Source organism: Phodopus roborovskii, unplaced genomic scaffold, assembly GCF_943737965.1.
Source record: "Phodopus roborovskii unplaced genomic scaffold, PHOROB, whole genome shotgun sequence".
Classification (NCBI taxonomy): Eukaryota; Metazoa; Chordata; class Mammalia; order Rodentia; family Cricetidae; genus Phodopus; species Phodopus roborovskii.
The window spans coordinates 30,142,508-30,286,686 of NW_026126482.1; the positions used below are offsets into that span (position 1 = coordinate 30,142,508).

General features: G+C 42.6%; 1 protein-coding gene across 1 annotated transcript; it reads right to left on the minus strand.

Moving 5' to 3' along the window:
- Window positions 1-5,360: 5,360 nt before the first annotated feature.
- Mboat1 (membrane bound O-acyltransferase domain containing 1) lies at window positions 5,361-99,801 on the minus strand. The gene is made up of 13 exons (XM_051194499.1): window positions 99,541-99,801; window positions 54,978-55,123; window positions 54,047-54,124; window positions 47,489-47,584; window positions 34,784-34,839; window positions 31,278-31,332; window positions 29,575-29,758; window positions 27,961-28,153; window positions 22,284-22,387; window positions 18,751-18,815; window positions 16,007-16,139; window positions 12,909-13,060; window positions 5,361-5,863 (listed from the first exon to the last, which is right to left on the minus strand). The coding sequence occupies exons 1-13, from the start codon at window positions 99,634-99,636 to the stop codon at window positions 5,755-5,757; spliced, it is 1,467 nt and encodes a 488-aa protein (XP_051050456.1). The 5' UTR covers window positions 99,637-99,801; the 3' UTR covers window positions 5,361-5,754.
- Between the last annotated feature and the right edge of the window lie 44,378 nt (window positions 99,802-144,179).

Consider the following 144,179-nt stretch of genomic DNA (forward strand, 5'->3'; position numbering starts at 1 on the left):
CTCCCTGTCAGGTTTCTAGGACCAAAGCCACAAAGGATGTGGCAAGCATTACCTTCATATCCTAAGATCTCTTGCCTTATAGGCATGCTTAGAAATGCAAACAATAGATGCATAGCAACCTTCAAAAATAGACAATACTTTAGCCAGTTTTAACAGTACAACTGGGGATCTTTACCAGAGGCTTAGCTGACACTAGGCATAACTTGATCCAATCTTTAGCTCCTTCTATGTTCTCTGTCTTATCCAGTCTTTTCGCCTTTCTCTTGCCAATGTTAAGAAAAACTGGAACCAGGTATACACTTTTCTGGGATTGAGAATCATTTCTAGGAAGCTGTGGGTGTGCTTCCGTGATAGAACACTTGCCCAGCAGGCATGAGGTCTCAGCACTGCAAAAATAAGTCTCTCTAGCTAAGACACAAACAACCCAGCAACTAGATGCCTTCCTGTGCTTAAGGTCACCAGACCAGGCTACCTACTAGGTATTCTCCTCCTTGGACCTTAAACTTCTTCTGTCATGTCCTTGCTCTGTTCCTCGGTGTTCCATGCTTAGACCTCCCAGTGTCATTCATTTCAAGAAACCTAACTTGCTTTTCTACAACAGGCTTCAAATAACCCAAGTCTAGGGAAACCTTCAACCTTTACATCTCTCCAAATACATCAAGCATCACAGTAAACAAAAGGGCCTTTAGGAACAAAGGTGTTGACCGAATATCTGTATCTATAACATCAGCTAACTAGCCAGCTGGGCTTCCACTCTCCTCCTCTCCTCCTGGAGTTCCTTAGTTCCCCTCCTGTAAAGTGGAGGTGAGGGTTAACCTCCGTTGCAAAACAGCTCTCGATTTAAATGGAATATGGGAAGATTACTCTGAGCCTGAGTGACTGTGGTCCAGGAACACAGAATCTTGCCGCCCTGAATGGCTTGCTCCAATGTGGAAGTGGTTGCATGAACTTCCACAGCACATCAATTTCTCTACCCCTTGCAAGTTCCAAGTGGCAGGGTCAGCTAACGTACACCTGGAAACCTGTGGGCCAGGTGAGTGCTAGAGTTACTCTTGGCTCCAAAGGTGTCTGTTGCTCTGAAAACACACTCTGCAGGGCAGATGTAAAGTAGACTCTTGGCTCAGCCCATCCAGGATCCCAATCCCAGTTCCTCCACTATCTGGGTGAACTTGGGCCTATTACTTGTGTTAAGTAGAGTTTATGGGAGGTCACCATTTTGAACGGAGCTTTTACACAAGGCACTAATAATCCTTATCAAACCAGAATGCAATCAGCCATGCTAAGGAAGCCAGTAGATTTCCAAACAGGTCTGTTTTTCCTAAAATAAAATTCCAATCGACCTGCTTCTGTATCTTAGGAAACACCCCATGCTTCACTTGTTAGAAAAATATAAATAACCTGAAGCAACCTCATGTTCCCCAGATTTCCCATTGTTTCTAGGTTATAGACCCGCTGTCTGCCCTTCTCACGATAGCTCATTCTATTTGGTCACCAGAAGCTGTTTGGCTAATGAACCACAAATAAAAGATGATTGGATCTCCAGCTGAAACTGTTGTAACTTCATCTCGACACCTGTAGCTCCTGAGCCTTGGCTGCCATCTCTGCACAGACAAGGCCATTGCCAAGTTCACAGAACTGTAGGAGGGGAAACAAGGAAGAAGAAGCTGCTCCTGGATGTTTCTGCTCTTCTTCACAGCCAGGAGTAGGCAAACACACGGTGTTTGACAAAGCTCATGTGCACTAGGACTTTTCTAGAAAAATAACTTTCCTCACGGGCCCCATGAAGTCACTTGCTGGGCCTGAAATTACCTCTGCAGGCAGCCGTGCAAGTGGAGCCTGCTTGGTGGCACAGCTGATGCCCTGACTGTTTGCTTGAGGTCAATGTGTCTTCAGATGAGGGCAGACTTAACTTTCTGGACAGCAGGATGGAAGGTGGTACAACTGCTATCCTGGATAGAGCACTGGCCATAAGAAACAGCCGCTTGGAATTTGCAGAAAAGCAAGGGTAAAGTCACCAACCTAACTGCTTTCTAATTTGGGAGTGTTGCATGTCCCCAGGGCATCCCTGTGGTACAAGAGTCTGAACCCTACCTTTCTTGGATCAATGTGTAGGACAGAGAATGATCCTCTGGCATCTTTTACTTGCACTGTCTAAGAATATCAAGCCCACACCAAATACCACATCTGATAAGTAAATAAATGCATAAATTAGGGAATGGATGGAGCATATGCTTTCGGACTATGTAAACTAGCTGTCTGAGTGATACCCCACTCCCACTCTATAGCGTGCTTCCAGCATTCTCTACAAACTTAGGCCTTTACCTCAAAATCTAATTTTGAAAAGCAGGAACATTTCCCAGTGCAAACATGGCTCAATCAAAACTGTCAAGAGCAATGATGCATTAAGCTAATCCATTCAATCCTTCATTCACTCAACAAACAGTTACTAAATCTTCATTACACAGCAGACACTATGCCAAGTGCCAGAAACAATGGAAGAAAAAAGATAAAGTTTCTACCACAAGATATTGATTTTTTTTAAAGCTTTCTAAGTAGTTCAGATGCATATCAGAGGTGAGAAAGTGAGTCATTCACTCACTGCCCAGACGCTTGGAACATATAGCCTGAGCCCCATCATTTCCAGGAATAACTGTCAATTCCTATGTTCCTGTCCCAGCCTTCCCTCTTAACTGGTTGGAATCCCAGACTGAATTCCTTACTGCTTTTCTCAACTACTGAATATCATCCTTACTTGGGGTTACCTAAAAAGTCAAGTACAAAAACCAAAAAAACTAAAACAGACTATTTTACATTTGTCTTTAAAAATAAAATAAAACCAGGAGATGGAAAGGTGGCTCAATAGTTAAGGGCACTGCTGTTCTTGCAGAGGGCCCAGGTTCACACAACCATCAGTAACTCCAGTTCCATGGAATCCATGTCCTTTCCTGCCCTCTGAAGGTACCAGGCACACACATGGTACTCATACATACATGCAGACAAACACTCAAAAACATAAACATTTTTTTTTTCTGAGACAGTGTTTCTCTGTGGCTTTGGAGGGTGTCCTGAAATAGCTCTTGGAGACCTTTTTCAATTTTAAAAACAAAAAAACAAAACAAACAACAACAAAAAAACAAAACAAAAGAAAATGTATTAATTTCAACCCAACCTTCCCCACCCACATTCAACTCATTTTTATTAAACACACCTTACATTATAGACAACCTGGAAATCTAAGGCAACAAATATAGTTCCAATGATGAGTTAAAACCCTGGTCCTCAAGAGAAAGCATTCTTGGAGAACAAGGCTGACTTTCCCTTCTGTGTGTTGTCCCTTCAGAGCTGATGAAAAGCCTCACTGAAGTGAATTAGCTGCCCAGCAGCCGCCTCTCTGCCCATCAGCAAGGTTCTTCTCTAAGAAGACACTTACGTAGGGAAGGCTGCTAAGAAAGAACTTCTCTCTGTATGGATCACTCACGCTTTGTGCCAATCCTAATCGTTACGGCTCTCTTCAATGTGAATTTCTTTTCATGTTTGTACCTCACAATGTTCCTGTTGGAGGCTCTGGTATGTTTTAGCTACCTATGTCCCACTCTATATCACAAACACTGTTCTTAGGATTCTAAGGCGGGCTTGTCCCATGAGTTCCTGATTAAAATGGAATGAGCCTCATACACTGGGTTCCTACGACTTAACCGTGGAGGAAGTGGACCAGGGTATTCTGATCCTTGCTGCTCAGCTGTAGCATGCAAGGAATCTGCCACTGGTTGTTGATTCTCCCCATCACCTTCAGCTTCTGGTGTCTACTTCCTCTGGCTTCCTGCTGGCTCATTTGTTCCTGTTTCTGTGCTGTTGTGAGAGGTGATGACTACACTGAACACATATAGGCATCTTTCTCCTTCCTAAACATCACACTATACCAGCAAATTACCCAATATTAGCTATGATAAGCAATCCTAAGACTAATTAAAATACACAGTTAAAATACATAAGTTTTATGCAAATTGTGTGCCATTTTATGTACAGAACTTGATCATCCTTAGATTCTGGAATTAGGAAGTGGTTCTTGAACCAATCCCCCACTGATACCCCAAGGAGGGACTAGTGTCCCCTTACCCAGCACCAAGACTGATAAATAAATGCTTTCAAAGTCAAGGTATTAGACTTCCTGGATGTACCAGAAGGGTACATCATAGAAAAGCCCATGGCTAGTAGCTCACACATGAGTGCCCTGGATTGAAGTCTCAGTTACATCACAAATTCTGTGACACAGGGCTACTAGCTAGTGTCTGTAATCCATAGACCCTTGTTTGTAGGGGAAATAAGCCATACTTATAGTGCTTGTGAATGAAGATAAGAAATCATATAAAGAAATCAAAACTATCCCCATTCCTGACACACAGTGAACACTGGCCACACCACAGTGCTAAAACTTAAGACAAAGAAAACTTCACCTGTGCACACATATGTGAAAACATACCCAAGTCAACTCAAGCAAGAAACAATTCTTCCACAAGGAATCATTTCCTAAAATAGAAATATATTATTTATTCAGTGAGAAACTAACTTTTTCATCAACTGATCAGAACAAATTTTCAGCTCCCAGGACACATCACTGAAGCATAATCTTATTATTATTATTATTATTACTATTACAATTATTATTATTATCATTATCATTATTTTCCACATTTTAAATATTATGTTTCCCTCTTTCATAGACTATTTTACCCAGTGGAAACCGTCCAAAGGAGCCACCGAACATTCAAAATGAAGACAGAGTAGAGTGCTGCCATTCTGCTGCAGCTCCCAATATGACAGTTTACTTATAATAAAGCTGAATTTACTCCATTACAAAAATCAGCATGTGTCTACACATTGGCCATGATCACTGACACTTCCAAGACATGCAGGGAAAAAAGAGAGAGCCTCTACCTACTGAAAGCAATTATTTCCTTGAAAAGGCATTCAGCCACCTTTGACATTATCAGTGTCTGGATGCCTTCTCGGGGCCAACACAGGTCAAGTCAAGCAGATCAAAGCAGGTGAAATGGAAACCAGTAGTCCCCCACCCCCACCCCAGCTCCTGGCAGGAAACTTTCTGATTTCCGATCTTGGCTCAGTTCAGAAGGAAAAAGGGGAACAATACATTCCTGGCAGAAATAATGTGGCCTGTTTGGGGGCACACCAATCCATTCAAGCATTCAGGGATAATCCTCCCTGTTTGTGAAGTTTTTTGTTTTTTGTTTTTTTTTTTGTTTTTTTTTTTTTTTTTAATACCCTAAAAACATCCCTCCATATCACTTCCCTTTAAGGGCTTCTGGACATAGGAGATGTGTCCACAACCAAGTAAGTCACACCAAAGGTCCAGAGTTGCCAGGGAAAATCATGACTGGGAATGTTCTGGTTTCAGAAATCTAGGACAAGTCGTCTCAGCAGATACCTCCTAAGTACTGGAGGCAATGCCTGGATCCAAGCATCCAGATTTCAACAGATGAAAATGATTTCAGAAGAGCTGACCCAGTGGCTTGTTCTCTACACTGTGTCACTGAAAGGCCCTGTAAAATATGAAGACAAACCTAAAAATGGCGATTTTTAACTGTACAAAAAAAAAAAAAGACATAAAAATATTCCCTGCATTGAAAAAAGAACATTTGTAAACATCTCCTTTAAGTCACTGGAGAACCCTCAAGCCTGTCTATTGTGTCTTCCCAATGTCCTGCAATTCTCTTGTTCAGCTTCCCTCTGTGGGCATCAATCCACCTTCTTCTTTATACAATTTGCACTTTGAGGCTGGCGTGGTTTGATTGGCAGGAAAAGGATTATCAGCAGACTTGCGATGTGTAAGAAAAAGAACATAGACCTAGAAGTAAAAACACAAGAATTGCCTTTCAAAGATGGACATAAACAGAAAGCATATAACATACATGATGGCATCATCTTCAGTGGGGCAAGAGGAGGCATTGTGCTCTGTTGGGAAATTTAAGTACTTTTCCTTTACAGCTCCATTCCTCCCCACCCAGCTGTAGAACTCCTGTGCTCTCAAGATTGATCAAACAAGGTTGTTCTCATAACTTTCCGGTGTGCAGTGCCCCTGCCTTGACCCCAGGTGTGGATGGTGCATGATTTTCTCCTATGCTTAGCCCATCCCCTGGCTTGGGTACTACTCTCTGTAATAAATGGCACTTCTTGTGGTGGTGTGTTAAGTGTTTCAATCCCAACACCCTCCGTCAGCTTGGTACAGTGCTCTATAGCAGCAGTAACAATCATTTGCAATGACTCAGGCTAGCCATGTACTCCTCATTTTGTTAAGTAAGCAGGGGTACCAAGGATAGTTGAAACCACATAGCTGGATGAGGCATGATGGACAGATACAGCACTGCCCCTTTGACATAATCAGACCAAGAGAATTAGCTGTGTGAAACCAGACATTTCTGCTGTTCAAAAGGTGAGGATGGCAGAGCTCATGAAGCCCTCTCTGTCCTCTAGTCACAAGCACAGGCACATCTCTCAAGACTGGAGAGTTCTGGTCTACCTTAGGAACTGCAAGGATCCTGATTTTAAAAACAAAAACAACAACAACAACAAAAACACTTTCATTTTGCTGTGGGGAGACTTGCAAAGAATTGCCACAGTACACATGTAGTCAGAGGACAACTTTAGGAGTCAGTTCTCTCCTAGCATGGGTTCCTGGGATCAAAGTCAGGTTGTCAGGCTTGCACACCACGAGCTTTTAGTGGCTGGGCCATTTCACTGATCCACGATTTGTATTTTGAAAACTCCATTTAGAGCTTGAAAATAATTTCCATCCAAACTAATGAGAAGCAAATTTTACTTTTGACAAATGCTGACTGCCATTGGCACGGTGCAAATACCAGGTAAACGCTGGGCACAACCTTTTAATAAATACATGTAACTAGAAATTGTTTTTGTTAGCATAACTATTCCAGATCTACTGGAAATGCTAAACTAATACTTTAGTCAGCTCCCTCAACCCCATTTTCTTGTGATTTTACTCTCTCTGTCTCTCTCCCTATCTCTGTCTCTCCCCACCTCTCTCTTCTTATGCCCCTTCTCTTGATGGAAAGGACTGAAACTCAGGTTTTGGGTATGTTGGGCAAGCACTCCGTCACTGAGCTGTATCCCCAACCACTCCAATGTTCTCTAAATAGTAAAAGAAAAACAGTTAAAAGACAAGGGATCCGTAACTGATGCAAGGAACATTCCTCAGTAATAACAAGGCTAAATAACTCAGATCTACCCTAAGCTGCTCCACCTTCAGCAAGAGGAATGGTTCCCTAAAAATGCTTATAGGGTAGTCAAGGGCACTGATGTATCTTCACCCATCTTTTCCTTAAACACCAACTGAAAAGATGGATGAAGCCCAGGGCCAGGGAACAGCTTAGTGGTAGAGTTGGTGGAGCACTTGTCACGTGTGGGGCTCTGGCTTCCATTCTCAGCACTTAGAAAGGAAAAAAAAAAAAATGCCAAAAAGTACTAAACTTGGATTTTCACAAAAAAAAAAAAAAACAAAAACAAAAACAAAAAAAAAAAAAAAAAAAAAAACCAATTTCTGCCCTGTCCCCTGGGAGAAGAGCAACAGGAAAAGCACAGTGGTCCTTTGGTACCAATAGGGCATCAGTCCCAGGGCACTTGCTTATGCCCAAATCTCCAGACACTCCATTTCCTTTATACAGCAATACAATGCTTACATCAAGTCTATACAAGCCTCCTCTATGCTTTTAACCACCTGAAGTATACTCAGAAAACCGAATTCATTGTAAATGGCCAGAGGAAAATTTCAAGTGGAAAGTTCTGTACATGTTCCACCATAGGCCCAGATTCCTCTGGACTCAACCTCTGGACTAGCCCTGTCTTGAAGCAGAATGGCTGCAATGACCTACAGAAGACCCTGATGTGCAGTAATGATGGTGTATAAACAGAACAACACAACAGAAATGATAAGGGGATGTTTATACTCCCTCATTGGATACTAATGTTTCCCTGAGATTCCAATCACTTCCCCTTCCATGCTCAGGATACTAGATATACAAAACTAACTGTAGTTTTGTTTTTCAGTGGTGAAACCAACAGGCACATCACTGATGGTCTGGTAAATAATCCCAATAAATTAACTGACTCACCCATCTAAACTTGAGGAGTCTTTCTTTAATCTATACCTTGTTTTTTACCTGGGGTGCAGGTGTTTCTTTATGTTTTTCAAAAAAAAAAATCATGAGAGAGACATCAGTATGACACAGTGTCTTAAAAATATTCTCAGCCTATGGATCAGAGGGTATTATGAACAGCTATTTAAACAACAAGGAGTAGCAATCGATAGTTGAACTTAGTGAATAAAGAACACAGACTAAAGGGGGCCTCTCAAGAAAATCCCTGGGCATAGACTGGATTCTCAGAGGTCATAGGCAGGGCTATAGTAAACCACAACTTTAAAGCAAACACAACTAAGACACTTTGTCCTTCCACTTTGCCCCTTTTCCTGTGGGACATGGGGCAATTATGTTAACTTAAATCCAAATACACAATCAAGAAAAGAAAATTTTATTCTCCTAATAAAGTTTAGTGACCTTTTCTGACAGTTCATATCTCCTCCAAAACTTTGTGGAATGTTCCATCTTACAATTATAGCAAGTGTCAAATCAGATATCATCTATTGAGCACACTCAATACTTATTTTGGTACTCTAGGTATAAAAGGTGTCTGTTCTCAAAGAGCTGGCTATTTATAAAAGCTACTTACAAATGCTAGCCTTTGTGTGTGTGTATGTGTGTGTGTGTGTTGCTTATGTGTGCATCTGTGTGTAAAAGCCAATGGACCAGCTCAGTTGGTCTTTAGAAACACTATCCACTTCCCTTTAAGGTCAGGTCTTTCATTGATTAGCCTGACACTCTCCAATTAGGCTTGGCTGGCTAGACAGCAAGCCCCAGAGATCCTCCTGTCTCTGACTCCTCAGCTCTGGGATTACCAATGTGCTGCCACATCCAGCTTCTTATGCGGGTGCTGGGGATCTGAAGAACATTTTGGCATCACACATGAGACACAGTTTTCCCAGCTGGTTTTTGGTCTTGCTTTGGTCCAGTATTTCCTCACTATGCTCCCTTCCATATGTTTTGGAATGGTAATATAGATCCTGTGCCATTATATGTTGGAAGTATGTAATTTGTTTTTTGATTTTATAAGGGAATTATAGTTAAAAGATTGCATGACTCCCAGAAGAGACTTTGAACTAAGTGCATTTTGTATTATAATATTGTTACAAGTTTATTGGTGTTAGGCAGTGTAATGTGGTGGTTTGAATGTAATTGGCCCCATAAGCTCATAGAGAATGGCACTATTAGGAGCTGTGGCCTTGTTGGAGTAAGTATGGCCTTATTGGAGGAAGTGTGTCACTGTGGGGTAGACTTTGAGGTCTCTCATGCTCAAGTGACACAGTGACACAGTTTATTTCCTGATGCCTGAAGATCTTCTCAGCTCCTTCTCCAGCACCATGTCTGTCTGCATGCTGCGATGTCCTGCCATGATGGTAATGGATTAAACCTATGAAACTGTAAGCCAGACCCAATTAAATGTTTTCTTGTATAAGAGTTGTGATGACCATGATGTCTCTTCACAGCAATAGAAACCCTAACTAAGACAAGATCAGACTCAGGTCCTCAACTTTCAACCTGCTGAGCAATCCCAGGCCAAATTCTAACATCCTTAGATATTGAGTCAAAAAAGCATTGTTTAATAATGAGTGAGTGTATGAATACTGGGCTTTCAAATAATTTCATAGGTCTCTTTTTTCTTTTCTCATTTTTTGGTAAATTTTATGAGAACAGCCTCATGTTGTAGAATGTTATTTTAAGATGTGTTACATTTGCTTGTGCTGTGGAACATTTCTTTAATGATGCAAAGATGTGTTGCGTTCTTTTATGTTGCATGTGTTTAACTCTGTGAAGCTATGTTACTTTGCCTGTCTAAAACGCCTGATTGGGCTAATAAGGAGCTAAACAGCCAACAATAAAGCAGGAGAGAGGAAGGTGGGGCTGGCAGACAGAGAGAATAAATAGGAGGAGAATTTGTGAGAAGATCAAGAATCAGGAAAGGACCGAGGAGTAAGAGAAGGAGGAGGACTTCAGGAGTCAGCCACCCAGCTACAGAGCAAGCCACAGAGTAAAAAGTAAAAAGTCTCTGTGAGTTTGAGGCCAGCCTGGTCTACAGAGCTAGTTCCAGCCTCCAAAGCTATAGAAACCCTGTCTTGAAAAAACCAAAATAAATAAATAAATAAAAAGTTAAAAAGACGGTACGCAGAAATAGAGGAAGATAAAAGCCCAGAGGCAAAAGGTAGATGGGATAATTTAAGAAAAGCTGGGTAGAAACAAACCAAGCTAAGGGCAGGCATTCATTAAGTAAGAATAAGCCTCTTTAGGAACTGGGTGGTAGGACTTCCGGAAAGCAAGAGTAAAAGCTAATGATAGAGACCATTGAGAAATGAATTTGTACATAGCTGTCCTTCACTGCTGGCTGCTGAACTTAACCCCAAACAAGCTATAGATCTGCAAGGCAACTACTGTCCCCTCCTCTAAATGGTCACAGCATTTGAATTTCTTTTTACTCGATTAAGTGGCTCTCTTTAGAGTGAGTCAGAACTAGAGAAAGTGCTGGCTGTGCAAGCGTAAGGACCTGAGCTTAGATCCCCAGCATACATATTAAAAAAAAAAAAAAAAAAAAAAAAAAAAAGCTGGGGATTTGGTTATGTCCATATGTACCTGTAATCCCAATACTGGTGCAGAGTTTGGGGCTGGGGGAGGGATGCAGGGGCAGAGTCATAATGATCACCTAATCACCTGGACTAGGCTTAGCCAAAATATGACCAGGAGAATAGGCTGAGAAAATTCTACATGCGCTCTGGATGCAGTGTTAAATCTATTCTGTCTGAAAGCTGATCTTCCAAAATGTTCAGGCTTCAGAATGAGGACATTCAGGGGCAGCTCCGTCTCACAGTTTAGGAGAAAAAAAGAGGCAGGGACTGGGAAGCAGCCAGAGAGATTTTGGTTCCTTTAGTTCAAAGCATCAACATGTCTACACAACACTGCTGGGCTCCATTCTGTGAGCATCAACAACGGCATTGTTCATTTCTATGTCAACCTTTATAACTGGAGTATGTTTTTTAAAAAAAGAACCCAGAGTCCAGTTGTAGAGAGGGAGGAGTGATGAGCAAAGGGGTCAAGACCAGGCTAGGGAAACCTACAAAAACTCCTGACCTGAACAAGGAAGAGATCATGGACCCCAGTCTGACAGTTGGGAAACAAGTATAAGACTGAACCAGGTCCCTTGAACATGGATGTCAGTTTGGGGGGCTTGGGCAGTCTATGGGGCCTTTGGTAGTGGAACAATATTTATCCCTAGTGCACAAATGGGCTTTGAGAGCCCATTCCCTATGAAGGGATACTCTCTCAGCCTAGACGGGGTTAGGGGGCTAGGTCCTGCCCCAAATGATGCTACAGACTTTGATGATCCCTCATGGGAGGCCCCACCCTCCCTGGGGAGTGGGCAGGGGCTGGGATGAGAGGATGGTGGGGGGAAGGGAGAGGGAACTGGGATTGGTATGTAAAATACGATTGTTTCTAATTTAAATAACATTAACCTTGGAGCTGGGGAGATGCTGAATCAAGTGCTCACTCATCACATGAGCATGAGGACCTGAGTCTGATCCTCAGAACACCTGTTAAAAAGCTAAGTATGTGCTTGTTTATTACATGCCTGTCATCCCAGTGCTAGACAAGTGGAGATAGGAGGATTCCTAGGACTCACTGGCCCGCCAGGCTGGCCTATTCCATAAGCTCTGGGCCAAATGGCAGCCTCTGGCCACCAAATACACTGACACAGATACAGACACACACACACACACACACACACACACACACACACACACACACACACCCTCATGCACACACACAAAAGTTAATCTGGAAATCCACTAAATAATGCATGTTAGCATTCACGGTGTAGAGGTACTGGTCTGTGGCCTTTCATGCTCCTCACTCAGTTCCCACACCCATTCCTAAGAGGGCTGGGTTGAGGTGTTCTTGGCCTCCTTTTACAGGGAAATTATAGTTTCAAGGTCAAAGGCTCATACACTCCACAGTTGGAAAAAAAAATTAAACATGATCATGAAATATAAAATTACATTAATTTGGAGCATAAACTTTCAAATACAAGGCCTGACGGACCTTTTCCTAAAATCTCTGATGCCCACCCTTGGTTCCCATATCCTCCGCCATCATGCACATCTAGGAATATAAATTCCCATGCACACTCACCAGCTTCACATCTCAGCAAAACGCAGAGTGCTTCTGCAGGCTGTGCAAGTCAGCTAATGAGCAGCAACGCCCTAGCACCTCCCCTCAGCCTGTCTGTGTCTCACCTCTCCAGCACACCTCAATCCCTAGGAAAAGGAGCAAGGGCAGGGCATTCTCCCTTTGAGTTTGGGGGAGCATATTTACATGTTCTTTTTTCACCTTTTGTATGCTACAAGATCTCTCAGCCCAGGTGTAAACCCAGGATCCTCCTGACTACTTCCCAAGTGCTGGGATCACAGGTGTGCCACTACCTTGCCGGAAGAATCCTCTGAGTTTGTTCTCTGTATCTATCCCTTCTAAATGCACAGCCACAAGAGCCCTTTCACAACATTAGAGATGACTGAAGAGGTTCTTGTCAACCATCATCACAGGTATTGGAGCTCATGCTGGTAACTTTGGGACAGCCATCTCCTCTTAAAACTTGTACAGGCATTTTCACAGGCAAGTCATAGTTAGCAATCCTTGATACAACTCTGAAGTCAAAAGAAGACAAATGTCCTAGCCATCAACTGTAGGCCTCACCTGAGAACACTGGAAACTTACTTGTATAAACTGATGGTTGGCTCAACGGCCAACATGACAAAGGGCGCTGCTGTGTAAGAGACAGCCAACTGAGTGGCGGCCCAGGTAACCACGTCATAAGCAACCTTTCGAGCTTTGGAAGAAAGGAAGTGATGTCTGTAGTTGTTCCTCACCTGTAAACCAAGAAGGCAGAAGTAGGAGGCCGGAGTGAAAACTGAAATGACTTCCACTCAATCACATAAAGAAAGGGGACTACAGGAACACAGGCCGAAGAGCATATGCCACCATCTGAGTTTCATTTTCACCCCAAACCCCACTATAGCTTTTCACAGTACATGTATGTACGCATGCATATATGTGCATATATATTTATATTATATATAATTATATATTTACATATATATCCCTTTTTTTACCATCTCCCCCCCCCAAAAAAAAAAACAGTTTATGAACTTGCACAGAGCTGGGGGTGGTGGCACACGCCTTTAATTCCAGCACTTGGGAGGCACAAGCAGGAGGATCTCTGTGAGTTCAAGTGCAGCCAAGTTCCAGGGCAACCAGGGCTCCACAGAGAAAAACCCTGGAAAAACAAACAGAAAAGCAGGAAGGGAGGAAGGGAGGAAGGAAAGAAGGAGGAAGGGAGGGAAGGAGAGAGGGAGGGAGGGAGGGAGGGAGGGAGGGAGGAAGGAAGGAAGGAAAGAAAGAAAGAAAAAAAGAACTTGGCACAGAGCCTTCCAAAGCCTTTTCTATTTATATATTCTTAATGGCACTGGTGAATTTTTGTTTTTTAACTGGTTTGATGTTTTATTTGTTTGGTTATTTGGTTCTGGTGTAATCTGTTGTAGACTTTTTGCCATGTCCACAAATATAAAAATATAAATCTTCTACATAATTTAAGGTAATTAGAGGAGAGTTAGCTTGTCTGCCTGTCCCCCCCCCCACTTTTTTTTTTTTTTTTTTTTTTTGCTGTTACAGTTTTGTGGCGCATACTCTTACTGATAAGTCTCTGTGTTGCTCCCTGTTTCCATGATTACAAGAGTACAAGATCAACTATACTGAAACTATAACCAACTGCTAATTACTAAGTGCTTACTATGTACAGTCTTTGTGCTAATACTTTACTCGGACCATGTCTGTTGAGTCTTCTAGCAAGTCACCAGCACTGCTGGATGAAGACAAGACCTTTCTTAGGCTGAGATGTGCTCAGTCGGTAGTTACTACGATGCACAAAACTCTGCACTTCATGCTTCTTAAAACTGGGCACAATAGCATAGGCCCATGATCCTAGTACTCCAGAGGTCCGGACGTGGAGGCAGGAGGATCAGAACTTCAGAGTCAGTTTTTGGACACATAGGGAGTTCCAGGATAGCCTGAGCTATCAAATTAACAGTAAATCAAAACAAAGACTCAAACAACAACAATGATATCTTTTCCTCCACTCTCACTGCCTCAGAACAGAATCTGGGAGGTCCATCCATTCAGAAATGCTGGGAAGCAGGTGTGAAATGTTAATAGCTAAGCAGCTAACCTCCAGAAGCCTAAGTCTTCAAGACTGCTGAGTTCATTCTCTTGCTAGAAAAAAACCTGGAAGCTCAGTTCCATCAGTTCCCCTTTCTAACCGCTACCTCACTTGTGAAAACTGTTCACAAGGCTGCAATAGACAAGATCTACATAAATCAAAGCCTGTGCCAGAAGAGGCCACTGGGGTACAGATATTTTAAGGCCCAACACTCTGAATACATCAACAAGCAAAGCGCTGACCTTTATTTCGTAGTTTGTTCTAGCCATCTGTTCTTTAGTTTTGTTTCAGGGCCTGAAGAACAAATAAAAGGCCTTTCCTGCTTCTTCTCGTGTTCAAATAGGTATTTAATATTTTTAAAATTAGCATGAATAGCAATTTTCTACCTTGTTCACATGGGAAATTTAATATGCTTCATCTAAGTAAAACAGGCACCTTCAGAGGAGAGCTCATCTTGTCCACTGTGATATCTGGACATCTACACACTGACTGGCATGTGACAGGGATGCTGAAACATTCATAGAAAAGTGCAGGGAAGAATGAGTAAATAGCAAGAGATTGGAAGATAACCCAATTGTGAACTGAATATCCAGAAGCCACTTTATAAAAGGGAAAAAAAAAAAAAAAAAAAGCCAGGCATCGTGGCATCCATTTGTCATCCTGGCACCAGGGATGTGGAAGACCCTGAGGCTCATTAGCAGTCAAACTAGCCTGCTTTGAGTTCCAGGCCAGCAAGAGATCCTGTCTCAAAAAAAAAAAAAAAAAAAAAAAAAAAAATAGAGGGTGCTAACTGAGAAACAACACCCAAGGCTATCTTCTGTTCTATACACACATACAAATGCACAAATGCACCTACAAACACACCAGCCCCAACACACACACACACACACACACACACACACACACACACAATACAAAATGAACCAATAGCAAAATTTACATATAGTACAACTAAAGTTATTGGAGCCTGAAATAAGAAAGGCCATAATCATGATCAAAGAACAAAATTAAATCACATATAAAACTCTACACTTAACACAGTAATTTTATTCTTTGACTGTATCAGACACAGGAGGTTAGATCCCTCTCCAATAGATGCAGTTCCTAAGGCTATCACCTCACTGACCTCTCAGATACATGGTGAATTACTTCTAGGCTTACTATAATCTATAATGACACAAGAAATTAAACAGGATATAAGCAAACTAAACATGATTATCTGCACATGTACATTCAGTTTTTAATGATTAAAAATGTGTCCCTTTCTCAAGGGAGTAATTTGTTGCTTATAAAATTCTTGTTTTATTCTCTGCAAGTGAATTAGTTAACCACTTTTGCAATGGCAAGTCCATATACACTGAAGTATTTCTGTAATAAGAAAATGTTTTATACATTACTTGATTTTTCCAAATATCATTCCAAGAAAACAAAACAAAACAAAAATATTCCAGAGAGAAACTTTATCACTCTGTATCAAAATCCCAACAACCCAAATCTTCAACTCACCACCACTTAAAACAGAACAACATGCAAGCACGCACGCACGCATGGGCACCACAGATTACTAGAGAAAAAGAGCCAACAGCTGAAGGAAGCTTACCGCTCTTGCTGCCAATGTGACAGGGACTCCAGTTAAGAATGTAAAGTAGTATCCAGGGTAAATGCCATGCCACAGAGCAGACAGGACAAAGGTGAACACGGTAGGGTACCAGGGAACCCGCTCATAGCACACACTGTAAAGACAGCAAGAACCAGCAAACCCCCAGTGAAAACACTTCTTGCCTCCACCTGCATCTCTTTGGGACAGACCACACTGAAGTCTCAGATCCATTCTGAGAGATGCCTGCCTGACTCTTAGCAGGAGCTTGCAATGACATGCAGGCAGCCTGTGCTTCTCTGGTATCCTGGAGCACTATCAGAAACACAGCTCCTGGCCCTGCTATAAATTTTAGCCTCATTAGACTAGATGGTCTGGACCCCATCACATGGTCTACTATAACAAAGGTCTTAGTAGTCTTGTTCAACTCAACACAAGTTCTTGGCTTACAGAAACAGGCTCCCCAAAGGGCAAATCCACTAGAGGTAGTAATATGAGTGTCAATGGCATTAAAATGCCTGGCCTCCAGATAAGCATCCGTAGAAATTATCTTCATTTAGCCAACATTAATTTATCTTTCCAACCAGACCCCTATGTCACCTGACTAATCAACATGACAACCCCTTTTATCTTTCTGGTAGGAACTCTAGTGAGAAATTAGCGTGGCAATTAGAGGACCTGCTCAGAGCCCATCAGATTTTAAATCAAGATGGAGGTTGAGTAGCTCTTACCCCAAATGCCTGCGACAAGAAGCCTTTTCAATTTTGAATTTTTTTTTTCAGTGTTCAGAGTGTTTACATATACATGAGCTATCTTGGGGTTGAGAGCCAAGTCTAAAACACAAGCTCATTTTCGTTTTGCATACACCTTACACACACAGCTAGAATGAAGCATCACTCAATAGTCTAGTATCTGTGTTCTCATTGCCATCTCTCACATGAGGTCAGATGGGGAATTTTCCTCATAGGATATCATGTTAGTTCCAAAGTCTTCAGTTATGGGGACACTTGAGGTCTCATGTTTTTGGACATGAGATAATCAATGTGGGAATTATACTGTGAGAAGCTAGGAAAAAAAAGTCAGTTGGTTCCCTGAAGATCTTTGGCTCTTCTTGAGCCAAAATTAAAATAAGTGATAGGATGTGAAAGGAGGCTTTTTCCCCAGAACTCGGGCTAGGCATTGTCAATTTCCAGTCTTCAGTGGCCCCAATAGAAAATGCAACAGTAAATTCAAGCAGTTATCAAGAACCCACCACTGATGGTTCAAAGTACCTGGGTTTTGTTGTTGTTTTCAAGACAGGGATTCTCTCTGTAGCCCTGGCTACCCTAGAGTTCAATGTAGATCAGGCAGACCTCAAACTCAGAGATCTTCCTGCCTCAGCTTCCCAAGTGCTGGGATTAAAGGTGTGCACCGCCACTGAACAGCCAAAGGTGTAACTGATTTACACCTTGATTCAGGGCTTTGTCTCCCTCTCATTAGAGGAAAACAAATACAACTGGGAAGAAAAACACAGGCTTGAAACTCTGTTTTCAGTAAGACTTCCCTTTGACATGAGGACTAGGCATGTGCTTTTTAAATTTTTTCTTAGTTCTTTGTATCTTTTTGCATGAGTGAAATATTTCATTATCAATCATCTTAGGCTGTGCACTCCTAATGGAAACTGTATGACTCTAGGCATGCTGGGACTACTCAGCATAAAGAAATAAAGGCTGCTGTTAAAATTGCTAGCAACATTAATTAAAAACTATCATGTTCATATCAGAATTTAAAGACTGTTGGAACGGGTAGTTTTCAGAGAGCATTGCATTAGCTTTATTTGAAGAATTACTACATTGTGTCTCCTTTGTTTCAATAGTTTTAAAGATTTATTATTATATATGCATCTGAATGGGGATTTGTACACATGAATGAATGTGCCTTGGAGGCCAGAAGCAGGCACTGGATCCCTCATAGCTGGAGTTACAGGTGGTTGAAACAATGCATACAGGTGATAGGAACTGAACTTGGTTCCTCTGCAAGAGCAGTCCACACTTAATCACCCAGCCACCTCCTCAGCGTTTAATTTGTGAAAGACACTTTTCATCAAAAGCAAAACCTAATCTCTTCATGCAAGTTCAGGTGCATTCATGAGGTGGAGTGTGGTGTTCAAAGATAGTATATTCATAGTTCACTAACAAGTAATGCTTCTAAATTTAGGACACATATAGAAACAGGTCAGAGAAATGTCAATACAAATGCAGGCATTTGGGGTATGGTAAAGCTCTCACTGCTAGGAACAGCAGCAGCCCTCATCAGGGCTTTCATGTTGACACTGACTTCCTAAGATCTGAAAACTAGACTCTCCTGGGTATCAAGCCAAACAGCAGAGAAGCCAAAAGCTTAGCTCTGGGAACAGACCTTTGGCCCTGTGTCTGTCACTCATAGATCTGTGACTTTGGGCATGTCATGTAACCCCTCTGTTCACTTTTCTCAGCTGTAAAACATAGTAACACAACTAATGGCATCTCACAGGATTGCTAAAAGGAATAAACTAGTGTGCAGAACCGAGTAATGAGCATTATGGGATGAAACAGGCACATACTGAGATCTTCTCAAGTCATCATTTCCACTTTTTTATTTACAAGATGTGGACAATGACGTCAAAAGTGTCTGTCAGATGGCATGACTGGCAGGCAGATGTTGCTCATGTAGGAAGTCCCTAAGCACATCCCTGCCATGAGCAATAAAGTAATTCTTGTGTTCCTTACCATTTCAGCCAAGTAGATGTCTGAATATTCCAGTTTTCTAAGTACATTTTGAAACTCGTAGCAGTCTAGAAACAAGAAAATAACACCAATCATTAGCTTTAAAAATAGCCAAGCAGTGGGAAGTCCTGCCCAGAACTCCCTTGCTCACACAGCTGACGAGGGTTTCAAGCAGGATTACTCACAGTTCAGTCAATCAACTCTTCTGCCACAAGGCAGTAACATTTTCTGGCATTTATAAGATTTACTTTGCAGCTAAACCTTGGCTTGGAGAATCAAATCTGCTCAAAACTTATTTTTACATTAGAGCAAAACTTAGGGGAAGTTCTGTCAATCCCCTCCCACTCTGCTTTTTAAAAAATAAAGTCGAATCACTTAGAACTAGTCTAAAAGGGGACTTACACAGGGAAAGTCTAATTATTTGATTGTAGAGCTTTTGGGACAAGTTAAATGAAACCATTATCTTTGTGCTATGTGGCCACGTGCAAACTAGGTCAGCCTTTTACAGTCATTTCTATAAATAGCTTCCCAGTCCCAACTGCATCCAATTTTGCCTGGAATAGTAAGAGACTTCATGCATGAAGGGATCATAAAGATAAGAAAAAAAAATAAAGAAATATCACCCATCTGGTAACAGTATAAGCCAGTCAACTGCCAAAGAAGACATCCTCAAATATGCCATGAACTGTGTTTTCTCACTGACACTAACAAAAAGTATGACTTTTCCCTGTGGAAAATCTTCACCCATAAGAAACCCTGTTAAGGCCACCCACCTTACTAGTGTAATATGTTTGAAAAGAGAGAGTAGGCCAAGAATACAGATGACATATAGGTGCAAGATGGCCTGACAGATGATAGCTAGGTAATACAAATGACAAACAGATGATGGAGAACACAGATAAGATGGACAACAGATGACAATAGATAAATGGTATAATAGATATATAGGTAGTGTACATCTTAATTTTTTTGTCAACTTGAAACAAACTAGACTTATTTTGGAAGAGGATTCAAAATTAATGAAATGCCACCAATAGGTTGTCTGTAGGCAAGTCTGTAGGTTGTTTTCTTCACTAATAATTTGTGTGGGAGTGGTGGGCACTGTGACCAGTGGTACCCCTGGGCAAGTGGTCCTAAGATGTATAAGAAAGCAAGCTAAGAAAAGCATTAGTGAGCAAGCCAGTAAGGAGCATCCCTCCACAACTTCTGCATCAGCTCCTGCCTCCAGGTTCCTGCCCAGTCTGAGTTCCTGCTCTGACTTCCCCCACTAATGGACTGTGATGTGCAAGTATAAGCTGAAATAAACCCTTTCCTCTCCAAGTTGGTTTTGGTCATAGAGCTTAATCACAGCAATAGGAACTCTAAGACAGGTAAACAGATATGGATAGACAATTGATAGATAATAGATCAAAAGATAAGAGGAAAGATGTTGGACAGGTGACAAGTGAAAGGCAGATGAATGATACGTAACATAATAAACAATCCATGATAGATTGTTAGGAGTCTGTTATTTAATGAGTATTTTTCAATTTAGTTTGTTTCTGTTTACATAGTTAATAGGATGCTATAAAACACAGCCTTGAAGCACCATAACTAAATCAGACTTCCTTGTTCCTTTGTCCCATACCAAATACAATGGGAATCGGTGTTCTCATTTTCTCTTATAATAACTGTATAACTTATTATCAGCCTTTGACCCCCAACCAAGTACATGCCCATAATGAAATGATCTGTCCAGCTGGGGAATGCATAAGACCAAACTAGGCCTCCTGAACATGGGTGTCAGTTGGGGGGCTTGGCCAGTCTATGTGGCCGCTGGCAGAGGAACCAGTATTTATCCCTACAGCATGAACTGGCTTTTTGGAGCCCATTTCCTGTGGAGAGATGGCTTGCTCAGCCTAGATGGGGGGGGGGGGGTGGGAGGGGACTACCCTCAGTGCTGCCACAGATGATTACTTTGATGATTACCCATGGGATGCCTCACTCTCTGTAAGATGAAAGAGTTTGTCTTTGCTGCACAGTTGGGGCAAACTCATGAGCAGCCAAAAGCCAAAGGGGTCATCTCTGAAGGACGTGGCATATAGTGCTCCAAGGGAATGAAGTCCCTAATTCTAGGACTTTGCCTGACATCTACATAGAAAAGAGAGGTGTGCAGTTTTCATATGCTTCTCCAAAAATGGGAAACATGGTTATGACACCTAGAACCTTTCTATTGAAGAAGTGGTTTATTGTAATGGGGCAAATTGGTCACTCCAAACCAATTCTAAATTTGCCCCCCCCTCTTTTTTTCTGTATTTGCCAGGGTTTTCTGACCTAAGGCTCAGATTCTCTAGAATCCAAATATCACCCCCCCCCTTTGTTGGGACTCACTGTTTATATAATCTGATAAGCCTGAGGTATCAAATGGCACCATGACTTTAAATTGAATACATGATGTAATTTGGGTGAGTATTGGTACAAAGTGCTAAGTGACCCTGTAAGAAGAGGGCAGGTGAAGGGAGAGAGGAAGGAGAAGATGAGGAAGAAGATAAAAGGGGTGGGGGAGGAGGAGGAAAAGGGGGAGAGGAAGAAAGTGAGGAGGAGAAGGAAAAGGAAGAGGTAGAAGAGGAAGACTGGGAGGAGAAAAATCTCACCCTCCTAATAACTTTGTGAGGTGAAAAGAAGGCCTCCTGCTCCCAGAGGTCTTCCAAAGGCAGACGGCCTCAGGCAGAAGAAGGTGGGGGTTTCTCATGGCTCCTTTTGCTCTGCTCTCCACTAAATGTGGGTGGAAGATGGTCGGTCTCCCAGGCTTCCTGCTCTCCCTGTCTGCCCCAAGGTAGATGGAAATTAAAAAAAAAAAACAAAAAACAAACTAACAGCCACCCTGAGCGAGCTGGCCTGGCACACTGAGAAGCTGGGCCTTCCTCCACTGCTGCAACACCAAAGCTCTCTGGCTTGGTAGTCAGGTCTATGCTGGTGCAAACGAGGCGAAGCAAGCTGAGATGACTGGTCTGAAGGAACCATGCCTGTTTCCAAAGACACGAAGAGAACCGTGGTCCAAGAATAAAGACAGATGAAGAGACACACTATCCCAGTGGCCTAGAAGGTGTGCATTGTGACAGCTTTTCCTCAAAAAATCAAATGAATTAAAATCCCCCCCCCCAGCATGTTTCTAAAGGAACCAGTCTCTGGCCTACACTCTGGACTGAAACCCAATCAAATGCAAACAAAAGAAGATGGCATTTTCACTTTCTGGTTGGTAGAACAAGAATTAAACCACAGAAAGTTTTTTTTTCGGCTCTTTTTCAAATTTTTGGTGTCATTTTTCCTTGAATCATTAAAGGTGTCAAAAAAGTAGGTATCCTGAAAGCAAGATGGTGATGACACGGAGGAGGAAGAGGAGGAGAGGAAGACAATCTGGAATACCGACGGCGAGGAAAATGTGGGGCCAGGCATCTCCGCAGACACCATGACGAAGGATCTGGGAATCCCACATTCACTGCAAATGCCTGCTTTATTCACTGTGGCCATTTGTTCCAGAAGCACAGTGTTCTCACCTCAATCTTCCAGATGTTCAGGTTAGATACCAGATCCCAACAGAAATGCCCGTCCTCATCCATACCGCTGAACCCAAAGCCAGCTGCATTGTGCACCGCATCCGCTGTGGTTTTAAGACAAAAACATCAGGAACCAGGCAAAGGTCTTTAAAGGTGTGCAAACATTTGTCTAGCTCCAACACGGGATGTGTGTTCAGTAGTTTCTTGGAAAATGAACCAAAAAAACACTCAAAGGATTTGGCATCATTATGAATCGGGCTGTTTGGTGAACTTGGTTTCTATTCATTTGTTGTGTAGCCTTTGAATGCTTGCTAAAAGGCACAGCACTGAATGTCCATAGAATGGACAGAGGAGCATCAGGGAGGGGAGAAGAAGTGAGGTGAGGTTGTTAGCAGCTGGATTCAGTGACTGGCAGGGTTTAGGGGAAGAGAAAGAGGTAAAACACACCACTGCTTAGAAATAAAGGCCAATAAGGGACATGGTATGGACCACGAGTTATTACTAAAGAGTAACGCCTGGGACTTGCTACTTTCCCCCTTGCTGTGACTTAGGCTATTATAGAAGGCTTGTTTTGGCTCATGGTGGGGAAGGCATGGTGGTAGGGACACGAGGCAGCTTGTCAAGCTGCACCTTCAGTGAGGAAGTAGAGAGCTCTCTGCTCACTTTCTCTTTTTTGCTCAGTCCAGGACCCCAGACCATGGTGCCACTCACACCGTGGGCAGGCCCTCCTCCATCAGTTCGGCGTCTCTGGAAATACCTTCAGGCATGCCCAGAGGCGTGTGCCGCAGGTGATTTGAAATCCCACCAAACTGACTGTCAACATTAAGCATCTGAGGTGTTAAAGGGTAGGTATGCTATGTCAGGAGAGAGATGCAGTTGTGGAAGAAAACAGGAGCTTATCCTTGACAGGTTACATACACGGGGCTGATCGGCTAACACAAGATGCAATTAAAGGGAAGTTTAAATCCACAACAAAGTAGAGAAGCTTAGCTTGGAACTGGGAACCAACTGCAGTAAAAGCCACACAAGACCACAGTGATGAACACCCTAACACTGTATGGTAACAGAGCTTGGGAGGCAGAGACATGAGGATTATTCTGGGCTACATAGCAAGCATAAGGCTAATGTGGGCTATCAAGAAAGTTGAAGACCAGATTGAACTATACAGGAAAATTCTGTCTCAAAAAGAAAGAAAACAGCAACCATCTTAACTCACAAAGCCATTCTGAAAGTCTCTACTTCCATGTTTATTTACTTAACCAAACTGTAAGAAAATGGCCCCCAAAGGAACAATCTACCTCAAATCAACACCTTAATGGGGTGTTTTGTAACCAGCTAGAGTCCTGACAAGCCCTCACTGTTATAATGGAGACCAAGAGACTAATTTTCTCCTTTATCATATTCCAAATTCTGTTAGAAGATGCTCTTCAAGAAAATAGTCATTAATGACTCACACTAATTAAGTCAAAGCGCTTTACAGTTCTAGACTGGAGGAGGTCTTAGAGGATCCTCCAAGTACAGACAGCCTTTCAAACCCCCTGGAAAGGAGCCTGCCTTAAGAACAGCCACTCTAAAGGGTATGGCCTTCTCCAGATGGGAGGGTGGCCCTGAGCCCAGTGGTCCAGCACTTGCCTAGCACTTCCCTTGGGTTTCATCCCCAGGACAGTGGGGTGGGGGAGAGAAGGAGGGAGAGGGTGAGGGAGGGAGGGTGAGGGAGAGAGGGAGGGAAGGAGAGAGAGAGAACACAGCTCTATGTTTATCTCTTCTATTTTTGGTGTAGTTGATGATTTAATGATGCTTATCTTAGGTTTGGCTTCAGTTGAAAACTATCTGGTTTCTCGTGGAAGAAACGATTTTAAAGGACAGAGCCCCATGCTCTCCTCTCTCCTCTAGAGGGAAATTCGGTAGAGAAGAAAAAGAAAAGCAGAGAAACGGAGAAAGCAGGTGCCTGAAAAGGAACCTCATGGTTTCATATGTGGGAACAAGTCTATGAATGACATATGTCATCTAGGTGACAGCTAAAATCATAGCTGGACAACCCATGACAAGGCCAGCACAACAGGTCTTAACTCCCTGTCTCCTCCTTCAATTTTGTGCTTACCACTCCTGGTCAGAGCTGAACAAAAAACAAGCAATGATTGTGTGCATGAATGTGTGTTTTCCTGATCATCGTCTATGATGGTCAGATTTTCACAACACAGGAAAAAAACAACTTCAGCTCAGACCCAGATGTTGCAATCCATCACTGTTGGGAAGGTGGGGTGTGGCAGAGCATGTTATATCATGGCACTCAGGAAGCAGAAAGGCCAAGAGTCTCCGTCCCCATCTTTCTCCTTCTCCCCCATTTGCTCCCAGCTGAGCCCTCAGCCTACTCGTGGTGCTGCCAACGTGCAGGAATGGAATTCCCTGTCAGTCCGCTGTCTCTGCAAACACCCTACAGACACATCTGGAAGTGTGCTGTACTAACAGCCTGAGTGCTGCTGAATCCCAGCCAGCTGGCCATCGACATCACACACATTTCTAGGTCTCTGTACCCAGCACCTTCCAGGTATTTCTTATTTACTCTCACAGCAGCATTAGGAGGGTCAGTAGGGGAAGGCTCAGCAGCATACTAATGCAAAAGCTAGAGGAGGTGACTAACTTCTAGAAACCTGTCCCCTAAGGATAAAATGGATGCAACAATGGCGCTTATGTTGAAGAGCTGTTGAAATGTGTACAAAGTTCACAGCACAGGGCCCATCCAAGGAAGCAGTCAAGAGATGACAGTGGTGGCCATTTTTAGTCTAATGGCCTCTGCTTCTGGGAATGCCAAGGAGTTTGAGATTGGAGATTTCATTCAATGTGCAGACCATTCCAGTGTAGGCAGTGCCAGACTCTGAAAGCCAGAACTGATTCCACATCCCAAAGGACTGAGAGCTCCTTTGTGAGATAGCTGGCTCCCACAATCACCCTATTTGGAGAGTCAGGATCCCCTGTTCTGCACAGTGTTTTCTACAGAAGTTTATCTAAGATTCCATCATTACCTAGAGCAGCCAGAGTGAGGTTCTGAGTCATAGCCCGAAACTGGCTTTCCTTTCTCCATGCATGGTGTAACGTACAATGGCAGACAAACTGCTTTGGATACCCCTTTGTTGCAGTTTGTGGTCCTTAGGATGCAGCCTAGACAGTTGAGCCTCTTTGATTTGGAACAATTAGTTAGGGGAGGGGGGTCAAAATTGGATATTAAGTCCAAAGAAAACAATTTTATTATTTCTATATAAACAGTACCTAGAGCCAGCCTAACAGTGCAGTGCAGCTGACATCCATGAAAGGCCAGCTTTAAGGATTAAATTTATAATAATTTATAATTAGCACATCAATTATATGGAAATGGCATTTTAAAGAGCTGGATAAAACAATTATTCGGTTAAGCAATTTAAATATTCCCTGATGGACTATCCATTGCTTCTTTATTCATAAATAATAGAAAGGTTAATTTCAGACTAGCCCATGTAATCCAAACTGGAAAGAAACTTCAAATCAAAGCTATGCAAATTAATGAAGTGTTTCCACTAAACAACCAGGAAAGCATAAAGATGGGACAGAGGAGACTGGGGAGAAACAGAGCTCAGAGCACAGAGAAAGCTGTCCAGAGGAAACACATTTACATTCCAAAAGTCTGGGAAGTTCTCCTAAAGGGCGGGATGACATCCTGTTCCCTGTCACCCCTCCCACCCAGATGCTGTCAGCACAGCCCACACCCACCTTGTATCAGACTCTCCCCATAAGGCCAAGGAATGGCCTTTTTTTTTTTTTTTTTCCTCCTTAAATCTGGAGCTGATTTAGTCCAAAGCCAGCGCTAAAGCCCGGAGACACAAAATATGGGATCAGAAAAGGTAGGGAGAGAAGAGAGAAAGCAAAGTAAGTGAAAATAGAGAATGCGGTAAAAGGAAGACATTCTCACCCCCAACCTCCCTCCCTCCCTCCCTCCCTTCCTCTCTCCCTCTCTCTCCTTCTCTCTCCCTCCCTCCCTCTCTCTCTCTCTCTCTCTCTCTCCCTCTCTCTCCATTCAGGTACACACCTACACACATTCACACTCAGGTTAGAACAAAGAAAAAGTACTATTTTGCATGGGGAAACACATATATACAGGGATCCAAAAAGACTCCTAGCTACCCAAGATAGATGCCTAACTATTAAAGAAATAAGGCAGTATTTTTAAGTAGCAAAGCAACAGCAGAATCAGGAAGGAGGGGAACAGGTCTTTGAAGGACATTTATTCTCCATATTATGCCACTGGGGCAACTCTTGATATCTCTTGCCTAGTTGATGGAGAGGTCTGTATTCCCACAAAATGCTATCGTCTTGAGATGCTGAAGATATTTCCTAGCACAAAGTCTGGTGTTCAAAAACAGCCCTAAATTAAACTGAATGGAAATGGAAACAAAGCACAGCACACCATAAATTCCAAAACAGCTCTGATGCTGGGTATAGTAGTTCACACCTTTAGTGCCAGCAGAGGCAGAGGCAGAGGCAGGTGGATCTCTGGTCTACAGCGGGTTCCAGGCCAGCCACACTACATAGTAAGATCCTGTCTCAAACAAAACAAAACAAAGCAAAACAAAGAGCTCTAAGTCTGATGTCTTTGGCCAAATGCTAGCGAAATACTGCATTTGGACTGAACTTACGCACAGAAAGTTTTGCAGTTAAAAATAACCTGTTCCCAACAGAAACTGCTTAATAGGCAACAAAGTTTGTTTGGGGCAATGAAAATTTCTGACTCTCAATCTTAACTGTCATGAAAAACCTGCCAACACTGGACTTCATGCCTAGATGGCCAAAACAGTCTATTTCATATTAGATATATTTGAGTGAAAAAAATAATTCTGCATCTGCAAAGTTTAATTTAGACTTAAACCCTGAAACACAAACTAAGAAGAGGACATGAGTCATGTGCTATTTCTTAACTTGCAGTCTGTGGACAAAACACTGGGAACTGTTGAATGACCAGTTTGGCTTAAGAAGGCAAGCCCTCACTCTCTTTAACCTTCCCATCTTAAATCAAAATCCCTCACCAGCCTTGGTAAGTACATAGGTTCTTTACTTAATAAAGCTTTAAACAACTCCATCTAAAATGCTTTCAAAGGAAAAAGTAAAACCTTATAAGACTGGCTAACACCCTCCCAAGGGGGGGCGGGGAAGACATGTGATAAAACAAATAAATAAATAAAGCTGAACTTTTCACCATAAAGGAAGAAGAAAAAAAAAAAAAAAAAAAAAAAAAAAAAAAAACCTGAATTTGGCAGCTTCTGTCCAAAGCAGCAAGCTGACTGTGTGCAATCTAAACTAGCATGCGTGATGGTAAAATTCGTCATACATATATACAACCTGGAGAAAAACAAGCCACACTGTTCTGGAATTTTCTCTTAACTTTGCACTGCTCTGAATGGTCAAGTTCAATGGTTGGAAACAGTAAGACTGAGTTTAAATAACAGCCCAGATGTCTCCTCACAGATAACTGAGTTTACAGAGGGTGGAAGAGAGTGCAATGTTGAAGGTTAAACTTGGTACTGGCTTCACTGCCACAGGAATGATTGGACTTTATTATGATTTGATGATACAAATGATATTCTGGCTAAACCATCCAAGGAAGGCCACTTCATTCCTCATTCATTTTGGGCCACTCCATCAAACTTACCTAATGTCCATGCAAAGTAATACTTGGGCTTTGCAGCTTGCATGACGACATATAAGTACCAGAGTCGACTCAGAAAGTTGGCCTTATGTACAAACCAGTCATCAGTAAGGAAGGTGACAGGAAAGGACTTTGAGAGTGTCAAAAACAACAGGAGAGACATCAAGGTCATGCACAACTTCTGTATCACAGCTCCCTAGAAATGGGGGAAAAACCCATGTAACTACCCAGGTATGATGAGAACCACAGTTGTGGCAAGAGCTCCTAAAGAACGTGGTTATCTGATAACTTCCTTAGAAAGAAAAGCAATGAGGATGGGTTTTTCCTCAAGACACAAATCTGAGAGGATTAGGTTAGCTGGTATATCTAGATGCCGAACACACATATAACCCTTGAAGAGTGGAGGAATTCACTGTAAACATGGGACATATCTAAATGTGTCTTTCAGGAACCCCTACCAACATACGTTAAGTAGGGTTGTTTCCCAAAACATAAGAGAAATAAATATAAGCATAGGGTAGCAATTTTCTACCAGAAAGCAAGAACCATTTGCTTTCCATTAGTACAGCCTGCAGAACCAGGAAACATGCTTGAGTCACCAGCTAGGAGGTGGAGGCTTCCAGTATAAGGGCTTCTGTGTCGGTGACAGAACACCTGAGCCAGTTCATGAACAGACAATGGAGAGCATTGGCTTCCAAGGAAGATTCAAATGTTTCATCTGGTGTCATCGTTAGCTTTAGCTGTTAATTTGTCACAGACCTACTGTAATCAGGCAAAAGGGAAGTTCAGTTGAGGAAATTCTTTCACCAGATTGGCCTGTGGCATGTCTATGGGACATTTTCCTAATTGCTAATTGATGTGGGAGGGCCAACTAGGCAGCTGGGCCTAGGCTGTAGAAGAAAGGTATCCAAAGAAGAGCCTACAAGCAAGCCAGCAAGCAGTTCTGTGGCCTTTGCTCCAACCAACCATTCTCCAGGTGTTTGCCTGCAGTTACTGCTTTTCTCTCCATGATGGACTGTAACCTGTAAGCTAAATAAGCCCTTTCCTCCCTTAGCTGTTTGCGATCATCGTTTTATCACAGCAACAGAGACACAAACTAGAAAAATCTAGGGTTAGGATGTGGTGACTTTTTATCAGGATTCAGTAATTTTGTCCACTTCTTCCAACTTTCCAGGAAATGTCATCCTACATGCCTGTAGTTTCCAATGGGTGGCCTTTCTAATGTGGCACAGCATTGGCACCCTTCCTGGAAGTGATTGGGGCTTGAGTGAATGAACACAATAAAGAACTAAGAACAGTGCCTGGGTCCAAACTATGCGATCTTACTCAGAGAACAGCTCAACAATTGCCTATATTTGATTTTAAGTAAGTAAGGGGTGGATGATTGGCCACGCTCTCTGCTAAGCTTTTGACATTTGGCTGTCACTGTTTTATTTTTCTATTCAAGGGATCACACCTGGATTTCATGTATACTAAGCAAGTGCTCTATCAACAAGCTAATGCTCCCAGCTATGTGACTTTAATTAGAACGACTATTAGCTAGGGTCAGCCCTGGGAGTGAATCCATTCTCTGAACACCCCTCCCCCCAAAAAACATACCAAGTAATAAAAACTTACCGTGGGGGAAGGTTCTGGCAAACTGTGGAAGCCTCTTTGCTTCCAGTTCACTTCTAGCAACTTCATATGTATATGTCTCCCCTCAATGAAGGCTGTATAGTCCTTGAAGTTGTTACAAGGGCCGGCTATGACACTCATAAAGTTGAGATGGTAGCTTAAGTATTCCAAAAGCGAGGGCTTCACCCTATGAACATAAATGAAATTTAAAACTTGAGTGCTCATCCATGTTCAATTCTCCATCAGAACACGCCCATATACCTGAAACGTTATTATCCTTTCACTTTTCTGTTTCCTATAAAATCCAGCTAAAAGAGACATCTTTAAGACAGGACCCATGGATGAGATAGGTGACGGAGATGGTCAAAGTTCCATGCCACCCTCTGCTGGTGAGGACCATGAACCCTGAGGGAGGGGTCTCAAGCAAAGGTTATTCCTCATCACCTCTATCTGCTTGCAATGCAAAATGAAGGCATAAACAAAGGCAGGGTGAGAATCTGGCTTAATGTCAGCTGCTGAGATGCTCCAGAGAGGGGAAATTCTCTCTTGACTGCCAACATAAATACAAAGTAAATGGTGGGCGGACTCGACCGGTTTCCACTTGGAAGCCACACAAAACCAACTGCAACAATCTGTTGTCTGCTTTGGTGTCTAGGTCCTGAAAAGGAGACCAGGGAAAACCTGGGGTGCCGGGCTCTGCTTACTGCTGCAAGGGCATGCAGGAGGCCTGTGCTAGCATGGTATTATTGTAGGGGAAGAGTTCTTGAAACACCATTGCTCAATGGTTCCTCAGACTGTGCCTAAAGCTGACTATAGCTACATAGTGCTGAGCAAGAGACCAGACTTACTAGAACCCTCCAGTGCTTCACAACTGTTTCCAAGTCTCAGGTCCTTAATGAAGGCACCTCCTGGGACTCCTTGGCAGGTGCCAGCGGCTTCTGGTACCCTCTAGAAGGAACCAAGCCCCCAGCCATAGCTGTTCTTTGTGAGCCACCCCAATGCATTTTCATCCCCATGTCAGTGTTTTTCTCCTGACCTTTTAGGGACCCCTGCCCTGCCCTCCAGCACCATTCCCTTTCCACTGTCCATCCACACTAGCCAAAGGCCATCCTCTGACTCCCCAACCTGGATTCCCTTCTGGCCTGCTTCCTGTCTTTCCATATGCTCATAAACTACATGCATTGGTAACTGCTGCTTCTCAAAGGTCCCAGACACAAATCCAATAAAAATAATTCTGGAGTAGACACACACATCCTGGGAAAAAGAGAGTCTCACAGGATGAACAAAATCACAGATGAGATCCATCTGCTCTTGACCTCAGCCCTACAGCAGACCCAAACACACTAAAAAATGATCTATATTCAAGGTTAGCCATTGGCTAGCATTGTCCAAAGGCAAAGATTAGTAGACAAATATATGAGTATTTATTAAAATGAAGAAACTCTAGACTAGTCGTTCTCGGCCTGTGGGTCACTATCCATCCCTACAGGGGTCATATATCAGATATCCTGCATATCACATATTTACAGTATGATTCAGAACAGTAGCAAAATCACAGTTATGAAGTAACAACGGAATAATTTTATGGCTGGGGTCACCACAACATGAGGAACTGTATTAAAGGGTTGCAGCATTAGAAAGGGTGAGAACCACTGCTTTAGACACATCCAAAGGGCTTGACAATTTATTTCTAACTGATAACTTACTTCACGGCAAGTCGGTGTTGCTCAGCAGAAAGATCTTCAGCTTTTCGACCTAATCCTATGGAAGTGAAATGAAAGTCAGAGTGTTTAAAGTGAAATAAGGGTGGGAAGCATGGGGTGATGGGAGAGAGAGGGAATGGGGGGACGGATTGAAATGTAAAATAAGATTGTTTCTAAATAAAAAGTAAAATGAAATAATAAGGAACTGATCCTAGAGAATGTTCCCAAGCTCATTTGGGAAAAGCCGATTATTTTTGCTTCATCTACTATGAAGAATTCCTGCTTTTCAGTTTTCCAATTCCTACAGGAGGAAGGCATTGGTTGAGAGTGAACTTAGCACACTCAAGGCCCTGGGTTCCATCCTTATGATGGCTGTAAAATTATCCTACATCAGCTACCCATGAGTCCACATAAAGGACTCTGTATAGGTTTGTATGAATGAAGGAGCATTCAAAGTTACTTGTGTTTGATTTGTCTAAAAGTATGTTAACTCCAGAAACCTCTGCCCATCACCTCCACTTAAAGATCCCTTACCCCATAGTAGGATCCATTGCTCTAGCAATTGTAAGAATGCCTTTCATGAGCTGAACCAATTCAGATGTCTCTCCTTCATGATGCCAAGTGGGAAACCTGGTGCGAAGGCTAAACATTGACTGTCAACCAGATCTAGGGTCACCTAGGAGACAACCCTCTGGGTATGCCTGTGAGGGAGTTTCTAGAAGTGGTTATGTGAGGTGGGGAAACCCACCTTAACTACCAGCAGCTTCACCCCAAGGACTGGGTTCTTAGGCTTAACAAGAAGGAGAAAAAGAAAGAGAGGCACCAATGAGCATGCCTCTGCTTCTGGACTTCAGATGCAATGTGATAATGCACTCATGCGCCAGCCTGCCGCCCGCCATGCCTTCCCAGCCATGATGGACTGCACCTCCCACTGTGAGCCTAGACAAACTCATTCTGCCTCAAGTAGCTTTGGTTAGAGGGTTCTGTCATAGTGATGGGGAAAAAAACTACTAAACCTGTGAACTGGGATAGCTATAACAGGGGAAGCTGAGAGCACTCAGATGAGACATAATGGGGGAACAAACAGGGACTTTCTCCTTCCAGGCAGCAAAAGGGATATAACCCTAACTGCAGGGAAAATATAGACAATTAGCAGATCTTTGTCTTCTTCTTCTTCTTCAAGCTCATCCACGGCAGACAAATTTCCAGCCACAAACAATGTTTGCCTACTATAAAAGGTACATGCCATCTTGGAGTCAAAGAAACTAAGCATTATAGCATTATCTTTATGGAGTTTTTTTTTTTTTTTAATCCTCTTTGTTTTTGTTTTTTGAGATAGGATCTCTCTATGTAGCACAGGCTGACCTTGAACCTGCACCCCTCTTGTGTATGCTATCCAAGTGCTGGAAGTTCAGGTGTGAGTTGAGCCATATATTGGGAGCCATATGATGGGAGATGTCATTCTGTAAATATGTTTCTCATATTGGTTAATGAATAACGCACTGTTGGCCAATAGGAAAGCAAGATAGGTGGGACTAGGAGAAGAGGATTCTGGACGTAGTAGGGAGGAGATTTAAGATGGAGGATGGAGAGGGAAGAATGCCGGGGCCTCTCTCCGGTAAGATGAGACCACATGGAAGTACTCAGATTAATAGAAATGGGTTAATATTTAAGACAAAGCTAGCTGATAAGAAACTAGTAACTAGCCAACAGCTTTATATCTAATACAGTGTCTCTGTGTGTTATTTGGGGCCAGCGCAGCAGTGGGCCCAGACCAGCAGGAAAAACAACTCTTAACAGCTCTGAAGTACAACAAGAAACATAAAGACTCTAAATCTGCCCAGCAACCATGAAGGCAATTCCACAAAGCACTTAAACTAGGTGTGGTGGCTGGGGCCTGTAATCACACCATATGGAAAACAGAGACAGGAAGATCAAGTTTCAGGCCACTAGGAGACATAATAACATCCTGTCAAGAAAAAAAAAAAGGCCTAGGAAAAGACAAGAGTGTTTCTGGAATTCCCTCATCCCTCCCACACACAATGGGGGGGAGGGGAAGTAAATAAACATTTCACTCTGTGTTCTGAATACTCCGAGGAATGTGGTAAAGAAAGAGTACTTTACAATGTAAATTTCAGCCCAAAGTCTATTTCACAATGGGGAAAAAAGAAGAAGGAGCAGTGTCAAAAAAAAAAAACAAAAAACAGAAAGAAACAAAAAACCCATCCAAACCCATCCATCCCAGTGCAGTGTGGTTGCACCTGGGAGGAAGCAGGAGGATTCTAAGTTCAAGACTAAACTGGAATACACAGTGAGACCATGTCTACACACTCACACCTACACATAGAGCCAACAATAAAACACCACTCTGTTTCTTCCAATGAGATCTCAACACATCCACACCAATTTGCAGAACTCAACTGACTTTTGACTACTGGTTACATTACTTCTGTGAGTCTATACTAGTAGGCATGGCCAACCTTTTGATGTGGTCACACAAAGCTGTCATGTATAAAGTTTACACTCAAGAACAGAACAGTATAGCTAATCCCCAGCCACATACCAAAAAGTCTTACAATGTTTTAAGTAAGTTTCTAATCTAGGGTAGGAATACATCCAAAGCTATCCTGAGCTTCCTCCGGGCCATGGGCCATGAGTTAGATATTCCCAGCAGCCATGGTTTCCATTTTCCTGGGACTTTTTGATTCTGACAATATAAATTTTGGGGATGTGTCTGAGCCCTGGGCAAATCAGGATGGTTGGTGACTCTACAGACACCCCATTCTTGCTATGGAATAATCCACTTCTATGTAGAGTTGCTAAAGCCCCAAGTATGAATGAAATACACTGGGTCAAATGAAATGTAATCTGTTCCCACACTTTAACTAAAATCTGTCCACTGCCTACCTTAACCCTGTAATGGAATGGTCCACCTGGCTGAAAGTCTTCCTCCCTTCCCTAGAAAACCACTCTAATGATGTAAATCACACACTCTGTCCATTGTTAGGAAGAACCTAAGTGAAAAAAAAGGGTTTAGTTCCACCTTCCCCAGCTTTTTATAGGTCAGGCTAATCTTATCAGATGATTTTTCCAGGCACACATCTCCCCCAGGGAGTTAAAAACCGATTAAGCAGCCAATGTGGTTAAATTTTTTTTATTGCCCTCTAAGTTTTTTAGAGATGAAATCAAAACAAAAAGGAAGCCGTTCATTACCTTAATAAATTTGGAAAAGGTCAGAAGACATCATGAATTAACTTTAAAATGTAAACAAAAACCTCACTTTCTTGGAGCAAACATTTAGGAAATGCGGGACTGTGGATTCAATAAAGCAATGGGGAGTGATGGCTGGGAAAGTAGAAGGGTGTGACCATGGAGGCCTGGAAACTTTGAACAAGAGAGAGCAAGGCCTGCCAGCACTCATGGAAGCTTGAACTGTGTGTGAAATGTACACATGGGAGTACTGAACACCAGGATGGCTCTCAGAACCCAAGGGAAGATTGCTTTCTCACCATCGTGAATTTGGAAAGCCAAGGTTGTGATCTTCTGAGTGACAATCATCAGAGGCCTAGAAAGAGGACAGAAAAGGGAAACTGGTTCAAAAAGAAGAAAAGAAACTTCTATTTTTTTGCATGGTGGTTTTCACCTTCAGGTTTACTAAACCAAACACAAAACTAAAATATTCATCCTTTATCTCCCTTGTAATTTGCTTTACATATACATACTAACAGTGCTTGCTGTGGTACTCGATCCTCTCATGTTGATATTGCCTTTACAAACTGAGACAGTCAGGGACAGATTCACATGACCAGGTCAATGAACTGCATCATGAAAAGGGGTGAGAGATGGCCAGCAGGGATGGAATGTTCTTTTCCATGTTTCTAGCCTGAGAGCTAGCCCATACAGTTAGATGCATGGTTGGCTAGACCATTTCTGTTTGTATAAGTACACTCTGGGCTGTTCAAATAATGACAAATTACCTGATGACACATTTCTCAAATCATACTCGAAATGTTAAGAGATGTAGCACTATTTTGGCTTCTTCATGCATGTCTACTGCAACCTGCTTTGCTCTGTTAAAGGCAAGCCTGGTATGCACACATAATAAGATACATTTGTAAAATACAGCTGTCAAAAATTAGCAACTAGGTAAAAATAATAGCAACCTTAAACTGTAAAGCCGGTCACTGTGTAAGACCTTTCCCGGGGACATGAACAAACTTCTATTCATCCCAGAGAGGGCACCAATGAAAGACAAAGGAAATTTATCCACTCAAGTCTAGCTTGGTGAAACACTGAGTTAAACTAGTGTTACTCTCAGGTGCATAGGTGGAAAGTTACCAATAGGAACATGGGCAACTTCTGGGCAGCTACTGTCCGAAGAGGACCCTGCCTCCATCTCCTCCTGCAAATGTTGACTGTTTGTATATCCTTGAAGAAGGATGAGGCCCCATGGCTTTAAGGTCCATCTTGTGAAGAATATCACCCACACGCTTTCTTAGTGGCCCTGATCATGTGAGGGGCTGGTGGCAGTTAGTTGCAACTGCTCTATTTTAAAACAGCAACAGCCATGTCATGCTCAGAAGACAAGAGTCTCATCACAGCCTCAAATTAAAACTTACCTGAAAAACGGCACTCATGCCAAAAATCTGGGATAGTTGAATAAGGGTAAGAATCATCATTTTACCTTTTAGCTACATATGTTACATGTCTGTAATCCCATCACTCAGGAAGCTAAGGCAGGAATATCAGGAGTTACTTATAAAGACCCTAAGACATGCACATATAGACACAGATACAGACACACACACACACACACACACACACACACACACACACAGTGCTTCAAAGTAAAGAAAGTGAAAGGATGAATGGGAATATTTGTAAAACATATTTTATAAGATAATAACAGACAGTTCAATTTAAAAGAAGTCACAGAATCTCAAGGTGTGACTCTCCTGTGTGTGTGTGTGTGTGTGTGTGTGTGTGTGTGTAAATGGATAATAAGCACATGAAAAGATGGCTGTTAGTAATTAGCAGTCACAGAAATTCAAGTGGGAATCATAGAGAGGTACCATTCCCAAGCACTAGTACGCTGTAATCAAATCAAAATGATAGACAATGACAAGTGTTTGCATGGATGTAGAGAAATCAGCACCCTTACACATTACTAGTGAAAGTAGGTGATGCTTAATTTTGATCAACAACTTGATTTGATTAAGAAACACATAGGAAATTAATGAAGCACACTTTTGGCTGTGTCTGTGAGTGTATTTCAAGAGGCTTAACTGAAGAGGGAAGATTCACCCCAAATGCAGATAGTGCTGTAACATGAGCTAGAGCATCAGACTAAATAAAAAAGGAGAACGGAGCAGGAGAGATGGCTCACAAAAATAACGACTCTTTGAAATCTTCCTACATCTCACAGAACAGATGACAATACCTACAGCCAACAAGAAGGTAACAAGGTCAGTCACTCTAGGGCAGCAAGTCATGTCATGCTCTTTTATGTTGGAAAATAATTGAACACCATGGTTTTAGTCCTCAAAATAAGGGCTACCTCAGAGCTTCTAGAAGACTAACGTGGTTATACAGATCCACGTGTCTTTGTAGCTCACCCTCTTGATGTTCAACAAAACCTCTGACCCAGAAGATACAACAAAGTCTGAGAGCTATTTTTCTTAAAAGAGGTTCGCTATATATAGGCATGGCATTCATGGTAGTTTCTAAATATGGCTTTCAAAGCATCAGGGTTTTCTTTCCAAAGCCTTTCTGTCTTCCTTTGCTTTATTCTGGCAGCCTGGAAATGCAAAGAATCAGGCTACCTATGCAAATCCCAGCATATGCTTTTAAATATGCACCACATTCTGTAGTGACCATCATATTTGCAAGCCATGTAAAGCTCTGCAGTCAACGTAACTCACACCTTTGCAGGAGGGACTGAACACACACATACTAACAAAGTGATAAAAATATTATTAAATTCGCCTAGAGTTCCATCTCTTTAAAAATACTGTTTCACTTAGCAAGGATTATATTAAATTACTCCACTCCATAAACATTAAATAGTCTAATACACACAAACATCTCCTTCTCTCCCTCCTTCCCTCCTTCCCTCTCTTTTTCTCTCTCAGTATCAGGAATTAAACCAGGGGTCTCATATGTACTATGGAAGCACTCTCTCACTAAGCTATATCCTCAGTCCTTTCTTCAGAGTTTCATTTAGTTGCCCAGATTTGCTTTGAACTTACTATGACGGCCAGGCAGGCCTTGAACCTATGACTTTCCTGCCTCAGCCTCCTGAGCAACTAGAATTATAGATCTGTGCCACTAGGCCTGGCTTAAATGTGTGTCACATTAAACTCCCCATCAACCATGATCACTTTCTTCCCTGTATGGGAGGAGGGGAAATGTCTCACACAAGAAGAAGTCTCCCATATCTATTTCCACTTGAGTATCAGCCTCTCAAAGGAAGCAGACTATGCAGTCTGTACCCCTGGATTGCTCAGCCAAGTCAATACACACTAATTAGTTAGCATGACATCTCTACCACTGGGATATGCAAAAACCATACTGTTGCCAGGCCTTAGTGAAGATAGCATTTTCAGTGAAAAGAAGCAGCAGCAGCTTGGGTTAAGTGTTAGCAATAGGTATACATAATAATCTTACACATTATCTACTTTGTACTCTCAACAGGTGTTGCTTCTATTTGAAATATCTAAAGAAGTTCCTAAGAATTTACACACACACACACACACACACACACACACACACACAAAATAAACAAACAAACAAAAAAAAAAACCTCAGGGATGAAAAGAAGGCTTGGCAGGTGAAGCACTGTCTGGGTAAGCAGGAAAACCAGAGTTTGGATCCCCAGCACCCACATAAATGCCTGAAATGCCAGTACTTGGGAGGCAGAGACTGGAGCCCTGGATCAAGCTAGTTAGCCATAATAGCCAGATCAATAAGCTTTTGTCTCACATAGAAGATCCTGTCTCAATATATAAGGTGGAAATGATCAAGAAAGACACAACCTCAACCTCTTGGCTCAATATACATGCACACAGTTGTGTAAATCCATCTTCATACACACGTGCACCCACATCCTTACACATTCACTCCTGCCTGCATACTACACACAGGAAAGTACACACATGCAGTCAGTCACGTGTTTCTACAATATCTAAAACCCACAAACTAGAGCCACAGCCTGTCCACTGAGAGGAAAAGTGGTTCTGAACGCTGAAGTCTAGAATCTGCGAGCATGATGACAGAACAGCACCAAACTGTCCCTCACATAGCTACCCCGCACCCGCCACTCTTTAGTTATGACTGTCTCTAAATGTCAACTGAGATCTACCAAGTATAAACAGAGGTTCTATAAAGTAACGAGACTTGGGAACTGAATCCTTGAAGGCTTCAACTTAAAAATGTAAGTCCCACCCATACTGTATTTCAGTCAGATGAAACAGTCTAAGTCTGTTGGCTTATGATTGGTATCCATGCTCACTTTTGCCCAAAATTCAAAGCTCAGTATACATGATATGGTGGTTAATGTTGTCAACTGACAGGATCTAGGATCCTCTGGGAGCATCTGTGAGGGGTTCTGTAGATTAGGCTAGCCTCTGGGAGCACCTATGGGGGGGGTTCTGGATGAGACTAGCCCCTGGAAACACCTGTGAGCAGTTCTGTAGATTAGGCTAGCCTCTTAAGCATCATGGAGGAATTTTCTAGATGAAGCTAGCCTCTGGCATACCTGTGAGGGGCTATCCTGAACACACAGTATGAGCATAGAAAGGACAGGAGGAGATACACAAATGGTTCCCTCATGCAGCTGAAGCCCTTCCTCACTCAGCACAGCGAGGCTTCTGAACGTGAGCTGTGCTCCTGTTTCTCACCATCAGCCACACCCTTACATTTGCACACCCTCATCGATTTCATGCTGTGCCCTTGGACCTGTGAAGCCTCTGAAATCAAGGGGAGAAGCCAGCATGGGGAGTGGGGCCACATCCCCTGTGCCATTGTTTCCCCTACAATAAAAACACAAATTTATGAAATCATACTTTGTCTTCTTGAACTTAAGATAATTAGTCTAATTTGGATAAAGAAATGTAAGTGTGTGGGGGAGGGAACAAAAATATAAGCACAGAAATAAAGTAAGGAAAAACAGGCAGGTGAACGTACGTTTGGGACAGAAAGGTAAAACAATGACAATCCCCATCCACCCCCACCCCAACCCCCACATACATCACCCTACCCCCCATACACACACACCCTGCCCCTCACACACACACACCCTACCCCCCACACACACCCTACCCCCCCACACCCTACCCCCCACACACACACCCTACCCACCCCACACACCCTACCCCTCACACCCTACCCCCCCCACACACACCCTACCCCTCACACCCTACCCCCCCCACACACCCTACCCCCCCACCACACACCCTGCCCCTCACACACACACCCTACCCCCCACACACACACCCTACCCCCCCACACCCTACCCCCCCCACACCCCACCCTACCCCCCCACACACACCCTACCCCCCCACACACCCTACCCCTCACACACACCCTACCCCCCACACACACACACCCTACCCCCCACACACACACCCTACCCCCCCACACACACCCTACCCCACACACACCCTACCCCCCACACACACACCCTACCCCACACACACACCCTACCCCCCCACACCCTACCCCCCCACACACACACCCTACCCCACACACACACACCCTACCCCACACACACACACCCTACCCCACACACACCCTACCCCCCCCACACACACACACCCTACCCCCCATACACACCCTACCCCCCACACACACCCTACCCCCCCACACACACCCTACCCCACACACACCCTACCCCCCACACATACACACCCTACCCCACACACACACCCTACCCCCCCACACACACCCTACCCCCCCACACACCCTACCCCACACACACACCCTACCCCCCACACACACCCTACCCACACACACACCCTACCCCCCCACACCCTACCCCCCCCCACACACACCCTACCCCCCCACACACACACCCTACCCCCACACACACACCCTACCCCCCACACCCCACCCTACCCCCCACACACCCCACCCCCCACACCCTACCCCCCCACACACACCCTACCCCCCACACACCCCCCCCCCCACACCCTACCCCCCCACACACACCCTACCCCCCCACACCCCACCCTACCCCCCCACACACCCTACCCCCCACACACCCTACCCCTCACACACACACCCTACCCCCCCACACCCTACCCCCCACACACACCCTACCCCCCACACACCCTACCCCCCACCTACCCCTCACACACACCCTACCCCCCCACACACCCTACCCCTCACACACACACACCCTACCCCTCACACACACACCCTACCCCTCACACACACACCCTACCCCCCCACACACACCCTACCCCTCACACACCCTACCCCTCACACACACACCCTACCCCTCACACACCCTACCCCCCACACACAACCCTACACACACACACACACACACACACACACACACACACAGACACCTCTTTTCAAAGCTTTAAGCTCTATTCTTTGTCACTGATCAAGAACACACTCACCACTTTGCATTTCAACAGCGCACCAGACAAGTGGACATGTCTGTAGACTTAAACTCCAAGTGACTGTGCTAAAGACTGAGAACACAGCAAGAGCCTGAAGCAGGGGCCGGATATGACCAAAACACAAAATCACAAAAAACACAAAAACAAACAAACAAACAAAAAACTAATCTGAAATCACATGTCTTGTCTTTCCAAATCATAGAAACCATTGGGCTGAACATCAGAGGGGGTGGCCAGATGTCATAAAGCAACAGAGGAAAACATTGTCCAGGGACAACAAGGCAAATGGCCACCACCAGGAGAGGGACCAAAGTCATAGTTCTAATGTCCACCCAGAAGACAGCAAGGAACACAAACAGTTACTGTTCCAAATGTCAACTATGAATCTCCGTGATCTTGTAGTATGCATTTAAACATATTTAAATAACATTCTAGGCATTTTCAACATGACACTACTAATAAAACAAATATAAAGTCACCAGTAATGTCCCCTCTAGGAGAAGATGTCTTACATTTCATTATTTCTTCCCCTTCCTTTCCTACAGATATCCACGTTCAGAGAAAGAAATGGAACCTCGGCACAGATTCATTTTACATGCTTTAAAAACAGTTTCCTCTTCCTCTGCTTTTCCTTTTCTTTATTTTCCTTTTCTTTTCTTTTTGAGATAGGGTCTCACTCTGTATCCTACTCTAGCCTCCAAGTCAGGACAACCCTCCTGCCTCAATCACTGGGACTGCAGATGTGAGTCATTACACCTAGCTTGAAAACCGCATTCTCAATGCAGCATTAATTTAGCTCTTTGATTTAAATGTTCACATTTTTTAGACCATTTAAGAAACTTCCAGTTTTTCATTATTTAGACTAAAAATCCTTACGAATAAATTCTTTGCAGTGATTCAATTCCTATTAATTTAGCCTATTATAGAATATGAATTTGAAAAAATTCTTTCTTAAAACCTGTGGGAAAATTGCCTTCCAGAAGGGTTATATGTATTTATACTCCCACCAGCAGCGTATGAGAGTTCTCATTCCATGTTTTCAAAAACACATGGTGACCTGAATTACCAACATGAGGGGAGAAATCATCTGCCTGGATTTGGCCTGCACTGGAAAAAAAGAAGTCAGAATTCTGGCTACCACCCTTGGAAAAATTAACTTCATTTGTACTCTTCTGTGGGTGAAAAAAAAAAATAAGAATCAATCCACTACAATAAACTTAAAAAATATTAGTGTTGCCACAATTGCAAAGCTTCCCCAGGGAGTGGGGACATATTCTACTGCAGTGGTTCTCAGGTTTCCTAATGCCATGATCCTTTAGTACAGTTCCTCATGTCATGTTGACCCCAGCCATAACATTATTTCATTGCTATTTCATAACTGTAATTTTGCTGCTGTTATGAATCATACTATAAATGCAGGGTATCTGATATTCGACCCCATTGCAACCCACAGGTTGAGAACAACTGTTCTAATGCCTTCTGTAGCCCACATTCACAGAGAAAACAGGAAGGAATTCACAGCTCTTAATACATGTATTGATTTAAATTGCATTAGGAGCATTGAAAAATGCTTTTTGTGTGTTTTCTATACTGGGCCAGCCCACAGAAACCTGATTATTTTTGAATGATAAATGAATTTTCAAGTCCCAGAACAACCCAAAGTTCAAGTGCTTATGTTCTCCCAAATTAAAGACATTCATATATGTTCTGACACAAACACTAATCACATCGGATCCCACTGAACTGCCTGAGCTCTTACACTAAAGGTGCAATAAAGAGTGTTAGGCACTAATATTTGCCCAAGTGCTCAAAGGACAGATACTCCCACATCAAGCAGCTGTGAGACACCACATTCCATTTTGAAAGAACATTTTTCTCTTGACAAAAGCCTAAACGCTGCATTGCAGTTCAAAGAAATAGCAAGGTTAAGTCAATTCAGTTCTAAAAGAAAGCTTTGTGGCTGCCTCATGCTTGTAGTCAGAGCCAGCACTAGGGGCCAGTAAGATGGTTCAGCCAGTAAAGGTGACTGCCACCAAGCCTGATAACCTGAGTACATTCCTCAGAACTCACATGGTGGAAGAAGAGAACTGACTTACACAAATTGTCCTCTGAACTCCAACATGGGTGCCAAGCCATGAACACATACACAGATTAAATAAACGTAAGATATTTTAATAATTAAAAAGTAAATATAATAATAATAATAATTTTTTAAAGAATCAGCATTGGTGAAGATCCCCTGTAATTGTTGTCAATTCATGATTGAAGTCCCTTGTCAACTTCAGGGTGCACGTACCTCTGCAGTTATGATGACTCACATTAGCCAGGAAGATGGGTTTATGTCCACCATCTCTTTTTTAAAGTAAAAAAGAAACAAATCTCCACATAGTGGATACCATGGCCACTCATCCATCAGAAAACTGTCACATACAACTTTCAAGCAACAGGCACATCTTCTTTGGATCTGTTCCCTAAGCACATACTTGCAAGTTGATCACTCAGCAGTATTGTGGGTGACCTCCAGAGATTTCTTACAGGAAACAGAAACAAAAAAGCCAAGAAATAAACACCAGTTGGGGAAACTGACCAAATGCAGAGAGTGATGAAAATGGGAGCAAACACAGCATCAGCCATGTGGTGCAAACACATGCCCTTGAACTTTCCATGCAGGTAACTTTCCATGATTTTGAACATATTAAAAATAATGCAGAAGATGCCAGGAATGTGACACGTACCAATAAATGCAGCATATATTTGAAAGGCTGAACTGAGAGTTCAAGCCCAGCTTATGCTATAGAAAAGAGACCAGTCTGAAATATATGAGCAAAACTGTCTGGGGTGGGGTGGGGAGCAGGAGAAAGAAAGCAAAGGAAAGAGGAAAGAAGAAAATTCTATGGTATTAATGAAACAAATGGAAGATCTATAATAACATTCAAAACATGAACCCCACAGCCAAGAACGAGAGATGTGTGTTGACCTATCAAAAGATAAAGAATCATGAACCAATGTGTACAAGGTGCTTAAAGCTGCTATAACAAATCGCCACATGTCAGATGGCTTGCAACAGGAAAATTAGAATTCTGTGTTTTAAATTCACAGTCCTAGATAACAGAGTCCAATGCTACTCGGATGCATATGATGGTGGTTCATCAGGATAATCTGACTCATGCTTCTTCCTGACTTCTGACAACAATTTTCAACATGACTGGACTCAGGCTGCACCCAAATTTCTACCTCCATCCTCACATAGCCATCGTCCCTCTAGGTGTGCCTTGGGTCTATCCATCCAGACCTTCCTACAAAAACCAGTCAGACTGAATCTAAAGCACAGATTTTAACCCAGGGTCAAATCAACAAAACTAATTAAATCCGCAAAGACACTGCTTGGAAATGAGGACACAGCCTGAGGCTCAGTGGACATGAGTTTGGAAAGGACAGCCAAAACTGGACACGATACTGGCCACATGAGAGTTTTCTAGGTAATCTAATATGGTGCACATTCATTCTGCAGCTGTGCTCACTCCTGTCTGTGTCCTCCACGGCTGCTATGCACAGGGTTCGAAGTCTACGCCTGCTGAATAGTTAATGAAAGAGGCTTTGATGCAGTAGCAAGGCCTTTCCTCAGAGTGTAGATCCCCTGCACAATGGCAGCTCTTGCATAAACTCCACCTGATAGCTCAAGGGTCATTTCCTCTAGCATAAAATAAGGGAGGAAAAACAAAACAAACAAAAAAGGTGCTTGCAAAGCAATCTGAGCAAAGAATCCTTGATATTTGCAGTGTGCTCTAATGTTCCCAGCAGCCTCATCCACACTAATTCAACAGCCATTATTTTTAATGAACTAAACTTCCTTCAGTGGCTTCCCAAAGTCCCCAAGCTTGTTTTAGAAAAACTACTATCTCTCCTTTCATATACAAACAACCATATTTATTTATTTACATTTATACACACACACACACACACACACACACACACACCTATGCCCACACATTTATAGGTAAGTGTATATATAATCAACTTCTGTGTAACCTGAGATGGTTAATTTTATGTGACAACATGATTGGGCTAAAGGATGCCCAGACAACAGATAAGCCCTCCTTTTGGAATCAGTGGCATGAAGAATCCCTGTCCTCATGGATGTAGGTATTCTATAGTCCACTGTAGGCCTGGATAGGACAAACAGGCAAGGCAAAAGTAAATTCTAGTTCTGTGTTAGAATGCCCATCTCTCCCTTCAGACATCTGAACTGCAAGCTCTTAGGTCTTTGGCTCAGACTTAAAGTTTCTATTGCTGCAACAAAATACCATGACCAAAAACAAGTTGGGGAGGTAAGTGTTTATTAGACTTATACTTCCATATCTGTTCATAAGCAAAAGAAGTCAGGACAAGAACTCAAACAGAGCAGGAAGCTGGAGGCAGGAGCTGATGCAGATTCAGAGCAAATTCTAGCCCATCAGTTATTTCTCTGGAAACATCTTCATAGACATGTCAAGAGGTGTACTTCCCCAATCTCCTAGGTGACTCAAAATCTAATCAGGTTGACAATGTGTCTTGACTGTCAGTCACCATTACTGATCACAGGCATCATCGCCTCCCTTATACAGCACAAGCACCATTTGATTCCATCCATTTAATTCAGTTCTAGTTCTTAACCTTATGTAACATCAATGAAATAGCCATCTTTTAATTAATGTTTTTAAATACCTCATAAATGGTGGCATATCCACTCATCATGATTCATATGGATTTATATATTTCCTACCTTGGAGCAAGACCTATTTACCAAGGACTCACTGAATGAGAAGCAATCTAGCTAGAGGAGAGAAGTTGGGTTCTTCTGATCCATACTGAGGAATTCCTATCAGATGACACAGAGTCACCAGAAATACTGCCTTCCTTCCACAAGAGTCATAAAAGGCTGTGCTTGAACTAATATGAATGTATGTATAGAGAGAGGTAGGAGTGCCTGTGTGTGTGAGAGAGAGGGGGCAGAGAGAGAGAGAGAGAGAGAGAGAGAGAGAGAGAGAGAGAGCAGGCTCCTGTGCACTGGTGGAGAACAGAGGATAACTTTGGCTGTTGTTCCTCGGTTGCTGTTCTAGTTATTTGAGACAGGGTCTCTTACAGCCTGGAACTCTCTAAGTAGGCTATGCTAACTGACCAGTGAGCCCAGGAATCCTCTTGTCTCTGTATCCCCAGCACTGGAATCACACGTATGTGCCACCATACTTGGTGCTCTGGGCATCGAAGTCAGTCCCTCATGCTTGTAGGTAAGTGCTTTATTTACCTACTGCACTATCTTCTTTCTCAGTGTCATGATGTAGAATTAGCAAAGGCCTGTACCAGAGGGCCAATATGGAGATGCAGGGTTCACCAAGTCACAGGTCACTAGCTATACCAGAGACTCCCTTGTAGTTGACAGAAGTCAAGAGGATCTGGAAGTGGAATCATGGGTTCAGTATAGCCAAAGGAAGCTAAAAGACATCTGGGTACTATCTGTTTATCAGCTACAATGTGTTATTAACTAATAAGAGATGAAATGCAGGGAACAGTAGAGATGATCCAGCCATTAAAATGCTTCCTGCTCTTCCAGAGGAAGCAAGATCAGTTTCTCTGCGGGTGGGGGGGGGGCATCCATCTATAATTCCAGCTCCAGGAATCCAATGTCCTCTTCTGGCTTCCACCAGTACTTGCGTTCAAGTTGCATACACATACATAGACACAAGTACAAGCATGCGTGTGCACACACATACGCACGCGTGTGCACACGCCCACACACACACACACACACACACACACACTTTTTAAAAATTCTTTAAAGAGATGAAATACATAAAGGAAGTGTGCTGGAAAATTTCATGTAAATTTGACACAAGCTAAAGTTATCTGAGAGGAGGGAACCTCAATTAAGAAAATGCCTCTACAATAGGCAGCTGTAGGGTATTCTCTTAATAGTGACTGATGGGGGAGGACCCAGCCCATTATAGGTGCCATCCCTGGGCTCCTGGTCCTGGGTTCTATAAGAATGTAGGCCGAGCAAGCCATGGGGAACAAGCCAGTAAACAGCATCCCTCATGGACTGCATTGGAACCTGCCTCCAGGTTCCTGCCCTATTTGAGCTCCTGTCATGACTTCTTTTGATGATGAACAGTGATTTGGCAGTATAAGCCAAGGCGAATAAACTCTTTCCTCCCCAGCCCGCCTTTTGGTCATGGTGTTTCATCACAGCAATAAAGACCCTAAGACAGGAAACTGAGTAGATACATTAAGTTCTGCGAGCTATAGCTATTTGACTCTGTCATTATAGTACAAAAGCAGCTACAGACATGGCATAATCACATGTCTAACTGTGTTCAAATAAGACTAAAGAAAATGGGAGGGGGTGAGGTTCCTGGGTTGTAATCTGTAGTCTTCTTACAATGTATAGAATTAACAGTTGTACAGAACAAGTTAAAATTTTAACCTTCTCATCAGCACAGTGTCTCACTGTGATTTAGCTGATTCTTAATGTCTTTGGTGTTTATAGACCCTGAGAGACCTGGTCAAAATAATCAGTCCAACTCGTCCCCCTCCTGGGAAAATACTCACCCCGAAAAATCTGTGGTGAGAATCCCATAGTGGAAGATGTATATTCGGCTGATGTGGCATATCGTGAGGTAGCCCATTGCTACAAAAAAGGAATACCTGAAATGCAAATCACAGGGACCAGATTAATGTGCATGACAGTAAACTGCTCAACAAACACTCTCCTTGTCCCCTCTCTCACCCTCTGCAAGTGACTGGTCACAAAGTTGTGAACATTCCATCCCATCTCCCCTTTTCACTCACTCCTCTGAGCCCTGGTATCAACTGGAACAGCTTTATAAAGAACAAATCCCTGGGCTCTTCCTCTAGTTATTCTGGTTTAACTGTACCGGGTACATGTGGGCACGTTCTTAGACTCATTCTTAGCACAAACCATTACAATTATATGATGACCTTCATATATCAAACACATATCAATCACTACCATATGCACATGAGTCTCCCTACCCATGCATCAGGCATCCAATTACCACTTATTCGTGAGCAACTCCTCTATGTTTTTCAGAAAGATGACACACGATATGAACTAGCAATACACACCTGTGTTGCGTACACTGACAAACATTTACATATATACGTATTCTTATCAACTTGTAGTTTTAAACACATACAATAATCTGTGCAATGGAAAGAATACATGCTCCCAAATGTGTATGTCAAAACCCTAACCTTTAGTGTGATGGTATCAGGTGCTAAGGCCTTTGGGAGATTACATCATAAGGACAGAGCCCTGATGATTGGGATCAGCATCTTTATAAAAAGGGATTCTTCTGTGTCTATAGTGGTGGCACACAACTGTAATTCCAGCACATGAGGGGTTGAGGCAGGAAGATTGTAAGTTCAAAGTCATCCTCGGGTGCATAGGAAATGTGAGGCAAATCTGGGAAAACCAGGGGAATATCCAGAGAGCTTTCCCATAAAGAACTATAACAAGATAGATGCTCACAAGAAGCCCTGGCTGATTAGAGTCTGGCTTCCATCCTCCAGAGATATGACAGACTAATTTCTGTCTTTATAAGCCACCTATCTAGCTAGCTAGAGTACTTTGTTGCCAGCCTCTGAAGACTAAGACACTCTGATAAGCTACTGTCTCCCTTTCTTGACTGTACATTTCATGAAAGCACAAATGTTCCTTAGTGTTTGTTAGCCAAATTCATCTATTGTGTGTTAAATGTACAAATAAGTATGGAAGCAGTACTTTAAAGTGTTCAATGAACCCACTGTCAAGTCAAATTAAAACCCCTGAACACAGCATGCAAGGGGTAGCCCCCTCTAAGTTCTCCTCCACTGCTGTAGACTCATCTTCAGGTATGGTCCATGTCCATTTAATGCTCAATTACATTGGCCTGCCCATGGTCCACAACTGCATCTTGTTTTCAGACCAGATGCCTTTGTGTATGCCCTTCCTTCTGCCTGTCACTCCATCCTCCATCTTACAGTTCATCTGAGAATTGCCCAGTTCTCAGGCAAGGCTCGGCCTCTATGCCATCTCTCTGCTATCACTTGTTCAGACATCCTCATGGTTGATCTTGGTCGTCAGCTTAACTGTATTTTTTTTTTTGCTGAGGAAATAAACCTTTGGATGTATCTCTGATGGTATTTCCAGAGAAGATTAACTGAAGGCAATGATCAGCCCTGAATGTGGGTGGTAATGCCAACAGGAATATAGATATAAAGTCTATGGAGAAAGCAGCATTCATACACCTACTTCTTTTTCTTTAAAGATTTCCTAACTTCATTTTATATGTAGGAGTGTTTTATCTATATGTATGCCTGTGTACCAAGAGTGTGCAGTCCCCATAAAGGCCAAAAGGGGGCATCAGATTCTCTGTAACTGGCATTAAAGGTAGTTGTGAGCCACCATGTGGGTGTTGGGAATTGACCTGGGCCTTCTGGAAAAGCAGCCAGTGCTCTTAATGGCTGAGCCATCTCTCCAGGTATAACTGCTTATTTCTGAGCATGTGCAGCTATTATCAGACTCCAACTTCTCCAATCTTCCAATGTGGGCTCTGTATATAAGAAGCTCCAGACTTTAGTGTCACATTATGACTTCTGAGATGTCTAAATTCCTACACAGTTCTCTGCCTTTCCAGCAGATAGCCATTGCTGTACTACTCAGCCTCCATCATATATATATAGCCAATCTAATAAAGCCCCTTAATTACATGTATGTACATGTCTGTCTCTCTGTCTCTGTCTGTGTGTCTGTGCATCGTCTCAATCTCTCCATTTCTGTCTCTGCCTCTCTGTCCCACTGTGGTGTGTGTGTGTGTGTGTGTGTGTGTTTAGACAGGGTCCCACCATGTAACTTTGTAACTGGCTAGCCTGGAACTCACTCTGTGTAGACTAGGTTGGCCTGGAACTCACTCTATGTAGACTAGGTTGGCCTGGAACTCCCTCTATATAGACTAGGATGGCCTGGACCTCACTCTATGTAAACTAGGTTGGCCAGGAACTCACAGAGATCTACTTGCCTCTGTTTCTGCCTTCCAAGCACTGGGATTAAAAGTATATACCATCATGCTTGGATATATATGCATATTCTACTGGTCTTGCTTCTCTAGAGCATCCTACCTATTACGCCACTCCTTTTCCCCCAAACCCAGCATAAATCACTGCTCAGCTCTTTACATTTTTCTAGTACAGAACACTAATAAATTACAATTATCCACTTGTACATCTGCTTCCCCAACTTACTGGAACCCTAAGCATTGCAGCCCTTAGCCTGACATGCAGATTGGGGGTAGGGAGACATTATGACTATTAGAAGAAATGAATACAGTTAGTATTTTATATGTCTCAGGAAACCATCAGATATAGACATAAATCCAAAAGCTATAACTTCTAACATGTCATAAACCAGGGAAGATGAATATTCTGACATTAAATTGTACTAAGACTCACATATTCACATTAAAATAACTCATGAATTCTAGGTCAGCCCAGGGAGTAGTAAAGTAAGGACAATAGCCAGGTAGAAAGCATAAAGAGTTCTCTAAAGCATTATACAACATCAGGTTCTCTTTTATCTTAGTTATGGAGGACGTCGTTACAGCGGAAGGGTAATGGCCGGGCATTTGCCTACTGTGCACAAAGACCTGAGCTTGCTACTCAGCATCACCAAAAACAAGAAAGGAAAACAGTGAGGATTAAAGAGGCTTAACAAAAAAATTCAAAATCTGAAATATTCTAAAATGAAAAATACTCCACAATTTTCAAAAAGGATGAGGGTTATGTCAACCCTTAGAAGGATTCAGATTGCAAAACATTTCCAATATTAAGGTTTCAGATTCAATATTCATGCCACTGTGGTCTACGCTCATATTCCACAATCTTAAAGCCTTCAAAACTGGAAACACTTCTTTCCAAAACACTTTCCATAAAGAATATTCAGCCTACACCATCGAAAAAGGCCTCTCTTACTTTGGATCCATCCTCTATCCCTTCCAACCACAAAGACAGTCTACAAAGCCAATGGCCAAGATCACACGCCCTGAGAAGCAAGAGCAGGAGGAGGGGAGGGAAGCCTTGCTGCCTCTGGCTTCCGGGCCCTTTCCCCAGATAGCTCACCAGCTCAAGGCAGAAGTACAAGGCAGATTTAACAGAAAATAGATTCTTCTAGAACCTGGTCAACTATAGTCCCACCTGTTTCTTCCCTGGCTGACAAGGTAAAGAGATTCAATCCAGTTGTTGCAATTAAACTACAGCTGCCAACGACAGGGATAAATACTGAATCCTAACACAACATGGCATTCTTGTTCTGCCTGGACCTGAATTCCTGTGAGGTGCAGAGAACATATATCGTGGACACAAAGTAATAAGAGCTCAAACCCCAGCACTTGTAAAAGCAATCTGTGGTATGAGAAGTTGGCAGGGTGGCTATTTTTGGAAAGAGGAGTATGGCAGGGATTAGAACAGGACAGTTAGTAATGTTCTCTTTTTGACCTGACTGGGTATGTTCTCTCTATAAAAATTTATTCATTACCTCAACTCAAAAAAAATAAAAGAAAATCTATATCCTACGCATTTGTTTTAGAAAGACTGTGTTAGCAATAATGAAATTAAGTATCAACTGATGTATTAATCATTTATGTATTAAGAATAATAGAATACATTAAAAAAGAGCTTAGCCTAGGAGATAGCACAAAGCAAGGTCTCTAGAATCAATTAACTACATCACCAGTTGTCACACAAGGCCTCCATCCTGCAAGTTATGAACCAGATCTGCTTCAGCTGGTCCTGGTAGAGCAAGCTGATGTGTGCTTCCTGCCTAATCCTGTGACTTGGGATGGAAACAGAGGTGGTACCCTAAGAACTCTCTCAAAACATTCTGAGGAACAGCTAGGCCAGAAACGGGTTCCTTGCAGACAGTAAACACTACCTCTCCATATCTCTTCTGAGCCACAAGATGTCAACATGACATGAAAAGGAGAACAATTTAGATGTGATCATGAGACCATCATCTTCTGAATTTGCATTCAAGGGAACTGGGAAGCTGGCTCAGTGGGTAAGAATGCTTGATATGCAAGCATGAAGACTTGAGTTCAAATTCCCAGCAACTGCTTAGTAAAAGGCTGGTCATGGCTGTTCTTGCCTGTAACCCTGGCAGTTGGGGTATGAGGGTGGGAGAAACAGACGGATCCTAGAAGCTTTCTGGACAGCCAGCCTAGACAAAAGTAGTGAACTCCCAGTTTCAGTGAGAGACAAGTGTCTCAAAAGGAATGAGGTGTCCAGCACCAGAGGAGGACATCAGAACATCTGACATTCTACTCTGGTCTTTGCATCCATGTGCATGCATGCGTGTACCACGTGCATACATCTACATACACATATGCACACATGGGAGGGGTTATTCATAGTCATTCAGAAATTTTTAATTAAAAAGAAAAAAGTCATTCACACTATTACAAACCCCACACCTCACGGGAGTTGGAGAAAGCTAAACACAGGGAGGCAACCCCACCTGTCCGGATTTCACATTTGCTAGCCTCAGCCTCATGTTCTTTCCCTGAAACAATGGAGATGAAAAGAACTTTGGAACTTGGTTTAAGTTATATGGAGTTCTTCCTTCGGGAAGTGGCCCACTCCCTACTTCTGCAAACTAGCAACCATTCAAGCAAATAGAAAGATGAAGAACAAATTTGGGCATCTTTATGGCAGAGTGTTCTACTACCACAAAACTGTTACAGTGAAAATCATTGTCTGTCTGTGAATGGTCCACCTCCATCTAGGTTGGAATGTCCCATTTCCAGACTCCAGAGTGAAACCTAGAAACCGAGGCCTGCCATGAAACAAGGGCACATATATACTTTTTGACCCTCTGAAAACCAGAATATGCCCCAACAGTGTTAAATCATTATGAGGAAGAACTGACATTTTATCACGGGTAACAAGGCGAAGTCCTACTACTATCCAAGAAGTTATTTGCAGTTAGTTGATAAGAGGGAGAAAGAAAACTAGTCTTCTTCAAAGGAGTAATGTTGGGCATATCAACTACACACCCAGGGCAGGAATAGCTGACTAACACAAAATAGAATGCATGGGGTTTGAGGGTTTTGTTTGCTTGGTTGGTTTTGTCTCTTGATTTGTTTGTTTGTTTGTTTGTTTGTTCAAGAGAAAGGATATGACGTAAGGAGGGTGGGGGAAATGATCTGGGAGGGAAAGAATATGACCAAAAAGTGCATGAAGATCTTTAGAAACAAAAAGAAAACACCAATGTGACAAAATGGAAAAAAGAAAAGGAAATGTGCTATAAAATGTAACATTATTACTCATCATTTAATTCTGTGGTTCTCAACCTGTGGATCACCACCCCCACAAAGACAGAATCAACACTGAGTTTTCAGACAGACCACAAGAAAGACAGACAGACATTGTAAAACACTCCAGTAGTCTATCATCTGATCATGTGATCATACAGACTTCAAGGAAGAATTAAACTACTCTGTGTCTTGATGGCAAATATCACAGCAAAACTTAGCTTTCTCACTGAGTGATTCTCTTGTGTGATATACATTGACATATTCAAAGTATACAACTAATAAGTTTTGATATATGCAAACGCTCAGAAAACTGTACCTAAATCTGAGAATGGACTTTGCCTCACCCCTGCACATTTTCCTATTCTTCTTTTCGTGACCCTTGCCCCATCTCTAGGCACCACCCCACACCATAGATTAGCTTGTGTTTTCTAAAACATAATACAGGTGGCTCCCTTCATTCAACACAATTATTTTTAGATGCAAACATGCCATGCTGTATCTCCAGAGTTTATTCCTTCCTATAGTTGTATCATACTCTAATGTAGCAAATATCTAACTTGTGCCCAGATTGAGGCTGCCTGATAAATGGATAAACCTTCTTTCAACTGAATACCGCTTTACATCCTTTTTCCATAAAGCCTTTTTTTTTTTTTTTTTTTTTTTTTTTTGAAGATTCCTATCCTGCCTGTTCTCTGACATCCTGGAGAAGCTCAGACATATCACTCATGGGGAATAAGCAAAATACATTTCCCCCAGAACACATTTCCTCCCTGAATACTGCTCTATCTCAGCATCTTACCTGTGAATATTGGATACACCTGCAGTGACCATGACTCCATAACACATCAACACCAGTACAAAGAGATGTACAGCATACCTTTAAGATACAAGGAAAGGGGAGAGAGGATGCTGAGAACAATTCAGACTGACCTACCCATTGAATACCCCACCCCTACCCATCCCAAAGTTAACTCATAAGAAAACATAAGTCAAAGTGTTATTCTACAGAATCAAAACACTGTATCTCAGAAAAGACACTGGAAAGCCTGGGCATCGAACGTCTGGAATCTGTCAGTGAGTAGATGAGGATGTTTACATCCATATTACATTGAAAGCCCAAAAGGAATTCTTTTGGGTGGACTTCATGTTTTTAAGTCTCCAAGCTATTTTTCTAAGTTTCACAGTACCAATACCAAAATCCCACTTCCCCATATGTTAGGGATCTTCGTTATTGTTGCTCTTGTTGTTTTAACACAGTGGCTGATTCAAAATCTGTGTCCTTTACCAAAGGTTTGTGGCCATAGAGCGGTATCCTGGTACCTTCACCAAACTCACAATTTCCTTGAAGAAACACTTCCAGAAACCAGTCTCTATCACGTGAACCCTAAGAAGTGCCACTCCCTAGGTATTTGACATCTTTGTGTGTTAGGAGGTGCTGTACTAAGGTGAACTCCCTATCTGTTAGAGAATGACTCGACCCTAATCCCTGCACTCAAGTCTTTGGAGTAACACTATGTCTCCAACAACAAGACAAGAAACACACCAACATCCACAAGGACTAGGGAGGAGTCCCCTCTTGGGAAGAATTAAATCTTATAGCATTCTGTCTATATGACTCAAGGAAGTCTGTAGAGGTCTAGGTGTTTTACAATGCCATATATTTCTTACCAAGAATATCATCACAAAACATCTAAGTGATAAACATTAGAATTTATGTGGTTCATACTCACCAGCCAAAACAAAACACAACAAAATAAATGCCCAAAATGGTGGCCAATGCATGACGGACCTCAGGGCTAGCTTTGCCGGGATGTAAGTAAATTCTAAACCAGAAAGCAGCAGACAAGGCAAAGAGCTGGCAAGCCACAAAGTTAACCTGTGGAGACAGAGAATAGGTGTTTTCAGTGTTTTGCCTATATAAATAGGTTTTGGGTTTTCAGGTGTCTATACCCAGATGCCTCTGAAACTTAGATTTTTTTTTTTTTTTTTTTTTTTTTTTTTTTTACCACCTCACTGAGTGTTTGGAGAAGGGATGAGCAACAGAAGGAGAAGGAGAATCGTGCCTTCGCATGGTGTAATAAACCCAGGGCTGGGACAATGGCTTGGAGGTTAACAATACTCGTTCAATTCCCAGCACACACAGAGCAGCTCTTAACCATCTAAAACTCCATTTCCAAGGGTCTGATACCCTCTTTTGTCTTCCTTGGGCGTTACACATGCATGCGGTATATAGACATACATGCAGGCAAAACACTCATACACACAAAAATAAAATAAGATAAGATAAAGAAATAATAAACCCCAGAGTCCCTTCTCCAGCCCCTTCAAACCTCCAAATGCTCTCCTTCCGAGGCAGTGGTTCTCAACCCTCCTGATGCTGTGACCCTTTAATACAGTTCCCCACATTGTGGTGACCCCCAACCATTACATTGTTTTTGTTGCTACTTCGTAACTTCAATGTTGCTACTGTTGTGAATCATAATGCAAATATCTGATATGCAGGATATCTGAATAGGACTGCACAGGGTTCGTGACCCACAGATTGGGAACCATGCTCTAAGGATCTGGGAAGTCTGTTGACTGGGTCTGCTTTCCAGGCCTTCAGCACTTCCCTAAAGGGAAGAGTATATGTCTGGCATGTCCTTGTGCTGTGATTTAAATACAGCACACCTCCTACAGGCTGATGTGATGGAACTTTTGAGTCCATAGATGCTGATGCTATCTAGTTTCTTGAAGGTTGCTATATCATTAGTAGGTGAAGCCTCACTGGAGGAAGTACGTCATGGGAGGGGAAGCCCTACTTCCTATCTGCCCTCAGATTCCTGACTATGGATTTTTCCATGGTGGATTAGATCCCTGAACACCCTGAGCCAGCATAAGACCTCTTCCCTAAGCTATTGCTTGGCAGGCATTAGTAACAACACCAAGAATAGTTAACTGATAATGTTTTTTTTCTTTTTCTTTCTTTCTTTTCTTTCTTTTCTTTTCTTTTTTTTTTTTAAACTTAAAATTCCAAGATTTTGCCAAAGTGGCCATCAGATGTTTTCTGATCCCAGTTTTCCTATCTTAAATCAGCACCAAATAAGAAAACAGTCTTCAAGTTCAAGGCATGACACTGAGGATCACAAGAGACACAGCCCACATTAAACCGCCAGTGTCAACCACATTCTGTGTGTGTGTGTGTGTGTGCACGCGCGCGTGTGTATTTATCAAACATTCTTTCCTCTCAGCCCAGCATCCAGTCTATAGCCACAGCAGGGTATATTGACTCAGGAACGTGGCTCTATTCTTCTGTCTGGCTAACTTTAATGACAGACACCACATTCCTTTGGAAACAAGTCCCTCTGATCTATCACTGAAGACACATCTGTAAGGGCCGTGGGCATACCTTATCGGTAAGGCAATCGTCTTACATGTGTGAGATCCTGGACTCGATCTCCAGCATGAACAATAAGGGGAAAGTAAGACAGAAAGGAAGAAGAGGAAAAAAAGACAGAAGATGAGAGGAGGATTTTACCTAAGACATTAGAAACAAGGTATGTATGGTGGTGCATGCCTATAATCTCAGCACTCAGGAAGCCAAGACAGGAAGATCAGAAATTCAAGGTCATCATCCCTGGTTACATGTATGAGTTCAAAGACATCCTGGGCTATTTATGCAAACCAGCGAAGGAAGGGAAAGAAGAAAAAATATATTCCTCAAAATATGTGAGAAAGATCAGCTGATTTAAAAAAAAAAAAGCATGTATCTTTACATTTTAAACTTAAGGTAAATCTAATTGCAAACATGCTGAGTACTTCAACCGTTATCACAAGCTAGAAAAGCCATGTAAGCCCTTCAAAGGACCGAGGACTAAGGATGAGCATGCATATCAAGGCACTTTTAGAAAGCAATAAGACAAAAAAGGAAGAATAAAACCACCAGATTTCATTAGCACTTTTCCAAGACTCGATGGGGGGGGGGGGGGGGGGAGCTGCTACTACAGGAGAAGGAAAGGGTGGGGGGAGAGGAAGAAGGAGGAGGCATCAGATCCAGTGGGGCGCACTTTTTTTTCCCAATCAAAAAAAAAAAAACTTTCGCCCCCCCAAAAAAAAAAACCCCCCCCAAAAATTTTTTTTTAAAAAAACCCCCCCCCCCCCCCCCCCACACCCCTGTTCCCACTAGACTCCACCTTTACTTACAACCTTAGAAGACCCAGAGAAAAGGACTTGGGAGCCTGCTATGCAAGCTTTGATCCTATCCTCCAATCTAGGCTGAACAAACAACTGGCAAGCCTGCACACAGAACAGAATGAGAATCTGGTGAAGTAATCCCAGCAGAGCGGCGGCTGAGGCAGGAGGATTGCTAGTACCAGGACAGCCTCAGAGGGAACAGGGAGACTTGATCTAAAAAAAAAAAAAAAAAAAAAAAAAAAAAATTGAAAAGTTAAGTGTGTCTGTGTGTGTGTGTATTTATCGTTCATTCTTTCCTCTCAGCCCAGTGACCAGCCGATAGCCACAGGAGGAGGGTACATTCAGGAGAGTGGCCACAGGGAAATCTGCTGTATCCTTTCTGTTTGACCAGGAACTGTGGAGCATTTGTACATGAGATGATTCAGAGAATACAGTAAGAAAGTTTGGAGCATAGCCCTCAAAACAGTGATACTAGCAGTGCCTGGAAACCCATTAGAAACGTACCTTTAGCTGGGCAGTGGTGGCACATCACACCTCTAATCTCAGCACTCAAGAGGCAGAGGCAGGCAGATCTCTGTGAATTTGAGGCCAGCCTGGTCTACAGAGCGAGTTCCAGGGCAGGCTCCAAAGCAATACAGAAAAACCCTGTCTCGAAAAACAAACAAACAAAAACCTGTTTGGCCTATTGTTCAGAAACATATCTTCTCTGGCACCCCAGACCTACTGAGTCTGGGCACCTTATGGGCGGGCGGGACCCAGTAACATGTTTGTGCCCCCCTTTGCTCCAGGACAATCCACCTTGAAACAGAGGTACCCAGGTCACCTTCCTCCTTTCTTTCTGTACAAAGAGGCAAAATGACCCTGAACCAAGTTATTCTCTGGGCTTTCAGCTCCTAAGCTGAGTTTTATAAATCCACAACAGAGACAAACTTGAAAATCAAGGACATTTCCAGAAAGGGGACTGGAAAGGAGAGATTTTTTTTCCCCTTTTTATTCCAAAAACTTGTCTTCACAAAAAGAATTCAACACATACCAAATCCCTCAAAGATTAAACCTCATCTCTTAGAGGAAGCATGGATAAAGAAAATATGCATGATTCGTGATATTGTTTTATTCAATCTTTCATATTTACAGGGAACTCAGGCTACCGGTGGGATATTTCCTTTTCCAGTGCTTTGGCCTCCAGAGGCATGCTGGGGGTTGCAGTTTCATTCCTGAATTCCAGCAACAATTACAGCATTGTGTGGACCCTGCTGTACAAAGACAAGTAGAGGGCAGCTGTTTTGTTGATCGGATTCCCAAACACAAGCTAAGCTGGCATGACTCAGATCCAGCACAAGCTCAATTTGCACAGCTTACAAGATTTCAAAGTCACTTGGCGGCAAACAAACACACCCCCAAAGTGTGTGCTCTTACCCCACCCGCCCAGGGTATGCTGTGCTGAGCTTTTCAAATGTGGCTCACAAAAAACCCTCTGCTGTTCCCACACTGTAGTAGAAAGCTATTGTTTGGGGATTTGTGCCTCGTGGCCTTCATGGCTTCCAACTAAAAACAAACTGTGTCTCCTAAAACTAGTGCCTTCCTCCTAATTGAAGAGAAACAAGCACACTACTTTTAACAGAGAGCAAATATCAACAATCCAAAATGATCTTCCCCTCTTCCAGCGGTGTACCAGCAGTACACCAAGGAGGGGCAGGCAAGAGGGCAGGCCTGGGTCCTTTCTCCTCTGTGGCACTGCTTTATACCCACCCAGACAAGACCAAGTGATTAAATGATCCCCGACTTAAAGGAATGTCGTTCCACCACAAACAGCACTCTCTTGCCTTGCTCTCCCCCCTCACCCCCCACACACCCCAAAAAAGAAAACAGAAGGAGAACTCAAACTGAGATTCCCTTCTGTCTTGTGTTTCACAGAACAAAAAGTGTCTGTTCCACACCCTTTAGCTACTTTTCCCGTTCAAAGAGATCCTTATTCCCAGAGCCTTGCAATGTCAGCAAGACATGTTTTTAAGTCTGCAATGAGCCCATTTGTCTCCCCAGCCTGTGGATAAGCAAATGTTATTAAAGAAGGATAATCAATGTGCATAATTTTGCAACCTATCAAACTTTCCTTTGATATCTCCTCTCATCCTGAACATAAGTGCCTTTTATTGAGTGCTTACAATAGACGGGGGACAATGACAAATTTCACACTAATGATTCTGTCAATTTTATATAGTAACCTGCTTCCCTAGACACAGGGAGACAATTAACGAACACCACCATGAAGTGTGATGGCTGAAGTCACAGCAGAGTCCATGGAGGTCACTCATGGTTCTGTATGGCTAAGTCTCTGTTCCAACCATTCTCCCAAGAAGAACTACCACTCAGGCAAAATTACTGCCTTCTATACAATTTCTGGTGCTGCCATAACAAAGTACCACAAATCAAGGGCTGAGACCAAGAAGTGAGCAAGGCTGGCTTCTCTGATGCCTCTCCTTAGCTTTACTGACTACTGTGCCCTGTGTTCTCACATCCTGTCTGTGTGTCACTGTCTTAATTTTCCATATAATGACACCATCTATACTAGATTCTATATGGCCGATTTTCATCACCACCTCCTTAAAAACCATCTCCAAACATGGTCACATCCCCAAACACTGGGGGACTTGACTTGTAACACTGCCCAATAAAAACCCTCTTCCCAAATCCATGAGCTGAAGTAGACATCACTGTTGTTATCCCAGAAGGCAAGGCTACAGAGGATGCTGTGGGCCTCATCATAACTTGGAGCCAGCTACCTAGAGGCTACCCCAAAAGGACTGCCAACAGGACTACCCAGCTGCTGGCCCTGCTTGGATGCTACCACCCATAGTGACATATCTACCCCACCAGATCCTGTTGTACTGACCGCGCCCATTGTGGCATAGGAACAGGTGCAGTCATCTGTTTCTCGTGTGATTTCTCCCCGAATAAACATCAATCAGCCTATATTGCGTCCCAGAATCTTATTTCCCATGCAATAACCACCCCTGTGGAATGATATTTCATTCTAGGTTTGTACATGTTGAAAAGGTCCACTGTCCTTTGCTTCAAACAAAGAGCAGTGACCAAAAGCGCTTTTTAAAAAAATGTGTGTATTCATGTAGATGTGCGTGCACTAGTACCCAACTAGTGTCTCCTTGTGTCACTTCCCACCTTATCTTTCCAGACAGAGTCTCTCACTGAACCTGGAATTACCAATTCGGCTAAGCTGGTTGGCCCAGCAATCCCCAGCACTGAGACGAGCACCACTCACAACTGGAGTTCTTACATGGGTTCTAGATGATGGAACCCAGCTCTGCATACGGAGGAAGCAAGCAGTTTACCTACTGAGTCATCTCCCCAACCTGGCAATCAGCATTTACTGAAACATATGTGTCAGGGGGCTCAACAACTGTCAGTTGTCATTCAAAGCGATTCATATCTACTGTCTCATTTAATCCTCTCAAAAACTGTCAACAACAACTGCCAAAAAAAAAAAAAAAAAAAAAACCAGAGCTGGGTCCTGCTTCCACACTTCCACAGGCTCCCACGAAGGGAATATGAATATTGCCACAGTATAAAGGCATTACAAACACATATCAGACTTACATTGATTGGTCCCAACCCCTCAAATGGTCCCCAGAGGGACATGGAGACCATAGCCACACTCTCTACAGCCATCTCCTGACAGCTAGATCTGCTTTTACTACCTGGCTAATGGGAACTATGACATCACTGACACTTGTTGACATGGCATTCCTATGTGCTGGCCGGTAAATCCAGGGTGCTCCTCCACATCCTCTGCTTTATCCTTTGGAAGAAGGCTACAAGGAAGACTTAGCACATTACAGGCCTAAGTTTTTACACAGGGTTTACAAACAGTTTCCTGTCTCAGCCCCTCAAAACAGTGCTGGGGGTGCAGGCTTGGAAGGTCATGCCTAGCTCTTTTACATAATGTGCAAGGATTTGAACCCAGGTCCTCATTACTTGTGGTTATACAGCAGGTACTCTAACTCTTCTAAGGCATCCCCAGGGTTTGGTTTCTAAATGCTGTTATATCTGAAGATGTCTTTAGATATTTTAAGCTTCATATGAAATACATACTTATATGTTGCACTTAATAAAATCGTAATGAGATTTGAAATTTTAATAATGAGCACATAAGGAGTTGCTATGGGCATGATTATGTTGAAAAAGTGCTTGCCATGGTAGTATAATGACTAGGTTTGGGCCCCCAGCAACTGTGCCTGGCATCACAGAAGAGATCTGATGTCAACCTCTGGCCTCTACATACAACAGAGGTACAAATACATAAACATGTAATACATAAACATGTAATATACACATACACCACATGTACACACGCACACATGCGTGCACACACACACACACACACACATGTGCGCGCACACACACACACCAATTGGTCCATGTGGAGTGCATAAGGCTTTCAGACAAACTGAACCTTGATGGGAGATATTATTCTGTAAATACGTTTCTCATACTGGTTAATGAATAAAGCACTGTTGGCCAATAGGAAAGTAAGATATGCAGGACTAGGAGTCAAGGAAGAGAGAGGAAGAAGCTGGGAGGAGATCCAAGATGGAGGACTTACAGGGTAGGATGCCGGTCTCTCTCTCCAGTAAGATAAGACCACATGGAAGTACTTAGATTAATAGAAATAGGTAAATATTTAAGACAGAGTTAGCCAATAAGAAACACTAGTAACTGGCCAACAGAATTATATCTAATACAGTGTCTCTCTGTGTGTCATTTAGGGCTGGTGTGGCGGTGGGACCAAACTGGTGGGGGGAGGGGGACGACACACTCGTAACAGAACCTTAGGTTCCAGGACTGAATGAAACATACTGTAGGGATGCGTGCCTTTCCTTCTTCCAGGCACCGAATAAAACCACATCTAAATGAAGTCTATTGTAAGAAGCCTCGTGAATTTTCACTGACTTCATTTTATTACAAAATTAATAAATGCTCACTTCAAATAAAATGACAGGAATCTATTTTCAATTGAAGATGAAAAAATTAAATGAAGGGATGATCTTACTACCCACCTTCCTTCTTACAAGACCAGTGAACATTCCTTAATACCTTTTCTATATTTAATTTAAATATAAAAAGGTAGTTACTATTCACAGGCATTCATTTCTCCTTTGGCTTCGTACAGTCATGGTATAATGCCTACCCTGTTATATGGTTTTCCACTCAGCTATGAAGATGGTTATCTTTCTCAATGTGGTGATTAATTCTGTCAACTTGATTGTACTAGTAAATGCCTAGGGCATAAGTCAAGCACTCCTCTGGGTATGCCTGTGAGGGTGTTTCCAAAGAAGACTGGCCTGGAGGGAAGACCCATCCTGAGTATATGGCACCATGCCATAGACTGGGATCCAGGCAGAATAAAAAGAGAGCTGAGCACTGGCTTTCCCTTTCTCTGCATCCTGATCCACCAGGATGTGAGCAAGCAGCCTTTTGCCATCACAGCCAGAGCTGCTTCCACAGCCTCCTACTCCAGGCTAGACTGTAGTGCCTGAGCTATGAGCCTGAGCAAGCTTCCCTTCCTCAAGAAACTCCTCTATAACAATAAGAAAAGCAACTAATACATGAAATCCGATCCTCTCAAGTTAACTTCTGCTTCTTAAAGCTTCGGGTATCCCACAGTGTGGGGCAGTGGAAGGTGAATACTCCTCGCTCCTTAGATTTTTACAGGTGGCCTGAATTTTCCATTTCCCAGGAAGGTATGTTAGTCAGCTTGGTGTTGCTGTGACCAAACACACACACACACACACAAAAAAAAAAAAAACTTGGGTAGATCATCTTAGAGGAGAAAAGGGTTTTGTGGCTCACGGCCTCAGAGGTTTCCGTCCATAACCACTTGGTCCCATATCTGTGGTCCTGATGCAGATTATCATGGTGGAAAATGAATGCGGAAGGGGGTCTGTTCATCTAATGAACACTGGGAAGCAAACTGGGAAAAAGGGAGGGCCAGGGTCTCCCTTTGTTCCTCAAGGCTATATCCCCTGCAACACTTTCAACAGTCCCCATTCTTGTAAAAGGTTCCAGCATCACCCAACAGTGCCAATGGCTGACAATCCCTCAATACATGACCTTCGGAGGATGTTTAAGATCCAAACGGTAACAAGGAAGATGCATTCCGAGGAGTCCCCAGGTAGGGAGTGGATGATTTAACAAACGTTAAAGGGAAGCACTGAGCATGACCAGTCCAGGCTCTTAGGGCTTCCCTTATCAAGAATAAGCCTGCCTACCTACACCCAGGAGTCTTGCTACTGTAAGGACAGGAAGTTGGTTTCATTCAAGAGTAAAAATGTAAGGTTGGTCCTGGTGGTACAGAGAGGCAAAAGGATCATATGTTTAAGGCCAGCCTGGGGAACTTGGAGAGATGCTGTCCCCAAATAAAAAGTGAAGAAAGGGACAGGACTGTATATAGAGCTCACCCGGCATGCATGAGGCCCTAGGTTCAACCCTGGATACTCCAGCAATAATGATAATAATAATAATGATGATGATGATAATTAATAGCAAAGAGACAGAAAGCCTATTGAGATCAGCCAGGTCCATCATTATTAAAGTAATATTTTAATCTCTGGTGGTAATTGCTTGGGTCTTATTTTCAAATCAGTCCTATATCTAGGAAAGACAGCAAAGTGTACTGTGTGTCATTTGTCCAGGATGTTAAGTGCATGACAGCATTGTATCATTTCTCATTTGCTTACAGCTTTTGTTGTTACAAACAACACCATACAGACACTTTTCTACATATAATTACTCACTGGATGTAAGACAAAGTCTTGGATGTACTTTATCGTACATCCAAATTTTAAGCCCTGCTAGTTATGTTTTCTAAATGTTGAAGTCACATTAAACTGCCACTCATCAAATATAAGACTGTTTCTCCCTTACCCTAACACCCCTTGAGGCTGGCACTGGATGGAGGAGTCTGCCCAGTTGTTTTCAACCCAGGTACACTACTTTCAATTTCCTGGTTAGTGGTTGAGCACATGGTCATGGCTGACTGGCCTTCAGCCAGGGAGTTTCAGGATCAATAGACTAACATCTTCAAGCATTCTTGCAGAGAGCAGCATCACCTGTATGAGCTGCACACAGTCCCTGAATCGGCAGAAAGCAGGGGACAGTAGAACAATGACACAGAGTAAAAGTGGCCTTGTGGAACAGAGGGCACCTGTCCCGGACAGAACCTCAGCAAAACTGCATAGCCTCTGTCTCTATAAAGTGAGAAGGGGGCAGGGAAGATGACAGCAGCTAAAAATGCCTGCTGCCAAAGCTAATGGCCTGAATTCATTCCCAAGCACCCATGTGGGTATAGGAATCCACACACATACACAGATAAACAAATAAATGTAAACACGCAAAATATATATACAAAGTTGCAATAGTGTAGCTACTCTCACACAAATTAAGTTAATCCACATCAGGTGGTGAACACAGCATCCCCACAGCATGAAATGTGCAACACCTGCTAGATATTGCAACTAGCATCTCTTTTGTTGCTTTGAACTGTTTTTCTGACACCAAGCAAAGGGGGGGATGCCCAGAGGCACTAATTAGTGGCCACCAGTTTCTCGGAACAACCTTTTTTAGAAATCATGTGCAGGATGCAGACCTCCCCCAAATCACAACACCTAAGAAATAATCAACTCCTGTGAAGTTTAGTAACCAACATGGCCTACATGTAAAAAGGCAATTGGCCCACCAGCTTTTCCAAATGACATTTGGGTTCATAATTGTGTCTTTAAAACACAACATTCACAACTCAATTTCTAATCTCCTCTTTACTTTTAAATTCTTAATAAAAATTAATTTTAAAAATCAATCCAATCAGCATCAATAACATGATGCCGTCCCATAAAAAAAATAAACAACTTTTTTTCTCTCTCAAGTGTTTAGCTGTTTTCTGTCACTAATAAGGCAGTCAGTATAACTACCATCAGTGTTTTCCCAGTGGGTAAAATAGAGGTTAAATAAGATAAAGAAAAAGAAAAACAAACTCCCAACAAATGGCTTCTTTGCCCATAACCTGTTTTCTCCTAAACAAACAAAAGCTAACTATGAACAATCTTTTTCTTGGTGAACTTAAGATAAAACTTTATTACTCCAAAGTAAATTTCTCCAAAGTCATAACATCAGTAGTAATAATAATAACAAAAATAATAATAATAATTGCTACTTAGCATCTTAGCATGAGTGAGGCCTTTAGGGACACAGGAAAAAGCACAGCTAGGACCTACTGTCTTATGCAATACCCAGGGGCAAAACCAATTATCTCAGAATATGCTGTGAAATTCTCAAAAGTCTCAAAACAAAATTAATTTTAATTTGGTTTAATTTGAAAATAAAATGCATTGCCATTTAGTTTTCATAAAGCAAAGTTCTCATGGGGCTAGCTGGAGTACAGCAGAAATGTCACATCTCCAAAAGCGGAGGGACCCAAAGGCTTGGTAGCCATCGAGGAATGGAGGAGAGTGGCTGTCAAAAGAGGGATGCTGTCACTATGTATATTCCCCAGGACCTACGCTATTCTGAGCTCCCATTACATCATCGCCTTCTCCAAAATATTTGTGTCTAATAAAATGGAAATCAAGAGTTGAAGCAACTGCACATCCCTAAGACTCATCCCTTTCTCAAGTGGCAAAAACACAATTATCAACTATATGTTAATCTTATTTTCAATAGTAAGCAAGCTTTGCTTTAATTCCAAATAAACAGCTATGTAACAGCATCCATAGTGCCTGACATCTCCATTAGGGTTTCAATACTATGAAGGAAGGAAGGAAGGAAGGAAGGAAGGAAGGAAGGAAGGAAGGATTAATGAAGGTTATGTTCAGAAACAAAAGATTTGGTGAGCATATTAGGGAGCAGTTTCAAAGATAAAGAGGACAGAGTGGAGAGCTAGTGGTGACATGGGGCCCTGTATTCTGAAAGGACAATGTCAAGTCGATCAAGCCTGGTCAAGATACTCAGAAACCTTTGTCAAAATTGTGATGTGTGACCATGCATATTCTGGAACCATTGGTGATTTCATAAAAAGTGTGGCCTCTTCAAGGCCAGGTGACACCATTATTACCAAAGAAATTGTGTTCATATCAAATCCTCACTCCCAACTTGAATAGGAAGCATTACAATGGTCCTTCTAATCTAACCAAGGGGTATCACTGACAGTAGGAAACACTTTTACAACTTCAAGGAAAGAAAATTATTACATATATTGAAATAAAAAGTGCTATGAAAACCAATTATCAGGAGGTTAAAATCCCTCACACTTTATTTACCAAACCTCACACTATATTTATCAAACCAATGGAGAACCTGCAGACTTGTCTCCTCAACTCTTATTTTTAAAATTAATCAGATGGCTTGGCTGTTAAAAGCACTTGTTGCTCTTACAGAGGACTCAGGTTCTGTTCCCAGCACCAGCAGGGGAGGTAGGCAGCTCATAGCTGTCTGTAACTCTAGTTCCAGAGGATCTTATGCCCTCTTCTGGTCTCTACAAGTACTACACACACACACACACACACACACACACACACACACACACACACACACCAGGCATATACACAGGCAAAAATACATACACATAAAAATAAAAAGGAATAAAGTAAAAGTTATTGCCTTCCCAAGTCTATATTTACCAAGGCCCTTGTAAGCCCAACTTTCACTCTAAGAAAATTCTAACAAGAATTAGAGTGAGAAGCCAGTAAACAAGGAAATATAAAATAATTACATGCATGTGTAATATTTACCTTATGTATCATGAGTATACTTATTAATTGTATATTTAATAGCAATGGTATATTTCACAGTAAATAAACTATATGCAGTAAATTATATATGTTTCAACATAATAGGCTATACTAACACACAGTGGCAGTCAAATACAAAAGAGTAGAAATGTGAGACTATCTAACTTTCCTGGAAAAACATGAGTCCTTATTTATTACATCATCATCAACTGGCATTTCTAGATCTCTGCTAAAGGGGGAAATTTCTCTGAGAGTAAATCTAGGATTTAAATCTCAAACTTCCATAAGATAATCATAGGTGAAAATGGTTTTAAAAGAGGCCACAATCTAATGGAAATCTTTCATGAGAAATGATGAATTAATTACTCACACGGGGGTGGGGGTCCTGAAATTGAGTGAAAATGCACTTGGCTGCTTGTAAACCAAGCACACAAAAGAGAGCTTGGATTTGTTTGACTGAAGAAGAGGTAGACCAGAAATCAGATGGCTTTTTAGAATCTGAGAACTGCATGTAGAATTGGGTCATACAAGTAAATATTTAGGGATACAGAGTTTAAAGACTAGAGGATGGAAAGATATAAATGTTTGGGAAGGAAAAATAAATAAAAAGCAGAGTAGCAAAAAGGATGTGGAAACAGTCTACCTTCTGGGGATAGTCGTAAAGCTCTGGTGAGACTCTAACATTACAGAATGATGAAAACAATAAAACCTCCAGAGGAAGCTGGACCATACTCCTCCAGGTAGAATAGGAGGGGCTCTACTGAGCAGTCATTTCCTCCAGACTGAAGTGCTTCCTTTTGGAGGGATGATGGGAGCTCATCAGATTCAGAAATCAGAAAGCTTCTGAGATTTCTGAGGTTTGGGGAACCCATGAAAGGTGCAGGATCCCAAGACTCCATCCCCAGGTTACAAAAGCCATGGACAATTGCTGGAGAAAGGAGACATTGTCTCAGCGGCCTAGGATATAGGAACTAGCAAGGAAGCTTCTCAACTCCCTGAGGTTCAATAATGCCACAGGGAAGCAGTACACACCAGAGAGTGAAGGCAGCTCCCCACACAAGTCAGAGGGCCAAGTTTACCTGCTACATGACAGATGCCAGTGACCCAAGCCAGCCAACCACTTCTTCCAGCCTTTAGTTTCAGATGAAAAACGGGGCTAATAATATGCTTTAAATAAAAGGATTTGAAGGAAACTTTAAAATGGCAGTACACTGCACAAGTCTAGCACTGATCGAAATCCAGTGGTACATTCTCGATTCATTAGGGTCTGAAGAGAATGTCTGTGCATATATAAAACTTAAATGGATGCCAGGGACCCATGCCCATCTTCTAGGTAGTAATGACACATGTTTTATTTCAGAGTGAAAAACTGGATTGAATACAATGTGTCTCCAAAGGCTCCTGTGCTGGAGCCATTGTCCTCAATGTAGCAACCTTTGGGAAGTGGGACCTACCAGAAAGTGGTTAGATCCCTGGGGGAACCATCTTCAGAATGGATTAATATACTAAGGTAGTCCTTACAAAAGTAGGTTACCAAGTAATGACACCCATGCACTTGTCACCCTCTCCAAATTGCTGCTCTTTTCCATCCCCCTGCCATGTTATGACCCAGACAAAGTGACTCTTCCCACAAGAGTCCAATGGATATGGCCACCTGGTTTTGGACTTTCACCCTCCAAAACTAGGAGCCAAATAAACAGAGGCAGTCCAGTAGGTAAGGATGCCTGCTGCCAAAACCCGGTGAGCCAAGTTCAGTTCCCAGAGCCCACATAATGGAAAAGAAGAAACTGTCCTCGGAATTCAGCCAGCATACTCACACACACACACACTCACAAATGAAAAATATTGTGGAAAACATTCACGAAATCAAGTCACCTTTAGCAGACATTGCTTCCTAGGTACAGTACTGGAGCTTAGGTTCCCCAAACAAATCTGAACTTGTGTCTTGAAGAGAAACTGAAAACACATATCATCTGTTGAAAACAGTAGTTGCAAATGCATCAGGTAGCCCCAGGGCATCTTCATGGTTGTCTGCAAAGAGCTGCTGAAAGCCTGGCCTGAAGGTTGGTGTGCTGCTTGTTTCTGTCTCTGATTTAGAATAAACAAAGGATTGTGGCAAAAAAAAAAGCACAAAGCCTACCTGGATCTTCATCTGGTACTCACCCACTACTTACTACCTCCATCTATAGAACGGAAACACGCCCTTCCACATTCAGAGGAAAGAAGATCTTAGCACTCTGAGATACATAAAATTGTAATATTCATATCAGTGCCCTCAGGGACTCTGTTGATGAGGAAGATGATAGATAATATTTTATTTCAAAATGAGCTATTTTGAGCTGAGTCTTTTTTTAATTTTTATTACATTTTTAAGTGTGTGTGTGTATATATATATATATATACTTCCATGCTGCATATACAGAGGTCAGAGAATAACTTGTGAATCAGTCAGTTTCCCTCCACCAGGTAAGTGCTGGGGATCAAACTCAGGTTGTCAAGTTTGCTGGCAAGTGCCTTTACCTGCTGAGCCATATCACCAGCCCTTAAAGATCATCCTTTAAACAAGCCCAATATATGACTCTGGAAAGAGGGTGGCCAAACTGTTCACTTATTCCATTTCATAACTACAATTATAATTATAAGCAGATCTTGACCCCTTATAAAGCTACTTCACACAGAGAAGAAATCCCAAGTTCCTTAATAGTCTAACTGGCCCATCAAGAAGGACTAGCTACTCTCACAACCAGGACTGCATAGTTAAGGACTTTGCTGGAGTGGAGGTTCAGCAGCGAAAACCAGGCCAATGTTAGTCATTTTCTGCCAACAACTGGTCTTTGATCTTCAGGAAGTTTCATCTTTTCCTGTTTCTTAAGCAGCAAACAAAAGGCCTCTGATCTACCTAGAGATGGCTGTGATAGCAAATACCACTATTTTTAAAACCCACCAAGGTATACAACTATGCACACCAAGTGCCCAGGGTATCCTGATATCTTCTAAGACCTGGCAGTCTTGTTGGAAACATTCGCTAAGGGGCCAGCTTTGACTAACACATTTTCTCTTTTCTCATTTCTGTTTGTTTCCCCAGATCGCAAGCTGTGGCTCCTCCCCTAAGGGCTTCACTTCCCTCATCCGGTTTCCCTCAACACTGGTTCCACCAAGTCCTGCCAGCAGAAATGAGCATCTCTTGAGCAACCCATACCCCGAGGCCCTCTAAAAGATTCTCAAATGTGCTGAGCTGACATTAAGGCTAGTCTTGCCAAGTGTAATGGTACACACCTATAATCCTGACACTTGAGAGTCTGAGGCAGGAGGATGGTATGTATAAGGACAGCTCTGGGTACATGTCAAGTTCAAGAGTTATGTGGTGGGATGCTATCTCAACAAGTGGTACTCGTAACTCCTGAACTCTTTTAAGCCAACAGGAAACTTCGTCTGCTATGATGATTCTTCTCTTTCTCTTTTACATTTGAACTGGATCTTTCCACACTATAATCAGAAGTGGCTACCTGCTGCTGCTAGCTAGTTCCCAGGAATGCAAGTATTCTGAGAAAGGAGGGTAGCATTGGGTAGGGGGACACCCACATACAGGAAAACAGGACACAAAGAAGTCCCTACATTTTACTTGGGATGTGACCTGTTCCCCCCCCCCCAAAGATGCCACCTCCTTCTGAGGCTTGTTAGAGCTACCAAGTAAAATGCAGACCCCCCCCCCAGCACAATCCTTATCAAACGGCTAATGGCCTAGGAACACACCAGTGTGGAGGACCATGGGAAATAAATATTAAAATTAAGAGTTGCTACTGGGCTCTGGACAGATGGCTTAGCAGTTAAGGACACTGGCTGAGCTTCAGAGGAGCCCAGTTCTGTTCCCAGCACCAATATCAGGCAGCTGACAATTGCCTCTTACTCCAGTTCTTGGAGATCTGACCCCTTCTTCTGGTCTCCATAGGCACCTACACACACGATGCACATATATTACACTAAAACACATACACATAAAATAAATATCGGTTTTAAAGAGTTGCTACTATCTTAAACATGACAATCTTTCCAAGCACATCTGGTGTTACAGCAAGCTCATAGTTCCCTAGTCCTCTAACAGCCACTTATTAGCTCCGTGACAGATGTAGGGAGAGTTGCTGTCTGTATGACCTCTGGTATGAATTTCATTGGAGAGCCTTTAATGGAGATGCTATACACAGGTACTCACTGCAGCACACATGGTTGCAGTAAAGCTGCCTGTATAAGCTTTACTGGTCATCAAAGGGGGAAAAGACTGAGTGCTTGTCTCTCCCCATCATACCCTTCAGGGATGAAACGCTCTGAACAGGAAAATGTGGATCTCAAATAAATTAGGTTCCTATAAGCCTAAAATCTTCCTATAAATGTGTTTAATATTTTGGCTAAGGTAAAACAATTTATCCTAGGAAAATGGGTTTATGGCCATTCTGATAGCAAACGATGAGCTGATTCACTACACATAAAGTTGTTGATGAGACAGCCAGGATACTATCAGGTACACTGTGTGCACTCTCTATGGAGAAGCAAGGTCATCCCATCAAGCATCTTCCCACCAGTCATGAGCATACCATGAGTATCTAGCAGGAAGCAATTCCCAGCAGACAGATAAATAAAATAGAAATTTCTATACAAGATGTGAGGGAGAGAACAGTCCCCAACCTTTACCTCCTTTTGATAATTGCTACAATGTATGTATGCTGATTTTATCATGACAGCCAGTCAGTTTGGTTGGACTAATAATAATGTAGGGCATCAATGAGGTACACTTTGGGATGTGTCTATGGGAGCTTTTCCAGAAAGGAGTACCTGAAGAGGGATGATCCACCCTGAATGAGGGCTCACACCAATAAATCCCCCAGCTCAGCTGCCTCATCCTATTTTCTGACCCTTCCAGAAATAGCTGCTCCAATATTCTGTTAACTAAGCCCAAATCCTGTCAACATTTAGATAGCTGCCAGTGGACATCCACCTTGTACTGCCCTTGGGGGTCCCCAGAATTGCTGGACTTTGAAATACAATTGCTGACCTCTACATATGACCCCAACTCTTCCTTCTGCCACTTAAATACCAATTACTTGGACCTTTTTTTTTTTTTTTTTCCTAATTCAAACAGATCACATATCCGTCCATGTGCAAATGAATTTGATTAAAACTTTGATTTAATAACTGGCTTCTCTTAAGGAAACTTCCAAACTGCTTTAAATTGGAGATATGCAAAAGCTTAATTAGAACTTAAAAATTGAGAACAAAAGAAAATGAGCTGACCAGAAAGCTGTTGGATGTAGCCCAAACTGACTTTAATGAGACACATAATTAAAGCAGAAATGCCATGGAATGATTGCCTTAACCAACCCACGCCAGACGGTGCTGAAGACAGGTTAAAAGAGAACCTGCTTTTATCTGTCTACTTCTCAGTGGCTTCGGGACCTACCCATCTGTGGGCACTCTCAGGCTTGGTGGTTCTGAGACAATGGGGATGGGGTATGAGAGACAATCCAGCCAGGACAGATGCGAGGATACCTGCCTCCCACGCACCGTAAGACAGAGAAGCCCAAGGCATTCTGGGTAATCATGGCTCCACAGAGGGGCAGGAGAGCCACCACATCATGGCCCATGCCACCTGCTGAGTGCAGGCTCTTCCTCTCTTGTCTTTCTAACTGTCTTCTCTTCCCCTTCTAGGACCAGCCCTCCTCTGCCTTCTTCTCCCTGCCCCCACTTCCTCCTACTTTTCTCTTGCTGCCCTTATCTCTCATCGGTCTCCTTTCATTATGGATGTGTGCACACGAGTGTACAAGTGGACATGCGAACAGAAGCCAAAGGCCAATATTTGGTGCCCCAATTTGGACAAGGCCTCACCGTGCTGCACACCGAGTGTACAAGTGCGACAATGCGGGATACAGAAGGGCCACACCAGCTTACAAAGGTTGGGGTCCGAACAGGTCTATTTGAGCTGCTCTTTACCTCTAACCACTCTTCTGGCCCTGTTTCTTCTTTTTAAATTCGAAGCGAGAGGAGGACTCATAGTTCTTTGAGACAGGACCACCAAGGCAGTACACACGCAGTACAAAATGGCGGACCGGTAATCACCTTCTAGGAGAATGTATAGAACGAACCCGGGCCATAGGCCCTCTGGCTGGCCACGGTCCAAACTCCAGGATCAGAACGGTCCTCACAGGCTCATGTTTGAATACTTGGTCCCCGGTTGTTGGAACTGTTTGAGAGGGATTAGGAGGGGTGGCCTTGTTAGAGGAGGTATCACCGGGGCTAGACTTGGATTAAAGCCAACACCTCCCAGTCTCCCCCCCCCCCCCCCCCCCCCTCTCTCTCTCTCTCTCTCTCTTTTGTTGTGTGTGTTGTGGCTTGTGGATTGTATAACCACCCCCCCCCCCCCCCATGAAGGCTTGGGGTCCCCCCCTGACGAAACACCTAATAAACTCTTTCTTCTAATAAACTGTCTTGGGTGTGATGTCTCATCACAACAATGGAAGAGTAACTAAGACACTGTATTTCTAACACCAAGCCCTGAGGAAAGCTGTGTACAGTTATGCTCGGATGACTGAAACCTACTTTTCACATTTCCCATGAATTTAAAGAGCACACTCCAGCACACATGACTTGTCACAGGAAGCACAATAGCATAAGAGGACCTAGGCTAGATAGCCAAAAGTGCTTAGGGTTAAGTTCTCATTCACCTTGTTCACCTACATAGATGGCCAGTGACTCAAGACAAATGGCTCACATTCCTTACCTATAAAACGAAATACAAGTTAATCATGGTGACATACACCAGCAGAAGCAGAGCCAGGAAAATTTCTGCAAGTTTGAGACTAGTCTAGTCTAGACAGCAAATTTCAGGACATGCAGGGCTACAGAGAGACTTTGCCTCAAAAAAAAAAATAACAATATATATTAACAATGGTAATGATTAAACAGAAGTATAAATACCCCAGAGCTGAGGAAGTAATTACATGGGAAGTGTTTCACAACTATCTGGTCTAACAAATCACCTTGAACTAGGTAAATTACAAACAACAGAAACAGTTCTAGAGATTACCAAGTCCAAGGTCACGCTGCCAGCAGACTTTGCATCTTCTAGACGGTGCCTCCTAAACATCCTCACTTTGCAAGAGTTCCCTCCACTTCTTTTTATAGAGACATGAATTTCCTTCAAGAGAGCAACTCTCTCAATATTTCTGCAGGGTTATGTGATTTTATTCTACCAATTCCAGAGAGGACTCAAGCATTCACACCACCAATGAAAAGCAAGCCGGCTGCCAATCTCTCCACCTATGTCCATACTTTATCAGGGATATTCTGCTTCTAGACCATTGCAAAATGACCTTCTACCATTCTCCCCATCCTTCTCAGTCACCTTGCCTCAGGGAAAGGAAAGATCGATGTGAGGACACCCTTCCTCTGAGGAGACTATTGTGCCAAGGACTCACCTTCTGACCCTCTCTCCTGCATCAAGCCCACAGGCTTCTGTCACCCTCCTATTGTGTGTGTGTGTGCGCACACACACACACACACACACACTCACAGGAGTCAAGCTTCCCAAAGTACTCCAGTGGCATAACCTGCAACTGAGACAGATCAGATCAGCTCAGCCCAGGATGTAGAAGCATCTACTTCACCTCTGGGTCCATACCAACACCACCCTGTTTGCTTTGCCTATTTCAAATCTGGAATATGAAGAGCTGGAGAGATGGCTCAGTGGTTAAGAGAACTGGCTGTTCTTCCAGAGGACCCAGGTTCAACTCCCAGCACTCACACGGCAGCTCACAACTGTCTGTAATGCTAGTCCCAGCAGATCCAATGTGTTCTCTACACACATGGCACACAGATATACATTTAAGCAAACACTCAAGACCAGAGAGAGATGGAGAGGTAGATAGACAATCAGCTATAGAAAGAGTCACATCTTACTGGTTCTCACTAAAACAAGTCATGGCATGCATGGCAATACAAATCAATTTTACTCTTGAAAGCTGGCAAGATGGCTCAATGATTAAGAGTATTTGCTTTTTAGCCAGTGTGGTGATACATGCTGTTAACCCCAGCACCTGAGAGGCAGAGGCAGATGATCTCTGTTGATTTTGAGGCCAGCCTGATCTACCAAGCCAGTTCCAGGCCACCCAGGGCTACACATGGAGACTATGAAAGACTACCTCAAAAACAAAAAGGCAGTTCCCAGTACCACCAACACAGGTGACAGGCTACTTCTGACCTCCACAAGCATCTGCAGGCATGTGGTACACATGCACACATTTGTGGACCCATACATACACAATAAAAATATTTCTTACCAAATTAATCTTATTCTTTAAGATCCAAGGACATTCTCCAGCTGTTTGGTGTTTTGTATTTGTTTGTTTGTTTGTTTTGTTTTGTTTTTCCCATTCCATCCCCTACTTTCAAAAGATTAAGGCTAAAACTTCAGGACTGGCGGCATGCCCAAAGCCTCACCAGTTCCAATACAATTCCAGTTGCTTTTCTCTCAAAGCCTCAGATTGGAATGTGATGAAGGACACGACCCAGCTTCGATGCAGGCACAAGCTCACTTGCATGCCCTATGCATGGACAACATGGGGTCATGGCTTCTTCTACCATGCACTAGCCACACTACCACCAATGATGCAGCTGGCAAGCCCATCGCCTGGGTCTTCTGCCTCTACTCTCCAGGTCTGAGCACTTACAGCAGACCCACACAGCCTGAGTTTCCTCACCCTTCCTTCAGCCACAGATGAGGGCTTGAGAAACAGAGAGAGAAGCCAAGCGTGGTCCTGGGTAGAATGGCAGGTTGCTGGCTAAAGTGAAGGACTTGAGAGCCTGGCTGCCTGTGAGGCTCTGAATCAGGAGGGCCCACGGAAGGCCAGCCGCAAATACCATCCATTTCCAGGAGGAGCCCCTGGGGTACCCTTGAAGTTATGGCACATGTTAGGGTCACAATGTTAAGGGGTGAAAACTGTGTCTTGCTGTGGGATTTAGGAGAGCCGCATGAGAAAGAAAATATATACTCCTGAAACAAAATAAACTAACCAGAAATTCAGAAAGAAAACCACACCACCTGGGGTCAGTCACAATGATCAGTTCTAGGACATTTAACAGCTTCACACTCAGCCACACTTGGCCTCCAAAGATCGAAGCAGAAGCTGTAGGCATGGCGACCTGCTCAGCTTTGGGTAAAACATAAAACGTGTAAACACAGTTATAAACTACTTACTAAGTTGGTTGGAACTCTTTAGGACAAATTTAAATGCCTTTAGGATAAAAATAGCATTGAATATTTATTCCTCTAAAACTTCCTTGACTCCCACAACTCATTCATTCAGACATTAACACGTCTTCCTGAGAACACCAGCGAGAATTCCTAAGCTGCCTGGAATGTTTAACACCAATCCACACCTCCATCTGCAGAAACCTAATTGGGATGTTTGGCCTTCTCTTTTAATTTACTTTTTTAAAAATTACTTATTTATTTGTCCATTTATTTATTTGGGACAGGGTCTTACTGCTGCCCTGGAACTCACTACGTAGATCAGGCTGGCCTCGAACTCACAGAGATCTTCCTCCTGCCTCTGCCTCTGCAGTGCTGGGTTTAAAGGTGTGCACCACCACCACCACCCCCAGCCTAGCCTCAACATGGTCACGTTTTACTGATTCTGAAGAGATGAACAGAATAAAAAGCATAAAAATTGGAAAGGATGGGGATTTTGTGTCAGAAACAAAAAAGTCTGCACCAGCCAGATGGGTGTCCTTGGGCAAGGTATCAAATTACGATGAGCCTTGGTCTTTTCAACTATAAAGTAAGGAAAGTAATAAGATTATAGCTATAGTCATTCATAAACTTCCTAAGCAAACCCAAATAAAACATGTCACACGCATCCAAAAATGGCCCACTCAAGAATGCTGGGATTCCAAGCATTTGTTTTCTTCTTCTCATATCCCCTCTGAAAAGCTTCAAATTCTAGTTTTACAAACCAAAAACCACTTAGAGAGCTGGAGAGATAACTCCGTGACTAGAACGGCTTGCTGCTCTTACAAAGCAATTGTATTAAGATCCCCATACCTGCACCAGGCGGCTCACAGCCACCTGTAACTCCAGCTCTAGAGAATCCAATGCTTCTTTCTCATCCCTGAGGACAACCTACAAGCACATACTCCAGCCCAGATTACAGAACACATAAGATACATTTTTGTAATCTTTATAAAATTACAAAAACAAAGAATTCATCAGTCTTCCCTCTCAACAGTGAAGGGAGAGTCATAATATTGAGTGCTGTGTGTTAAGACTCAAACTCCAGACAAATGGCAAAGGTGACTATTTAACTTAGCAAAGTGAATCTGGCTGCCCGGTTCTCCCATCATCCCTCAAACCCATACTTGTTACAAGATTCCTCTGGCTTGTACACTGGGCCCCTACAAAGAATTGTCCAGCCCAGTCCCAGGGGGCTGGGCTACCCATCCCTATATAACCCACACATTTTGTACCTTTGTCCTCCTGGCTGCTGTACCTGGTTCCTGTCTCTCTCCTCTCTCTTCCCCTCCCCCTCTCCCCACATGACCCAGCTCAGTCTGGTCAGGTCTACTCTTGACATTCCCAGTTCTCCCTGTCTCTGCCTACACTCTCTCTTTTATCTACAATAAACTTCTCCTCCATATATCTAGGAGTAGCCATGCCCTTTCCTTCTCGTTTCTTTATTTTTTTTTTAATTCCCTAAGTTACTGGATGAACTCATTTGTAAGAGATGTATCAAAAGGATAATGAGCCTGGGTGGTGTTCCCTTTCATCACAGCACTTGGGAGGCAAAGGCAGGCATATCTCTGTGAATTCAAGACCAGCCTGGTCTACAAAGCTAGTTCCAGGACTGCCAGGGTTGTTACACAGAGAAACCCTGCCTCAGAGATAGATAGGTAGGTAGGTAGGTAGGTAGGTAGGTAGGTAGGTAGATGATAGATAGAGATAGATAGATAGATAGATAGATAGATAGATAGATAGATAGAGACAAAGAGAGAGAGAGAAAGAGAGAGAGAGAGATAAACTGGAGCAGTGAACCAAGTAGAGTGGCACATATCTACAATTCCAGCACTTGGGACATGAAGGCAGAAAGGAAAGGAGATGAAAGACAGCCTCGGCTACATAGAAAGTTTGACGTCAGCCTGGGCTACCAGAAATGCTATTGAAAAGAAAAGAGAGGAGATGGATGGAAGACAAGGAAGGGAGGAAGGAGCTGGTACACTTTATGGGAGGAAGCAGGAAGCCTATGAACCAGCTAAACAGATTCTAGAGAAGAGGATTCAAAGATGTACACAGATTAAATGGTTGGTTGAGTACAGTACAGAAAACCAAACACAGGCCTACAATTCAGAGACCGGTTCAGCCTTGGAAACAGTAAGCTGCCTAATTACTATGGCAGACAGGAAAGTTCCAAGTAAGGAAAAATTTAGAACATACCCCTACAGGGGTGAAAGCTCAAATAACCCTTGTACAAAGCTCACACTATTGTGACCTGGAAAAGCCTGCTTCATCTCACAGCCTGCAGTGCATCCCAGGCAGCTGAAGGCCCAGAAAGATGAGAAGCGGACAGCGTGTGAGGCCAGGCATGACTGTGGTGGTGAACAGCACTGGAGAATGGACTTTATACATAGAAATGCTCAGTTCCAGAGGGGCCGTTTCCTCCAGCTTTGGGCCCCACCCCACCATCTGATTAGAAACAAACAGGCATTGAAGAAAAAGACAAACAAAAAAACTTACGTTCTTCCAGTGTGTACCTGGAACTCACCACCAACCCTACTTTCGCCTAATGTGTTCAGTCCATCTAACTCCATATGCATCCTTTTCAGATTAACTTCATTTTGTTTCTTACAGCTTCTCAGGTCTTGTGGTTTCTTCACACCTGTCTTCAAATATAGCCGATTCCTTTCTATCTTTAAAAATATTTTAGAAAACCTCTCTTGCCTTTCCCACCATCTTCTTTGAAGCCATCGGGTTTTCCTGTGATGAATATGGTCATTTCCTCTCTCCTCATCCCCTCCTGAACTCAGCAATGAGCGGTGCTCACAAAACTCCCCTCTCCACCAACCCCAACAACTTTCTTCTTGGGAAATTTTAACATTCCTCTTCCTGTGGGCCTGAAACACTCATTTCCTTGTTAAATAGCCTCTGTTATTCTGTCTCTCTCCAGGACCCTTCCTTGCCCTGACAATGGCTCCTCGGATACAGGTCCAAGGTCAAATGGTTTCCTGTTCACTTTTCCTTTGGCCACATCTCAGTGTGCTAATGCCCTTCCTAAAACCCCGTGACCCACCTACAGAGAAAGGGACGTGACTTGACTTGCACAGCACAAACACTGTGACCTACCTGCTATATCACCAGCAAGGGACAATGTGCAGAGCAAGCCCCTTGGTCAATTCACAAACCAAACCAAGCAGCTGCCAAGCTCCTGGGTGAGCTGATGTGTTCCCACACTCACCCAAATATTTTCAAGTCACTCCTGATTTGAAGCATAAAAACCAATGAGTAAATAAGAATGGAGGGTTGGAATCCACATGGCCTGAGTCAAAATTCTGGCTGTACCTCTTGGTTGGCACAGAGCCAACACAAGTCACCTACCGAAGGAGGCTTTTAGGGAGAGATGTTGTTTCTTACCACATAATGATGCTCTGCAGCTTAGAAAGATAATGTGGTCATATAGGAAGCTGAATTGAAAGTCTTACTCATATCTCTGTCAGCAATATAACCAGAAGCTGAAGACATGTAATGGAAAGAATAAGGGTACCGTTTCGGGAAGTAAATGTATTTCCAAACATGGGCATGGTGGTCCATACCTGTAATCCCAGAAGCTGGTAGGCCGAGATCAAAAAAGAATGCTTGAAGATCAAGCTCAACCCAAGCTACATAAGTGTTCCAGGCATATGAGGGTGGCATAGAGAGACCCTAACTCAAAAGACAAAAATTAGTCTCTTTTCATTAGAAGAGACAAAAGGACATCTTTTCATGTATCCAGCTGGCTAAGGGAAAGTAAAACTGGTGGCTCGGTGGCTCAATGTCTGTTTAAGGACAACTGATTTCTTTTTCTCACAATTTCCGCAGGCATGCCACTGTGGTGGTGAATGATATGAACCCACTACACAGTAACAAAAAAAGCCAATCCTCTGAGAAGCATTGGCACTTCCTGAATTTTCCAAACTCCCCCCAAATTCTGATCATAATTTCATTCTGCAGGGATTAAAGGCATATGCCACCACTCCAGGAGAGGCCCAGAAATCTTAATTGGCTTGCACTAATAAATATTGCCTCTAAGTCTCAAATGAAATCTCCATAAACCAAGTCTTGTTATAACTGCCATCACTGAGCAAGGTGAGGTCGCAAGAAGATCTCAACCAGAAACCCAAAAATTCACCACACAGCCTGACCCTCAAGTGTCGTCTGCTTTCATGCCTTCAGCTTGCTACTCCAAATCCCTTGCATTATAAACACCAAGTCCCCAAGTATGGCGACCTCTGCCAGAAGCACAAGGCCCCAGAGCTGGAGAGAAGTCTGGCAGTGATGAGCATATGACCCTTGCAGAGCATCTGAGCTAGCTTCCAGCATGCCTATCAGTAGCCCATGACTACCTGTAACTCCAGCTTCACCGGCATCTGATGCCTCTGGCCTCCACAGACACCCACACTCACACATCTAAAAAAAAGTAAAGAAGAAGGTCCCGTGAAACCCCAGATGGGGGCAGTCAAATCCAGGGTTACACAGTAGCAGTTATAAGAGACTTACAGAGAGGTGGGTTCCTGCATCCCAGGGTGGGAGTTGGGGGCTCAGATGCAACTCTGCACAGAAGAGAGCTCAAGCCAACCAGAATGCTCTGAGCTCTCACCTCTCTTAAACACCAGCAACATGTCAGTGTCGGTTAAGAAACAGAGTGGCAATGACAGTCATGAAACTCTTGGCTATCTTAGCCACTTTGTAGTACAAAGGGTTGAGGCAGTTGTCAAAGTCACTTGGCTGACCTAATGGTGCTCACAAGCAAGAGGGCTGTAGTTATCTCCAGGCAGATACCTGCATTCCTTAAAAGTAGATTACAGCGTGGACTCCTGTGGTTTGAACAACACGCACTTAAAGCATTCTATAATAAGGAAAGACTGAATGGAGAATACAGAGGCAACATTTGGAGATCATTTCCAAGGTCAAATCCTAGGAGAGGGTTGTGAGATGCGGCAATTGCAGGAAGAGTTGTCTGGGTGGGTCTCTGTTGTTGAGGTTAGGGAGAAAGAAGTATTTTTCTTACCTAACAATTGTTCATTCATGAAGATTACCCAATCAGGAGCCTGAAGACATAAGATGAGCCAAACCCCTTACTTAAAATGAATGCAAAGATTTTAATAGAGCCAATTGTAAGATGAAAGGAAGATGAAAGGAAAGCTAAGGACTATTACATACTGACGCAATTACACATCCATGTTCCAATCTTTTAACCAGAAAATTCTGCAGAGGCAGGGGATATAGCTCAGTGGGTTAGCCCTGTCTATCTAGTGTATGCCCTGAGTTTGATACCCAAACAAGGAAAAATAGAAAAAGGAGAAATGGAAGAGAAGTGGGTGGGAGGAAGGAGGGAGGGATGGAGGGAGGGAGGGAGGGAGGGAGGGATGAAAAGAGGGGAGAGGGAAAAGGGAAGTTCCCCAAAAATTCCACTTCCATTTCCACCAAACAAAACTAAGAATCCTAGGTCACAGTTACAAGGCATCAGTGTCAGCTTTACCCAAGTCTCAGAATAGCACAGCGGTGGTAGAGTTTCCACACTCACCCTGTCAACATCTCCCACTAGCTGAGTGCTTAACCACGGCCAGTGAACTGCCTTGACACATTGAAGGGGTCATGGAGTAGATCCTTCCTGCTCCCTTTGCTTCCTGGCCACCGTGAGGCAGAACCTCCTCTGCCGAATGCCCAGTTGGATGTACTGCGATAAACACCACAGCCTCAAAGCAACACAACCAGGGAACCTGAATCCTCTCAAGGAGAGACCCAGAGCAAACCTTTCTGTTTCATGAGCTGAAAGCCTCAGTAATTGGACAAAGCAACAGCAAGCAGACAAATACTATCACATGGGGCCTGCCCTACAAGGGAAGTGGCTAAAGTGGCCATTCCATGGTTTTGGTTTTGTGTCTTCATGACTGCCCAAAAACTCAAAATCCTTTTCAGAAATCAAAGGGACACATATGCAATTTTATAGAATGAGAGGTTGCCTCAGTGTACAATTGAAAATAAAACCAAAAATAAGTAGATAGGTAGTAAGGTAGATGGACAGATAAATAATAAATAACAGACATAAGAGATTATAGATAGATAGACAGATAGATGATAGATATAGATAGATAGATAGATAGATAGATAGATAGATAGATAGATAGATAGGCAGGCAGGCAGGCAGGCAGGCAGGCAGGCAGGCAGGCAGGCAGGCAGGCAGGCAGGCAGGCAGGCAGGCAGGCAGGCAGGCAGACGGATGGATAGTAGATAGTTTTAAGGACACAAAAACAAACAACTTTTCAAAGGAAAAGAAAAAAGAGAAAGCCAATTAAGCTCATTAAATTGCTGTAACATGAACCTTTTGCATTAGTAACTAAAATTCATACTTTTTTCAGACTCCTGGTCTTCCTGCTGTTTCTTCTCTGTTTAAAGATTCCAGAATCCTATCATAATTACTTGTCATTTTAAGCTTCTCTGCTGTAATAGTATCTCAGATTTTTCCTGGTTTTGATGACTGACAGTTTTCTTCACCTATGTGTTAGGTTTATTTCACATACACTACACATCACCTTCTGAGTTAACTTTAATACACTATATGGTGTGCTATTATATATATACTATACACAAGCCTGTGTGCCAAGTTTATTACATGCACACTACACACCACCCTGTGTGTTAAGCTTAACACATGCACACTGCACACCACCCTGTCTGTTAAGTTTAACACATGAACACTGCACATCACAGGCCCACTTTCCTCCACTCTCAAGAGTCCAGAGCTGGAAGTACACACTGTACTGTGATAAAACATGGCAAGGTCTCTGTCCCTTTCTCAAGATAAAGCTTGCTCAGCTTTCATTCTGAAATAATTTTAGAAGGACAGAGAACTGGCCAAACAGTCAGTTACCCTGTGCTTTATCCACCTCCCCTAAAACTCACACGTCACATGATCACTTTCAAAACCTAGGAATTAACTCTGCCTAGTGTTCTTAAGTTTTGGTCTGAACTTATAGGCAAGTATACATATGTAAAGTGGTATGTTTCAATATGTACACAATATATAACAAATTTGAGCAATTAGTGTATCCACCTCAAGCTTTTATCATTCCTTTGAAGTAAGAACATCAAAAACCTCCTCCCGTTTTGAAATATAAAACATATTACTGTTTGACCTGGAAAGCTTTGAAAAAATTCTTTGTAGAAACTCTCAATTCCTTGGGATGTGATTGCACACACCTGTAATTGCAGCACTTAGGAGGGAAGACCGGAGGATCTGTCACTAGAAACAGCCCCAGCTCTATAAGAGTCTGAGGTCAGCCTGAGCTACATGACATGCTTTCTCAAAAAATAGAAGCCAGAATCTCAAACTTAGTATCTGCCTGATACTTGTCTCATAATCACACAGGATTTGGAGGTTATCGGCTTCTGCAAGGAAGGTCAGAGAAGTAAAGTACAGCTTGTGCACGTGTTCAGGGTGACCTGATGCTGTCACATCCCTGCCTGTGTGAACATTCACTGAAGTGACATCTATCTGGCTCCTCCCCATAAGGTCTTCACCCCACTAGGTCTGCACACTGTACTACGCAGACCTGTAACAGAAGATTAACTAGTAATCTATAAAAACGTTCTAGATGTTCTATGTAAAATACATAGTATTCTATATAAGTTTCTTCTGAGGGGTCCTTGCCTCTCTCCCTCCCTCCACTTACTTAGCTAGGCAATCGTGTTGTGTAGGCTCTCACACTTCCTGGTGTGAACTTAGAGAATGTGTACTTTAAATTATATTGTACAATGTCTGTCATCTCTAAGTATGTCTATATAAACTTTTTAAATATATCCTCCTATGATCTTATATTTCTTCCTTATTAGTTGCTCACTTTATTTCAGGATTCTCCATTTTCAACTGACTCCTTCAACACCTGACAGACCACCATCATGAGAAATTTATTTTGGGGGGCAGAGGTTGCTTTTGGGTACGTCTATACTTTCTGGAACTACAAGAAACTCCAGGTTCATAGTATAGATTTCACAATTGAGCCCCAGAAGGATTTCTCCAAAGACTCTAGTTCCTTGTGATGGAGAATGGCATTAGGAACCATGATCTAGGGTTAGGTACTCCCACTGCTGATAGAGTTTAATTCTTATAGACTGTTCAGCTGACAGATCAAGGAGATACAAGTGTGTGCAAACTAACCTTTGAATCTTCAAATATCTCTATTTTTTTTGTAACTTTCTGTATATATATTAAGCTAAGCATGGGTTTATAGTGATGGATTGGTCATTTCCATGCATACCTGAGCTAGTAAAAGAGAGAATTCTTGGAGCCAATGAGATGGCTCAGTGGGTAAAGGCACTAGCCACCAGCCCTGATTTCAATCCCCAGGACCCACATGATGGGAAGAAGGGAGCCAGCTCCCACATATTGCAAATACAGGACTCAGTTCTGGGCAAAGACAACAATTTAAAGATTTCCCTGAGGATGATAGTTAACTTCACATGTAGGAAATGCTGCCAACGCTAAGAAATCCCCTGAGCATCTAGCAAGAGCAAACCCAGATTCTATCGAAAGGTTTGCCCTGTAAGCCCAGGTCTTCCCATAGATGAACAGAGCAGAAGGACTCAGCCAACAACCACCAAAGACCCTGTGTGAAGGCGCCAGTCGCACAGAATCATAGCCAGCAGAAGCCCATTTAGATGCAGTGTGGGAGTGCAAAGTGTTGCCTGGGCTAGGGGAGAGGAAAGACAGAGGCAAGGGTGCTAGAATGAGGAGAATGATGAGTTACTAATGAGGTACAGACTTTTTTAATGGTTTTCTGAGACCAGATTTCTCTGTGTAACAGCCCTGGCTATGGCTGTCCTAGAACTTGCTTTGTAGACCACATTGGTCTAGAACACACTGAGATCTGCCTGTCTCTGCCTCCAGAGTGCTGGGATTAAAGATGTGTGCCCCAGATATGGCTTCTTTTTAGAGTGGATAGAATGTTCTAGGATTAGATTGTGACAATGGTTGGGCACCCTTATGAGTACATTAAAAAATATTAATTAGGTGAATTATGAGGTTATGGAATCACAGCACAGAGGAATTAGTAAAACTAAAAATTGTGGGTTATTTAATAATTATGTCATAATGTTGGTCATTTTTAGTTTTTATAAATATAGCAATGATGATAGAACTTTCTCAGGAGCTGAAGAGAGTTCCTCAAAAGTTAGCAGAACAGAGAAGCTCCCCTCCATGTTCAAGGTCCTCTTCTGAAAATGAGCTTCACTGATTCCCCACCTGCCCCACTGATCCCCCACCCTGCCCCACTGATACCCCCACCCTGCCCTAATGATTCCCCACCTGCCCCACTGATACCCCACCCTGCCCTAATGATTCCCCACTTGCCCCACTGATCCCCCACCCTGCCCTAATGATTCCCCACCTGCCCCACTGATCCCCCACCCTGCCCCACTGATCCCCCACCCTGCCCTAATGATTCCCCACCTGCCCCACTGATTCCCCACCTGCCCCACTGATTCCCCACCTGCCCCACTGATTCCCCACCCTGCCCTAATGATTCCCCACCTGCCCCACTGATTCCCCACCCTGCCCTACTGATACCCCACCCTGCCCAGTTGCCTAGACGGCATGCTGAGGTCTTCCTGGTAGCTATTCCATGATCATATGGCTTTATGCCCTTCTTAGTCAACCCATCTTACTTCAGTTCACTTCCTTGGTTTAGCAGTCTTTGGCCACCTGATTTTCTTAGAGCCATTTTTCTTGTTCTTTCCAAATGTCTCCAGTTAGTCTAGAAACCACCATGTGGAACCAAACCTAGACACACATGAAACTAGTAGGTGTTTGAAGGTTGCCAAGTATACAGGATGTGGCTTTACAACTCTGATAAAGCCATGAGAAGTTCACTTCTAAATTGCTTTATAACCCATTGCTTTTCTTCAAATTTTCTCTGTAATATCTATTAGCTATGACACACAGTCATAATTCCTTATTTATTATCATGAGTCAGGGCCCCACCTTGTGTCTTGATAAAATGACTGTTTTTCATTTATAACCTTATTATCTTATAAACTAAGACAACAAAACCAGAGTCAAATAAAGCCATCTCTAAAGACACTGTAAATGCTGAAGTGAAAAGATGACAAGTAGAGCAAATTAAGTTTTGTAAAGTGGAAAATTAATCATAAAACCGAGAATATGGACTAGGGATGTTGCTTGGTTAATACAGTACTTGCCTACCATGCACAAGGCTCAGTGTCTGAGCCCAGCATACAATAAGGCAAGCATGGTGTTACCTGCCTGTACTCTTGGAACTCGTGGATGAAGACAGGAAGATCAGAAGTTCAAGGCTATCTTCCCATACACATAAAGTTTGAGGCTAATTTAGGAAACATGAGTTTCTATCAAAAAAAAAAGAAGAAGAAGAAGGAGGAGAGGGGAAAGGAGAAGAAGAGAAGAAAAGAAGAAGAAGAAGAAGAAGAAGAGGAAGAAGAAGAAGAAGAAGAAGAGAAGAAGAAAAGAAGAAGAAGGAGGAGGAGGAGGAGGAGAAGAAGAAGAAGATCTGTGCAATATGTTTATAAAGCAGAAAGCAAGAGTGGGTAAGTTTGGCTTTTGCAGCCTTTGTAAAGTCCACCTCATACTGCACACATTAAAATTTAAGAAAATTTTTATTTTAATTTTCCTTACACAATCTACCCAATAAGAGTTCCCTTCCCTTTTGTTAAATAACCTATAGGTAAATTGACAACTATTGTCGGGAGGCAAGGTCAGTCAGTGTTCCTTTCACATGGAGAAACAGGCTAAAAAGCTCACCCCTCCCTTTACTTTAATGGGAGAGAAGAGTCTAGAATCACAAAGGTTAATCCACTTTGGCCAACACACACCAGATCCAGAAGGACCAAGCAGAGAAGGAAGAAACCCCAGGGAGCATGTTTAACCCGAACCCCTGGTGTGAAATGAGAGTTGAGAACAAGCTAAAGCCAATGCATCACATCACTTGTCCCCTTGGCCTTTTCCAAACTTGACTGTAACCTGAGCACAGACTTCTGTATTGTTTAGGTCACTAAACCTAAAGATGGAAAACGGCGGTTACATACTGATGGAGGGTCCCCAGCAACTCATCCCAGAAATCTGAATGCAGTATCTTAAGCTGTTTGATGCTAGCATGAACTTTCAAATCCATACCTAAGGCAGATAGGACCACAGACACACAAAAGAGTAACCACTGAAAACTTAAGTAATGCTACAAACAGAACTCGGGTATTACAAGGAAGTTGGTCAATGATTCACCAAGCTCCACTTTTCTTTTTTTTTAGAGAACTAAAAGCACATTAGAAATGGGTTAATGAGTTCAGTCATCTGCAGCAGTCATAGTTCAGCCTGGGGTTTGGCAGTCTTTTAATAAAACATTTTTACTTGAAGCCTAGTCTTGTGCTCCTGACAAAATTTCTAGAAATTATCTTTAGACTGAAGAAAGTTTTCACTGTACCTCTCTATTCAGAAGCCTAACTTGCTTAAATAGAAGATATCTTTTCTGCACGACACATACTGAGTTTTCACAATTTGCTGCCACCAAAGCTTTTTGCAGATTGTATCTTTTCAAGTATAATCTGTCCCTACGATGTCTCTTATGGACTTCAAGGACCATGTTACAGAGTATTTAAGAGATTTTTTTAAAAATGTGTAATCTCACTGTAGACACGGAAAGTATTAAAGGTTGTATGCACATAGACAACTTACCCAGAAACAACACAGAAATCAACAGTCATATCCAGATATGGTAGGTACTTCAACTCCACACTATGAGACCAAGAATGGAGTATGTCATAATTAAGCATAATTAGATTATCAGTAATGGAGCCAGAAACTAAAAATAGATCTTATCATCATGAAATTCAAGCTCTAAATAATACACAGGCCTAACTCCGTTGGCAAAAAAGAAAAATAAAAAGCTGCTTCCCAAATTTATCTCAACTTAGTCATTCATTCCAGACCAAGAATGTAAATAAATTCCATCACAATTCAACAAACATATATTTAGCTCCTACTATGTTGCAAGCTTACAAAGGTGGGCCACACTCACTCTCCCTGAAGTTAATAAAAACTGACTCAAGGCCTTTGTTGAGAATCAGCTTTGGCTCTTAGACCCAGAGCCTTGTGCACCGCAGTGGGATCACTGGTGTGATGGGCCATGCACAGAAAAATCAACCTCAAAATGGAGCAGTGGTGGAGGGCTTGCAGCAAGGGATGCTACATAGGTCCCCCGGGGGGGGGGGGGAATGTAGCTCAGTAGATAAAACACTTGCCTAGCACATGTGAAGTTCAATTCCCTGTGTTTGATTCCTAGCAACCCAGTCATAGAGGTGAACCCCTACTAATCTTAGCAACCTAGGGGTAGAGGCAAGAGGATCATTAGGTTGAGGTCATCTTCAGGACACAGAGTTTGAGCCACCCCATGCTACATGAGACCTCTCAAAGGAGAAAAAAAGAAAAATAGACCTCCCCACCAAGGTAGTCTAAGCTACTTGTCAAAAGAGTGCCACCTTGTAATATAAAGTAATTTTGAGTTTTCTATTTCAGTGTGTGTGTGTGTGTGTTCACACACGCGAGTGTATATTGCATTCGATCAGAGGATAGCTTTATTCAGGTTTTGTGGCAAACACCTTTACCTGCTGAGCCATCTCACTAGCCCTGAAAATAACTTTGACATGACGTGTCTGTTTTTGTTTCTTGTTTCTGCTTTCCTTAGCCATTCTGCCTGTAAAGCTACCTCCTCTGTACAACTCAGATTCCAAAACCACCCATAAAAGACAATCGGGTCTTTAAACTCAGTTTGCTGACACTCTCTGTTCTGGGATGGTGATCACTGCCTGCAAAGAATGTTGAGTCTTTCTGAAGTCTCAGTGCCTGGGCTGAAACTGCTTCTGTCTGCTTGTCCCACCTAGCCCAGAACTCCCCCACAAATTCCTCTTTCCTCTCTCCTTCCTCCGTAGCATTCCTTCTAGTGTTGGGGATCACCCAGAGGTTCTGAGACCTAGGCATGGAGTGCACACATACTGAACACTTTGACAGGCCAAGAGAGCAGTTTAACAAGCATCTACAGGTCCTCCTAAAAGGCACAGACTGTGTTAATCTCTGCACTTCACAGAAGCAAGGCGTACTTGGCCACTGAGTCCTTGAAGTACTCCATGCATAACTTCTCAAAGTAGCCTCTCAGTGTTGGGTGGGGCAGAAAAAACACTGAATAACAAATACACGCCTAAGACATAGGAAAGTGGCACAATAATAAGAAAGGGGTATCTGCACAATCAAAGCGTGGGGATTAGAGGTGTGGCTCAGCGTTACGGTATTTATCTGGCATTCATGGGGCCCTGGGTTCAGTCCCAGCACAGGAAACAAAATACTGACTTTATAAATTGGAACTTTCGAGGGAAATGATACTTGGTGTTTGTTGTTATTAGTTCATGTAAATTACCAAAAGAATCAGCTGCAACAATATTATTCATCTTTTATGAACACCAATAAGATGTAAACCAGGGAGCAAGATTATAATTTTTGTTGTTGCTGTTTTGGTTTGGAGTTTTTGTTTATTTGTTTGTTTGCTTGCTTGTTTAAGATGGGAGGTGTTTCACTATGTCTAGGACAGCCCTGGCTGTCCTAGGACTCACTATGTAGACCAGGCTAGCCTCAAACTCAGAGTTCCACTGCCTCTGCCTCTGACTCCCAAGTGCTGAAAGTAAAAGTGTGTGCCACCATGTCCAGCATAATTTTCTTTTTAGAAACCCAAATGCACCTTAGGCATGAACACAGCCTATAGGATTATATAGGATGACATCCACTGTTTTATTCCTTATCTAGTCAGGAGACTGTATTCCCATTCAAACTTAGCCTTTTTTCAAACTCTAAGATGCTGGGCCCAGCTGAACAGTCCTCGGGAATCTGTATACATTTTAAAATATAATAATCATGGCCATTGCAAAAAGAAGAACTGTGGGAAAACCAAGAGCTCTCCCAGGTCCTGGGGGAGAGGGGACTAGGGGCACAGGAGACAGACAAGAAGACACAATAGCCATAACGTGCCAGGGGAGGAAGTGTGCGCAGAGGCTGGAAACTGTGAAGTCACTGGAGGGACAGGGAATGAACCATCCACTGAAGTGAGAAGATGGTTCGGTGTGACATACAGCCTTCAGTCACAGCACGGTGTTCAAATCCTTCCTCTTCCCCTTCATAACTGCACAACTACAGTCAGCCCCACAAGTCCTTGTTCCTTCATTTGAAGCTTGTCTAGCTTATTGAGACTGGTTCTCTCCATAGGACCTGAGACTTGTCAGCTGGGCTAGGCTTGCCCCAAAGATCTGCCTCTCTCCACCTCCCTAACACTGAGATTGCAAGTGCCTGATGTTTGCATAGCAAGCACTTTCCCAAATGAGCTATCTCCTCCAGCTCCCACCTTTTGAATACTTAGTTTTGCATATCAGTTGATTGAGATCCTGTATCCATAACAATTGGCTAGATGCCAATAGCATAAGCCTGTAATAAGTATAGCAGATAATGTTGTTAAGCCACATAGGTAACTTGAGGCTGAGATGTGAAGACCACCTCTTGTCCTCATCCCAGGCTCTCTGCTTCAAATGCTAGGGAACACATGGTCACATGGACAAACTTCAGGCCACCACACTGTGGCATAAACCAATATTCTGCATAAGGGGCATCCTAAAGAACCTAGGGTTAAGACTGTTGTCTTCCTGCTCCATATGTAACAGATGGGGACCTTTTCTAAAAGCCTTGTCCTGTCCAACAGTAAAGAATGCAAAATTTATACTATGTGCCCTAACACACCCTAGTGATGTTCTCTAGCTCTTTCAAAAGCCACCTTCTACCTCCCATTGCAATCTCTTCAGAAGCACAAAGGAACTTTCCACCACAATCATGTATTGCTCTAGGAAAGACTGTAACCTCAGAGGTAGCTCTCTAGACTCATTGGATTCTGGGACTTTGGGGAGACACCTGCACCTCCCTAGACCTCAGACTTGACATGCAAGTTCCACTTTCCAACCAATGTGCTGGCTCCCGACTTCCTCCTCTGTGACTCATCTCCTCACGGGCCTCCTCCCTGCCACTGCTAACCTCACCTTCCTCCCTTTCAACTTAACCACTAAAATTGCAAAGTCAATGTCAGGAGAAAAAGGGTCAGTGCTTTCCCAAAACCCCACTGCTGCCTGGGATCATTTTTCTTCCACCATTCGGCAAAACTTTTTTCCTTCCAGATTCCTCCCAGTGGCAGCATTCAATGAGATAATGCATGCAGGAAGGCTAGCACAGCAGGTCATATCCTCCTTTGGTCTTTCTTCCTGCTGCCCCAAACTTTCTGCAGTCCTAAGATCTTACACACCTCAAAATCTTCTCCATCTCAAAGCCCCAAATACACTTGAGCAGCTTCAACCCTGAGGGCAATCCATCAGCTCTTCCGCACCTGGGGCTTGCACAGATGACCTGGCTTTTATCCTGACCCCCATGGCCACACCCTGCCTTGCATGGTAGCCCACGAATCTTCCACTCAAGAATTTCAGAACTTGCTCTGCACCTGACCCTCCAAGTCCCTGACCTCTACAGCTCCCTTTTCACTGTGATCACACTTGCCTACTTGCCAGCATCCTTCATCATCCCTGCTTAACTTTGCAAGAGCCTTCACTGCTGAAAACTCTATCCATTCCATGTTGCTCCTGGAAGGAGATACAGACTGTGATTCATGGTCTGAAAGTTGGACAGCCAGAGGAAATGGATCAGTCAGTAAAGCTCATCCCTTACAATCATTAGGACCTGAATTTGATTCCCAGCACCCAAGTAAACCTTCTTGGTGTGGTGACACATTTATAAGTGTAGCCTTGATGATGCAGAGATGGGAGGGTCCCCAGACTGGCTGGTCAGCTGGCCTAGCCTGATTGGTGAGCTCTAGACCAGTGAAAGGCCCTGGCTGTCTCAAAGGAGATGGACAACAACCTTGAGAATGACACTGGAAGTTGTGTTCTGGCTTCCACAGACAGACATGTATATGCCATTGCGAACACACACAGAGAAAAGAGAGAGAGAGAGTAAACAACTGGAAATTTAATTTCCGGTGAGTTGATTTTGTGCAGTAGCTAATTTGACCTCTTTCTTTGATCTACTATGATTTGGATGTGTAAAGTCCCCCCACAGGCTCCTATGAGTGAATGCTTGGTCCCCAGCAGCTGGCCCTGGCTTGAAGTCGTGGGGAGGTGAGAATTCACTAAGGAAAATGGGATGCTGAGTGGCCGTCTGGCATCACTTCTCATTCTCCCTCTGCTTTCCCAAGCCCTTGGATGTGAAGAAGCAACCACCACAAGTTCCTGCTTCCACTGGCCCCTCCCAGGATCTGTCTCCTCCCACCCCCATGATAGACTGGACCCAATGCTCCCACAGAACCCCTCCCACCTTGTGCCTTCCTGACATGATAGACAGGATCCGATGCTTTCATGTGTCTCCCACCATTTGCCTTTCCCCACTAAGACAGAAGGATGCAATCTCCCACAGAGCCTCTCCCAACACCTTACTTTTCCCACCACAATAGACTACACCTTCACATTATGGGCCAAAACATGTCTTTCCTCTCACAAGTCACTTTATCACAGAGATAAGAAAAGTGACTAATACACCCCCTTAATGAGCGCGATAAACCGATGGTTCTCAACCTTTGGGTTGCAACCCCTTTTGGAGTCCAGCAATCTTTTCACAGGGGGTGCATATCAGATAACTTGTATTTCAGATACTTACACCATGATTCATAGCAGTAGCAAAATTACAGTTATAAAGTATCAAGGAAGTAATTTTATGGCTGGGGGTCACCGCAAAACTAGGGACTACATTAAAGGGCTGCAGCGTTAGGAAGGCTGAGAACCACTGTTCTAAACCTTCATCCACCCTCAAGACCCCTGCTGCACCCTGCATCCTTGCCTCCCTCAGCAATGACCTCCTGTGTCGTTGTAATATGATTATTGTTTTATACCTTAAACCTTCAATGTCTTCCTCTTGAATTCACTCTATAGACTTGGAAGTCACAGGAATCCTCCTGTCTTAGCTTCTAACTGCTAAAATTGCATCACACCTGGCTTAGATGGGTGATTACTAACAAATTATGAAAATACTTCCCTATCTTAACCAAAATCAGCATTTAGGGTCAGCATCATTTTACCCATGCTTGAGTCACTGCTTCCCAGGACTCTGGAAACCCTCGGAACCCAACAGAAACTTGGTTCCTGTGGTCTAATAGATTAATCTCCTCTTGTAACCCAGTCGTTTGGGACATCCAACAATGACAGGAATATTAAGTGGGAAGAGATTTGACTCTGCAAAAATGACTGAAGCCAGAGAAGAAGCAAGAAGGAGGGAAAGAAGAATGGAGAGGAGGGGAGTTGGAGGGGGGTGGCTCTCTTGGCTGATGCTCTGTGCCACAATGGGTGTTTACACCCATCCTGAGCTGAGGGGAGCTATAGCTAACCCAGGTCACAGTCTGGAGGCTACACAGACAATAGTGGTGTTAGAATAAGGTCCCTTCTTCCAAAAGGCCAACCTGTTTCCCCCTTTAAAAACAAGGTTCCAAGCCAGGCGTGGTGGTGTACACCTTTAATCCCAGCATTCAGGAGGCAGAGGCAAGCAAATCTCTGTGAGTTTGAGGCCGGTCTGGTCTGCAAAGTAAGTTCCAGGCCAGCCAGGACTACACAGAGAAACCCTGTCTCAAAACAAACAGGTCCCTGGGCTGGGATCACTTCCTGGGTAGAGACTGTCCCTTAGTGTTTTCAATCCCCAGGGCCAAAAATCACAAAATCAAAATGCTGTTCTTTGCATAGAACTTTAGTAACTAACAACATTAGCATCTACTGTTATGAACAACAGACATTTATTGGGCATCTAAAATCCCCTGGGAAGTGGGACAAAATCTGGAACCATGAAGAAAAAAAACTAGAACTTGAAATCAAGTCTGCAAAGCCAGCAAAAGTCACAATACAAGGTGACTTTCACCCAGGGACTTGTTTGTACACAGTAAATTCTACAGGAGGCAAGTATGCCCTACACTTCTCTTCCTGCTCCCCTGAGGTGCCAACTACAAACTTTGTAGTACACACCACCTGTTTACTTGTGTGGGCCTCCCCTCCGCTGCTACAGTAAACACTTCTACAGAGGGGAGCTTGACTTTATTTCACCACACACCCAAGTACCTGGTACTAGTGAGATTAAATAAATATTTAACGTATTTAACAATGGCTGTGGAATGTGAGCCAAGCTTTTAACATAGGGCAAGAATTTGATAAGAACAGAACCTGGGTTTCCCAAGCATAGCCAAGAACTTCAGCCAGGTGACCGAAAGCTCAAGGAAACTACAGGTCACAGATGGCAGCGTGATGACCTTTTGCTGTGTCACCATTAGCCTAGTGCCAGGTCTCCAAGGCTGGTCTTCTTGACTATGTATGTATGTATGTATGTATGTATGTATGTATATATATATATGTATGTATATCTATGATTTTCATTTAAAATTGAAATGTTTTACATATCAATCCTGTTCCTGAACCCTCCCATCCTCTCCTACTCCCCCCAAAAATCCCCATCCCATCCCCTTTCTGCTCCCCAGAGAGGGGAGGGTGAAGCCTTCCATGGGGAGTCTTCAAAGTCTGTCATATCACTTGGAGCAGAGCCTAGACCCTCCCCATTGTGTCTAGGCTGAGGGAGTATCCCTCTATATAGAATGGGCTCCCAAAGTCCATTCGTATACTAGGGATAAATACTGAGCCACTACCAGAGGGCCCATAGACTCCCTTTTAAAAAATAAATTAAGATTTATTTTTATGCATATGAGTGTTTTGTCTGTCTGTATGTATAGCACATGCATGCCTGGTGCCCTCAGAGGTCAAAAGAAGTCAGATTCCCCTGGAACTGGAGTTACAGATGATCATGAGCCACTGTATGAATGCTGGAACCCAACCCAGGTCCTCTGCTAGAGCAGCAAGTGTTCTTAACCACTGAGCCATCTCTCCAGCCCCAAGAGTTCTCTTTCAAAAGGAATCACAGGCCTATGTTAAACTCTTAATCCCTGGCTACTTTAACCTCAGAATCATTTCCTGGAATCTAAGTCTAGCTGTCTTTTTTTCAGCAGATGATAAATTGAGAGAAAGGCAGAGGGAGGGATAGAGGGAGGAAGGAATAGACGGAGGGAGGAATAGAGGGAGGGAGGGGGACAAAGCATCATGGTCTAAGGCTGAACTGACACACAAAGCTTGGGGACACCATTAGATGCTGATGTCCTGGGTCCCCAGAATCCACCACCACACTGACATCCCTCAAAATCTGCAAAGCAACTCTTTTCTATGAGCTTTGTCACCAAGCTACAACCACACACGACACGAGTGAATGATGTCAGAACTCTATGTCCCAACCAGGTGGTTGAGTCAGCCTTGGCTTGTAATCATAGAGGTTGCAGTTCAATTTAAAGTCCATCACGTCACACTCCAAAGCCAAATCCTCTGCAGAGAACATGAGCCCTCATCCTTCACTCCCTACTCCCCATACGTGGAAAATGGAATTTCTTGCCTAATGTATCCTAAGGGAAGGTTAGTGTCTAGATAATCCCATGTCCACACAAAGGCTCGTTTAGAAATACGGGTTTCGTCTTTTAGGGTGTGTGTGTGTGTGTGTGTGTGTGTGTGTGTGTGTGTGTGTGTGTATTTAATTCATTTATATTGTACACGCTAAGGTCAGAGAACATCTTATGGAAGTCAGTTTTCTCCTCTCATCACCTGGGTCCCTAGGATTGAACCCAAGTCATCAGGCTAGCCTCGAGTGCCCTTTTACTCACTGAGCTATCTCTCTGGACCTCATAATACAGTTTTCAGCAAACATTACCAAGTTGCAGAAGCTCTGAGTCATCCCCATTTTCCTATACTTCATTTGGATTGCAGTGTTCTATCTGCCTGTCATGAAATAAGAGTTTACATTTAACAGCTTCAGGAGCTTATCAGGCAAGCCTAGTCCCCATTTTAAAATAAAGGTATAAAAAAAAAAAACTGTAGGTTTCCATCATAGATGTAACTGGACACAAGCATTCCTATTTCAGATTGGCCCCAAGAACAGGTAACTAGACATAAGCAGCAGCAAATACTTCCTCCCTCTCATAAGCCAGGACACAGAGGATAGTACAGGGTTGTGAGGATAATAAACATTTTTGAAAAGACTTATTTATTTTCTTTTGATTTGTGTGTGTGTGTGTGTTTGTGTGTGTGTGTGTATGTGTGTATGTATCTGTATGTATGCAAACTCATGCATGGGGCTAGAGTTAGATGGTGGTGAGCTGCCTGATAAGGGTAAAGGAAACCAAATTCAGGTTGTTTGGAAGAGGAGCAAGCACTCTCAATTGATCAGCCATCTCTCTTTTGTTTTCCTTCAAGACAGGGTTTCTCTGTGTAGCTTTGTAGACAAGCCCGGCCTCGAACTCACAGAGATTCACCTGCCTCTCCCTCCCTAGTGCCGGGATTAAAGGTGTCCGCCACCACCTAGCTAATAATAAGCTTCTTGATGCAGGGAAAGCCAGAGATTAAAGGCAATAACAAAAATATAGTTTATTAGAAATTAGGAATAGGAATGTGAAATCTTAAGACACTGGGAAAAGGCTTTAAGGACAAACCCACTGCCACAGTGTGGTCCCAAATTATACTAATTACGGTTTGGGATTTTGTTCCCAGGGCTGAAAACAAGTGATTTGAGGTGTCATGTGATTAGCACTTCTTCCACCAAGTTGCTCAGACTGAGCCTGCTGGTCAGGCTAACCCAAGATCGCAGAGATGCCAAGTGTTCCTTATGACTTTCCCTTCATCCCATGATGATCTGAGTTCATTTGCGGTATAAACTAAAAACCTTCACATCTGTAATGTTCTCCTCTTCCTTTTCATAAGTTCAAAACAGGGTTACTTTGGGGGCTGGGTAACTCAGAGGTTAAAAGCAAAAACTGATCTTTCAGAGAACTCAGTTCTGTTCCCAGCACCCACATCCAGCATCTCACAGTTGCTCATAACTCCAGCCCCAGGGAATCCAAGGCCCTCTTCTGACCTCAGTGAGCACCTGCTCTCATGTACATATATCCATCAGGGGCTTGCGAGTGTGTGCATGCATTCGGGATAGAGGTGGATGCAGCTAAAAACTTAATAACACATTAGGACCTCCCCTCTCAATTAGCCTTAGCACTTCACCGATCCATTTCTTTCTGTACAAAGTGGGGGAAGCCCCCTCCGTAAAATAGATTGTTGTAAAATAGAAATTATTTTCTATTATTATAAATAGATTATTATAAAATAGAAAATGCAACTACAATAGATCCCAGTAGGAATTAGAGAGGTCAGTGCAAAAGGAACTCATCCTATGGATATTCAGCAACAAATAAATTTCATTTCCAGGTGAAAGAATTTGTTCTTGGGCCTGCCTGCCTGCCTGCCTGCCTGTCTGCCTGGGTCCCTTGGATTCCTGATCTTTACTTCAAAGTGAAGAGTTGCTGACTTAACATCTGACACTTCTATCAAGTTCCTGATTCTCGGAGTTTTGCAACTGTTGAGAAGGCAGAAGCCAGAGCCTAAGAGGATAAGTAAGAGTGGCTCTATGAGCAATGCAAAAGTCAGGTCCAACTTCATCATTGCTGAAGGAATACAAATGGAGGGGCAGTAGGTACAGGTAGCTCTAGCATGGAAAGAAGGAAAGAAAACAGCTCTGGGAAGATGGGAAACTTTTCTTTTGTTTTGCATTTCTGAGCCAGGGTTTTACTATGTAGGCCAGGCTGGCTTGGTACTCTCCACACACCCTAAGCCAGTCTCCAACTTGAAGCTGTTAAGCCTCATACCCTGACACAAATGGATGAGGTGCCATTTAACAAAAGCAATCTCCCTGCCTCAGTCTCCCAAATACTGGAAATGGAAGCAAGCACCACAAAACCCAGCTAAAGAAGGGAAAATAAACTGGGAAAACTTAGCAGAAACAAAACAGTAAGGGGAGCAGGAGTCTTACTTCAACTTGCCCTGCCTGAGTCCATTTAAATCAACAGACATATAGCCTGAGGTACCAAGCCTACAGAGACACCCTTCCCACCCCACCATCCCACCCTACCCACCACCCCACCCCAACCCAACCGCGCCGCAGTACTGGAGCAAGCACCCAGACCCTCCTGGATACTACAAGCTCTACCACTGAGCTGCAGCCCCCCCTTCCCCACCCCCATCTTTGCAAGGTTTCTTACCAGGTTACTGTTGCCAATTTTAACAGTAAGGTAGCAGGCAATTCCTGAACAGTTCAAAAGACTTCCCCACAGTTCCTATCCTCCCAAGAACCAGCCCTACCCTACTCATCAGCTTCTTACAGTAGGGATGAATGAAGACTGAGTAACAAAGGCCCTCTTGGTCTGAGAAACATCTCAACACAAGAGGCAGGAGGATCGTCACAAGTTCTAGATCAACCTAAGTAAAATGGAGAGTTCGATGCCAGCCTGGACTACAGAGTAAGTGTCGAGGAAGTCTGGGCTACACAACCAGATGCTGTCTCAACAAACAAAAAATCACCACCATATGCTATACTATGTGTCTACACACCTGACTAGTTGGACTTTATACTTTTTGTTGTTATTTGGCTTTGTTTTGGGATTGAGGAGTGTCACTCAGTAACTTAGACAGTAGACTGGAACATGCAGCAATTTTCCTGCCCCAGGCTCGGGAGAATTGGTATTAGAGGTGTGAGCCACCACGCCCAGCTCCATCAGAACTTATTCTTAAAGTAGGATCGCCAAAATTCAAAATCACAAGGTGGGGAAAGGCTGGATTCGCGAATCTAATGAAGAATTCAATCACAGACCAAAACTTAAGTTCAGTCCAACTTGTCGGTTTAGGTGGACGGATAGCTTTCATACATTAAAAGCAACCAACTCAAAAATGAAGCCCTCGCACCTGTGGGCTGTGGGCAGGGTCCCGGGAGCATTCCTCTCCCCAGACCGAGGGTCTGGGTCGCGAGTGGTAGGCTGTTACCTGGTCTAGCGGGATGCCGAGGAGCTGGCTGAGCGGGTGCAGGCAGGTGGAACCCGTGGTGCGGTAGGAGAGGTTGACAGGCGGTCGCGCAGCCATCCTGCATCTTCGGGTATGCTATCGCCAGGACGCTGCACACCGGCCACCTCGAGGGCTCGGGAGGACCGCGCGGGAACCCGGCGACTATTCCAAGACTCAGAGCTGGCGCTGCGGGCCCCACGCCTGGGAGGGCTGGGCACCCCGCGCTCGGCTTCCCGCTCCGTACTGCCCGCCGCCCATTGGCCGGCAGCCGGGGACGCCCCGGAGGAGGAGCAGAGCGGAGCAGGGCGCGGATCCCCGGGAGCCCGGCCCCTGGCGGCCAGGAGACGCCCTGCTCGCTCCCCAGCCCGCCCGCGGGGCAGGGGGGGGGGGTGTGGAGGTCCGCCCTGGATCTCACCCTCCTCCCAAGCAGCGGAGGTGTCCTGCACTTTCTTTTCAGGCCCAGCTTCTGCTGCCATTCCGGAAGCCACAAAAGACCTTCAGGCTAGCCAACACCCACATTCTGCTCACTTTTTCAGATTTATTTGCTATTTATAGGTGTAATTCCAAAAATTGGAATTACAGGTGCGCACCAACCATAAAACTCCATTCCATATTCCTTTTCTTTGCCCTCTCTCTCTCTCTCTCTCTCTCTCTCTCTCTCTCTCTCTCTCTCTCTCTCTCTCTCTTCTGCCTCTCCTCTCCTCTTTGCTTTTGTTTTGAACTCCTGGTCCTCCTGTCTGAGGGATAACAGGCCACACACACACACACACACACACACACACACACACACACACACACACTGTTTATCTTAACACATCTATTTGTGTGTCCCTATGACTGGATGCCTCTGGACGCCAGTAGAAACCATTGAGTTCCAGGTGATTGTGAGCTACTCTGTGGGTGCTGGAAACTGAACTCAGGTCCTCTGCAAGAGGGTTAACGCTCTTAGGTCCCCCAAGGCTGGTCTTACTTTACCTTCTCTGGTCAAGCCTCAGTTTCCAGCACCCTGATCACAGGCCCTGCTTCACACAGGCAGTGACCAGGAGCTGTTTCTCTCTTGTAAACTTTGATTACTGTTTACTGTGCCCATGATGGCAGCTCTTCACTTGCCACAACATCTCTGTATCACTACTGCTTGGGAAATCCTTTTCAACTTTGATATGTATTTAAAAACATTAGGGAGAACCTCCCAGACTCTACTGCATCTAGTCAGATATCAAAGCAGCTATTCAAATTGGGAGTCTGAGAAACACCCAGAAACCTGCTGAACAGAAAGGAAGCCAGAAACCAGAGCCCTCAGTGTGTGTGTGTGTGTGTGTGTGTGTGTGTGTGTGTGTGTGTGTGTTTCACACAAACACTCCTTTTTAAAGATGTATTTTTTAAATGTGTGGAAGGGGTGTGCATGTGCACACCCACCTGTGGAGACTGGAACAAAGAGTCAGAGCTGGAGTTACAGGTGCTGGCAACTGAAGTCAAGTCCTCTGGAAGAGCAGGAAATGCTCTTAACCATTGGGCCATCTTGCCAGCCCCTACAGCCCTTTGCTTATATTGTGGAGTAACTGGGAAATTGTGGCCTTTTTGTGGGCGTGAGAACTAGTTGAACATGAAGTCAGCCTCAGAGAAGATCCACACTGTGACTAATGCTATTTCTCAGCATCTTTACAGGACAGTGATGGTGATGAACTGGAGCTGTTGCCATGTCCCCATGGAGCTGTTGTCGTGTCCTCATGAGCATACAGAACCTATGAGCCACTGTCTGTGCAGTCAGTAAGAGACTACAGATAAGCCCTTGTTCTGTCCTATAGAGAGACCCTGCACAGAATACTGGGACACAGACACAGAAGAATGACAACTCTGTGAGATGACCCTGCTGACCTCCTATCTCCCATATGCCCTCCACCTCCAGTGGTCCTGTGACAACTGTGTAATTCCAACTTCTGTGTACTATAGTTACAGTTATCCCACAGCCAGCCCCCAAATAACCACACAGAGACTATTAATTATGAAAGCTTGCCCGATAGCTTAGACTAGTTTCTAGCTAGTTCTAACTTACATTAACTCATTTCTATTCATCTACATCCTGCCACATGGCTCATGGCTGTTACCTCTCCTCTTGCATGTCCTATTTTCCTGTGCATCTGGCTGGTGACTCCAATTTCTTCCTCACAGTGTTCTCTCTGCCCTGAAAATCCTGCTTAGCTATTGGCTGCTTAACTTTTTATTATATCAATCTGAGTGACACATCTTCACAGTGTACAAAAAGATTATTCCACAACAGTGTACCTCCAACCTTCATGTACCTCCATCCCAGCCTCCGAGGACCTCCCACTTCCATGTCCCTCCTACCTTGGTGTACCATCTTCAGGACTATGACATTCCAGCTCCATTTAAAAAGTTTCAGTGGCCCTATGACCAGTTATCCATCATCATGGAGGGGTCTTCTAGCACCCTGCAGGGAGCCTTGAGTCATCCATGGGCAGTCCAACACCAGCATGCTGCCATTGGCCCAGGAAAGCCTATTCTCAGAAGCAGTGGACTGTGACAATCCAGACTTTCAATGAAGACAATGGAAACACTGTTCTTTTTCTGAAGACCCACAGAATTGTGCATCTCGTCGATGATAGCTCCTTTTCCCACTTAATATGAGAGTAAAATGTGAAAATAAAGAAACACCCACATTATAAATTTGGCATGGTGACACACACCTCTAGTCCCAGTTACTTGGTAGGATAAGGTCTCAGAATCATTTGAGCCTAAAGTTGGTGACCAGCCAGACAGCCTGAGCAATATCCTCCATTATCACCCTTCCCAGGAGCAGGGGGGTGAAGGGGGCCAGTGAGAGGAGAGGGAGTTAGAGGAAGAGAAGGAAAGAAGAGGAGGGAGAGGAGAACATGAGGGAGCAGGAAGATTGAGTCTGGAGAGGAATAGAGGAGAGCAAGAAGAGAGATATCATAATAGAGGAAGCCATTATAGGTTTGAAGAGAAATCTGGCACTAGGGAAATGTCCAGAGACATACAAGGATGACCCCAACTCACAATCTAAGCAATAATGGAGAGGCTACTTTAAATGCCTTTCCCTGATGAGATTGATAACTACCTTATATACCATCCTAAAGCCTTCATCCAGTAACTGAAGGAAGCAGACACTCACAGCTAAACACTGAGCTGAACTCCTGGAATCCAGTTGCAGAGAGGGAGGAGTGATGAGCAAAGGGGTAAAGGCCAGGCTACAGAAACCCACAGAGACAGCTGACTTGAACATGGGGGAGCTCATGCACCCCAGACAGATAGCTGGGAAATTAGCAGAAGACTGACCCAGACCCCCTGAACGTGGGTCTCACTTAGAAGGCCTGGACAGTCTATGGGACCTCTCTGACAGTGGAACCAGGATGTATCCCTGGTGCACAAAAGGACTTTGGGAGCACATTCCCCATGGAGAGATACTCCCTTAGCCTAGAGACACGAGAGAGGGCCTCCTGGAAGGCCTCGCCCTCCTTGGGGAGTGGATGGGAAATGGAGTGGGGGAAAGTTGGGGAAATAGGAGAGTGGGAGAGAGAGAGAGAACTGGGATCCATATGTAAAATAAGAAAAAAATACTTAAAAAAAAGACAAACAAAAGAACAAACAAACAAAAAAATTCTTCCCAGGAACCTGGAAATGTTACCTGATAAAGAAGCTTTTAGGAACACAAGACTCTAGGCTGATGTGTAGAAAGCCAAAGAAAAAGAGCTTTGCAGGCCCACTGTGAAGTATCTGGAAGCTACTAGTAAAGGATTGGCTGGCAGAGTGTACAACCAGAGAGGTAGTCAGTGGCTTTGGGTAGATTTTTATGAATGTGGACTCAGATTTCAAATTGATAGCCTGCCAGACACAGGCAATGACTTCCTCCCAGAGGCAAAGGTTTTACTGCTGGTGTTTAGAAATGTCACTCCTAGACAGCTACAGCCAACATTAAACTGCTAGGCCAGTTTTTAGACTCATGCCCCCTGCCAAGGAGCAAGACAGGGGAAAGCCTCCACTACTCCCAAGCAGACTCACAGCACAGGCACATGCACACACATACATGTACACACATAAGCACACATGCACATACATAAACACAGATACATACACACGCACACAAACACAGAAATATGCTTGAAGCTAACAAGGCTAGGCAGACTCACCAAGCATCAATTCCAGAGGATAACCAAGCTAAAGAAACACCTGTCTTAAGTGAGATGAAAGTTACATGAGGCATTGAAGCATTTAAGATGGGGTTGCAAGCATTTATTAAAGATGAAAAGGGAGGGATGTTGGTATGTGTGCAGTCCTGTGTACTGGGAAGGCTGAGGTAGAGTCAGCCTTGAGCACGGAAGTGTGGAGGCAGCCTGGACTATATCTAGATCTTGTCTAAAGAAAGGGAAAGGAACTCTTAAATGGAAATGAACAGAACAGAAGTAGGTCACTGGCTTAGTATTCTCAAACAAATGTTTTCCATGATTAGGCTAGACTCCTTGGGTGTGTAGCAATTGTCCTCTGAGGTGAGGGGGCTGGAGAGGTGGGCTCAGTGGTTTAGAGTACTTGGCAGCTTTTCCAGAGAACCCGAGTTTATTTCTCAGCACCCGGGTCAGTGGTTCACAACTGTCCAGCTCCAGGAAATACAACTCCTCCGGCCTCACCTGCACTCAAAATCATAAACAAACCAACAAGCAAACAAAAACAAGGAGGAGCGATATTGTTGGTATGCCGGCATTATGCTGACCCTGCCCCCTGACAAAGGGCCAGATAAGCATTCAGGCAGATATTTAGACAGCTCGAAGCACATCATGACTACATCATAGACTACAGGGCTTTGTAAGGACTCGGTGCGCATGTGCAAGCTTTTCCTTTTAAGCGAGCACCTTCCATATGTTCGCCCCTTCTCCCCCTTCCGCCTCTTCCTCCCCTTTACCCCCTTTCCCTTTACCCCCTTCCCTCCCCCCTTCTTTTCTGTTCCTGGTTGGCCAACACATACCCCCCCTTGTTCCCTTCCCCCAGTAAACTCCACATGGGTGTGTTGAGTCATGTTTCATTGCCCTCAACTGCAGCAAAAGAACAACAGATATCTCCATGAAAATGAATGTTATCTATGGCAGTACATCATGATAAAAACTAAAGGTCAGGTACAAAAAGACCTCAAAAAGATTGTGGCCTGTTGTGGAAAAGTGTATGCCACTGTTGTTGGGGGAACCACACCCAGGGCACCAGACTGTAAAACCAACACCCAGGGGGTTTAGGCAAAAAATTATGAGTTCTAGACCAGATGGCGCTACAGAACAAGATCCTGCCCCATCATCTACCCGCCCCGCCCCTTGCACATACACCAGTCACATGCTAGTTCTGCCAAGCCTAACATAATTAAAGAATAACTGAATTGAGACCATCTTCAAAGTTTTCAAAGATACAAACTGCTTGTTTGAGGACAATGGAAACTATCTTCACACCCTGTGTCAAGTTAAACTTACCTCTTAATGTTATAAATGCTACACAGAGACAGCATAGACTCATGGAGTACTAGCATTTGTGTGGGTTTCTTTTATCCAGCAACTCTAGCAGGGTTGGTGAGGGAGGGCAAACTTATTATTATTTCATCTCCTTTTATTCATAAGAATACTGAGTTACCAGTGACTTGCAGGTGTCACCATCTTTATTCAACTAGTACACAGCAAAGATACAAATAAAATTCATGATTCCATTTTACTTTTAATTATCCAGAGATCTGTTTATTATACTAGGACTCTTCCTTCAGGAAAAAGAAGAAACTGTTTGCATGAGATGTGAAACCCAAGGCTCAACATTTGAGAACTGATCAGAGAAGGGTGGAAACTTGCAGGGAGCATTGTCTTTGGGCTTTGAGTAGTTCCTACCTTACCCACAACGCAAAAGGAACTTACATTTTGCAATCCAGTTTCTTCATGTTTTGGTTCAACAGATAGATGTGTACTTGGATGTCTATTATTGTCTACTGGACAAACATGTTTTCCAGGTTGGAGATCAAAGATAACCACTATTTTTCTATTTCACATGTTCAGAAAAAAAATAAGAAGGAACCTAATAAAACTGAACAGTCATCCTATGTATGACTACAGTTACCACATACTTTCCCCTTAAGAATACTTTGTACACGTAGGCAAGTCAGCTATATCAACACCAGTTATCTCCATGAGCTAGCTTCTCACATCCAGGGGACACTGATAAACCTAAAGACAACAGAATCTGTAATAAGATAAAATAAATCAGTCACAAAAAATGAAAAGCCGAAAGCCAGACACAGACAACAAGCCTGCTAAAAACACTCTGTTAATTAGAATACTCAAAGCAATGTTTTAAGGTATGATTTTGTGTATCTGAGTGGTCATCAATTAAGCCCAACTACACCATCAAAGGCAGATAATGGAATCCCTCTAACCCTAAGGGATGAGGGAGGCTACTGTCCTTTGTTCAGATTTGATGACTTTGGGCCATCCACATCTCAGGCCTCTGCTTCCTCCATTACAAAGTAGGCATTGGAATGATCGTTTTGTACAGTATGATGGCATAGCAAAGACCTGTAATCCCAGCAATGGGAAGATATAGCAGAATTGTTAAGTACCAGCCAGTCTGGGCTATGCGGGGAGATTCTATCTGAAAGGGGGGGGGGGGGCGTCGGTAGGAGGAAAGGGAAGAGAAGGAAAGGGGAAAAGAGGAAGGAAGCTGGAGAGATGTACACTAATAAAGTGCTTGCCTTGAAAACACAAGGACATGAGTTTGATCCCCAGAGTCCACATCAAATAAACTGGACATAGGGACTCCTGCTTGTAATCCCATTACTGGTGACCCACAGACAGGCAGATCCTTGGAACTCACAGGGCAGCCAGCCACACAACGGTGAGTTCCAGCCAGAGAGACACTGTCTTAAAAAAGTAAAGGTAGACAGCACCTAAAAAAACAATACTCAAGGTTCTTCTCTGGTTTCCATATGTGTACACACACACACACACACACACACACACACACACACACACACAATGAAGAACCATGATGCCTGGGATGAGAAGTGAAGGAAAGATTATGTAAAACAATAGCAAGTGATTGTTCAATATTAACCCTGCTTGGTGGATGCTCACCCCTGGTGAACTTTTTTTAATGTAATTAATGTGTATGGATGTTTTGCCTACATGTGTAGCTACATACCACATGCATGTCTGATGCCTGCAGGGTTGGAAGAGGGCACTGCATTCTCTGGAACTGGAATCACCGATAGCTGTGAGCTACCAAGTGGGTCCAGGGAAACAAACCCAGGTCCTCTGAAAGAGCAGCTAGTGCTCTTAACCAGGGAGCCATTTCTCCATCCCTGTGAACTTGTTTTAGTCTGAAGAAAGACATGTCTCTTGTGTCTTCCATACCTATACAGAGCTAGGGGCCATAAATGAGTTATTATTAACAAGTTGGGTATTGCTGTGCAGAAAACACAGCTTTCGGTCCAGGGAGATCTCGGAAACCAGGTACATGCTCGATTGGTCATTATTCTCAGCAACACCTCTGCTGTCTGTTGTCCCCATCTTTTCTCCCTCTGTTGTCAGTTGTCACAACCTGCCTGCTCTTTTGGATCTTCTGCCTAGAGAAGCCTACAGCTTGCCATAGAGTCACTAGGATTGGCAGGGAACCTAGTGGGTTATTGGAGAAGGCGTTCCATTTCAAGATTACCTCCACCCCCTCCTTCTGTCACATATTCAGAGGCTGTCCCTTCTTACTTCCTGCTTTGGTGGGATCCCAAATAATTTCTGTTGCAACAACAACAACAAAAAAAAATCCTGTGAATGATAAAATGTGATTACAGGCAATGCTTCATGATGGAGATGTAGAAACTACCATATCCAGAACTGTACACTACAGGGATTTGGGGTGGGGCTTGTTGTTGGGGTTTTGTTGTTGTTGTTTAAAGGAACAGTTGACACAAGACATATGCCCCAAGCTGACAATGAACTCTTTGCAATCCTCCTGCATCAGGCTCCCAAGGTGTTAGGATTACAAGCATGAACCACCATACATGGCTTATGTTCAACTTCAAAAATCACCTAGATCTCTACTAATGTCCCTGAAGCCTTTGGGTGTCCTAAGATGCTTGGACCTGACACGTTCCATCCTTACTCTGTTCTTATCCTTTCAGGGTAAAGCCGCTGTTATCTTAAGCTTCACAGAGTTCTGCAGAATAAGCCCTCAAACCCAGACTGTGTTCTTAGAGGCTATTCAGAATTACCTTTAGCCTTTATATTTTACCCTATTCTTCATTCCCTGCTCAGCAACCTTATTCCCCAAAGCCAATGTCAGGACCAAGCATGGTGGTGTTATGAGACAAATGGACAGATGTTTCCTGGCAATCAACACAGCCAAACCAAGCTCATCACTGTCTCTTCTATTGTTAAGTAAAATCCTCATGACCTAACTCTTTGTACTAAGCCTGTATAGTGATCAGTCAGCACATTAAACTGGCTAGCACAGGTCCTACATGTTCAGAGAAACCTCATGTCTATAGGAATAAAGTTCATACAACCCCTGGCTCTTTTTAGGTACTCCTAATGAACAATACCTTTACCTTTGATTTCATTTGGGACTTTTTCAATCATTCAAGCATCAATCAAAATTCAACTCTCTTGTTTCATCAGTTGTTGTTTACAGTGGTTACTTAATTTTGTTTTGTTTGTGACAGGGTCACACTATGTGACCCAGGCTGGCCTTTAGAACACCATCCTCCTGCTTCCACCTCCCAAATGTTTTGAATATAGGTATGCACCATCATGGGTGATACCAGGGAGTTGTTCTTGTGTCTGTTTCCAAGAAGAACCTTCAAGATTATCTGATCACAGCCTTGTCTGCCAAGTCTTGCTTCAGGATGCACATTCCACATGTCACACTTGGAGAATCATGCCTTCTTGTATGAACATTAATTCTGTATTCAGCACACATTTATTTTAAAAAGCTATGGTTTGATTTTTGTTGTTCTTTGGTTGACTGGTTTTGGTGGCTTGGTTTGTTTGTTTGCTTCTGAAATAAGGTCTTATTACATAACCCTATCTAACCTGGAACCAACTATGTAAACCAGACCAGCCTCCAGTTCACAGAACTCTGCCTTTCTCTGTGGGTTTCATCCTGGGATTAAAGGCTTGTGCCGATCCTCAGGGCAGGACCATGATTTGTAAAGCTCTGTTCTCTGTGCTCCAGATACAGAGGAAGCAGCCCATCTACAAAACCCCTCCCCTCATGCATCCTCAAACAACCAACAAACCACTTAAAACCAGTACTAGTTACTAGACAATGATAAGTACATATATTAAAAAAGAAAGAAAGAAAGAAAAAGAGAGAAAGATACACTAGGTAAGAGGGAGTGGCCAGTTACATATGCCAATGCAGAAACAGCCCTAATCTCTGAGAAATGAGGGATAGTTCATTCTAGATGATGAGTGATCATCACCTAAAAAAACAGATCCTAGTTGATCCATATACCCCACACTAATGTCGTAAGTTTAGTGAAAATTTTACAGTTTTTACAATTCTAGAACAAGAGAAAGTCATGAATCAAAAAACTTTTTAAGAGGTGGTAGAACCATCAGGCAAGTAGCTAGCAGCTAAGTGAGGAAAACTCTACTCTAGACTCAGATGCAATCTGATGTCATTATTAGCTCATTTCCTTGAATAATACACAGAGATAGTAATGGGGGAAGGTAAGTGTGACCTTAATTATTTTCACTGTTAGCTTGGCTGGATTTGAACTATGTAAAAGATACAGCTCTTGCGTATCTGCAAGTGAATTCCCAGAAAGTCTGAGGAGGGATAATCCATCCTGAATGTGGGTAATATGATCCCATCAGTTGAGGTCCAGGACTGGATAAAAAGACAAAAGTAATCGAGCACCAACATTCATCTCTCTCTGCTTCCTGATGTTAGGTGCAAAATAACCAAAGGCTTTGAGTTCCATGCCTTCCCCACGATGACAGACTCTAACTTAGAGTTGCTTTTGTCAAGTGTTTGTCGCAGAAATGAGAACAATAACTAATACCAGAATTAGCAAGGCAGCTCAGTGGGTAAAAGTACTTGCTAACTAAGCCTGGTGTCCTGAGTTCAATCCCCAGAAGCTACATAACAATCACAGTTCCATCCACAGTCTCTATGTTTTGAAGATTGGTCAACGGTCATCTTAAATATTGAAATGTTCTGTGAAGGTGCCATTCCCATGCAGTCTCTTAGCTGCCCTCTGTCAGCTGACAAGTTGCCTGATATTCTGTCCTAGTTTGATTTCTGCCACTGTGACAAAACATTCTGAGCAATAGCAACTTAGGGGTAAGTGTTTGTTTCACCATAAAGATTACTGTCTGTCATTGAAGGAAGTCAAGGTAGGAATTCAAGCAGGAATTTAAAGGAGGGCCTACTTGTTATTCCACACAGAATTACATCTGTAATGGACCAAGGAATTCATTTCACAGACAAAGAACCATAGGTGCTGATTGCTAGATGGATCACAGACTGACTGATACTCAATTTGCTTTCTTGTGTAGTCCAGGCCACTTGTCCAGGGAATAGTATTATCCACATCAATTAACAATCAATACAATCCCCCAGAGACATTCCACAAGCCAACCCGGCTTAGATAGGTCCTCTCAGATGACTCTAGACTATGTCAAGATGATAGTTTAAGTAACCAGGACTCTCAAGAATCAGACTCCTTCTGTCCTTCCAAATGAAATCCTAAGAGATTACGATTGGCCCTGGGTGATCATGTGCTAGTCTCTGAACCAAAGGATGGATGCACCATGTACTCTCCTGTGGGGCTGGAGATAGAACTGGATCCTGTCAGACTGAACGTAGGAGGGGGACAGTAAATAGAGCTCTGTAACCAAAAGATGGGGAAATGAACAGCAGGCTTCCAATAAAGACAGACGTCTACTTGAGCTCTGAATTTTGTGTGAATTAACCCCTCCTCTGATTCTGTTGATGTCTCCCACAGCTACCTCTCTGGTTTAGGCTAAATTACATACTTTTTGAGTTAATTTACTCACTGTAGCATGAAGAAGGTAAAATAATTACCAAAGTTATTTCCATTCTTAATTCCCTCATTTTGTGATATACATGTTAAGTGAGTGGAAAAAGGTAAGGCTTGGAAATGTAGTCTCAAAAGACAGCAGTGGTAGAATTAACATTCCTGTGGCTGCAACGTTTATCAAGTACACCAGCTCCCCAAGAACCCCTAAATTAAATTCTAGCAATCACCCCTGAATAGCTGTGATCAATTATCGGGCAAGCCTCTTTCAGATGGAAGGACTCTCAGAAGGTACTCAAGAGAAAAAAATATGATTTAATAATTACAGATGATGCTATGAGGGTGAGAGAGGATGACCACAAAAGAGATATAATTAATGACAGGCTCCTTGTAACTCGGTTTTTACACTTTTTAGTACATTTATTTTTGTGTGAGTTCATGCATGTGAGTGCAGGCACACATGTGCTACAAATATACATGTGGAGGAATAAGGAGAAGTTGTGGGAATTAGGTGTCTTGTCCACAGTGTGGGTCCTGGGATTGAACCCAGGTTATCTGGTTTACAGGAAGCCATTGCCCACTGACCCATCTTAAGGGCCCATAATTCAGACTTTTAAAAAGACACTCATTAATCAAATAAGAGCAAGAAAATCAAGTGCATGCATGTGCATATGTGCATGTGTGTGTGTACATGTGTGGGTGCATGTGAGGGTGCATGTGTGTGTGTGTATGCATGTTGTAATTTGAAATGTACCCCATGGGCTAATATATTTAAACACTTCACTTCCAGCTGGTGGGGTCACTTGTGGTGATAGTGGAGGCCCTGGGATAGGAAGCATGGCTGACAGAGAGTAACTGGGGACCTTTTAAAGTGACAGTCGAGCCTGCTTTCAGCCCAAGCTCTCTCTGCTTCCTACCTACCACCATATGACCAGCTGCTTCGTGTCCCCACTGCCACAAACAGAGTTCCTGCAGCCACCATGCCTTCCCCACCACAAGACAAATCTCTCTTCTCTTAAGTTGCTTCTCTTAGGTATTTTAGTAGTGATGGGGAAAGTAACTAGTGAAGTCTATACGATATATCGGGAAGTCCTCAACTCAGTCTAAGTCCACATCATGAGGCATGGCATGGTGTGCATGAGAGGAAAACGGGGCCTTGGACCATGTGATGGACAGCTCCACTCTTGACTGTTTGCAGGCTGCAGACCTGGAGCAAGCTCCCAACCCACTCCATCTCTGCGCATGTGCAGAATGAACATATTTATCTCAAGAGAATGGGATAATATAAACAAAGTCCTTGACCTTCAGAAGATTCCCATCTTCCACCAACAGGGCTGACCTTACAAACATTCTCATCAACAGCTTGCCTGAATTTAGGCATACACTATCACTGGACGTCAGCATGGGCCACCGACACAGCTCCACACTGCCCCTGGTAGCAGCCCGAGGCCTGCTTTTCACAGGCCCCTCCTCAGGTGAAGACCAGATTCTTGACTGCACCACAGAAGAGAATTTGGGGACCTGCCTGTGCAAAGCAGACTTGGAGTTTATCAGGAGAGATTGACATGCATCCAAGGCAGTTAAGAAAGAGATGCTCAAAGAGACAAGACAATACAATCCAAGCTTGTGAGTGTGGCTTCTCAAGAGAGGTTGCTCTTGGTGCCTTGGCTGGAATAGGGATTTCAAGTCTTCACATTTTCAGAGATTTTCTAAGAAACTCCTCTTCATCTCCTTTCTGTTTCAGTTTTTGGTAAATGAGATCACAGAATAGCTCAGCCTTAGACAGAATTACAATATGATCCTGTTAAACAACAAGCCATAAAGGCAGGACAAGAAGATGGAGATGTGTCTTCTACTGTAAATGGGGGTCCTTTAAAAATTCCTAGAAATGATCAGGTTAACAGCTTGGGAAGGGAAAAAGCCGTACACGCTTAGGCCTTAAGCATGATTCACTGCCATTTTAACAGTTTTATTTGAAAATCCATATAAAAGGAATATTGTCTAGATGCAACCAGCCTTCACAGCAAGTGTTAACTGTGCTGGAATTCCTGCCTCGGAGATGGTAGCAGTCCTCACTCAGACACAGAGTGAGGGACATCTCTCCCTTTGTATGTACTAAGCTGTCCATGTGTTTCCATCCTGCTTCACAATGGCATGAAACAATGGCACAGGGTGGGCGAGATGGCTCAGCTGGTAAAGGTGCTTGCTGCCAAGCCTGGAGACTGGCATTTCATCCCCAGGCCCCACATGGTAGACAGAAAGAAAGAATTCTTGCAGGTTATCCTCTGACCTCTGCACATACACCGAAACACAAACAGTCACAAATTAGTTAACTAGTTTCACTGTGTGATCCATTTTCTTAGATACACCTGCTCTTTCAATTTTCATGAAAGGATTTTGTTTGCTTTTAATCATGTGTGTCTGTGGGGAGATATGTATACTTGAGTGCAGTACCCCCAAAGGCAAGAAGATGGCAATGGATTCCCCTGGAACTGAAAGTTATAAGCAGTTTTGAACTGCCACATGTGTGCCTGGAATTGAACTCAGGACCTCTGGAAAGGCAGCCAGTGCTCTTAACCACTGAACCATCTCTCCAGCATTCCCACCACACTTTCAAGCTTCAGTCAGCCATTTTCATGCACACTTGTCTTGTTTAAACCAACGTTCACCTCAGAATCACCAGGGGGATTTATGAATACTGCTGTCACAGATCTAGTCTAAACCAACTAAATAAAAATCTTCTAGGGTTATTCTCAGCAAAACATAGACAAGTTTATTCTAATTAATGGAAAGGTAAGGGGCCCAGGAGAGCTAAGGTAATTTTTAAAAAGACTAAAGTGTCCTAGTGGCCTGGACCAACCTACTCAGCTGCCACCCAGACACATACCCAAGGCTTGGAGTTGGCACACCCCAATACTTACTCCATCTATGGTCTGCTAGAGTATTCAAAAGGACTAGTCCTGCAAAAATCACAACCATAGGCTCTCCATGACTCTGGCCAACAACAGGATATCAGAGAGGAAGGTCGGTGGGAGAGGGGGTCCAGGCTTTGATCATGTACCAAAGCCAGAGGCCTTGAACCTGACCAACAACTCATTACACAATGAACATTTGCAAATAATGCTGTTTGGACAAAAGGGTATACTGCATGATATATATGCTGCATGATAGCTCCCAATGCCACTAAGATGAATGAAGAAGAGATGGAGAGGCAGGAAAGATAGAGAATCAAAATGTTTTCCCTGTTCTGTTGTATTGTTATTTATTTTTACTCTTTTTCAGCTTTCCTTTGTAGGGGCCACTACAAGAGTGAGGGGCAGAAACCGAGGGCCTGGGAGATGAGCAGGGTTGGGGTACATAATGTGAAATTTCCAAAGAATTAATAAAAACATGGGAGCCATGCCACCAACTATTAATTGACACTTAGGTGGCGATAGCACTGAAGATGCCGTGGCTCTAATGGGGCAACAGACACATCAGTCAAGGAAATAGAACTGTGCTTCACACTGACAGATGAAGACCCAGATCCACATGAGCATTTCTGGAAGGCTGGGGAAGGGCACAGAAGTAACTTATCTGAGAAAAGAGGTGCTGGGGTGGATGAAATTTACATAGGCAAAAAATAAGCCTCATGGGTGGGAGCAGCGTTCAATGGGTGTAAGTGATTGTTGTATAAACCTAAAGACCTGAGTTTGGTCCCCAAAACCCATGCAGGAAGGAGAGACTGATTCCCATAAGTTGTCCTCCGACCTCTACATGTGTGCTGTAACATACACATCATATCACATCACACACATACACATACACACACAACACATAGGCATATACCCTATATGCCAAACATACACACACCATATACACACATCCCACATGCCACAAACACACATACACACATACATACCACATACACACACACCTTGCATGCCACACATACACACATGCCACAAATAAATACACCACATATACACCACACACACACAACACATACACATACATACATACCCTGTATGCCAAATATACACCCACCATATACACACACCCCACATGCCACAAACATACACACACAACATATACACATACTCCTCATGCCAAATACACACACACACATACACATATACCACATACACACCTCAAATGCCACACATACACACACAAGTATACCACACACACAGACACACACACAAACACACACACACACACACACACACACACACACACACTCCATATCTCCATATACACATACATCCCACATTCCACACACATGGACAAATCTTAAAAATTTAAAATATGAGCCTGATAATAAACCTCACACATTGTACAGAAAGCAAAAGTCGAAGTCTTAAATATAATAGCTAAAAGTATTACTCTTACCTGGGTGTGGTGTGTACCCTGTCATCTCAGTACTAGAGAGGTTGAGGCAGGCAAATCATGGGTTTGAAGTCACCTAGAGCTACATAGTCTCAAGAAACAAAAACAAACTAGAAAAATGAGAAATTAAAATAAGGATAAAATTAAACTGGACCAAACCAACAACCCAGTACAAATCTTGTAGAAAGAAAAACAGGATAATATCTTTGGGATATAAAAAATGAATGATTTTTCACTCCCTTCCAGGCATTGAATTTGTTGTTTCTCCTGAGCCCACCACCACTCTTCTGATACAACTGGCTGTCCAGGAGTTCCATTCAGATCTGTATGGGCTTATTCCCAAGACCACCTGCAGCTGTATTTCTGCAGTTTCCCTGGCCCCATCCTCACACCTGATGGTTTCTAAAATGCTCTCATAAGAATTTATGGAAGTGTTACAGTAACTATTACCAGTTTATAGTAAAGGGTATTTTTTGTACATGCATTTCTAGCCAAGAGAAGGGACACACGGGGTGAGGTTCTGGAATGGACTTAAGCAACCCACTGACCTCATGAGGGATGTGTTTGATGATACAGATGATACAACAGCCCAAACCCCATTGTTAAAGAGTGGAAAAAGCACAAAGCAGAGCAAACTTCCCACCTCATTGTCCAGGATGCAGAGGAGGAGGAGGAAAAGGAGAAAGTGGAATGAGGAAGAGAAGGAAGGAGGGAACCAGAAGAAAAGGAGAGATGGAAGAGGAGGAGGAAGAGAAGGGGGAAGAGCAGGAGAGACATGGAGGGATAGGAAGGAGGGGAGGAGAGAGGTTCTGCCTCCTCCTAGCTGGACCACAATGGGGCCCAAGACTTCAGCACACAGACTTTTGACAGGAAATTGACCATGAAAACCACAGGAAAAGCGTGGGGTGGGGTCCTCAAACAGCAGAAGCTGTGCATCAGACATACAACCTCAGTCATGATTCCATTGTTTACAAAGTAACTTGTGTCAATTTGAAGTGTGTGTGTGTGTGTGTGTGTGTGTGTGTGTGTGTGTGTGTGTGATGAGAAAGAGAGAGAAATTGTATTCACTAGGGGCTCAAAGTTAGAGCCATATTGAATGCTATTTCATTGTGGTTTAAATGAGGAAGAAGCTGCGTTTAAGTGTAGTTTGAAAATTAAACAAGATAATGCACACAAAGAAACCACCTAAGACTTGGGGAGCATCATGGAAGGTACTGAAAAAGAATGGTGGAGAATTAAAATGGACCAAAATGCTTTGCAAACATCTGTGAAATACCAATATCATTTACAACAGCTATTAAAGATATTTAGTGATTCTGGGAAATGGTAGCATACTCCTTTAATCTCAGCACTCACTTGGGAGGCAGAGGCAGATTGGTGTCTGTGAGTTTGGCACCAGCCTGGTCTACAAAGACAGTTCCAGGACAGCCAGAGCTGTTACAAACAAACCCTGTCTTGAAAAACTAATAAAATAAAATAAAAAATAAATTTAAAATTATTTAGAGATAAATTTGACTGAAGAGATAAACAGACTTATCCACTGAAAACTATGAAATTTTAGTGCTAGAAATAGATGAGGAAAGATACCCTGTGTTCACAACTGAAATAGTTAATATTAAGAAATGTATGCTACCTGAAGCAAACTACAGATTGAATGCAAACCTCATCACAATTCTAATAACATTTTTTTTATAGAAATAGAAAAGATGATCCTAAAATTCATCTGGAAACCACAAAACAAAATCAATAGTAAAGGTGAGCTTGAGCAAAATAGATCTAATAACTAAAATAGCATGGTAATGACACAAAAATATATACTATGGCCAGTAGAACACAGCAGAATTCCAAGAAATAAACCCTCATATTTGTAGTCTATTGACATAACAGGACAAAAGATGTTCTCTGTAATAAAGAGAACAAGGAAAACCAGACACATGCAAAAGGATGGAATTAGGCCTCAATCTTATATCATATAAAAAGTTAGTACAAAACTGAAGCTGGGTACCATGGTGTGTGTCTTGGATTCCAGCATTTGAGACACAGAGGCAGGCAGATCTTTGAATTTAAGGACAGCCTGTCTTACATAGTGAGTTACAGAACAGCCAATGGCACATAGAGATACTTTCTCAAAACAATAACAAATTAACACAAAATTGATTTTAAGTTTAGACATGAGATATGAAACTAAAACATTACTAGAAGAAAACATTGATCTGAGCATATGGCTAAGGCAGATATGGAACTGAAATTACTCAATAGTAAGAAAAATAACATTTTTTTTTAAATGAGCAACGCCCTTGAGTAGACATTGCTTAAAAGAATGGTGAATTTTATGAAAACATTCTCAAAATCACTAATTATTTGAGAAATGAAAGTTAGACCCATAGCGAGATGGCATTTATAATTAAAATATATGTAAAAAGCAGGTAGAAACAAATCAGAACAAAACAAAGCACTAGGAATGAGTAACTCCTGAGAACTCAGCTCTACATGGGACATCTACATCACACTCTCCGAGACTCAGGAGCATCCCAGAAGAAGGGAAGGAAAATGTAAAAGTGAGATGCTGTGAAACAGTCTTCAGGGCATGGTGTGGCTTTTTCACATGTAACCTCACAGCAGCTGAAGTTACCTGCACAAGATGGGCCCCATAGTAGAGATGGGGGATGGGCTCCTAAGGCTCACCTCTCCCTGAGGAATGTTGTAGGTTAAGGGTTGCTGGGAAAGGGAAATTTTTTCCACCAGTGGTTTTGTTATTTGCAACACAGGTGAAATGTGGAGAAAACAAGTTCCACACAGGAGAAAATAGGATGGCGGTCACCACAGCTTGGAGGGATGGAAAGATGCTGGTCAAAGGGTACAGAGTGTCCGTTATAACAAAGAAACAGAAATAAGTTGATATTATTTATATAGGGGGTAAGATTAGTTAATAACACTGTGGCTTATATTCAAATTTCTAACCGAGTAAAATTCAGCTGTCCTAACCAAAGAAAATGATAAGTACTTTTGGTGACAGATATGCTATTTAGTTTGATTTAGTCATTCCACATTACACATATAAATCTTACAGCAAATTATTATTTGACAAACCATTACAGATTTTCCCTATGTAGAAAAATCATGTAAGTGTCAAAGAAAAAAATAACTCATAATCTTTCTAATATATTTCCTTCCAAGGATTCTTAAACCTTAGAAATGATACAAAATGATTCTACTTTTCCTGATACTGGCATCCCTGTAGTATTTCCATCTTATATTTTATCTGTAAGTGAACAAGTCCTAAGTCGTCCTTTGATACTGAAATCAGAAGGGCAGGCTGTTTCTTATGCATGGCCACCTTTTAAAATTCTTCCAGCTGTAATTCAATACTTTCTTTGCCCAGAGGAGAATGAATGAAAGTTTGAATGACAAACATTAGCCTGGGGGCAGATTCATTTGCAGCCCCAAGTTCTCTTGGTTATAGAGAATGCCAACAAGCCCATCACCCATCCTACATCTGACAAAGGGCTGATATCCAAAATATACAAAGAACTCAAGAAACTAGTCAACAAAACACCAAATAACCCTATTAAAAATGGGATACAGAACTGAAGAAAGAATTCTCAATAGAGGAAATCAAAAAGGCTGAAAGACACTTAAGAAAGTGCTCAACATCCTTAGCCATCAGGGAAATGCAAATCAAAACAACTCTGAGATACCATCTTACTCCTGCCAGAATGGCTAAAATTAGAAACACCAATGACAACTTATGCTGGAAAGAATGTGGAGAAAGGGGAACACTCCTCCACTGCTGGTGGGAGTGCAAACTTGTACAGCCATTTTGAAGATCCCTATGGCAGATCCTCAGGAAAATGGGAATTAGTTTACCACAGAACCCGGCAATCCCCCTCTTAGGCATATACCCAAATGATCCACATCCATGCAACAAAGACATGTGCTTAACTATGTTCATAGCAACATTATTTGTAATAGAAAGAACCTGGAAGCAACCTAGATGCCCCTCAACTGAAGAATGGATAAAGAAGATGTGTCACATTTACACAATGGAATACTGCTCTGCAGAAAAAAATAATGGAATCTTGAAATTCTCAGGCAAGTGGACGGCACTTGAAGAAACCATCCTCAATGAGGTAACCCAGTCACAAAAAGAGGAACATGATATGTACTCGCTCATATATGGATTTTAACCTAGAGCAAAGGATCACGAGCCTATAATTCACACCACCAGAGGAACTAGGATACAAAGTGTATTCTAAGAGATTTCTATAAAGTCTCTCACATAAGGGGGAAGGGACAAGTCCCCCAGAGCACATGGGAAGTGGTGGGGGCAGTGAAGAGAGAGAAATGGGAGAAAGAGAAGGGGAGGAGAGGAAAGCACATGTGACTAGGGAGATTGAGCCAGAGTAGGAATAGAAGACAGGAGAGAGAGAGAGAGAGAGAGAGAGAGAGAGAGAGAGAGAGAGAACATAAAAGAGGGAGCCATTATTGGTTTGAAGAGAAAACTGAACCTACAGAAAGGTCTAGAGACCTACAAGACTGCCGCCAACTAACAATTTGAGCAATCATGGAAAGGCTACCATAAATGCCCTTCCCGGACAGTGTGATCAACAACTAACTTATCCACCATCATGGAGCCCATCATCTAGTACCTGTTGGAAACAGAAGCAAACACCCATAACTAAACACTGAGTCGAACTAGAATACAGATGCAGAGGGAGAGGACAAGACCAGGTTGCAGAAACACATAGAGACAGCTGACCTGAACAAGGAGGAGCTAACGGGCCCCCAGACTGATAGCTGGGAATCCAGCATGGGACTGACTCAGACCCCCTGAATATAGGTCTCAGCTAGAAACACTGAGCAGTCTATGGGACCTCAGATAGTGGAACCAGGATGTATTCCTGGTGCACAAAAGACCTTGCAGACACATCTCCCATGGAGGGATACTCCCTTAACCTAGAGACAGGAGAGAAGTCCTAGTCCCTACTTCAAATGACCTGACAGATCTACATGACCCCACCTGGATGTCATTGTCCTACATGTGGAATTGGGGTGGGGGGATGGGAGGGGAGGGTGGTCAGGGTGCATGTGAGGGGGGAAAAAAAGAAAAAAAAACAATAGAAAAAATAAGATTCATCAATCAATGAAATGCTAAATTTAAAAAAAACTTCCTAGCACAAAATATCCAGGAAAGATAGGACACTATGGAAAAACCAAATCTAAGAACATTAAGAATAGAAGGAGGAGAATCCCAGCTCAAAAACCCAGAAAATATATTTAACAAAATCATAGAAGAAAAATGCCTAAAAAAGTATAAGAAGCTTCCAGAACACCAAATAGAGTGGGTTAGAAAATAATCCCCTGTGCCATATAATCAAAACATTAAGCATACAGAACAAAGGAAGATTATTAAAAGCTGCAAGGGGAAAAGGCCTAATGTATAAAGGCAGACCTATTAGAATCACACCTGACTTCTCAGTTAAGACCCTAAAGACAGAAGGGCCTGGACTCTAAGAGAACAAAAATGTCAGCCCAGACTACTATACTCAGAAAAAAAAAAACAAAACTTTCAAACACCATAGATGGAGAAACTAAATATTTCATGAACAATATCTATCCACAAATCTAGCCCTACAGAAAGTACTAGAAGGAAAACTCCAACCCAAGGAAGTGAGCTACACCCACATAAACACAGGGAATAGATAATCTCACACCAACAAAACCCAGAAGGGCACACACACACACACACACACACACACACACACACACACGCACGCACGCACGCACGCACGCACGCGCACGCTAATACCAACAACAACAATAACAACAAAACAAGAATTAACAATCACTGGTGATTAATGTCTCTCAATATCAATGAACTCAACTCATCAATAAAAAGACACAGGCTAACAAAATAAATACAAAAAACAGGATCCATCCTTCTGCTGCATACAAGAAATACACCTCAACATCAAAGATAGACAGATATTATTTCAAAGTAAAGAGTTGGAAAAAGACTTTCCAATCAAACAGACCTAAGAAGCAAACCAGTGTAGCTATCCTAATATCTAACAAAATAGACTTCAAACCAAAATTAATCAAAAGAAACAAAGAAAGGCATTTCATACTCATCAAAGAAAAACTCCACCCATATATTTCAATTCTGGACAATTATGCCCTAAATGCAAGGACAGCACATTTGTAAAAGAAGCATTACAAAAAACTTCAATCACACATCAACCCCACACATTAGCTGTGGGATACTTAAACATCCTACTCTGATCAATGGTCGGTTCATCCAGACAGGAACTAAACAGAGAAATAACAGACATTGTGACTCAAATGGACCTAATAGCTATCCATTTAACATTTCACCCAAACATAAGAGGATATACCTTCTTCTCAGAACTTTATGGAACCTTCCCCAAAATGGACCATATACTCAGTTACAGAGCAAGTCTCAACAGATACCAAATAATTGGAATAAACCCTTGGATCTTATCAGATCACAATGGATTAAAGCTGGAGTACAACAACAGCACAAACTAGAGAAGGCCTACAAACTCATGGAAACTGAACAACTCTCAACTGAATTACTACCGGGTTAAGGAAGAAATAAAGAAAAAAATTAAAGACTTCCTAGAATTCATTGAAAATGAATGTATAACATACCCCAGCTTATGGGGCACAAAGAAAGTGGTGCTAAGAGGAAAGTTCATAGCACTAAATGCCCACATAAAAAAAATTTGGAGAAATCTCATACTACCAACTTAACAGCACATCTGAAAGCTCTAGAACAAAAAGAAGCAAGCATTACTCCCAAGAGGAGTAAACAGCAGTAAATAATTAAACTCAGGGCTGAAGTCAATAACATAGAAACAAAGAGAATAATACAAAGAATCAAAGAGTTGGTTCTTAGAGAAAATCAACAAGATAGACAAACCCTTATCCAAACATCCCAATTAACAAAATCAGAAATGAAAAGGAGGATATAATAATAGACACTGAGGAAATCCAGAGAGTCCTTACATCATACCACAAAACTGGGAAATCTAAAAAAAAATGAACATATTTCTTTATAGAAGCCACATACCAAAATCAAATAAAGATCAGATGAGTAATTTAAATAGACCTATAACCCCTAAAGAAATAGAAGTCATCATTAAAAGTCTCTCCACAACAAAAACAACAAAAAACATCCAGATACAGATGGTTTAATGCAGAATTCTACCAGACTTTGAAAGAAGAACTAATGTCAAGAGCCCTCAAATTACCCACAAAAAGAAGCTAAAGGAACATTGCCAAAAATTTTAATGAAGCCACAATATATATAAACTACACAAAGACTCAACAGAGAAAATTACACACTAGTTTCCCTCATGAACATTGATACAAACCAAATCCAAGAACACATCAAAAAAAAAAAAAAAAATCCATCATGACGAAGTAGGCTTCATCTCAGAGATGCAGGGACAGTTCAACATATGAAAATCTGTCAATGTAACCAACCGTATAAACAAACTGAAAGAAAAAAAAAATGACCATCTCATTAGATGCCAAAAAAGCATTTGACAAAATCCAACACCCTTAGTGATAAAAGTCTTGAGGAGATCAGGGATACAGGAACATACCTAAACACAATAAAAGCAATATACAGCAAGCCAACAGCCAACATCAAATTAAGTGGAGAGAAACTCAAAGCAATTCAACAAAACAAGTCCGCCCACCCCTTCCATATCTATTCAATAGATACTTGGAAGTTCTAGCCAGAGCAATGAGACAACTAAAGGATCAAGGAGATAGAAATTGGAAAGTAAGAACTCAAAATATCATTCACAGATGATATGATATGATATTGTATATAAGTGGCCACAAAAACTCTACCAGGGAACTCCTACAGTTGATAAATACCTTTAGTGAAATGGCTAGATACAAGATAAACTAAAAAAAAAAGTCAATAGCCTTTTTATATAGAAATGATAAACTGAAAAAGCAAGAAGTAAGGAAAACAACACCCTTCACAACAACCACAAGTAATATCAAATGCCTTGGGGTAACTCCAACCAAGCAAGTAAAAGACCTGTACGACAAGAACTTCAAGTCTTTGAAGAAAGAAACTGGAGAAGAGATATCAGAAGATGGAAAGATCTCCCATGCTCATGGATTCATAACATGAACATAATAAAAATGGCCATATTACCACAAGCAATCTACAGATTCAATGCAATCCCCATCAAAACCTCAACACAATTCTTTATAGCCCTTGGAAGAACAATACCCAAATTCATATGGGAAAACAAAAAACCCAGGATTGCTAAAAACAAATCTGTACAATAAAAGAACTTCTAGAGGTATCACCACCCCTGATTTCAAGCTCTACTACAAAGCTATAGTTATTTAAAAAAAAAAAAAAAAGTGAATTGCATTAGCATAAAAAAAGACAGTGGATGAAAGGATTAAAAACCCAGATGAAAATCCACACACCTATGGACACCTGATTTTTGACAAAGAAGCCAAAATTATACAGTGGAGAAAAGAAAGGATGTTCAACAAATAGTACTGGTCTAACTGGATGTCAGCATGTGTTTTGGGATATTTGATCTCACTGTGAACCCTAAGTTTGCATTTGCATTAATTAAATAAAATCAAACTTTGGTCAAGAGATGAAGCTAGAAACTAGTTGGCATCAAGTAGTCATAGAGAATCAGAGAACATCTGGAAGATGGATAGAGAGGCACACAGGATGAAGTAGGGAGGGACTTTGAGTGTGGTGGTCTCTTTTGTTTTGCTGGAACAGAAGAGTGCTCTCTTGCTGAGACCCTGGTGAAGAGGGAAGGTCAACTACTTGCTCCTCAACCTCTCTGAACTAGCAGATTTTCACTTCAGGCTCTGACTCCTGAGGCTTAATGATAAATAAAACAACAGCAATTTAGTTAAAACTACATTTGGTGGCATTTGGTGGCAGGGGCAGGAAGAAGATATAGATGGATGCAGAAGTCCTACTGGGCCAATACCAGAAGAGAGTGCCAGCAACTGTGGAGCTGCAATTATTGGCTGAAACAGCAGTAGATTCAGGTGCAACTGCTGTGCCATAGATAAAACAACAGGAACATAGAAGAATGTAAATAGATCCATTTCTATCACCCTGAGCAAAACTCAAGATCAAATGGATCAAAGACCTCAACATAAAACCAGACGCACTGAACATGATAGAAGAGAAAGGGGGAATATCCTTGGACATGTTGGCACAACTTCCTGAATAGCACACCAATAGCACAAACACTAAGATTGACAATTAGTAAATAACGACCTCAGGAAACTGAAAAGCTTCTGTAAAGGAATACACACCATCAATAGCACAAAACAACAGCCTACACCATGAGAAAAGATCTTCACCAACCCCACATCAGACAGACAGACAGACAGGCAGGCAGACACACACACACACACACACACACACACACACACACATCAAATATATCAAGAACTCAAAATATACAATATATATATATATATATTTCCAAATATATAAATAACTCAAGACACTAGACATCAAAAAACCAAATAATCCAATTTAAAAATGGGGTATGGATCTAAACAGAAAACTCTCAACAGGAGAATCTAAAATGGCTGAGAAACACTTAAAGAAATGTTTAACATCCTTAGCCATCAGAACAGCTAAGAGCAAAAAACACAAGTGATAGCTTATGCTGGAGAGGTTGTTGAGCAAAGGTAACACTCCTCCATTGCTGGTGGAGTAGGAACTTATACAGCCACTTTGGAAGTCAATATGGTGGTTTCTCAGAAAATTGGGAACTGATCTACCTCAAGATCCAGCTATAACACTCTTGTGCATATACTCAAAGGATGCTCAATCATATCACAAGGATACTTACTCCGCTATGTTTCTATCAGCTTTATTCATAATAGCCAGAACCTGGAAACAACTTAGATGTCCTCAACCAAAAATGCATAAAGAAAATGTGGTACATTTATACAGTATAGTACTACTTAGCTGTTGAAAACAATGACACCATGGCATTTGAAGGTAAATAGATGGAACTAGAAAAAAAAATCATCCTTAGTAAGGTAACCTATTGCGGTTAAATAAGGATCAGGATAAACAAATAGGCCGAATAGATGTTTATTCAGGGAGAAATAACTTACAACCCAGACAGATGAACACCAGCAAGTTCCACCGGATGCTCTCCTGTCCAAGTCCCACCAGCAAGAGAGCGTTCCCCGGCTCTTCCTCAGACCTCCTTCCTCCCATGGCTCCACCCCCAATGGGCGTGGTCAGTGCCACAGAAGGAGACAAAGTAAATATCTCACTACAGTAACTTAGACCCAGAAAGACAAACATGATATGTAATCACTTATAAGTGAATATTAGCCATAAAGTAAAGGATAATCATGCTATAATCCACAGACCCAAAGAGACTAGGTAACAAGGAGGACTCAAGGGGAGACTCTAGGTTCTCACTGGGGAGGGGAAATGGAAGAGATTTTGTGGATGGACTGGGGACAGGTAGGGAAGGGAACATGAGGGATCAGGTTGGGGAGATGAAGGGGAAGAGTACTGAAAGAAATGATTAGAAAGGGAGCACATTCAGGGTCAGATAAAAAGCTGATGTAAGAGAAACTCCCAGAAATTTACAAGGATGAACCCAGCTAAGACTCCTAGCAAAAGTGAATATGTAGAATGAACTGGCCATTTCCTATGACAACACAAGACTTCCACTGGAGGAACTGGGATGTCATCCCAGCCACATAACCTTCCACCTACAGTCCAACTTGCCAATGGGATGTGCTGGGGTAAGTGTGGCACAGAGATTGTGGGATTGGCCAACCCATGCCATGAGAGTGAGTGAGCCCACCCCTGACATTACCTGGAGCACCAGGACCCAGAGGCTAAATGGCCCAGAGACCTAGTATAGAACCAAACAAGATTGAAGAAAAAAAAAAATGTCAATGTAATGATGTCTTTCTAATGATATTCTGTAATACTTTTAGATTAGTGTGCCTACCCCAATTGTCATAGGAGTTCATAGAGTCTGAGCTGACAATCAGAGAGCCTGCATGGAACTGACCTAGGCCCTCTACATATATGTACAGTTGTGCCTCTTGTTCTTCTTGAAGAACTCTTAACAGTGGGAACAGTGGCTGTCTCTAATTGTTTGGCTGACTTTTGGGAACCTAGTTCTCATACTGTGTTACCTTGCCCACACTTAATACAAAGGGAAGTGCTTAGTCTTACCACAACTTGATATGCCATGTTTTGTTGACATCCATGGGAGATGTGAACAGAAGTGGAGCAGGAGTAGATGGGGTGGGAACAAGGGGGAAATGGGAGGAAAAGAAGGAGGGGAAACTGCAGTTTAAATAAATAAATTTAACAAAAATTAAAAATAATTGTAGTGAGATAGTCCTTCTCTGGCACTGACCACACCCATTGGGGGTGGAGCCATGGGCGGAAGTGACCTGTGGAAGGAGGTAGGAGGAGGGGGCCAGGAAAGGCGCTCTCTTTCTGGCGTGACTCGGACAGGAGAGGATCGGGTTGAATTTCCTGGTGTTCATCTGTCTAGGTTGTAAGTTATTTCTCCCTGAATAAACATCTATTCGGCCTATTTGTTTATCCTCATCCTTATTTACCGAGATATCTGGTGTCAGAAGCGGATTTACCTGGGTTTCGCCCCCAGGCGGCAGAAGCCGCCCCCCCCTCCCACCTTCCCCAACAGGCAGGGTTTAACCAGGCGGACTCACCACAGCTTTGGGACTTTTGCCTCTTCCTTACTGCAAAGGAGATCTTTGCCACTAAAGCAGACCTGAGAAGGCACTTACCGCTTAACATTTTTTGCCCATTTCCGCACGGGACTTTGCATTTGCACAGAGCCTCTCGGCAGCACCCGCCCGGCTTGCTTGCGTTTCGTCTTGTGTTACAAGTAACTCCAAAAGTTCCCTTTTAACAAAATTCTGCTTGTCATAGTTTGTTAAGAGCTATTCTACAGGGACCGGAATCAGAAGGATCGTCTGCTGCCAGACAATATTTGGTGGCACACTTCTAGGCAGAACCGGAATAAGACGGGCCTCGGCGGATAGGCGCTATTTGGTGACACACCTCCAGGCGTAGCTACCACAAGCTGAGATATACAACTAAAAGTTCCAGGACAGCAGAATTACACCTAAGGTAATTGTAACATCCTTTGCAATTTAAGCTGATATAAAATCTGAGATAAATTGTTCCAGATTTTTTTACTATGCAGAACTTTAGGAATTATTTTACTTCATATGTAGAAGGGATTTTAGCAGAGAAACTTATGACTGGACCAATATATACTTTTATTTTGTAATAGCAATGGGTTTCATCATTAACATGATATTCTTAAAGAAATGGTTTGAGATTACAGCAAACAATAAGGAACTTGTACAAACCATAGGAGACTTATTCGAAACATTGAAAATGATAGAATTCAAAGCATAGAGACAAGGATTCAAAACATTGAAAATGATAGAATTCAAAACATAGAGACAAAGATTCGAAACATTGAAAATGATAGAATTCAAAGCATAGAAAATATAGAAGGAAAGGTTCAGAATATTGAAGATGGCGTTGGCGAGCTGAAAGGTATAATTTGTTTCATGTCAGATACCTCAATAACCAGAACAGAAACAATGCAATGCATTAACAAACTAGCAGAAACAGCTCACTCCTGGTCGGAGGAAGCTACTAATAAGTTTAAAAAACTGGAACATCAGATAGAAAGACTAGATGACAGAATCTCTTCCATGTCTGAGGATAATGGCAAGCTAGCAGATAGAACATTGTTTCTGGAAGGCAGTTTACACGCCATTCAGATAATATCTAAGGATGATAAGATTAAAAACATGGAATCATTTGTAGTTGGAGAAAGTAAGAAACTGACTGATGCAATGAAGTCTCTAGAAAGTTATTTGATTCAAGAAGTTCAGACACTCAAAGAAACAATGGTGAATAGATTTCAGGCTTTAGAAGACCTTCAGTCTGATACATCAGAAGAAGAACTACAGGTAACAGGGCATGAAAAAGATTTAAAATTTTCCACACCATTTAGGGTCAGGGGAGCTTTCCCTGTATCTATTCATGAAAAGCCAGCAACATCCAAAAGGTGTCGTTGCATATCAGTGGGAACCAGTACATATGAAAGATTTAAAAGGTATAAAGGAAGCAGTAGTCTCTTATGGCATGCACTCACCTTATGTGAAGCAATTAGTAGAATCATGGGCATGGAATAACAAGGTAACCCCTAAGGATTGGGATCAATTAATATCAGCTGTCCTTGAAAGCTCCTCTCAATTAGAATGGAGAGCTTTATGGAGAGAGGAAGCAAAAGCTCTTGAACTTCAGGGCTTAAAGAAAGGTTATAAAGCTCCCCAAGATAAAATTCTTGGTGAGGGTCTCTATGCTGACCCAGAAACCCAAGCTGCCTATGATGAACACATCTTGTCTCTATGCAGTACAGCAGCTTTGAATGCTTGGGATAAGGTTCATGAATTAGGAGAGAGGATAGAACCCTATACCAAGATAAAGCAAGGACCTAGAGAACGTTTTAGTATCTTTCTAGAAAGATTATCTAGGGCAGTACAATTAGAGTAGCAGACATAGATGCTAGGCGAATACTCATAGAATCTTTAGCTTATGCGAATGCGAATCCTCAATGCAAACAGGTGCTTTGGCCTTTAAAAATGCGATCAGCACCCTTGGATGGGTCCTATATACAGGCAACACTGAGTATAATGACAATAAGACTGAAGCATGGATAGGAGAAGCCATATCTAAAGGTCAGAGAAGATATCAAGATAACAGAGTTCCTAACTATGGTGACTTAGAAGCTTGGGTAGGAGAAGCCATCCCCAAAGGTTTGAAGAGATATCAACATGTCAGATGTTATAACTGTGGTAAGATGGGACATCTAAAAAGAAATTGTAGGCAAAGCTTCCCTAGAAATAACACCCCCAGGAATGAAACAAACAGAAGGCCTCAGACTCCTGGGTTATGTAGAAGGTGTGGCAAAGGCAGACACTGGACAAATGAGTGTAGATCGACCAGAGACAAGCAAGGAAACCCTTTACCATCGGGAAACTCCTTGGGGGGGCCTCTCGAAGGCCCCCACGTCACAGGAGGTTCGAACATTCCCAGTCACAGTGGAAGACAATCTCCCACAGGACAATTAGAAAATTCTGTGCCTATTATAAAAACTCATACTGCTCTGGATGACAAACTAGTGATGGAAGTTGAATCAAACATGACAGAAGGAAATGAAAAACGTATATTTTGGCAAACTGCTATAAATAGTCATAGGCCTAGATTGATAGTTAAGATGAATAATAGACTGTTTGAGGGTCTCCTGGACACAGGAGCTGATGTAACTATCATATCTAATAAATCTTGGCCTCAAAGATGGCCCCTGCATGAGGTAAATATTCAATTCTTAGGGATTGGAACCCTGTCTCAGGTAAAACAAAGCACGAGATGGATTGAATGCATAGGACCAGAAGGACAGAGAGGGAGGTTGAGACCATATGTGGCTGATGTAGTGATAAATTTATGGAGTCGTGATCTATTACAGCAATGGAATACACAGATTAACATTCCTCCAGTATTAGATAGGAACCATAGACAACCTCATGATTGTGGAAAGAATACTGTTAAGTACTATACAAGACAGAGACCAAATATCCAGGCAGTACAAAAACAAAATACAAATGCTGAACAAACAGAGGAACCAAAAGCCCTACCTTTAAAATGGCTAACAGAGGAACCTGTCTGGGTAGGACAATGGCCTATGACCTCTGAGAAGTTAGACGCTTTAGAAAGCCTGGTTCAGGAACAGCTAAATGCTGGACATATTGAGGAATCAACCAGCCCTTGGAATTCTCCTGTATTTGTGATCAAAAAGAAATCTGATAAATGGAGAATGCTTACAGACCTGAGAGCCATCAAAAAAGTTATCTAGCCAATGGGCTCTCTACAGCCTGGAATGCCCTTGCCTTCTTTGATACCCAAAGAATGGCCTATTATAGTTATTGATTTAAAGGATTGCTTCTTCACTATACCTTTACAAGAACAAGACAAAGAGAAATTTGCCTTCACGGTACCTAATTATAATAATTCTCAACCAGTGAAGAGATATCAATGGAAGGTTTTGCCACAGGGAATGCTAAATAGCCCCACCCTGTGCCAATACTTCGTACAAAAACCGTTAGAAATAATTCGTAAACAGTTTCCACAATCCATAATCTATCATTACATGGATGATATATTGTTAGCTGACTCTAAAGGAGGAATACTAGAAAAAATGTTTGAGAAAGTAAAGGAAGTTTTACCTCGCTGGGGATTACAAATTGCACCTGAAAAAATACAAAAAGGAGAGTCTATCAACTACTTAGGATATAAAATAGGTCTACAGAAAATTAGACCACAAAAAGTACAGATCAGAAGAGATTGCTACCAGACTCTTAATGATCTTCAAAAATTACTAGGAGAGATTTCTCAACTGCAAACCATAATTGGAGTAGAAGGGCATGATTTGAAAAACTTGAAAATGGCCCTAAAAGGAGATAAGGACTTGAATAGTCCACGAATACTATCAGCTGAAGCTGAGAAGGAATTATAATGGGTAGAAAAGAGGATACTAGAAGCACATGTGGACCGTGTGGATCCAAACCTAGACTTTATTCTGGTTATATTACCATCTAGAGAATATCCTTCAGGGATTTTGATGCAGAGAGAAGATATCATATTAGAATGGATATTCCTACCACATAAACAGAATAAAAAACTAAAAACACATATAGAAAAGATCTCTGACTTGACTATAAAAGGTAAATTAAGACTTCGTCAGCTAATAGGAAGGGACCCAGCAGAAATTATAGTACCTTTAACTAATGAGGAAATTTCTTCCTTATGGAAAGATAATGAATATTGGCAGAGAGCTTGCAGTAACTTTTTTGGAACAATTAGCAACAACTATCCCAAAACTGAGAGAATCAAATTCATAAAGAAAACGATTTGGATTCTTCCACGCATTGTAAGAAAAACACCTATTTCTGGAGTTCATACATTCTACATTGATGCAAACAAATCAGGTAAGGCAGGATATAAATCAGGAAAAATTAGCAAAGTGGTTCAAAGCCCTTACAATTCTGTACAAAAGGCAGAATTGTATGCCATTCTCATGGTACTTATGGATTTTAAAGAACCCCTCAATATAGTTACTGACTCTCAATATGCAGAGAGAGTCGTTTTACACATTGAGACTGCAGAATTTATTCCTGACAATACAGAATTAACTTCATTGTTTATACAGTTACAAGATACTATCAGAAAGAGGACTCATCCTATATATATAACACACATCAGATCCCATACGGGTCTGCCAGGTCCTCTAGCACAAGGCAATGATGAAATTGATCGTTTATTGATAGGAAGTGTGCTAGAAGCCTCAGAGTTTCATAAGAAACACCACGTGAACAGCAAAGGTTTAAAAAAGGATTTTTCTATCACTTGGGAACAAGCCAAGGAAATAGTAAGGAAATGCCCTACTTGCTCATTCTATAACCAAACTCCTTTACCACCAGGCAGTAACCCTAAAGGTATAAATAGGAATGAAATATGGCAAATGGATGTGTTTCATTTTGCAGAATTTGGAAAATTAAAATATGTACATCACACTATAGATACATTTTCAGGGTTTCAATGGGCTACTGCTCTGAGCTCTGAAAAGGCTGATTCTGTTATAACACACCTATTAGAGGTAATGGCTATTATGGGCATACCTGCACAAATAAAAACTGACAATGCTCCAGCATATGTCTCCAGCAAATTGAAACAGTTTTTTGAGTATTACAAGATAAAGCACATAACTGGTATACCACACAATACTACAGGACAAGCAGTGGTTGAGAGATCCAATCGTACTTTAAAAGAAATGCTCCATAAACAGGCAGGAGGAACCAAAACACCCAAACACAGATTACATAATGCTTTATTAACATTAAACTTTCTTAATGCTGATGAAAAAGGAAAAACAGCTGCAGAAAGACACTGGACAATAGAAAAAAACTTCTGAACTAAATCAGCCAGTGTACTTCAAGGATGTACTGACCTCAGAATGGAAAGCAGGATATGTGTTACGTTGGGGTAGGGGTTTTGCATTTGTATCTACAGGAGAAGAAAAACTATGGATACCATCTAAGTTAATCAAGATTCGAGTTGACAAGAGAAACATCTTAATGAAGAGAAATGACAAGTCATCCAACAAATTAGGTCCTATGAGGTGTGTGGAGGCCTCTCAAAGGTAGGGGAAGTGTTCTGTTCTTGTTTTTACAGGAAAACAGAGAAAACCTATCATCAAACAGCCAAAAGACACTGAACATGTAGGTGCCTACAGAAGAGAAGACAGCTCTTCAGAAACAATCACTTAAGGAAGCAGAATCTGATATATGGTAAATAAAAAAAATATTTAATTGTAGTAAACTATTTCTATATAGAAATCTATTTCTCTCTACTATCTAGTATTCCTGAAGTTCCAATTTTTGTAAACCAATGCTGGCTTTGGAGTTGGATTTGGCTTTCCTTCTCTAAATCCAAGCATGTTGTTAAGATTAAATTCATGGTTTCTGCCTTAAATCAAGAAGCCAATTGGTGTAAGGCAGAAGAAAACAAAATCTGGGGACTCCTATCTTATATGCAATTTTCTCTCTAAAATCCTAATTTTCTCACATACTTTTAATGCTTATTGTTGTCTTTCCCTAATGCATACTTTAAAACTTAAAAATTTTACTTTAATATTGATGTGTAACTTTTCCACAAGGAAAAATAACAATTCCTAACAGCAGTCTTTGAATTCTCCGGAAAGAAGATGGGGCCCCACATCATCGTTTCCACTTGACTCAACCTGATGCATCGGAACTACAAACATCACCCTAAAACCGGTTTGAGACTGTTTTGCTCGAGACAACTCATGACTAGCTAGCTGTAATGGTGCATCTTTTTATTACACCCTGGCCAGTTTCAAATAGAACTACAGTCAAGAATTATCTGCCACACAGTGACTAGCTACATATGTCACAGCCAGTTCTGTTGAGAAATTTGGTTGCTAAAAATTTTCTTCCTACAGGATCCATTGGAGCAATTATTGTCCCATTTCAGCAGGAAGTAATCTTAATGTGACGACGCCCCCTTTCCCTACCCTTGGAATTTTGGGATAATAGTTATCGTCTTTGGGTTGGTTTTAGTTATTTGGGATTGGGTGATGCTTACACTCGGGTTTATCTTTTAGACAGGAATAGGGAATGGTTGGTAAAGGTATGGTTTAGATGGGATATAGGTAGATTAGCCTATTTTCTTGAGAATTTGAGTAAGAATGAGATAGTATTTTACAGCTTACATTGGTGTGTATTCTTATGTGGTAAGCTATGTAAAATTAAGTTTATATTTTGTTATATTGTGTTAAATCTTTCCACTTACAATGTTTTATGCACATTATTTTTTACCATATTCTATGTATGTATACTTTTCTTGTATTCATGACATTTTGTATATTGATACAATTTGGGATATTTATCTTGCTGCCCTTTATAGTTCTACCTCTTGTCTTGACACTTATACTCTACCTCTATTTTAGGGATTTACATGTATGTATATGTAATAGTTATATTGTTTAAGTATTTGTTCCTGCTTTACTCAGGGAAGTTTTAATCAGTCTTTTTAGCTAAGTTCCCGAGTATTACAGATTATCTTCACTCACATTTCCTGTACCTATGAGATTAGTCAGATATAGATGCTTAATCTTCAATCACTTCATAGACATGCAGAACATGGCATTTAAATGTTTTAATATTAGTACTCCATTGACATGAGACACTGTTGCTCCTGACAGCACCGTGCATTTTCCCGAAAATATGTTGGACACTGTTGTTGCTCCTGCTGGAGTTCAATCTCACCTCAGCTAATGGCCTGTTGGGCAAAGAATTGCCCCCACCTTGACCACTGATTTGGACATGCAGTCCTATGTGCTTGCAGGAGACAAATATAGAAGACTGCTTGACCTTGCCAAGTCAGGGTAAGACAGCCATTCTACCTCCCTGCTGTTGTTGTGGTCTGTCAAGTTCTCTTGGCCTTAGCCAAATCTGGGTGTACCGACGTGGCTGCGAGACCTAAGATGACTGTTCAGGTGGCTTGCTGTTTCTGTCCTTGCTGCACCTTTTGGAAGTTGTTCATCCACATTTCCTGTCTACTCTATTATTGTTAATTTCCTTCTCAGGTCTTGATGAGGTTGAAGATTAAACTATCACAACTATTATTCTCTCTTCCTAGTTAGATATATTAGGTACTAGACTTACGTTTTCCAGCTTAGGACAACTCTATTGTAAACTCCATTATGCCCTCACCCTAGGACTAGATATGTAGGTCATTTTGTTCTCAATTTTCCTTTTCTTAGAGCACACTTGTTATTCACTGTTTTGTATATAGTTTTGTATTAAGCCTAAATCTTTTCTTTAGACTAAAAGGGGAATTGTAGTGAGATAGTCCTTCTCTGGCACTGACCACACCCATTGGGGGGTAGAGCCATGGGCGGAAGTGACCTGTGGAAGGAGGTCGGAGGGGGCCAGGAAAGGCGCTCTCTTTCTGGCATGACTCGGACAGGAGAGGATCGGGTTGAATTTCCTGGTGTTCATCTGTCTAGGTTGTAAGTTATTTCTCCCTGAATAAACATCTATTCGGCCTATTTGTTTATCCTGATCCTTATTTACCACGATAAATAATAATTCCTATGGTCATTGAATCTCTTCACAACTATAGCAACCTTAACTAAGACAGAAGTTTGTACCAGGAGTCGGGTATTGTTGTACTAGGCCTGACCATACTTTTGTTTGGAGGAAGATAGAATAATTTGGGACTTTGGACAAGAAAAAGACATTTTAAGTCAGGCTTAATGGACCACCATAGTAGTAGCATGGAGACAATGGTATTGAAGGTGATTTGAACTGTGGGGATCCATCTAAAGAGGTTTTAGAGAAGAAGAATATTTATATGTGGCTAGAGACTGTGCTTGAGATATTTTGACAAAGATATTCTTCTTTAAACCAAAAAGTCTGCCTGAGGCTAAATTGAAGAGTTTTTGATTAATTGAGTTAGCAGAGGAAATCTGGAAACAGTTTAATATTGACTCTGTTATGTGTTTATTGGTGTTCACTATTAGTATATTTATAATGAAAAAAAAGCAAGCTGAGAAATGAAAAATACAAAATGCATAATTTGAGGAGAAAAGGGGCACCAGGAAATGTAAGCAGATTAAAGAAAAGTCTGATACTAAGTGGAAAAAGGATGTAGTGACCTCAGAGCAAGACTCTACCCAGCCAAGCTAAGTTTTCACCTTGTGAAAAGAAATTAAAGAAAGATGAAAATGAATTAAAGAAAAGATTAGGGTCAGTCATTGTGAAAGGAGAGGCATTCAGATTTCTGAGTTCAAGGCCAGCCTGATCTACAGAGTAAGTTACAGAAATGCCAAACCTAGGCAGTGAAGGAAACTATCAAAACAGAGATCTGCTAAAGATGTAATTGAACAAAAGGAACATGTCCCAGCCCCAGAAAGTTGCAGAACTTGTCAGCTTTGGCCACTTGGTTCTGGATTTAGAGTCAATGATAGGAGTTAAAGAGTTTCCATCTAAGGGGTGTCCCTGTGTGGAGACCTAGAGATGCCACTACATGAAGCTGCAAAGGTGAAGCCTAGATCACCTTGGAGACCCCAAGATGTTGGAGACACTGAAGTCAAGGGATACTCACTAAAGAAAGCTGCTAGCCAGTCAATGAAAAGAAGTATGTTTCAGTCAACAAAGCTAAAAGGAGTTGGAGACATAAAGAACATTTTGACATTAAACACAGAAATGGAGAGTTTGGAGTTTGCCCAGCTGGCTCCAATCTTGATTTGGACCAGCATTTTCTCACATGCTTCCTTTCCTCCCTTTTGATATGGTAATGTATATCCTGCCTCATTATATGTTGGATGTATGTAATTTGCTTTTTTACGTTGATTTTATGGAGGATTACACTTAAGAGATTTCCATGAGTCTCAGAAGAGACTGGACTTTTAAACAGGTTGAGACTGTTATAGATTGTGGGGACTGTTGAAGTTGGACTGAATGCATCTCTTTATTATCATATGGCTACAAGCCTATGGGGGCCAGGGAGTAGAATGTGATGGTTTGAGTGAAATGGCCCTATAGGCTTCTTGGAAATGTAACTATTAGGAGGTGTGACCTATTAGAGTAGGTGTGGTATTATTGTTGGAGGAGGTATATCACAGAGGGTGGGCTTTGAAATCTCAGCTGCTCAAGCCAGGCTCTTCCTGATGTTTGTGGATTTGGATACAGAACTCTCAGCTACCTCTCAGCACCATGATTGCCTGCATGCACCATACTTCCCACCATGATGATAACAAGAATGAAATCTCTGAACTGTAAGCCAGCCCCAGTTAAATACTTTCCTTGATAAGAGTTGCCATGGTCATGCTATCTCTTCATAGAAATAGAAGCACTAACTAAGATATTATGGGAGTCCTTTGGCCAAATCAGTTATATGTAACCCATGCCTAGTATTGGAAACTTCATTTGGTGGGAAGAAAACTCCAGCTAGGGCTCTGTCTCCCCCTTAATTTGGCCATTTCATTCGGATCATCTTCATATATGTGTTTATTTTATGAATCTTCTACTGTATTGTTTCTATACAATCCCTCAAATGGCCCAATTTTAGCTGTCTTTCCCCACATTCCCTCCCTTATCCCTCTCACTTCCTTCCCCCACTGTTGTTCCAGATAAGCAAATATGTACCATATTTGATACCACATTTATCTTTCTGGGTCTGGGTTACCTCACCAGGATTATTTTTGCCTGTTCCATCTATGATTTCGTTTTTCTTTACAACTCACAGTATTCCACAGTGCATATGTGCCACATTTTCATTATCCATTCATCAACTGAAGTATATTTGGGTTATATCCATTTCCTACTGATTGTAAATAGAGCAGCAATGAACATGGCTGAGCAAGTATCTACAAAGTAAAATGTTGTAAGTCTGGCCGAGCTTAGGATGCAGACCTGACCAGCCTCAAAGTCACAGAAACCTGCTCTGCCTCCTAAGTGTAAACCCCATGCCTGCCCATCTTTCCAATGGTTTATGGTATGCAATATTTTCGAGTATTGTTCTACTCTGCATTAAAAATATTTTATATGTGTATATAGATTTAAAAACAACCTAGTGCCATTCAAACAAAAGCACTTAATTGTCTTTATATAAAATTGCATTTATAAACAATGCGATTGAGTATGCCTACAACATATTTTTGCTGAATGAATGAATGATGCTTTAGTGGGTGTATGCTAAAGATTCTGAGAATAAATCATCCATATGCCTTTTCTAGGTTTGATTTCTAGTGGGAGCTAGCTTTGGTTTTTGTTTTGCTTTGTTTTTCTACCCAAATTTGCTTTGAGTCACCGATATGATTCATAACATTAAAAACAGGTTGAACCTGAAATTACCCTGCAGGAAATGAGTTAAGGATTAGAGATCAAGGGAGGGGGTTGAGAGAAAGAGAGAGAACTCTTCTACATTTCTGGTGCGATATGAGGAAATGCCAGCAGCAGTTTTTGTTCTCATTACTCCAATTACCCTGTTAGAAATAATTAAATCAAACACAGAGTAATTCAGGATCCAGGATCCAAAAGGCACATTTCCCAGGTGTGGCTGCCTCCCCACTCCACCCTCAGATGACTCACTGTACAGAGGTTAGCAGAGAGGGACCGACCCATCCTTGAGCCCTCTCACACCCATACACAAAATCATTATAACAGGTAGGGAGAGGTGGATGGATGGATCACCACTGCAGAGGACTGGACTTTCTCTCAGCCAGCCCTGCTGGGATCCTTTAACTGGGAAGAGAAAGAGGAGCAAGAGTCAGGGGACCTTGGCAAAGGGCTCTGAGAGGGTCAGGTAAGGAGGTGATTTGAAAACAGCCTTAAAGAAAAGCGTGGTCTCAGGACTCTGTTTTCAGGGTCTTCTCTGCTACCCAAGCTTCTGGTGACATCTGCCACCTCCCTAAGAAGCCCATGACCTTTTCCTGCCTGTTTCTCTACGACTGATGGCATATATGGAAGCCCATAAAAGTGGCCCATCTAGAAGAACAAACAGCTCACTCTGGAAAAAGATAATAGCTCACCAGGAGTGGGGTAGTTTCAGCCCTGGATGTTAGCTAAAGGAGGGTTCTGGTCCCTGCCCTATGGTATGTGTAAGATGTCCCACCCATGACCTCATGCTTTAGAGAATGAACTCTTCCTCCTCAGTACCCACACACTAAGTACCCTTACTTCTTTCTGAATCTCCCTCCAGGTACCCAAGATTCTTCCTCTCAAATGACCATGAACGCTCTTCTGATTCAGCCTCAGGCTAGTATCTTCTCTGTGTGTGGCTAGAGTGCCCACCCCATCTGGTAAGGTAGAGAGGCAACTGTCTGCAGCTGTTGCAGGTGGATAGAGATTTACTTGCAAGGCCAGGGTGTCCCTATATATTTCATGTGCCATAGGGCTTCTTGAGTACATGAACCCTTGGGGAGAAGCTGAGTGGCCCCAGATGACAAGTCCATGTGCATCATTAAGCAATCCCAGAATGTGAAATCAGACTTCTCCTTTCAGATGCCAGAAAGATAAACCAGGGTTGGGGATTCGATAGAGTGCTTACCTAGTATGCACTGGCAAACCCTGGGTTCCATTCCCCACACTCCATAAACTGGGCAACGTGGATCATGCCTATACTCCCAACCCTCAAGAGACTGTCACAGGAGGTCAGGAGTTCAAGGTTACCTTGGACTACACTGCAAGTTTGAGCACAGCCTAAGCTATAAGAGAAGCTATATCACCACAGAAAAAGCAGATGAAGGTGTCTTCTTCATTGACCTATTGCTATAAGGAAACTCCATGATCAAGGCAACTCACAAAAGGAAGAATGTAATTGACTTACTCTTTCATTGTTTTAGTCCATTATCATCCTAGTGGGGAGCATTGTGACACACAGGGCACTAGAGCAGTAACTGAGAGCTACATCCTGAGAGACTGGGCCTGATGTGGGCATTTGAAACCTCCAAGTCCATCCCCTACCCCCACTCCTCACCCCCCACCCCCTACCCCCCACCACCATGACTCAACTCCTAATCCTTCTAAGTCAAGTAGTGACTGAGCATTCAAACGTGTGAGTGTATGGGGCCATTCTTATTCAAACTACCACAGAGCAGGAGACCAAAGGAAAAGGGGGACAGGAGGAAGAGGGGAGAAAGGCTGTTTTATGTAACAATTTACTAAGTTGGTTTACAGCCTTCAGTCCTATCATGTGAGCCTGTTTGTACTTTTTGCTTAAGCACTGAACACAGCAGAAATGTGTGGACCCACTACGTGTTTCCATACAAAGCTGCCTATTTATGGTTTTCCTAGTAATACAATTTGGTCGATACTGGGGGATTGCATCTTTGCCACACACCAATTTCTTTTCTCAGTCTGTCAAAGAGATTATTATGCTTTGCCTACCAAAGAAATCTCTAACTTGGTGTCCATAATTCATGACAATAGCAGAAAAGGGCTATAGGTTTTCATAGAAAAGAAAATGGAGGTGTCAGTTTGAATTACATCATTGAAAGCCTCTAACCTCATCTGGTTTAAATTTCTAGCTACTCTTCCCAAGTTTCTTTAACAAAGGACTCTGTGAGGTTCAATATTTAGCAAATTAATGAGCTTCCTGTATTTTGGTTTATTTTAGAGAAAGCATTATCAAAATATTTAAACAACTTTCCTTTTACAAATACTTTAATGGAGCTCAAATTTTACACTAGTCATTACTATAGCAACACCTAGGGATGCTAAGGTATCATGCTCATGGGCTCTACAAATCCTCAGGGAACCAAATTGACACCAAAGTCTTCTTAAATGCACCCTGACACAGTACAGAAACCTGTCACACAGTCTGACACCAACCCTGTTGAAGAGTTTTGGTGCCAGGGAACCTCATTATCAAAGCCGTATATCCAGAGCTGACAATGATCAGAGAGCAACAAAATGTTGATATATTGTTTATGATCTAATGGGGATCAGCATGCAAAGTTAGCCATAGTCATAAAAGCTGGGCAGCAGTGGCACACACTTTTAATCCCAGGACTCAGGAGACAGGGGAGAAGGATCTCTGTTATGATTGTGTTTTCCCGCCAGTCTGGTCCCAGAGCTGCACCAGCCACAAATAACACACAGAGATGCTATATTAGATATAAAGCTGTTAGCCTGTTACTAGCATTTCTTATTGGCTAGCTCTGTCTTAAATATTAACCCATTTCTATTAATCTAAGTATTTCCACGTAGTCTTATCTTACCAGAGAGAGGATCCAGAGTTCTACCCTGTTTTTTCTTTATCTTGAAACTTCTCCCTACTGTAAGACCCTCAGAATGAGGAGTCTTCCAGGTTTGGTCGATACCCCAAGATCTCAATGTCCAGTCCAGTTGCTGCAAAACGCAAGAGGCTTTAATGAACAGGAAACATTTGCACAAACAGGCTCCTCCAGCACGCAGGCTAGAGAGAAGCCCCCTCCCCTGGGCCCAGGTGTTTTTAAAGGCAAACCCACAAGCTTAGGGAGGGGGTGGGACCCTCTGTCCATTGAGTATGTGACCCTTGGAGGCCGGATGGTCTGCTATTAGGGTCAACAGACCTTAGGGCCTCAGGGTGTGCTAATTAATTTTGTCTGGGCAAACCAGAGTTGTTTCCTAAGGACCCTATTTACCACCTGTTGACTCACAGGAAAGGAGGGGCAGTGTGAATTCTTATCTCAGGGCCTTGTGAGAGGAAGTTAGCAAATTCCAAGGAACAGATATTGGTTTCCAGGTCAGTCCATCATTAACATTACTTTTTTGGTCTTTCACTACTACTTCCTGAATCCTTCTTGTCTCCTAGTCCCGCCTATCTTGCTTTCCTATTGGCCAACAGTGCTTTATTCATTAACTAATAAGAGAAACATATTTACAGAATGACATCTCCCATCAGATCTCCGTAAGTTCAAGGACACCCTGGGCTACATGAGAGTGAATCAGTCTAAAAGAGAAACAGAGCTCATGCCTGCCTTTAATCCCAGCACTAGTGAGAATATAAGGAGTTCAGTGCAGTCTGAGATGTGGTGAGGAACAGTGCAGTCTGGAGATGCAATCTGAGGTTCAGTGGATTTTCCCTTCAGTCCCAGTGTTAGTAGAGGTGAGAGCTCTCTGGTGGCTTGACTGTTTTACTTCTCTGATCTGCAGCTTCAACTCTAATATCTGTCTCTGGGTTTTTATTATTTGTGCTACCCAACAATATCACCACCAAATGGCAGTTACCATAGATGAAAATGCCATGAAAGTCTGTTTAAGAGGCAGGAGACTTCTGGGTAGAGTGTCTGCCAGTATGCAGCAGCTTGGGGATGGATCCCCAGCACTGCAGGAGCTGAACTTGGTGGAGTTTGTCTAGAGTCCCTGCATCTAGGAGATGGAGGCAAAAGGACCAGAAGAAGTTCAAGGCCATCCTCAGCTACCTAAGGAATTTGAGGTCATCCTACACTACATGAAACTCTTCAGAAACAATGGGGAGAGCTGTGATAAGGATAGGATACCTTTTCTTCCTTTTAGCTTTATCAAATATATTTTCTTGAAAGTTCTTCATTCATTTGATGTCTCTGAGATAGACAATATGTTCCACTGTTCGTCTTGCATGGTATACCGGTTAGAAAAAAAAATGTCCTATGAGAATGAACCCACTCACTTTCCAGATGAGGGGCAATGAACAAAGTCTTCCGTTTTACTGATAAATGCCCACAGCCCGATATGCAGGCTTCACACAGCAAACAGGCCCTTGCCAACTTGTGTCCTTCCACACATGCACCCCTGGCAATTGTACTCCTCAGTGTGACCCTTGCCTGAAGTCACTGAAGCCACCAGCACTGACTCTCCTTGTTCTGTGCAACGCTGGCTGTTCTTTTGTTTTAGTTACACTCCATAGAACACAACCATAGGCGTCAACAAACCCTTGTGGAGTTAGTTTACTGAGGGGAGGGTGGAGGTGATGAAGGGGAAGGGAGAAAGGAGAAAAACGAGGAAGGAGGGAAGAAGAAGCAGGAGAAGGGAGAAGAAAGGAACAAGGAAAAAGAAAGGGCAAACAAGTGAAGCTGCTAGCTGAAAAGTGGAAGCTTGCACATGCGTACTCCTTATGCAGCCCCGTAAGGCATGATTTAGCCTTGACGTGGCCATGCAACACAGGGCCTTTTGAGCTGTTTTAAGTATCTGCCTGATGCTGGTATGTGTCCCAACCATTGTCAGTGGGTGGCTTCAGCATAATGCCAGGTTCCAACACTGACTCCTTGAGAAAAGAAGGCTATCTGGACAGTGGACACCATGCTGTCACTGAAGTTAAGGCATCACTTTACATTTCTGTGTAGGAAGCCTGCACAGCTCCATTCATGTCCTCTGATTGGCAGACTGAGGTATCATCTCTTCCAAGATACTCATTCATAAAAGCCTGTCATAATCATTCTTGTCTGTATCTTCTTGTATGTTCACAAGCACTGTAAGAGTAGGAGTGTGTATCTCTAGAACTAAGTCCCACATATTCTGAACGTTCTGTAAGTGTTCCTTAGCTGAGCAAAGCATCAGTTTAGACTGCCGTGTAGCTCACTGTTAAGAGTACTAGTCTAGCACGTACAGGGCCATAGGTTCAGTTGTCCTAACACTGAGGTGGGAGAAAGTTCAGGACAATTGTACACGCATCTTGTCAGCACAGCAGTGGGCATCCACTTGCCTTCGTCTTTTCAAGACTTTTCTTGTCTTCCCAGTCCCATAATCTCATTGTGGTCAATGAGAAACCCACTCATCACCTCAAATGATTCAGTCAAGAAAAATCCCTGACTGGTCCACCCAGTTGCCTGGGTTTCAGTTGATTCAAGATGTGGTCAAGTCAACAACCAAGTGTAGTCATTGTAGAAAGGTAAAACATTTAACCAGTGACAAAAATGGATTTTGTGTGTCTATGTAGTGTAGTGGAATCAAACTATAAATTTACTGTTGATTTCAGCTCAGAGCATAGTACATGTTACATAGAAGGTGCTTGACTAATGATAAGGGAATATGGGTATGATAATTATGATATAAGTGTGGAGACAATAAAATTGAGGATATTTCTACAAACATGCTATCCTATCTGTGGATCCTTGTCTTCCCAGTGAAAACGTTTATATGATAAATTACTTAATAATCATGACTTTCTTTAGTTACCTAGCAACATAGTTAAAGAGCTTTACCTGCATCTAATTGACCCGTTTCTCTCTAGACTGGGGGATTATTATTGCCACTTCAAGAGGCACTAAAGCATACATGTCACATTTGTGCAGGAATGGTTCCTTGTGCGGCTTCTGGCTGTTCTTGATTTCACCATATTTAGAAACCAAGTAGAGACCATAAATGGTTTTTGGGGGTGGGAGTTGATTCTTTGAGACAGGGTTTCTCTGGGTAGCCCTGGCTGTCCTGGAACTCACTATGTAGACCAGACTAGCTTCAAACTCAGAAATCTGCCTGGGATTAAAACTATGTGCCACCACTGCCTGATAATGTTTTTAAAATAGAATATCCTTATTAATTTCTTGAGAATTTGATACAATATATTTTAATTGTATTCAACTCCCAATCTTCACTCTGACCCCTCCCAGATACCATCAGTTTCCCAGTTTTGTCTCATCTTCATGTTCTTGTTTTTCTTTTTCTTTTGTTTTTTTTTCTTTTCCTTTTTTTTTTCTCTTTTTTTTTTTTTTTTTTTTTTTTTTTTTTTTTTTTTTTGAGTTAGTCTGTCTCTGTGTAGACTAGTCTGATCTCAAATTCACAGAGATCTGTCTCTGTCTCTTGAGTGCTGGGATTACAGGTGGGTGCTACTGTGTGTTCAGTCGGAGCCTGGAGTCACCATTCACCCCTGCATGGATCCAGAGAGCCCCATTCCATCTCTCTATCTCTCTCCAAAGCCTGCCCACTCAGAGAGTCCCCAAACAAAGGAAAGGCACCAAAAAGCCCAGTCCTGAATTCTTAGCAACGATGGCAATTTCCTCCCCTGATGCCCTCCTAAATATTCAGCTTTTGACTG

What these genes read in the sequence shown, in the direction of transcription:
- Mboat1 (XM_051194499.1), bottom strand. Translation starts at nt 99,636, where the DNA reads ATGGCTGCGCGACCGCCTGTCAACCTCTCCTACCGCACCACGGGTTCC. An exon ending in GGTGTATCCAATATTCACAG is followed by an intron (nt 47,585 to 54,046) that starts GTAAGATGCTGA and finishes TTTGCATTTCAG; the next exon opens with GTATTCCTTTTTTGTAGCAA. An exon ending in TTACTTTGCATGGACATTAG is followed by an intron (nt 22,388 to 27,960) that starts GTAAGTTTGATG and finishes TTAAAACCACAG; the next exon opens with CGGATGCGGTGCACAATGCA.